Below are 144,179 nucleotides of genomic sequence, written 5' to 3'. Positions count from 1 at the left end.
AATGTTTATTATTGATTGGTAATTTGTGATGTGTGAAATCCATAGATACATAAAAAATACATATTGGAATGCAAGAGAGCTTAGCTGGTCCTTTTCCAGTCCTCTAGAAAAGATGGACTTTCAAATAAACAGTTCAATGTCATCAATGACTCTAATGCTGAAGTGGAAGTGATATGACCTCAAATCATACACACCAAATCCTTTCAGAATAACATTATTTTGGGTGGATACATGGCCCTCATTATATGGTTGGTGGTATCCCGCCAGTAAATCCATTGGGATACCACCAAACCAGAATACCGTTAACAGCGCCTGATCTGCTGGAATTAGTGAGGCTGAGTGAGGCTGATTTTCTTGGTCAAACTGTGCAACTTTGTGCTTTCCCGACACAGACTGGGAGTCTGTCTACACTTGCTGCTGTTGGGAGAGGAGGCGGACCATTGAAAGCCGCTGTGCTTGGTGCAGCCTTGAGGCTGAATGTCTGGGTGCTGGGCCTATGGGGGTGGGGGGGGTGGCATCCCCCCATTTTCTGTTACTGTAATTTGAGACCTGTCTGGAAGACTCTACTGCACGGTAAGTGCTGCAGCAGGATTTTTCTTAAACTCTAAACTTTGAACTGTGCACTCTGAACACGTGTGAATGGGACGCTACTGTCTCTGCCCTTTGGGACCGTTGCATCTGTGTTCTAATATAGAATATGCCCAAACGCTGCGCACCCGCTGTCATCGCTGCAGTCACTGCTAAAGGGGCAGCTCTGGGAAGGTGACAGCTATGGTCCAATCACTCACAGATTTTCGCCAACCCCATGACTTAACATTGGAGGGGGAGGGAACGTGTCACATGGAAAATATGTTCAAGCTGCCCCTGGCCTCCTATTCTAAAGATATCTCCTCTCCTCCCGCCATGTGGCCAAACAACCACTGAGGTGTTTGAGTCATTCTCCTCATGGGTGTCCGCAAAGGACGGTGAAGCTGGGGGACACAGTGGGATTATATAAGATTGATACACAAATCACAGACTTCTACTTGATACAAGATAATGTGAACTTAGAAGCACTAATTGACCTCTGTTCAGATTTATCGGACAAACTGATGGCCTTTGTGTCTTTTTTAGGATCCAAGACCATTGAAACAGTCGTTCAGGCACTTATTACACCTAGTGTATCTCAATACACAGAGGCAATCTTCAGTTCTCCTGTCTCTAGTGCGCCACCAATGCATGCTCCATCTAGTTGGGTGCACTCAGGGCAAATGGAGTCTCCCAAAACTGATGTGTTGGTTTAACCGCATACAGAGCTGACATTTGGAAATAAGTCCTCTCAGGAGGATAGCGCAACTAGCATAAGATACTTGTACAAACAAACCTTCAAACATTCCCTACCAGAACTATTTAGGCTTGAAAGGTCCATTGTGGCTGGTGAATTGGCTGAAGAACAGAGGCACCACAGAAGACAGCAACTCTTCAGGGGCCATGTTTCCCATCCTCAAATCATTGCTAACACAATTGCTGACTAAAAGTGATGCCTCTGCAATGCTACCAAACTGGAAGCCTTAAGCAACAACTTTGATAAAATAGCGCACCTGATCAATGAACTCCTATCCTTTGCCCAGAGTCATGGACATAATTAGTAAAAAAGCCAACACCATTCTTGGTTTTTTGGAAGCTGAATGCCTAAGAAGCACCAACCTGGGACGCCCCAAATTGAAGCTACGGTGGCCACAGTACCTGATCACAATAACTGGTATCAAAGGAAGAAAAAAGGGGCTGTAAGACGGGCCGTGGTTGCCAGTCATTTGGTCGACTACAAACTGGTCGACTGCAATTTGGTCGACGCCATTTGGTCGAAAACCAAATGGTCGAATTTTTTTTATTTGTTATTTTCACCCCTTTTTTTTATGGGCTCCCCCCCCCCCCTTTTTTTCCTTTTTTTTTTTTTTTTTTGTACACGAAAACCCACAAAACACATATATAAATAATAATAAAAAAAATTCGACCATTTGGTTTTCGACCAAATGGCGTCGACCCAATTGCAGTCGACCAGTTTGTAGTCGACCAAATGACTGGACACCACAGGCCGTCATGTATGAGGACCTATCCGAGAAAAAAATTCAAACTAAGAAGGCACTAAAAGATGGAACTACACAGTGTCTAAAGTGCAGTTCCTGTTCAGTAGCCTGTACCGAAGGGGGGACCCAAGGCACAAGCATCTGCAAGTCCAAGCTTTCATCTAACTGTGCAATGGCAATTACCTTGGAGGTTGAAACCATAGAAGAAAAAGTCTTGGATGGAATGAAAGCCTTGAGCAAGCCCAATAGCACACACAAGGCCCAAAATAAATTCCCTTTGGGAAAATTAATGCTAGCGAGGGCTCCTGTTCACAGCTGACAACTCAAGGAACGATAGGCCCTCCTTCCACTCATTGTGGCATCATGGCGACTGACAAGGCATTATTTGTTATCTCTGAGGCTCCATTAACACTCACAATGGCTATGGACCAAAAAGGAATCAGCCGTCTTGCTATCTGCGCCTCGACTCAGGCTAATGAGTGCTGCAAGGAGCTCAATGCCCCTGCGGGGTGTTTAGCTAAAATAGACATGCCACTAGCCCACATTGGCAAGGCCTTACAGCTGCAAAAATAATTCTGCAAGGGTCATAACTTCCACCTAAATTGCTCTTGCTTTCTGGACTTACTGTGTGCAATTATCCCACTGTGCTATATAAACAGTAGGGACATTAAGATTGTGGATATGTGTGCAAACTTTTTCCAAGCCACTTCTTATATCCACTTTCACTCTGAAGATATTCTTCATTACATTGTGGAACATTGTGAAGCAATTTACAAACTGGCATACACGTTTTCCATGATTGAAATGGTTGTTTTGAATGGACACAACTATCCAGACTCCGTTGAGGGGGCCAGGAAAGTTTCAATGCTGCCAAGAAAGGAAGACAAAGGACAATGAATACGCCAGAGTCTACCAGCCCACACCATCCCTGGATCAAAGGAAAGGCAAGCCCTCTGTGAACATTGCAACAGGGCAGGGGTCCAAGGGAGATGAGTCTCAATCGGCATGGCTGGTGAATCTGACAGAGATGAGGGGGACTTCACATCTCTAACCAAGGTCCCTCTCCACCATTTATGACCTTGAGTTGGAACTCAAGGTGACACGCTCACTTGTTTTCTCAGGATGGATTACTTGACTACATCGATGGGTCTAGCATTGTCATGCTAACTCGCAGACGGTCCCTCTTGTGGTTGATGGCTGAAACTTCATAACACGTGAGGCTGAGAACGGACCCAGAGGTCGCCCTAAGGGGGGACTTGCACTAGGGATAAATAACTCCATGGGGCTTACTGAGGTTTCCACTACCTCTAGAAACATCTTAATGGGCAAAATGCTTTCCTACTCACAATATATCTCAGTTTGCCCTCAGTATGTACTCCTTATTGTCATCCATGTACCCCTGTATGAAGGAAGTGTATTTATGCTGCTTAAAGAAATGGAGGGAATACTGAGTGATCTGAAATATGGGGGCTCAATCATTCTCTGTGGGGACTTTAATGCCATGATATCACAATATGACATCTCACTGGAGGTTGAACTCTCTGACATGGGGATGGTTGGAATTAATGGGGCCAACTCGAGAGCTCATCAATGGGGGTTGATTTGGGCTTGTCTATTGTCTATGTATGGTTTTTCAGTGATTAATGGTACCTGCCCCTCAGATCATGTGCCAAATCTTGCCCGGTTGGGTAATGGACGGAATGAAATTCTCGACTACATATTTGTTGCCAACCTGCCGTCCATTGCATAGAAAATTTGTTTATATCCTTGCTTGGATACTGACCACTTTCTTATCCTGGCACAACTTTGCTTTCTGGCGATGGCGCAGGACCCAAAAGCAAACTGCCCACTTAAGTGTTAATACTGGCATGAACTTCATCTCTTGGAGCGACCGTAATCTGGCTGTGGCTTTTCCGGTTGTGCAAGCCACGCTGGGCTCCTTCTTCCAACTTGCAGAGGGGAGTGCCTCCTCTGTGGTTGCCCAGTTTGAGAGGGCTATGGGAAACATCCAGGGCTGTTCCCTGACGATCATTCATCCCATTGGAAGGATGGGCACTGTCCCCAGGAATCTCCTTCTCCATCCCAATGATAACAAAATACACAACAGAAAGAGGAAATTGAGGGGGGAATTGCTGGCCATTGCTAAGACTGAAGTACTGCTGCTGGCTCACAACCACAAGACAAATGCTGTAAAACACAATCATCACAAATGGCTGCAGAACCATACGTATGTTAAGGAGTGTCCTTGTTGGCGAGAGCTAGTGCAGGCATCCCTTTCCAAATACAATAAAAGATTCTAGAGGATTGTAAATGGAAAGGAACAGAGGTCTGGAGTGTTAAATGGCATATCCGAGACGGTTTGGGTTCAGCACATTCAGCAGGTGCTTGGTAGCACATCAGTAGCTGCCTTGGGTTGGGTGGCCACCTCGGCTAATAGGTATTATGTTCTCGGTCCTAATGATATACTGGAGATAGTAGGAACTAGTAAGTCCTCCAGGGCTCCTGGTCCTGACGGCATCTGCAGTTCTATTATCAAGTTGGATCCCAGTGTCTGGTTGCAGGCCCTGCACTGTCTCTTTAGTAGTATCCAGACGTTGCAGAATATTCCAAACTCCTGACACGACAGCATAATTGTGGCCCAGTTCCTCTTAAAAGAGCTTGAGGACAGGGCAGACAATGTAATATCCCTTATAACCAGACAGGTTTTCTGAAGAATTCAAATACTATCATTAACGTTGTCGCACTCTCCATCTTAATGCATCAAGTGGGAATTGGGAAACTTCTAGTTTACTCAGCATATATTGCTTTTAGTGATGCGTTCGATGGAGTGGACTGTAACAGGCTGTGGAGAAAGTTGTCAAAAAATAACCTCTCTGCTGGGCTCCTAAGAATCATTATTGTGTTATATTCTCTGACTAGGGTAGGGATTAGAATGGACCAGCAGGGCGGGACTACCTCTTGAATACCAATGGATAGAGGTCTTAAACAGGGCTGCACGCTGCCTCCTATATTGTTTGATCTTTACCTTTCTGACTTGGGTGAAGCGTTGGGATCGTCGGCAGTTATCCCCCAAACTGAGGTCTACACCTACCCAATGGTTGGGATACATGGACGATCTTCCAATTCTGGACCTCACCCCGGGAGGGTTACAATCGACACTGAACCAATTGAAAACATATGCTGATGATAACTCCCTTGTGATAAACATATCCAAAACAAAAATGATGTTTTATTCACCACAGAGGAGGAAAAGAAAAACTTGGTGCTGGGCAATAGACAGGGTCAAGTTAGAGGTGGTGCCCTCCTATAAATATTTGGGTATAGACCTAGACGTAGATTGAGCGGTGCAACTCATTTTGATCAAATTAGACTAAGGACTATTGTGACCTTGGGGGTTACCTGTTCTTTTGCCCATAAGGGTGGGGGGTTCTCGATTGGATCCTTGGTTCAGCTATAACAAGCCAAACCGGTTTCCCTTCTACTATATGGTGCTGAAATGTGGTCTCTGTTAATGTTAGATGAGTTGAATAGATGTCTGTTGAAGAGTGTATTACGTCTCCCTCAATGCACAGCAATGGAGATGGCTCTTCTGGAGTAGAATGTGACGCCTATTCAATGTAGAATTTACTTGAACTGTTTGACTTCTCTGTGGAAGCTGACCAATGCCCCAGTAGGCACCCTTCTGGCTTTTACATTTGATGCCTATCAGTCTAGAGCCCCTTTGATGTTGTCTAATAAGGTGGTCAAGCTTTATCCTATAGCCAACAGCTGGCTATCACTGGCTCCGGTGTACCTGTGTGGTTCTCTGTTCCCTCAATTTAAGAAAACCATGAAAGCCATTCTGGTTAGCTATAGACAGGAACAGTCGGTAGTGAATCTCAGCAAAGAAACTCTGCTACGGAGCTCATGGCTTATGTACTGACAAGAAAGGGTATTCCCTCATATATTCAACAAGTTGTGGGTTATTTACCTAGTATGGGACTACCTAAAACTGACATTGAATACCACCAGACTGGGAAATTTGAGAGGGCATGGCACTGGCATCAAGAGCCAGATGGGAATGGCCTAAGCTCTGCGGGGTTAATGGTAACTGTATCTGGGACTCTGCTGTGGAAGGAGTTCATGAGTGGGAATAACCATGCCTGTATCTTTTACCCTACTATGTTCTGGAGGGAAATTGCTAACGTTTTAAAAATGTTAATATGAGCGCACTGTGGAAAAATGAGTGTGATATTAGGAATGAAATCCTCATCATCCTATTATGGGTATATTTTACACTGGAAGGTTGTATTTTCTTTTCTTTTATTCTGCTGTGAAAGGTTTAATAATCTAGATTACAATAAAAAGACATTTAAAAACAATGATTACCGGCAGATTACAGGTGCCCATTCCACAGAGTCCATAGGGGATTGCCGGTATTACTGGCACCAGAAATACTGGTGCTGGTAATACCAGCTGTTTTCTTGCCAGTGGGGTGTCTGATTTACGTAGATCAGGCACCCCACTGGCAGACCTGTAGTTTGGCAGTGTGGGAAATTTGGCTATAATGGAATTACTGCCAATGTATTCCTGCACCGCAAAACTTACAACGAGGCCCATAGTGAAGATACATCAGAATTCTGTGGGTCCTACATTAAAGCACAGCTTCCCCTTAGTTTCACATGCCACTTATTGTAGCTTGTATTTCCTTCAGGTGCTTATACTATGAAACCACAGCATCATATGCAAATGGAGCGGGGGAGATTAATTGCAAATGAATCATGTTAATGTTGATGTTCTTGCAACCTTCTCTGGTATTAATGCTTGTTATTGATATTTGAGGAAATCAAATCATGAAACAAAAGTTCGTTTTATGTATATGTTGCATGAAGTATTTAAATACACTGGCCGTTAAGCAGTTGAATTAGGTTGTGTTGTATCGACAAGAAATTGTCCTATTATTATAATATATTCAGAAATATAATTAGTTGATTGATGATATGCCTGTGTACTGGACCTTAGTGAGGATATCACCCACAGGTTGATTTTCTTCTGTAGACAAGCTACCTATGTTTATATATTTATAATATATTATAGCGACTTCCAGAGCCTAATATTAGAAGACCCCCCTGGCATTGATTTTACATTAAGAAAACAAAATATGAATTCATAACATAGCCAGTTTATTATTCCAGAATTGTGGAGTAGGATTGTATACCAGGGGTGTTAAAGCAGAGGTAGACACTTAGTGAAGGGCAAGGACAATGTACCATGACATTTTATAAATAATGTTTGTAGATTGTATGCCTTATCAGTTGTGTTTCATTACATTGTTTATTTCACTACTTGAAGTCATGAATGGTGCAAAATGTTGGTGTCTTTATTCGTCCTTTGCTGCACACCTGACCCAGCAAAAACACTCAGTCCTGTAAAGTTATCGAAATACTTACCTTGGTTTCCTAACCACATGATTTGTTCTTCTGCATTGGAATTCACTGTCATGAAATAAAAACCATAATGAGGAATAGGAGAAAAACATATACTGATATTCTCTACTCAATAACTCGTTCCCCTGGTTTTCACTGAACATATCTATCTATCTATGTTTGTGTATGCGCCACAAACCGAAATGCCTCAGGGCACTCACAACGAAACACATACACACATAGAACAATCCAAGGTCATCTAGTACTGTTTTTGGCCACCTACTTTGGTTACAGTTATGAGATGGCATTTATAACGCGCCTATACACAAGTGTTTCAAGGCGTGATGAGGCAAGGGAGGGGGACAAAGGGAGAGCAGACAACGATCCTACTAGGCCAGGTGTCATTCAGATCCCGCAAGTTGGTGGGAAGGTGGCAGGGAAAGTGCAGTACATGGAAATAGATAATAACAATAAGTAAAGTAACGACCAGCATGTGGCGAGTGCAAGGGTAAGTGCAGACATTAGGTGTCATGGGCTGGTGGGGGGACTTCTTTTAAGTTCTTTTAATCTTACCATCTAAGTCCTTTTCGCTGCCTCCACTCTTGTGGCAAGGATTGGCTGAGGACAAATAAGCCAAAAAAAAACCTAATCTCACATTAGCAGACACCTGACGCTTCATTGCTGCAAACCAAATCACAGAAAAACCTATAGATACAGAAAATGGAACCCTCAACACACACTCCAAACTCCCTATGCCCCTTTGGCCCACAATGCATGGGCTGTCAAAATGTGCATGATGTCACATTCCATGATGTGAACAATGGATGAAGGAAGATTCTGACAACATAGTTCTCGAGTTCTGGACCCTGCTGTCTATACATATGTTACTACAAATGGGAGAGGCACAGGGCATTGGGTAGCCTGCCCCTGAAATTACAACTGCAAATCAAATATGTAGACATATTCTCGCAATTTGTGGGAGGAGTGGTGGCATTTGCACCCATCATTGGTCCAGAGACTGGTGCACTTCCAGGTGGTGGGGATAGAGAGCATATCTGCCACATTGCCACTCTTCTGCCTGACTCAGAAGCAAACTATTTAGATGGGCATTTGAGAAGCATCTGTCTAGTTCTTCTAGCCACAGTGGGCAAGGGTAACATTTTGAGACTGCATGTACCCATCCAAAGAAAACAAAAATGTGAATGCAGGATAGAGCAGTTCAGTCATTAGCAGGGCACACCTAAGAGCCAGGCAGTGTGAGGTGTGTGCAGTTCCAAATTTTGTTTACTTTTGGAAAGAGGCGTATCCCAAATGAAGTCTCTTTTTGCTTATATGGTGCCTGACACAGACATGTTTTTTTTATTAATGTTGCCCCAAATCTTTTCTAATGACGTTGCACATGCATGGGACAGTATTGATGCATGAGCCAACTGCTAAATGAATAGCCTCTTTCATCTGGGAGTGGTAGAGGGGCATTCAGTGCTGGGTCAAGGAATTGAGGACTCCCAGTAATGTATTTTATTGAGTGTAGGATTATATGGCACCCAATGTGGAAAACGGGTTTTCTGAGGATAGTGATCTAGTGTTGCAACTGACTGCCATAACTGTATTCTGTTAAGTATTCTAATGGGGCTCCACACACCAGACCAGGACTCTTAATACTGGCCTAGGCTGCAGGGCACAATTAAAACACTTTTACTTTATTTCCTAAGAATTCAGATTAAGATGGCACCCAACCTGTCTCACAGCCCTTTTTACAAATAACCTGGCCAGAATGGACCATGAACCAGGACGGTGGGTGGTAATACAATATTTATTTATCTTTACATTTCCATCAAAATCACATAAATTTAATATTGGTCAGCAATCACCAGTGGGGTGATAATGACACTGTAAAATGATAGACTACACTTAATTTGACCTTCTAATATAACATACGCAAAGCACAAATGAATGGGAGCAATATTACTTTTTGGGTAGATAGCACCCAGTTAAGATTTCCCCCTGCAACACTCCCTCAAACCCTGATTAACTGAATTATGGGTGGATAGAAAGGAGTAACAAGGAGTCAGGTATACTAGGCAGAAAACACAATTAAAATCCAACCTTCTCCCACGAAATGGGAAGCAAAAATCTGGATTTAAAAATGTTTGCAATTACACAAAATAGCACTCGGAAATAATAAATATTTACAGGTGCGGTTGAATGAATGAAGCAAATGTGAGTTACAGCAGTATCAGGGATGTAAGAACACTAGCAAACTACAAGGCAATGTACCAACAACGGGCATACATTTCAGAATATCGACTTGGAAGTGAAAACACAGTGCAGCCAAATCTCACACGTAGAAATTGCATTTGCTAATTTATACAGGTTTAAATGTCAAAACGGTTTGGAAAACGGGTGGAATAGACAAAATTGGAATGCAGTTTTTATGCTGAGTGACAGATACACATGACAGGGATAATTTGAAAGTGAAAAGGGAACTCTAGATGAATGACTGGATGGCATTCTTAACAGGAAAGGAAATTTGGTTGTAAAGTGAAAGCAGTGGACAGGGAAAAATCAGTTTGGAAAGGAACAGACAAGTTTCACTTAAACTAGATTTTAGTGGCTAGAAAAGAGAAACGCCACCTGTGAATAAGAAGAGTAAACTGCAGTTGTAACCCCCTCACACTGTGTGCCTCTTTTAGGCAGAATTAATGTATTTAATCAAAATAGTAATAAGGATTTACACAAAGACAGAAATGAGTGGAAGAATGGCGGTAACACTTGGAGATCAAGGACAGGATGCACAGAGGATTCTGAGAGTTTTAAGGATTTCTGCTAAGGGAGTTATGGGATTTCTATGGGATGGGACCTTATACAAGGTAACAAAGCAAGGGATGCAGTTTATGGTTGTTGGGGAAGGGACATTTTCACAACAAGCACTTGAAAGGGGTATTTGGGACAGTGGACCGAGTATCTAGACAGCAAGGCGATATCTGGTCACTGGTCACAGCGGCGTGCTCTCCTAAAAGAGAACAGCTGGGCAAAGGTCTGGTCATGGCACAGCAGCACCTCAGCTGGATAAAGCAGGTAGCAGGGCAAGCAGGTAGTACTGGATAATCCCAATGAGGATTCTGCCACCATTCCCCTTTCTCCCTGAGTTATTGGGATTTTTAGTGGGTTTTTTCTGGCTCATTGGTCCTGCCAGGATGTGTCAGCTATGCTATGGCCTGGCAGTGGCATATGGAATCTTGTAGGGTGAATATGGAATATCTGGATGTGCAGGAGCTGGAAAATTCAGAAGAGAGTGTGTAGAGCTCCCTATGTCTCCCCTTTATGTAGGGATCATGACATCATAGGATTTAATATGGGGGCAGACGTTTGGCTTGGCATGTCTCAAACAACTGGATTGGTCAGAGGGAACTGTTACCGCCTTCCTGTCAGCCAGTTAGACTTCAGGGACATGACATCAGCTTTTAGTTATTTTAGCAAATATCAGTTATGACATAAATTGCACATTTAGCTCTTTTGAAAATCACATAAGCAGATTACATATTTTACACTGAACCTGTCATTACAATTCCCATATCTGTACAATGTTGTTTAGTCATTCTTATCATCTTTCACAAGTTTTGGTGCGAAATATTTCACTTGAAATTCTACCATTTTATATCTGTGTACCTATTATCACGGAGCATGTTTGCGTTAAATGTCAAAGTAATACCATGTACACTTTTCTCATGATTTACATTTTCTTGCCGTTTGCGTCCCATACATGCTAGGGAAAGCCACAATATCTTGTTTTAATGCCACACAAATTACATTTAAACTGTTAAACATTTGCACTCCTGCGTTTTCTGGTTGCAGAAATAAGAGTCTTAAAGTTTATGAAATAAGAACAGTCTTTCACCCCAGATGGGCTGGCTTTGTCTTTCAAATAAGGATATTTTTTTTCAAACCAATTGTCAGGCACTAGCCCTGTGTTGCCATGGATTTGTCTTTGAAGCTCTCCAATTTGAGTGGAGTGGAGGTGCTACCAGAAAGTCACACCTATGTGTCCCAGAAATCCTTTGTCCAAGGCTGGAGCACTGCCGCAATGTCTGATGAGGGTGTGAGATTCTTCACCCTTGCCTATTCATATGCCCCAGATGCTGGTCCAGTTGGGAGAGATGGATCCTGTAGTCAGGAAAGGCAGGGCCCTCTGAAGCCAGGACCTGTCAAAAATGTTTCTGGCTGGCATCAAAGCAAATGTATTTATTTATGTATTTATTTATTTATTTATTTATGAACCAAAATGCAAGACTTTGGAATTTAATATCCTATATATGTTTTAAAAGAAACCCCCATTGCATTTCTATGCAATGACAGGGCCTTCAACATTTCACTTTTAAACAGATATTTACTTGTTTTTGAAAATCACTATTTTACAAGTGGTTAATTTTCCTTGGCTGTCACTTTCAAATGCATCTTTTCCTGGTATGATATGATATGATATTTTATTTATTTCGCGCCCATACACAGGTGTTTCAGAGTGCGTATGGTATCTTTATTCTGAGCATTTCCATGGCCATAGTCAATTTCTACTACACAGGAATCTGTTCAAAGCAAGGATCCAATGAAACTAACATGAGCCAACAGAGAGAGAGCTTCATATGAAGTGTTTATCTGTGTCATTTTGTTGCAAAAAGGAAAGGGTTTTGCGTACGGCTTGGAGGGAAGTTCTTTTTTATTTCACACATCTTGCCTGCCACAGCCTTCATTCAATGAGGAATGCCCTTTTTGCTGGAGCACAACCTGAAGCTGGATAAAGATAGCTGGGTCTTACTGGAACCAAATTGTGTACAGTTGAAAGGATGGACAGGACATCAGTGCACAGTCATTTTTAAATGCAGAATGCTTTCTTTTTCTATGGGAAATTCTGAGCTGGCAGCTAGCAGCGCTGCTTTTCAATTCTTTTCTTTGGTGCACATAAGGAAAACACTGGCAGCCATTATCTGGGTGTTACATGTTCCATCTCGCCCCATATGTGCTCGGCAAAAACAGCACAGCAATCATTTTCGTAGCTGCAAATGCAGTTTTGATGCAAGGCAATGGTGGTCACTGGAGCCAGCACAGCCATTCTGCTGGTACTGCTGAATTACAGTTTGGTGATGGAGGGGAATTCTGCTGGGTTGGTCAATGTACCTCACAATTAAAGGCATCTCCAAGGTGGCATTGCGAGGTGGTTAGCTCACAATTGCCAAACACATGCAGAGATTGATCACTTCCCTGCTCTCCATGGAAAGAAAATTCCTGGGACAGCCTATGATTATTGAAAAGCCAAAGGAGTCTGAACATTCAGTTGCAACAGTGATTTTGTAATCCCTAGGACCTAAACTTTGTCAACAAATCATTGATAGCCCACTGGCTGTTAGCATAATGCAGTTACATGTGTTTACTCTAAGAATGTCTACTTTCAAAGAAATAACTTCAGTTTCAATGTTGCCATCCCAAATGCTTCATGGTGGACACACCCGCCCTTCCAACTTCATACCTATCCTTCTACTAGAACTCACCTTGATCTTGCATTGTCCTTTCCTGCATTCAGCATATGGTAAAGCACATCATTTTGATATGATGGCTCCATTTCCAGCCATGTCCTGCACATGCTGTGCCTGTTTACAAGAAGGACAATATTCTTCAGCATATAGCTTTGTGGTTTACCCATATACATGCTTTTCCATTTCCCTGCCCCATTTGCACTTGCTGCTCTTCCTCTCTGCTATGTTTGGGGTTTCTCTACACAGAGGAGTTGCCCAGCATAACCCTGTATTTCTTTAATCCCACTGTAAAGTAAAATGCCACAGCAAGGTGACCGAGCAAAGTATTTCACATTTTTTAGAGCTCCCATTTCTGGTTTCTATTTGTCCTGTAGCGCAAGATAAATTAAGTGATTGTGACTCAATCAACCATTTTGGTAATTTTACATTAGACTCATAACCACTCACCTGCACCGGATGCAGTTCCTGCTGATATTTTTCAAGACCTGCTGGAGCTGTGGGCTCCATTGTTGACAGTGAGCTTTAATGCAATACTTGATTTGGTTGTGATTCCCCTATCATGGAAAATGGCCATTATTTTTTCCAATTTTCAAGAAGGGGAATTGGGTGAATCTGCTGGCCTATGGACCTATTTAATTGCTCGGCACAACTTTTAAGATCTTTGGGACTGCCATGTTGGGGCACCAAGAAGACTGGATCTTAAATAACTACATGCTCACAGATACACAGTTTGACATCAGACCAGGTCTGGTAACAGGGGAACACACACTTAATCTTTATTTGTTGGTGGAACAATCAGTCTATATTAGAAATTAACCAATATATATTGCATTCATGGACCTGAGGACAGCCTTTGAAAAGGTCAATAGGGTAACATTGTGGCAGGTGCTTAGGTCCACATATTGCCCCTGTGAGCTGTTAGTTGTATTGCAGGCAATTCACATGGATAATCAGGCCTGTGTACGTTATGGGGAGCAGGGGAGTTGAACTGGATACTTTGATGTAAAATTAGGAGTACAACATGGATGTGTGCTCGCCCCTGCCCTCCTTACCCTCTATATCAATAGTTTGTATGAGGTGCTGCTAGACACCAATGTGGACTATCTTGGACTGAGCCTTGCCCATTCCCCATCTTAGACTACATGGACAAAACAGTTCTTATAGCTCGTAGGCTGAGAGCACTTCAAAAACTATTTGATGTTTATACCCAATTTATGAATGATTTTGGATTTGAAGGTAAACGTGGCAAATTCTGCTGTTATGGTTTGGGGTAGGGGCAAGCAAATTATGAAAATGCAAAGGATGTTAAATAATGGGGCAGTAATAGCAAGACTTTGATTACCTTGGTATGCACTTTTCACAAAAACTTAGAGGCAAAGCCCATATAAATAAATAGATAGTACGGATGAAGGAATCCCTGGGGGGATTACCCATTTTATGTCATTATGTACAGGCCAGCCAAGCTGTAGAAGATTTAATGCACATTCTCATGTTCTTATGTTTGGCCGACATATTCAGATATTAGAAACAATTCAATACTCCATGTCGTAGGGCAACAGCATTTCGATCAATGTCGTCCTGCTTTATACTCTCTTCTTTGGGCTAACTTGACAGCTGTAGCATGGACCTCTCTGTCATTTCTGAGAAGAGTGATACGAGTCAGAAAAGCATATGCAGACAATGCTCTCTGTGTACTATGAGAAACCTGAGATTCTAATCTTAGGTGGATGTCTGTTTTATTCTATGATATTTTAGGAACTTTTCCTTTTTTACGATGGATTTTAAATATTTAGGAATTGGAGAAGCACATGACTTTGCAGGATTGATTTTTGCCTAATACTTAATAAGCATCTCTGGTGTCATAAATGATGGACTCGCAGCTAAAACCTAAAATTCACAACCTGTTGTCACTAATCATATGGGTCATTTCAAAGTTCTAATTATATATTTGCAGGATCCTGCCAGCCAATCCACTCCTACTATTGGAGGTGCTGTAGTCTGTTCAACCGAGAAGGAAGTGTTTGCTACTCCATGCTTTTGGTTTCTCTAGAGTGGAAAGTGCATGATGAAACCTAGGGGCGGCTGAGCAATGGCGGCGCAAAGGAAATCTTAGCAGTATACTGCGATAATGAGTACACACCTGAAAAATAGGTTTCCTTAGACAAGAAGAAATCAGTGATATCCCTTTTAGCTATGGCTTCCAGCAAGGATTACTCAGCAGTGTGAAGAAGGGCCATGGTGCCTGCAGGCTTCCCATCATACTGAAAGAGAGGATCATCGTGAAATCTCTGTCATTCTATTAAAGAGTATGCAGAGCATGTGTAAGCTGGGGAGAGAGCTGATGCCAATGGCTTTCAAGAGCAACAGATGCTGCCATGCTGATTGATTCATCAATATGTTTTTTATTTTTATTTGGTTGGTTGTAAAACAATCTTTCAAATAATTCATAGAAAAGAAAAGGATACAATCACATAATATATATAATGCATACATTGTTCACAAAAAATATTAACAATTAAAAGCGAAATAAACGATCAAAATACATATTGAATACCAAAATAAGCTTTGGATAATGTTTTGTCAAGGCTCCACTAAAACTAAAATTCATGAAGATTTGTCACACAAAACAAGTAACATATGTTCTGTATCATACTTGTCATTGTGGTTGTGGTTAGTAGCATAATTACTGACTAGTTTCAGTATTGACCAACGTTGATATGTTTTCTAAGTATTGCACTACAGCAATTCTAATTGCCAGTTTCCTGCTAGTAAAGATTGCAAACCATACTTCATCTTCAGTCATTGTAATGTATACAGATAATAGACCTTGAAAATAGGCTTTTCTTGTTGAGGTTAGTTCTGGACAGATGACAACCAGATGCTGTAGTGTTTCAAGATGTTTGTCATTAAGACAAAATCGGCAATGACTTGAATATTTTGGAAGATGACCCCTTCTTACCAATATTTCTGCTGTTGGTAATAAATTCAATCTAAATCGCATGAACTGTTGTCTAATATGAGAGGAAGGAAATTTTAACAAATAATCAGCCATGACTCCGAATTTTTTGGAACCGGCTGTTGAAATCTTTGTAAGTGCAACATTTAGCTCTATTACAAATCCAGTCGTGCTGAAACAGTTTCATTTTCACACGATTTGGATTTGTGAGCAATAGCTCAATTGATATGCACGCATCTGACAGTGCATTTAATATATGGTTTCGCCACTGAACCAAGAAAGACGTGGTCCGAGTTGATTAGATGATAGGCAAGTGCACACAAGATGTTCTTTGTTCCGAGGCCTAATAGACATTTATGAAAAAAGTTGCACATTTTCCAAAAGTTGAGCAGATAGGGATATAAGACCTAGTTCAAAATGGATTATGGGTATCGGAGTGCATTTTGGAAATTTCAACACAGATTTCCAGAACCTGCCCTCACATACATCCCAGAATTTGTGTTTTAGAGGTACTTTCGAATGTTTCCATGACTTCGGGATTTTTTGTTTGAATGATATTAGAAAACATAGTATACAATATTTCCGACCATAATTTAGGATGTTGTTTCAGAGTGTAGTTTGATAAACCATCGGGTCCTGTAGCACGTGATTGACTTGCTCCATTTATAAAGTATTCAATATCTATCAACAGAACACTCTGCATGAGTATTAATTTTGTATGTTGGATGTTTAAATGGATCTGTGTAATACTTGATCCAAGCTTGCTCAGAAACATTCTTAGAGTTGGTTTCCGGCAGTAGATTGATTAGGAATTGCCCAAATTTGAGCTGTATTCTTCCCTGCTAAAGCCCTTAGCATAGAAGCACCATTGTTCTGATATATTGAAGCTTTGTAATGTTGCAACCAGTTTTTATGCCTTGTTTTAATATTCGCTAATATTGGACCTCTAATACTGGGTGTTAGTTTCATGGCCTTTCGCTTATTAAAGCGATAAATGGTTTTGGCTGCTTGTACCTGTTTGTTTTATGCGTGTAACCTTTGTAACTTGGGAACTAACATTTTTTTCATCTTGGGTTAGAATAGTTGCATGAGATCACGCAATTTCATCATGCTGCTCTTTAGTTGCTTTGGTTACCTCCAGAGCATAGAAATTATTAAACGTTTTCAAAGAGGTTTCAGACCATCGTAGTCTGTTATCTCCACTATTCACTGTGACCATACCTGCTGCACAGTTGTCTCTTCGATTTGGCTGGGACTCATTTATCTGCCAATTCAGAAGTAGACAATTGTGGTCACTCAGATTTGTCAGCAGAATGGAGAATTTAGTTGCATCAGCAATCATTTCTTGACTGACATAAATGTAGTATATGACTGCTGTCGACTTACCTCTATGCCATGTTGGTCTTGGAGGTATATCATTTGCAAATGTTCCATTCAGCATTTGGAGGTTTTGTGACTTGGTGAAAAGATTCCATGCCTTGAGTCTAGATTTATGTACGGATTTCCCCAACAATGCAAGTTCAGATCTCCCGCCAAAATTACGGAAGAAACAGTGCTGCCCAGACATGCTAAATCCAAAAGACGAGCCACATCTCTCATGAAGATGGTATTGGAAATACCAAGCGGGTTCCAGTAAGCATTGATCAAGGCATAAGTTACAGTGCCTAGTTTCAGTTTTACCATTTGTAGAAAGGGATTTGGAGATATACAGTTCTCAGATTTAAATGATACATTTTGTTTTATGGCTATTAATAGCCCAGAGGTTGGCCTACCAGAACTTGATTTCTGGGCCAAATTTAGATATACATCGTATTTATCCCAAGTCGGGACTGTTGTTAGCCATGTTTCTTGGAACAAGACAATGTCAATATTATCCACATTTTTATTTCGACTGTTTATTAAATGCTGGAATCCCGTCGTATTACAACTAACAAGAGAGATGTTGACTCTTCCTGTGGATTGGCTTAGATAATGCATGTCTTGATAGTTACATGCTGTCTTTCCATTATGTTCCCAAACAGTCTGTTTAGCGCTGTTTAACCCATTATTCTCTAGGGAGGGTGCACACACTGGAATGCGTGATGGATGAGTTGGTGCTGTGACTTGAGATGTTGTATTATTCACATTTATAATGAATCCCAACTCATACAATTGTTTTTTTGCAAGCCAGATGGTGTTCAGAACAACCCTCAAATTTATCCATAATTTAACTGATGACAAACACAGCGGGTTCACAAATTCAACCAGTTGAATATCGACAGAGTTTATGTCTTCTAGCTCAGGAATCTCAGAGAAGATTGTTAAAATAGATCTCCGATTTAAATCATACTGGACACATGGTGGTTGGCGACATAAGATGAATAATGAGTACAGAGCAGGTTGTTTAGCATTCGTGTTTGAGATTGTTTTTGTCAGTTGTAGTCCAGATGATGCAACGGTGGTGGTTGAAGAGATTTCTTGAATTTTTGAGTTGGTAGATTTTGCAATTGCTGTTTCAATTAAACAATACATCTCTGGTGCTAATGTTGATATTATACTTGAGGTAGATTTTTCAGGGGTAAAGTTTGTTATGTTCTGTGCTGATGTCATTTCTTTGGGGACTGTGTCAGATTGTTGCTTTATTTTGTCTGTAAGAATTGCGGACGCTTTGGGAAAAGTGCAACTACTAGAAGGATTCGGTTTCCTAAGAGCTACATGCACGCAAGCCGATTTTGATGGTTGCGAGTGAGATTCTTGCTGTTGGAGGCTTTGTCTAGGTTCACAATAAGTGAGATATTTTTGTGATGGTTGCGCTGACATATAAGCATCAACAGCATGTCTAATCTCTTTTCTGTGCAGATCGAGCATGCGTGACGAGGTGTCCAATGGGTTGACAAGGACGTCACTTTTGTGTTTGCATGTCGAGTCAGGAGAAATCTTGACGGAGGATGTTTCGGTGTCCTTCAATCCGGTGATAATTTCAATCGATTCATCAACCAGTTCATCAATAAGTTGTGACACCACTATTCTGGATGTTATTTCTACGTGCTTGTACTTGCAGCTGGTATTTCTTAGAGATCGCCTTAGAAGCTAATGTGCTAGATTTATTTGACAATCCCATCTTCTTGTTCGATCGTTCAGAGCAAGTTGCATGGACAGTGCTCAACAGACTAACATTCTTTAGGTATTTAGATTGACCAACTTCTCTTGCCCCACTTAGAGTGGCTTCAGTTTTTTCCTCTCCCAAAGTGGTGTACTTTCCTTTTCCTAGTTTTATTTCTATATCATGATTGGAAATATTATTTTTTTGAAGTGCTTGTGATTTCTTTAGGAAAATAGAGGCAATCTTCGGAATTTTGGTTGGTGTCTCTGTAGTGTTTTCCGTGATTGAAGGTAGTGTCGAACATTTCTCAGGTTTTGATTTGAGAAATATCAGAGCTATCCTAGGATTGCTTTTCGCAAGATCCACTGGTTTGGTGAGAGGTGATTTAACCATGTATCTTTCAGTTTGTGAACCTTTTGTCTTTGTCACGTGATCAGGTTCTTTCTGCTTAGTTATTCCTTTACCCATCTTGTCTACGGCTTTATTAAGAGCTGTTCCTTGACTATTCCTTATCGTCTCACCTGGTGTATGATCACACTGATTATTGGTTGAGTTCGATTCAACCATTGGCAAATCCATGTTTGCCACAGGTGGTTCTGAGTTATTAATTTTTTTCACAGCCATTCGGGAGCTGATATTAATTTGCTTTAATTTCCTTTACTTTTTCAATTTTTTTCTCTCTTCTTTCTGTAAACAGATTCTATCTTTTTGCCTCTGTGCTTCTCTCTTCCGCTCTTTTTTTCTAGTTGGAACAGTGGCTTGCAGGCATTTCTGTTGAGCCAGAGCCTCTTGATTCTGATTTTGATCAGAGGGACAGGTTGATTCTAGTTTATCCCGCAAATGACTGTCTTGGAAATCCTCATCCACATTGGCCAATCGCCTAAACTCCTCCAAAGATAGATTCAGTTAGAAGAGTGTCATCCATCGGTGAGGAGCGGTTGTCATTATGAGCGAGATCTGACTTCCTCTGATTTAGGAGATGTAATTGTACCAATATCTCCTGGTTTGTTTTTCTGTCCATTGCTTCAAGCTCACCTTTGGTGATTAGAGATCTTTGAATTGCTGAAAGATCTAGGCCCTGTTTCATGATTTCCAACTTTAGGTCCTGTAGTGTGTGCTTGAGATCTATATTAACAGTCTGAAAACAACTAACCATGGCCCCATTCAGTGTGTTTTACGTCTCTTATCAATTCAAGTAGGGATCCAGTTTGAGACTGAACTTCCTCCTTGAGTAATTCAAAGACAGAGACTAAAGAGTTTAAAACATAATGTAATGCACTCAAGGTATTATTAGTGGGGTACATCATGTCTTCCATAGATTCTGTTGGAGCATTTGGAATGATCACATCTGAATTTGTTGATCTTACGTTCCCTTCAAAAATGACTAGACAACACTCTTGACTCGGTTCACAACGTGAGAGATGCAGTTGCTCCAGCATGTGGTCACTTGATTCCAAATCTAACTGAGTCACGGATTTAGTGTCCCCAAAGTGTTGAGCTATTTTTTCCTGTATTTTCGAGATGATAACAGTGAACTTGAGCCCCTTTTTCCAATTATTCACTGCAACTGATTCAGCTCCTGAAGTGCCAACAGGTCTTGAGGGAGTAGAATGATTATTTTCCATATGGACTAGAGCCCAAGTATGCTGATTCTCAGCAGGTGGTGTAATGATGGGTCTTATATTAGTGTGAGCACTTTCAGATTCATTAACATGGATCCTGTTTGAAATTTCACTGTCATCCCACTCAGGTGCCTTTGAGTCATCCATTAAAGGGTTGCTACGTAGTTTCATGATTCGGTTTTTGATAAAAGTTGATTTTTAACTATTTCTCCTTAATGAGAGCTGGTGGGAATGGAGTTGGTTTCCTAGTTTTCCAACACTCCAATTTTCAAAGTACAATAATTTAGACACTCGAGAAGACCAGAAAAGAACCAGAGTAGGCAGTTTTCAATTTCGTGAGTGGCTGATGGATGAAGTGGAAGAACCCAAACTGGTCACTCAGATCGGTGAAGATTGCATTTTCGGATGGTTCGAAGTCTAAATCTAACAGTCACCACTTAAGTTCACTAGATGAACAATTAGAGGTTGACGGAATAAAGAGTTATATTCCGGCGGCTCAAAGGTAAAGTGCCGACAGTCACCGCTCAAGCACAACAGATTATCAATATGGTCAATTTAGGTTTGGTGCAACTGACAGATTAAAGAAATAGTCTCAGGCAGCTCAAAGGCTAAATGCCAGCAGTCACTGCGCGAGCACAACAAGTGAAAAAAAATGTTTTATTTCCTTAGTGCAGTTGTCTAGATTAAAGGTGCGCTCAGTAAGTTCAAGGGTGAGCGGCAACAGTGACCGTGCAAGCACAACAATTGTTCAATGCGAACAGTTTGAACTTGGTGCAATTGTCACAATTGAGGAAGTACTCGGGCGGCTCAAAGGCAGAACGCCAACAGTCACCGCTCGAGCACAAAAACAGCCAGAAAAGGTAAATTAAAAAAAGTGTTTTTTTAATAATATAAATATTTTCTTTTATATAAATATATAGAATTATATAAAATATAAACTCATATGGTTAAAAAGTAGAACTGAGAAAATCAATATGAGCACAACACAATTCAAAGCAGCTCAACTGTGACAACAGTTCGAGAGGCTCAGGCGGATCAGGCGGCTCAAGCGGTTTAAAGGGTTGAACGCAGCTCGCGAGTACAGCAAGATAAACACAACACCGACCGAGCCTCAGCCGGAGTGCCGTAAGAGACATAGATTCTCTCGACATAGACGCTGCCTCTATATTAAGGCGTTTGTAGCCGCTTACCCTGCGCATGGAGTCTCATTGAGCCTCATCACTGCCTGCTGCCTAAAATGAAACAGGCAGTATCCAGCAACTTCGAGGCATCCGCAGCCTCAGAGTTTACGTGGGTCGGGCTCGTTCACCACTCTTTCTCATCGGCCCACAGCTAGACCAGAACTCCAGCACTTCCTCAGCCTCCTTCTGGTTAGAGGAAAGGACCACAGACGCACGTCAAGCCACACTGAGAGTAAACTGAATAAACTGCAAGTGAACTCGCAGCCGCTTCCGACGTGACGAGAGGGTATGATCAATATGTTTTCACTTGTGTGGTGCATTACATCATTTTTAAAGTTTTTGTTATTTATGGTGCTTGGCACTTCCAATCTTTTAGCTATGTTGTTGTTGTTATCAGTTTGACATTCGACTGGCGGCTCTACACCTAGAGGCTGATCCGCAATAGCATTTTACAATTGGAAAATCCAATTGAAAAACGCCTTGTAAATCAGGCACTTACTGAGATTATCTGTTAAAACATATGAGGCTTCTATTCCATAACAATGAGGTGCTCCGTGATGTACGCATACAGTGTTCTCTACTGGCCAGTTGAATGTCAACTAAGGCAGTATTTTCACAGTCACCAACTTGGAGTGATATGACATGTCTGCACTTTGTGTGTGTGTGTGTGTGCACGCGCTTGTGTGTGAGAGGGGGCTCATGATAAAGTTTCTGCTTTGAGCATTTTCCTTCTGTGTAACAATTTTGAGCTGTGGAATGTAGTCCAATTATGCGTTGCACAAAACGAATGTCTGCATTGAAATATGGGGAAATATGTCAGTTACAGTAAAGTTTTTTGAAATAGTAATTTCCATTAATATTTACAAGGTTTCTGGGCGGGTGTTGTGAGAGGCCGGCATGTGATTTGCTTGTGTTACAACAGCTTGTATTATTTGTTGACAGGAAGAAAGCAGCAGTGATTAATCCAAAGAAGAGGGATTCTTAGGGAAGCAACACACAGCCTTCTGATATATGGTGCTGGCATTGGTGAAGATAGTATTAAAATAATACGGTTGCAAAATAAACAGGGATCATGCCAATATGGCAGACATTATTTTGTGAAAGCACTTCTGAAAATCTACAATAACAAGCAGATGTCAAAACCAGTAGGTCTTCATTTGAACATTTAGCTGTTTAGGCTTGTTTGTCCTGTGGTGGCTTTACTTAAAAAAACGAATTAAAAAAAAAAAACGTACCCTCTACATTTTCAACGCCAGACCAATTGGCTTTGCCAATTCTTAATTTGTAGAATACTTTTGAATTTGATGAACAGTCAATATTGGCAAACTGGAGAGTGTGTATGCCACACATATTAATTTCTTATCTATTCTGCTCAAATGCATAATAGGAAAACAAATGTAATAATAGTTTTCCATGAAAAAGTCAGCTTAACAAGGTATTTTTTATTAAAGGTGAGACAGTGATATTGGAAAAAGAAAAAGGTATGGATGAAGGAGAGAGGTGGAGAGTGAGTGTGTTGCCTAAGATAATCAGCACAGCAAAGCAAAGATCATAACACAGTACTGAAGGCAGTTACCAGCCTGTATGGCCCTTCCCCAAGGGATGACCGACCATTAACAACTAGAAGTATACAGCTGGGTTGTTACGTTGAAATATATTCTCAAGGAAAACAATGGATGTCGGGAGCAAATATATTTTCCCTACAGAAAACTGCATATGAGCTATCCAGCAGAACAATGGTAGCAGGGGCTTCATAACCAGGTGTTCTTCCATTTCCATAGCATCCCGGATGAACATGAGGGAACATCTAAGTCAAAATATGCTGTGGGCATCAGCCAAGGTAAATGAATTGGTATGAAGGTTACCATTGAATCCAATTGAGAGGGAAAGTGAAGAGGTAGCAGCATGAACAATGTGAGATAGGCTTACAACAGCCAAAAGCTGTCTTGGATTGTCATTGTATACCTTTAGGTAAGGCCTGCGCTACAAGGAAATCTCTCCACAGTCCCCGAGTGACAATGTGGAATGTGTGAGGCCACAGATATGATATGATATGTCATTTATAATGTGCCTGTACACAAATGTTTCTTGGCGTGACGAGACAAGGAAGGGAAGACAAAAGGATGACAAAAACGATGATCTTACTAGGCCTTGTGCAAGTCAGATCATGCAAGTATGGGGCGGACAGAGGGGGAGAAGTGCCCGGAGGGGATTGTGAGGGGAGAGTGCTATGTAACACATAAGTGCTTCCAGGTAAGTGGCTCATAAGTGAAGGGAGTCAGGGGACTGTAGGGTTCCAGATACAGTCCCTAATTGGTTGGGAGGTCGAGAGGCAGTGCAAGGGCGACTGGTCGTGCAGGAGCCTGGTCCTGTAAGTTCAGTGCATGGTGAGGTAACCAGTTTGCACAGCACACAGGAGCATCGACAAGGTAGCGGGAGAGAGAAGTAGAAGCAAAAAGGAAGGTCTTGAATTGCTTCTGGAACCTTATGTGGTACTGCTCAAGTTTGAGAGAGGTAGGGTCGCTGTTCCAGAGGAAGGCCCCAGCCGAGGACAGCAATCTGCCCCCACTCTCTGCCTGGAGAAACACCTGACACTAAGAGGAGGAGGTGGATGAGCGGAGGGCTCGAGAAGGAAGTTAGGAAGGGAATGTTGGACATAGTGTGGTCCCCGGCCCCAGTAATCCTTCTGGACGATGCAGAGGGTCTTGAACTTGATCCTTGTAGACACAGGGAGCCAATGGAGAGATTTCAGGGCTGGAGAGATACGTTCCCTGGGCTTGAGGCCAACGACAAGTTTCAGAGTCCTGTTCTGTATTAGTTGTAGAGGGCAAAGAGTAGAGGCAGGCAGGTTTAGGAAGAGGCTGTTGCAGTAGTCCATCATAGAGAGAACCAGGGCTCTGGAGACAGTGAGCTTCTGGGGGAAATTTAGAAAAGGAAGAATACCTCTGATGAGGTGCAGCTGATAGTGTGACTTCTGAGAGAAGTCAGAGATGTGAGGAGAGAAGGAGAGGGTGGAGTCGAAGATGATGCCAAGGTTCTTAGCCTCACAGGAAGGTGCAAGTAGAGGCCCCAGGTTGGGTGGCCAGAGTGAGAGAGGGAAGGCGGCAGAAGGTGTCCCAATTAGGAAGATATCAGTCTTACTGGCATTAAGGCACATATCGTTGGAGGCACACCATTTCTAAATTGCAGAGAGACAGGTATGAGAGAAGGAGCAGAGGAGGCTGAGGGGAGCCTGAAGGAGAGCTGAGTGTCATCCTCATAACACTGAAAGTTAGAACAGAAGGTAGAGATGCAGTTGGCCAGAGGTGCCAAGTAGAGGTTAACGAGCTAGGGAGAGAGGTTAGGTCCCTGGGGAACACCACATGTAAATAGATAGAAAGAAGAAAGGAAGGACCCAAGTTGGACCTGGGAGGGTCAGTCAAGGAGAAAGGAGGTCAACCAGGCTAGGGCCTGACCAGTGATACCCAGGTTGTCACAGAGATGATTGAGCAGGATGGCATGGTTGACAGTGTCAAACGCAGAGGATAGATCAAGGAGAATGAGAACAGAAGGAAGGTTAGAGTCTAGATTAGAGAGCAAGTCTTCATGGATGTTCAGGAGAGCAGTCTCCATGCCTCTGGCTGCTCTGAAGCTAAACTGGTGGTCATGGAGTCAACCAACAGATTCAGCATGTAGATTAAGCTGTGAGATGGCTAGCATTTCCAGGAGTTTCCCCAGGAAATGAGTGATGGAGATTGGGCGGTAGCTTGCCGGAGAGGGTGGATCGGCAGAGGGCTTCTTAAGGAGGGGTACACAAGGTTGTGCTTATTGGGACTGGGGGTTCCAGTGGTAAAAGAGTGATTGCAGAAATTGGTCAAAGCTGGAGCAAGGGTGTCGATGTGGTCATTAATGGCTTCCAGAGGAGCAGGGCAGCATCTGCTTTGTTGAGACTTTCATAGATCGGACTTGTGTAGAAACATTGACATGAGTGAACAGGGAGAAGGAGGAGAAAGGAAGAGGAGATAAAGCTGGAGAGGGGCCTTAAGTGGTAGAGAGAGAGGTAGAGTGGGTGGAGGAAGAGAAGAGAGTGGACAGGATGTCCGGAATTTTAGCGGTGAAATGAAATGCCATAGCTGTGCATAGGGCCTGGAGGGGAACAGGAGAGGTGGAGAATGCAGCAGGAATGGCCAGCTCCTTGCAGATTTTGAAAAGTTTGGCTGAGTTGTTAGAGGCTGTAGAGAGGCGGGCTTGGATGTAGGCTTTCTTCTTAGACAGGACAGAGAGTTTGTATTGCCTTTGGAGCAGGCATCAGGCCAGTTTGTCCGAGCATGAGCCTGATACCCTCGCTTCCTCTCAGCCACGCTACACTTGCGATTAAGGTTGGCGAGGTCAGAATCATACCAATAGTTGTACTTGGATGTGGTCTTCAAACGGATCCTCATGACAGGGGAATGTACCTCCAGAGTATTAGAGATTGAGAGATGAATGTTGGAAAGTACTGTGTCAGAGTGTGAGTCAGCTGCAGGTGTAGCAGGAAGAGACAAATTAGCGTTGAAAGTATCCACTGATGTGTTACGCTCACCTGGTCTCTGCGGGGGCACAGTTGGAGCCCTCGCCGGATTTGACTCCCTCAGGTCGCTTCTCTCCCCCAACTGCTGTCTTCCCACGGGTCCGGAAGGCTGGGCCTCTTCCTGCGATAAGATGAGAGGATAGCGTGGTGGAGTCGCAGTTCACCTCTGCCCTTTCGTGCCAAAATGTAGTGCGTAGAAGTTTACCCATGCAGGCTCACCTGTTTGTACATAATGATGAGCTCTCCCTCCTGCTTTCCTTCGGCAGGGGTGCTGCGAATGGACCTAGTTGCGTCACTGACCGTGGAGGTCTGTGGAGGTCCAGACCGGCTGCGACCATTCTGTGTTGACGGTAAGTTTTTATGACTATGATTGTTGTCCGTATTCTTGTAACAATACTGTCCCAAGGAATATTGTTTGTAACGGTATATTGTTCTCTCACACCTGTAGTGATGAAGAGGACCCAGGAGCGCGTGATGGAGAAAAGAGTCTGCTCCGGATGCCCCCACCACTGGTAAGTAGACAGTTTCAGAAGCTGCACCACGTTTGTGAGTAGTGCTGCTAAAGTGAGTTAAAGTCTATGCGACTGCTCACCTTGTGTTTCTTATTCCCTTTGCAGGCTCGGCAGTTCGGCGATGGCTGGTGAACCGTATCCGACTCCAATTGACTGCCGGAGATGAAGATCCGCGTGGAGGATGAACCCAATGAAGGTCCTGTGTTGGTGGAATTCGGAACAGGTAAGGATGCTGGTTGGTACCTGTAGAGGATTCCGGAAGGCAGGTAAGATGAATGCGGCTGCAGCAGAGTCGGGAGCAGATGGCAGTGCTTCCAGCGATGGTGTGAATTCAGGTAAGGCATGCGCAGCGACTGCAGAGTGCAAAGCAGATGGCAGTGATTCCGGCGTTGGTGTGGCTGTCATGATGCCTACCCCCAGGCATCCGGACCAAGCCCATCAGCCCTGGGAGCAGGCATCTAGACATTTAGTAAAACTTCAGCAGCCACGGCTAGAGGCTATCTGGGTTCAGTCCTGGCGCCTTAGGCGCCAGGCTCATAGTAGAAATCAGTCCTGTCGCCTAAGGCGCCAGGCTCATAGTCATTACTTACCTCAGGCAGACCATGCTGCAAATGACTCCAATCCAACATGAAGCCTGAAAGGGACTATTTTTCTACAGGGACTATTTTTTACTCGGGTGTGGTTCTAGGGACTTCTTACCTGGGACTACTTTTGAGGCTATTTAAACCACGCCCGACCAGCAACACACGCTTTGCGTTATTCTGCAACCAGCAGCGTAACGCTCACCGTGCCTGCAGCCTGCATCCAGTCTTCTGCCACGCCCGCCTCGAATCCGGAGCTCCTAAAACAAAGAGGAAAGAAAGGGACAAGGTTAGAAAACGAACTTATTTCTATTCCACACCTGATTCTGCATCCATCTCGTCTCCGGATCTGTAAAGAACATCATTTCTACACGCGCCGCACCTCCAGCTGCAGCGCCGCGCCATACTCACCAGTCTTCACAGCATCCTTCGGGTCGGCGCTGCCTCCATCATTTCTTCACCGAACTTCGTCACCTAGGAGACAAAATAATACCACAAGGTGAGCCAAGGGAACCAACAAATATAATTCTTAACCTCATAGACTTACCTGATTTACCACCGGAGGCATCCTTTTGTGACTCTCCATATTTTCACGTGCCTCATCTCTAAAGAGAGACAAAACAACACGTTTTCCACGTGCAACATTTACCGGACAGCGCCGGGTAATACAGACTCTTACCTGAGCGCCACCAGCTGCCACAAGAGCATCTTTTCACAAGCCACCTGCAAGACAAGAAAGGAAGGGGGGAACAAGAGTGAACATCGGACATATTGAACTCTATGAACTTAATACTTCCTGGTCATCACCAGGAACCTCAGAGTCAATACTCTCCGGAACTCTCCCGAGCCTTCAAACCAGTGAAGTAACTGGAATCGACGCGCCCCTGCAAATCCACGCAGGATGGAGAGCTCATCTTTCAATAATATAATGTGAGATTGCTGTGAGGGCATTTCGGAGGTGATTAGTTGGGAAGGACTGTGGGGGTGCCATCACTTGAATCCACAAGTGGCTAAATCCATCTCTCCACTTGCAGGAGAATATTTCTACGGGTTAAGCAGACAAGATTAGGAGGGCAGATCCAGTCAGTCATCGCTGCACTACGCATCACGTGGGTGGAGACCGCAGCTGTCCGGGTCCGACCAAAGCCCCTGTGGGAGCCAGGTGAGCGTAACAGAACGCAAAGCCTATTTACAAATCCCCATCTGGGCGTTATGGAAACCTCAGAAACTGACCAACTAGCCCTATTGTTAGGGGAACTTAGGGCAGAAGTGCACTCCGCGCGCCAAGAGACTAATGCCCTCAGGAGAGAACTGACTGTGTCAAAGGAGCGCACTGATGATCTTGCTAGACAATTACTGCAAAACCAAGCTGGGCAAACACCATTACCTGGACTCGGGGGGGAATCCAACTCCTGTTTCATCGAGCAATCCTGTCCAAGTGGTCCTTTAGCTCCACCCAAACGTTTTGCTGGGGACCCAAAAATGTTTGCCGTGTTTATGAACCAATGCTGCTTGCACTTTTTATGCAGACCTGGAGCTTTTCCGAACGACCAAACCAAAGTAGCCTTTGTACTTACATATCTTAGTGGCAGCGCAGAGGATTGGTCAATTCCATTAGTTAACCAGGATGACCCTCTTCTTCGGGATTTTCAAGGTTTTCAATTGAGCATGGAAAGACTATTTGCCAGACATTCACAGGGACAGGCCCTGGATAACGAACTTTTATCATTACGACAAGGTAACCAGGATCTACTAACCTATATCGCCACTTTCAATAGGTTAGTGGTGGAAACCGGATGGCCAGAGGTAAAACGAATTACATTATTTCATCGTGGACTTCGGGGTGAACTCAAAGACGTTTTGGCCCAAGTTGTGAACCCACCTCAGGACTGTGCAGAATATATAGACTTAGTGGTCCAGTTAGACCACCGCCTTCAGAATAGAAAGACTGACCGAGCTAAGTTCGAGAATCGGGTATTGGTTAAACCCAATGTTACCCTCAAAGGAGCAGATGTATCAGAACCGATGCAGGGGTGGTCAAGGGACCCTTAACTCAAAAGGAAAGAGAAAGAAGACGGCAGATGCAATTGTGTCTGTACTGTGGGGCCTCAGGACATTTTCTACGGGATTTCCCTATAAAAACATTTAAAAAAGTAGTCGGAGTTGATGATAAAAATCAAACAGAGCCTGATTCGGGAAACGACCACGCCCGACAAGCGTAGAGGTCTGCTTGCCGAGCTTGAAGAAGGATACTGGGGATACCTTGGTTGGAAACACATAATCCTTGTATTGATTGGCGAGAGAAGAGAATAACCTTCCCGGATTGTGCACATACTTGTTACCCAAAAAAACTGTTGAACCAAGGCCTGGCCACAGTCGCTACTCCAGTCGTGCAGTTACCTCAGGAATATCAGGAATTCCAGGATGTTTTCTAAAAGGAACAAGCAAACACCCTACCACCTCACAGATCATACGATTGTCAAATCAATCTCATACCCGGTGCACAACCTCCATGTAGTAGGATCTACGCCCTTACGTAACCCGAAAACCTTCACCTACGACAATACTTGGACCTAATTTTGCTAATGGCTTCATTCGTCCATCCAAGTCCCCTGCATCTTCAGCTTTGTTCTTTGTGCCGAAAAAGGAAGGTGACCTCAGAACGTGCATAGACTACCGCACATTAAATCAGATCACGGTTAAGAACCGATACCCATTGCCTCTGATCCCCGAATTACTAGACCAAGTAAAGGACCCTTGCATCTACACTAAATTAGATCTCCGAGGGGCATATCATCTGGTACGTGTAAAGAAAGGCGACGAATGGAAGACTACTTTTCCACTAAGTACGGGTTATTCGAATACCAGGTGATGCCCTTCGGGTTGTGCAATGCACCAGCAGCCTTCCAGTATTTTATGAACGATGTCCTTCGTGAACTCATTGACGTCTGTGTTGTTGTATACATAGACGATATTCTAGTGTACTCCTCTTCAGAATCAGACCATGTGAAGCACATTCGTGCAGTCCTTGAGAAACTACCCCAGCACAAGTTATATGCAAAATTGGAAAAATGCGTTTTTCATGCTACGGAAGTTGAATTCCTTGGATTTATCCTGACTCCAAAAGGAGTACGAATAGACTCTCGAAAGGTGGACGCAATCCTCAGGTGGCCATCACCCAGTTCAGTTAAAGGGGAACAAAGCATGCTCGGATTTTCTAATTTCTACCGCAGTTTCATTCCGGATTTCTCACATGTTGTACACACTATCACAGCACTTTTGTGAAAAAACAAACGCTTCTTGTGGACCGAAGAAGCTGAAAAGGTCTTCCAAGAGCTGAAAGCGAAATTCACCTCTGCACCTGTCTTAAAGCATCCACGCCCGAACTTCCATACATAGTTGAAACTGATGCATCCAGTTTAGCCATGGGAGCTGTCATGACCCAGAAGGATCCTGAAACCGGTCAACTTTACCCAGTAGCATTTTCGTCCAGAAAGTTCTGGCACCCGAGTTAAACTATGTGGTTACCGATAAAGAATGATTAGCCATCAAATCCGCCTTCAAGGCTTGGCGGCATTATCTTCTCGGTGCCAGGTATACCATTACGGTAATCACCGATCACAGGAACTTGCAGTATTTAAAAACAGCCAAGGCCCAATCGTCGCGTCATCTTCGATGGGCATTGTTCTTTGCCGAGTTCGATTTCATGATCACTTATCGACCAGGTTGTAAAAATGGCAAGGCAGATGCCTTATCCCGAATAGGGATGGGAGAAGCATATGCGAACCCGGAACCGGTGCCTATAATTTCAGAACAAATAATTCTTGGCATAACCACTCTACAGACACTAGAGGATATTCAAGTAAAGATCCAACAACACTTCGATCCAACAGCCCTGCAGGACTGGGTGAAGAAAGGCGCGGACTACTCAGTAATCAATGACCTACCTTATTATCAAGGGCGTCTATTTCTACCACACAAGGAACTACAAGAACTAGTCATCTCCAATTATCATGACACCCTGATGGAAGGACACCCAGGTATCGCAAAAACTGAAGCTAAAATTAAGAGACAATTCTGGTGGCCCACCTGGCGAAAAGACGTAAAGTCATTTGTAATGTCTTGTGGCATTTGCGCCCAAAACAAAAGTCAGAAGAAAAAACCAGCTGGCCTCTTACAACCTCTGGATATTCCACCTACACCATGGCACACCTTATCGTTAGACTTTATTACAGATCTACCTCCATGTAATGGATTTAACACCATTCTAGTTATTGTGGATCTTTTTTCCAAGATGGCCCACTTTATTCCTCTAAAGGGATTACCTTCTGCTTCAATTCTGGCCAAGGAGTTCCTCGAAAACATTGTTCGAATATACGGATTTCCTTCCGTATTGGTCTGTGACCGAGGTAGTCAATTCATTTCACATTTTTGGAAGAATTGTTGTCAACTGGCGCAAATCAACGTGAGGTTATCAACCAGTCACCATCGCCAGACCGATGGTCAGATGGAGAGGACCAACCAGACCCTTGAACAGTACCTACGTTGCATGCTAGACCAGACCGAAAGTAATTGGAAAGATATTTTATGGATTTCCGAGTATGCATACAATAACTCTGTACATTCAGGAACCGGACAAAGCCCCTTTTATACCATATATGGACATCACCCTCGAACCTCAGAACTAGATTCGCCTCAGCATTTAGAAATGCCTGCAGTTAGTCATTTGCATTCTACTATTACACAAGCCTTTAAAGAGGCAACAGAACATTTGAAACAAGCAAAAGAGAAATATAAGAAAAATGCTGATCAACATAGAAGTGAAACTCCACAATACCAGATTGGGGATCAAGTTTGGCTGGCTACAAAACACATACCTCTGAAGGGAACTCAGACTTTTAACCCTAGATATTTGGGACCTTACACTATTAAGGCCATTATCAACCCAGTAGCGGTCAAATTGGAATTACCCTCTAATATGCTCATCTATCCTGTCTTTCATGTTTCACTTTTAAAACCAGTTCAACCAGGAACAAGATTAGCCAAACCACCCAACCCCATCTTGATAGATGGAGAACCTGAATTTGAGGTCAAAAATATCCTGGACTCCAAGATGGTTAAATCAAAACTTTTTTATTTAATCGATTGGAAGGGCTACGGACCACAAGAAAGGTCATGGGGGTTCCATGTAATAATGTCGCCACAAAAATCTCGCCATGCAAAAATATCGCCAAAGAATGGCCGTTTTTTGTGGCGACATTATTGCATGGAACATGCAACCCCCAAACTTTTTTTTTTCAATTTTTTTTTTCCCCTGTCCCCATATATATGGTCACCCAAATAATATCGCCACAACATTTTCCCGGCAATATTATTTACGGCGACCATATATATGGCGATATTATTACCTGATACCGTCATGGGAACCTAGTGACCACATCCATGCACCTTGGTTGGTGAAAAGATTCCATCGGAACTTCCCAGACAAACCAGGGCCATGGGGAAGAACAACTTTAGGAGGGGCCTTGGGGGGGAGTGCTGTCATGATGCCTACCCCCAGGCATCCGGACCAAGCCCATCAGCCCCGGGAGCAGGCATCTAGACATTTAGTAAAACCTCAGCATCTAGGGGCTATCTGGGTTCAGTCCTGGCTCATAGTAGAAATCAGTCCTGGCGCCTAAGGCGCCAGGCTCATAGTCATTACTTACATTACTATTTGGTCCACAGCTAACCCAGGCCCCCTAAACCGACAGGAGCCCTTCTGTCCGCATCCTGCGCCCTGAAGGCTTTCTCATCGGAATCTATTACGATGGGCATTACTAAGCATAGTCCATTTGCTTTGACAGGTAACTACTCATCCTGTTCCAGTTAGTCTTTACTGGTTTTTGTCTTGTTTTCGTTTGGCCTCATTGTACAATTCCTGCCTTTCAGTCCATAGATAGCCTTAGCCCCTCGCAGGGCTTTTTCTTCAGCACAGACACTCTGTTCATTCATCGTGCCAGTGCCTGGCTGATCGTGCGAGGTCAGTTTTGTCTATTACTTACTAGTTCACCATTGCATGGGACCCATACCCCTTTGGGTACTCAGTTCCACCCATTGACTTGACACACCTGCCTCTTCCTTCTCTAGCTCTCCCGTGGTGTCTCCAACTTTTGCTCCTGCACACTGCATTGAGCAGGCACCCCTGTGTCTGGGCAGCTATTTATACCTCCGCTTTTGGGATGTTCTCTTGATTCTTCTAACTTTCCCAGCACCTAATTAATTATTTTTCTTTTCACTTCATAGGTGGCACATGGTGGGTACATAATTAATTTTTTAACTACTTAGCATCCTTTATGAGGTGGGGCACTGCCGCATACTTATGCAGTAATGCTCTTCTCTTGCAGTCTTCTGTTCCATACCTCCTGATGAAGACGTTGTGCAATAGACATACCACGTCGAAACCGGTTGAGTTTTGTTCCCAAGGGATGTGATCCACACCACATGTTCACCTCTAGATCCGCCCTTGTGATAGATTGTTTTAATAATTTTTCTATTGTATGTTTTTCTGCTTCTATAAAACAAAAAAAACAAAAATATATTAAAATCATTAGACAGGATGTGAGGATTGTGCTCACTCCCCATTATGAATTAACTTTGTCATTTTTAGCTATTGTTGTTTGGATGATTCTCACGTTGAATGTTGTATGGGTTGAATGCTGCACTATGAATGGTTTGGATGATGGACTAATTTTAGCCATGTTTTATATGTACCTCTATTGTTGTGATATGTAATAATATGTCCTCTAAAGCACTGTGTCATTAATTGACTATTTTTCTAATTCCTGTATCATGACTAAATAAAACTGATACAATTTGTAAGCAACACAGTTTTTGCTCTCTGGACAATTTTCCCGGATTTATGTGGCACAATAATACTCTGGTCCAGAGTATAGAGTTTCCCTGCTCCTTTCTGTTTTTGTCATAGTCATTACTTACCTCAGGCAGACCATGCTGCAAATGACTTCAATCCAACATGAAACCTGAAAGGGACTATTTTTCTACAGGGACTATTTTTTACTCTGTGTGGTTCTAGGGACTTCTTACCTGGGACTACTTTTGAATCTATTTAAACCACGCCCGACCAGCAACACACGCTTCGCGTTATTCTGCATCCAGCAGCGTAACGCTGACCGTGCCTGCAGCCTACATCCAGTCTTCTGCCATGCCCGCCTCGAATCCGGAGCTCCTAAAACAAAGAGGAAAGAAAGGGACAAGGTTAGAAAACAAACCTATTTCTATTCCACACCTGATTCTGGATCCGGACCTGTAAAGAACATCATTTCTACACGCGCCGCACCTCCAGCTGCAGCGCCGCGCCATACTCACCAGTCTTCACAGCATCCTTCGGGTCGGCGCTGCCTCCATCATTTCTTCGCCGAACTTCATCACCTAGGAGACAAAAGAAAACCACAAGGTGAGCCGAGGGAACCAACAAATTTAATTCTTACCACCATAGACTTACCTGATTTACCACCGGAGGCATCCTTTTGTGACTCTCCATATTTTCATGTGCCGCATCTGTAAAGAGATACAAAACAACACGTTTTCCACGTGCAACATTTACCGGACTGCGCCGGGTAATACAGACTCTTACCTGAGTGCACCAGCTGCCACAAGAGCATCTTTTCACAAGCCACCTGCAAGACAAGAAAGGAAGGGGGGAACAAGTGTGAACATCGGACATATTGAACTCTATGAACTTAATACTTACTGGTCCTCACCAGGAACCTCAGAGTCAATACTCTCCGGAACTCTCGCGAGCCTTCAAACCAGGGAAGTAACTGGAATCGACGCGCCCCTGCGAATCCACGCAGGATGAAGAGCTCATCTTTCAAGAATATAAGGTGAGATTGCTGTGAGGGCATTTCGGAGGTGATTAGTTGGAGAGGACTGTGGGGGTGCCATCACTTGAATCCACAAGTGGCTAAATCCATCTCTCCACTTGCAGGAGAATATTTCTACGGGTTAAGCAGACAAGATTAGGAGGGCAGATCCAGTCAGTCATCGCTGCACTACGCATCACGTGGGTGGAGACCGCAGCTGTCCGGGTCCGACCGACGCCCCTGTGGGAGCCAGGTGAGTGTAACAGTGACTGAATCCAGGTAAAATGGTCGAGGTATCCAGAGACTGGAGATGCACGGGTTGAACCAGGTAGATGCTGGAGGAATCTGGAGACTGGAGGCGCACGTGCTGAATTAGGTAAGAGTCCTCTGGAACGGCGGTAAGCGTTAAGCTGCTCTCGGCAAACTAACGCGAAGCGCCAGTATGCGGGTGGGGTTGGCTTATATAGCCTGGCCCCAGTCACTCCCCTTAGGCCCCACCTTGTGGCCCCACCTTGCTCCTCCTTCTGTCTTCTGCACGTTCCTTCCCTGAGATAATATGGCCCCGCCCGGCCTTGCTGCACGTGCCTTTGGTGTTCTGTGTGCCATGCACACTTTGAAATGAGCTTGGTGCCATAGGCGGCAAGACTGGGTCCATTGGGACTCTGCATGAAGTGAAGCACTGGGCTCTTGCCCAGTGGCCATGACATGATGCATGCCTCATGGGCCGGTTGACCAAGAAGGTGGGTGGCAGTGCTGGGGATGGCTTAAACTGAGGGTCAGAGAGCAACAGGTGAGAGGAGAGAAGACATTGGTCAGTCCAAGATAGAGGAATGGTGAGAGGGTTATGGAGGGGGAGGTCTGATGAGATCAGAACATCCAGAGTGTCCCCTGCAGAGTGAGTCTGGCCAGTGGGAAGAATAGAAAGAGGGAGAGAGTGAGTCGCTGAGGTTGTGAAAGTGCCCTGATGAGGGGCAAGAAGCATGGATGTTGAGGTCTCAGAGGAGGAGAAGTTGAGAGGTAGAGGCAAGGAGGGAGGAGTAGAGGTCAGCCCACTCAGAGAGAAAGAGGTGACCTGGCCAGGCAGCTTGTAGATGGTGGCCACAGTGAGCGAGAGGCCAGAAGAGAGAGCGAGCCTGCACACCATACATTCAAAGGAGGGGTAGGCCTGCGTAGGAATGACAGAAGCAGGGATCCACTACAGGAAGATCAAGACTACTCCACCTCCAGGATGGATGGTTTTGGGTTCGGAGAGGATGTTGTAGCCATCAGGGAGGAGAGTGTCAATACTTGTGAAAGAGCTGTCCATGAACCAATTCTTGGTTAGACCGAATACATCCAGATCAAGCTCTTCGACAAGATGGCAGATGTCCAAGGAGTGTTTGACAGTGAAGCAAGAGTTAAGAGTAGTGATGTGGATCAGATTGCCACATTTGAAAGACTTCCGTGGAGGGGTACAGACAGAAGTGTTAGATGTGCCTGAAAATTTGCAGAGGGAGAAGGAGGAGATGGGAAGGGAGTCAGAGAGGACTGCCGGAGAGGTGGCAGAGGAAGGAGAAAGCAGGGCAGCTAGAGAAGCAGATTAGGGTGCCAGAGAGGTGTTGGGGGAGGAGGCGGCAGCCCAGCCAGAGAAGCAGAGGCGGGTGTCAAAGAGATGGTGGAGGAGAAAGGTGGCAGGGGAGCCACAGAGGAGTAGGTAGGAGTAGCAGGAGAAGGAAAGAAGTTGATAAGATGCAGGAAGCATCTATCGAAAACGAGGATATTGGCCTGATAGCCCTGGACCAAGACAGACCATTTAAAGAGCCATTAATGATGGTCTTGGAGGAGTGGAAGTGGGCCAGGAGGACCTCCCACTGGGTGCCACCATTAATGGGAAAAGAGGAAAAAGGAGAATGAATACAGACCATATGGTGGATCCATAGGCCTGGAGAGCGAACAATAGAGGATATTGGTGAGGGTCTGACTGGACGAAGCACTGGTGTAGTTATCAGCAATAGGGAGCCCTGGGTTAGAGATCAGGATGTCCCTATTGAGCTTATTCCTGACAGACTTAGTGAGAGGGATAGGATAGTCGATAGAATAGCAGTTGAAGAAGATTTGGGAGATGGAAAGTAACCTAAGGGGTTCAAGGGGGGAAGAAGGAGGGGAAGGAAAGAAAGAGGAGGGTTGCACAGGCCAGCGCCGCACTGCACAGAGTGTGCAAGTGGGTTCAGGGGGGGCAGAACAGCCAGGGACACACAGGAGGGGCAGGCGGAACACTGACCAAGGCAGGGAACTACCAGCGGGGAGGTGGACAAGGGAGTGGGACACCTAGTGTGACACAGGGAACAGTACCAAAGTTACCACCAAGGGGAGAAAGGCAAGCAGTTTAAACACAATAGAAATGCAAAACCCCCAGATTCAACTTTCCTGAATTGATAGCTGCAGGTTGACAGCTGCAAGCTTCTTGCTTGCCCGGCGATCACCAGAAAATCGCAATCTGGAGCTGCTTCTGTAGGAGCTGCCCTTAGCCTCAGGGCCTGTAGCCGGAGAGGGCTGCAGCTGACAGGGGGATGCCCTAGATACTAAACTTATGAGGGTTTGAGGACCAATCAGGGCCTGCGGAGAGCTGGGAGGCGGGTGGAAGGGCTGGCAGGGGAAGGGCAGTGCAGCAGGAGCGAGAAGGAAGATTCTTTGTCCTTTGAGGTAAGCCCACGGGCTATATCCAATCCTTACACCATCCCCAGACATGTATGCTATTCTCATATGTGCCACCCATAATGCCTTAGTCACATTATTAGCTACTCACTCAATGCATATGCCTCACTGACCTCTAGACATTGACTCTGCGTTACCTAGCTGTAATTTGGCGAGCACTCGTAATATACGTGCCCCGTTTGTGCTCTCTTCCCCAAACGCAACCTACCAGCCGTGCTTATTATATTATATCGGGTCGCCCAGAGCCCACTGTCCAATTGCGTTGTGCCTTATGGTCGCCTTTAGACCACTGTACTATTGCCTGTGCCTTATGGTCGGCTAGAGACTACTGTACTCTTGCGTTGTGCCTTATGGTCGCCTAGAGACCACTGTACTATTGCCTGTGCCTTATGGTCGGCTAGAGACTACTGTACTCTTGCGTTGTGCCTTATGGTCGCCTAGAGACCCCTGCACTACTGCGTTGTGCCCTATGATCGCCCAGAGCCCATTGTCCCATTGCGTTGTGCCTTATGGTCGCCTAGAGACCACTGTACTATTGTGTTGTGCCCTATGGTCGCCTAGAGACCACTGTACTATTGTGTTGTGCCCTATGGTCGCCTAGAGACCACTGTACTATTGCATAGTGCCTTATGGCCGCCTAGAGATCACTGCACTCTTGCGTCGTCCCCTATGGTCGCATAGAGACTACCGTAACGCTGAAAGGGTTAAGTCATCCTTTGCCAGCACACTTTCCACTCCCAATTGACGCATTTAGCACAAATACTCCTATCACTGTACTTAGCCTTATCTTCATTTAGCATTTGACTGATGCTTTAGACTTGTATCCGACTATTGCCTCTAGCCTAGCTCTTGACTGTTGCATTTATCTCGTCTAGTATCTGATGACTGCACTTAGCCTACTCTGCCCAGTATCCAACTACGGCACTCAAGTCTAGTCTCCCTAGTTTATCTAGTAGTAACATTATGTACTCCTTCTTGCCTAACCCAGCCTACCAAGCATCGCTCACCAATCTGACAGTCATACTCACCATTATCTATATGACCATGCCAACACTTCTGCCCACAGAGGGCCCAGGAGCCTACTTACAACCTATCTCCAAACCCTGCAACCTAGCACAGAGGAACCTTAGACTCCGTGCTCGACTACCAAAAATATTCGAACCTATCACTAAATATAACATCAACCTGGAACACCTTCGTCCCAAATTACTTCGACCTTCGGCAGCCACCGCCCCTCCCAGTAGCCAACTGTACCATAAAACTCACAAACCTATGGCCAATCTCCCTCTCACAGTGCTGCCAGAACCTGAACTAAAAGCTGCCCTAATCAATGCCAGATCACTAGTCGCTCATGCTATCGACATAGCAGATGCCATACGGGAAAATGACCTCGACTTCATCGCCATTACCGAATCATGGCTCCACGAGGCAGCAGGTCCGGCACTCACGCTGGCAGTCCCAGAAAACTACACCATCCTCAGAGCTGACAGACCAGATGCACGTGGTGGAGGGATAGCAATTATCGCCAAATCTGATCTCTCTATGAGAATCACCTCCACACCCTCCCTTAAATCCTGTGAGATTCTCTCCATCAAACTACCCACCGCCAACTCTAAAACATTAAATATCTACCTCCTCTATAGACCCCCCGGCCCCATCAACACTTTCAATGAAGATATTACTACTGTTATCTCTGAGAAGCTAAAAAATTCCTCTCAAACCTTAGTGTTAGGTGACTTCAACCTAGGGTTCAACGATCTCAATGACCACCAGGCTACTGCTGTAGCCAACACCCTCTCGGAACTAGGTTTCACGCAGATCGTGAATACTCCCACACACACCAAAGGAAGAACACTTGACTGGATTGCCAGTCACAACTGTAACCCTTCTATAACAGCCATTGCCCCACAAACTTGGTCGGACCATCATCTTATCTCCTTTACCCTTAATACTAAAAGACCCACAGTTTCAACACCCACGCCCGCCATACCCACCTTAACCAGAAACAAGAAAAACATCACAGCAGTTAATATTCTGCCATATATCCTACCCAAACTGAATTCTCTTCCCGATCACACTGACCCAGGCACCCTAGTGGATGAATTCAATAATGCCATGTCCTCTGCTCTTGACAGAGTTGCTCCGTTCAAACTTAGGAACAGTAAACCTAAAAAGCACCTGAACCTCTGGTTTACACCCCACATAAAAAACTTAAGACTACAGAAGAGAAAATGCGAAACAGCTTGGAACCGGCACCCGACCGCTGAAAATAAAACTAACCTAACTAACATCTCTTCGCAATACAAAAAAGATATTATCCTGGCCAAACAAGAAACTTACAATAACAGGATCACCCAAGCCAACTCCAGTATGAAGGAGCTTTTCTCCATCTTAAAAGAATTGGAAACCCCTATCGCAGCTCAGGATGACTCCATCAAAGATAAATCCTGGTGCACAGACATACAACTGGCACTAACCAACAAAGTGGCCAACCTCCAAACCAAAATTGCCCTAAAGAAAGCCTCATTACCAACTCAACCTCCATTGGACAAAATTCCCACACCTAAAGAATCTACCCTATTCCGCTTCTCCAAGGTCACGGTAATTGAGGTAGAGAAGACCATTCTGACTCTTAAACCCTCTAATTGCAAAGGTGACCAATGCCCTGCACAACTGATCAAGGACGCGGCTAGAGATCTAGCCCCCTTCATTACAAAACGTATTAATGCCTCCTTCACTACGGGTACCATCCCTCGCAATCTAAAGGAATCTTGGGTACTCCCCCTTCTAAAAAAGCAAACACTGGACCCCAACATTCCTACTAATTATAGACCCATCACCACGGTGCCTTTCTTACTAAAAATATTAGACAAGGTAGCATACACCCAAATCCAGAACTTCCTTGAGATGAACCATCTCCTTGGCACCCGCCAATCCGGTTTCCGTCCACAACACGGCACAGAAACTGCCCTTATCGACTTAAAGGCCCAAATAGACTCACTCAGAGACCAGGGCAAATTAGCTCTCCTCCTCCTCCTAGACCTATCAGCCGCCTTTGATTTGGTGGACCACAGAGTCCTATGCAATCACCTGGACTCGGCGGCCCATTTCTCAGGGGAGGCTATAGTCTGGATACAGTCATTCCTTAGTGACAGGACCATGAGGGTGTTCTCCCCCGCAGCGGCAGCAGACCCTATTCCCATCACCTGCGGAGTGCCCCAGGGATCCTGTGTCTCGCCGACACTGTATAATATCTTCACCAAGCCACTCTTCGACGATCTTGATAATCTGGGTATCACCTATACTAACTACGCAGACGATACCCAGATTCTCCTACCACTTACTGGGGATTACGTTGAAGATCTGGCTTTGGTGAACAGAGTCTATAGCATTGTTCAAGCATGGATGGCCAACCATGGCCTATGCTTGAACGATGACAAAACAGAGCTCATCATCCTGGGTACGGCAGCCCGCATCTCCAAACTCAGCCAAAACTACTCAGCCTTCATCATCGACGGTAACACTATCAAAGTCGCTAGAGAAGTAAAAACCCTAGGTTTTTACCTTGATGCGACACTATCTTTTACCAAACAGGTGAACGCATTGGCCTCATCAACGGCTTATACATGCAAACTAATACGAGCTGGGAAACAATTCCTATCAGACGACAGCTGTCTTATCCTAGCTAGAGCCCTCATCTTATCAAAATTAGACTACTGCAACGCCCTTTACATAGGGACAACCAAACAAATCATCAATAGAATCCAAGTGCTCCAAAACAATGCACTTAGAGCGGCATTAAGTATCCCTAGAAGAGTACATATCTCAGAAATAAGACGTAAACACAAATGGTTATCCACCCAAGAAAAAATTAACCTCAAATCTGCCTCCCTTATCCACAAATGCTTAAACAACAAAGCCCCCAGCTACCTTTCTGAACGCTTCAACAAAAAAAATCCCACTAGACTTACAAGGACAGTCAGCCCCAACTGTCTACTAGTGCCCAGATTTAAACTAGCCACTATTGGAGGATCCAGCTTCCCAGTCAAGGCAGCGCAATTATGGAACGCTCTACCTCATGCACTCAGATCTAACCAAACGTTCAACAACTTCAGAAAGAACACCATAAAATGGCTTACTGAGAATGAGACTTAAATGACTCTCTACCCATGCACTCCCACATGCACTTCACCTGACACGTAATGTCCTGCTATATTGCTCGTTCGCCACTCACTGACCCGCTATATTGCTCGCTAGCCATGGATTTGATTGATTGTCTGCTCCTGTTCTACCTTGCAAAGTCAAGTAATGTCCTCTCTACATGCTCTGTAACCTGTAACTTGTAATGTATGTAACCAAGCTGTAAACTTCCTTGTTCTCCTGCGCCCTGCTACCCCAGGGTCTGGTGCGCACAATAAATAAACAAACAAACAAACAAACAAACAAGATGCGGCCTGCGCTGCGTTTAAGCTGGCAGAGCAAGGAGATTTAAATGGTCTGCAGAGGCTGTGCACACGGGGGAATGTCGTAGTACTCACCCCCAGGCAGTCGGATGGAAAGTGTGCATGGGTGGCTCTCTGGAGTGCTAGAGCCTCGTTGTTCCTGGAGCAGAGTCAGAGGACCAATCGAGGTGAGGGGGAGGTTTGTGAGGCAGGTGGAAGGGCCGGCACGAGAAGAACAAGGAAGCAGGAGCGAGAAGAAAAATGTGCCCTGCGCTGGGTCTAAGCTGGCAGAGCGAGGCTGCGTACACAGGGGAAAGGTGGCTGTACTCACCCCAAGACAGCTGGATGGAATATATTACTTCTCTGAATGTGTGAGAATGGCAGGGATAGAAAAAACAAATTGGGAAGTAATTGTGGTAAAAAATGGTAATACAGAAATTAGGGAGGCATAAGCTCTTAGGTCTAAAGTCACACTTATGGACAATAAGGAAGAAGTCAATAAGGAAGAAGTTGAGGTAACATGTATTCTTTAAAAACTGCCAGATGATGGCCATCTAAATAACATGGCCTCTGAATAAGAGCAGTGTCTGGCCTAGCTGTAATGCAGGGCCCATTGAATGCTACCTGCAGCCCTTGATGAAGTTGGAATCCACTCAGACTGTATGCTTCAATCCACAGATAGTTTATGTTTTTGTGTTTTCTTTTTCTTTGTTGGAGATGAAGAGCACTTTGTTTGGACAGCAAAGTGGCTAAGGCAGAAACATCTGAGAAAAAGTGGTCTGTGTTCAGCATTGTGGCATAACTGTGTAAGGAATTGCAAAATTGCACTCTTAGGAACTTAAAAAAGAATCTTGCAGCTAGACGATTAGCTGCTTGCATGTCCTTCACTCACCCTATGGCATTGTTTTAAAAGACATTTCATGAAAACACATTTTATGTTATCAAGAAGGTATGAGTTTTACTCAGTTTTATTAATGTATGTATTGATTGGCATCAATAGAGTTCAACGTTTATCGCCAAGTTGGTCTCTTGGCATTGATGATCCAGATGGGAATGACAAGGTTTAGGAATCAGAACTGCTGGAAGAGGTATGTTATTAAAGTATTGACACAAGGGCAGTGAAGATACATCAACCCATGAAATGTCTGTTGAAGTTGGATAGGTTAAAAAATCTATCTAGGTGAGGATCAAATGCTTCTGGCATGGGTGTATTGATTCAAACTGAGTGAGAAGCATGAGTCAATTTTTTAGAAGGCACAATGTGTGATGCAGAAGAATTATTATTATTATGAGGGTATTTATTGAGCGCAGACATAGCTTTGGGAAGCAACAGGGCTGATTACAATCATAGGGGGATGAACACAGTGTGGAAAGCAGAGAAAAAGGGAGCAGGGAGCTAAGAGAGGAGGGAAAGAGTGGTCAATTGGCAGTAAGGTATCTAAAAGCAATCAGAGGAGGAGACAATGGGGAGCAGATCTCTGAGTCTCAGGTAGGGTGGGGAGTGCAGGGTGTGGACCTAGTGTTAGGGAGGAGCCATTCCTTGAAGAGGAAAGTCTTGAACTCTTTCCATAACTGTAGAAGCGATGAGCAAGTCTGATGTTGATGGGGAGGAGGTTCCACAGTCTTGGAGCATAGAGATTGAAGGCCTGTCTTCTGGTTCTTTCCTTCATGCACCATTGGAGTTCAAGTATGCACATTTCCTTACATCTGGTGGATTGCAGGCCTCTGGAGATGAAGAGTTTCTCAGTGATGTAGCTTGGGGACTTCAGCGTGATGGCCTTCTAGATGATTGGACAGGATTTGAAAATGATACAGGCTTGCAGCAGGAGCCATGCAGTTTGATGAGGGTCCGGCTGATTTGCTCGAATTTACATAGTCCTTTGATGAGTATTGCTGCAAAGTGTAGGAAACATCTCAGGGATTCCGGGCCAGGGAAATCACTGGAGGACCTTCTGAAATCGCATTGGCACCATCCAAGTGGTATAAGAACAAGGCTTTGACAGCAGATATGAAGTTGTTTTCTGGGATGAAGGGCTTGATTTTCCACAGGAGAGGAAGCCTGTGCCCAGCTGCTTGTGTTTTACTTGCTGTGTGCTGTTTGAACGTGAGGTGTCTGCCAATGCTGAATCCAAGGGATATGGTGCCGGTGGCCAACAGGGGTGTTAAGCCCTCAAGGTTCATAGCTGAGAGCCATGTTTGGATATCAGGCTGTTCAGTGTTGTTGGTCAACAATAGGAATTCAGTTTTGAGGGGTTGAGCTTCACGTCAGCACTGGACATCCAGGACTGTATCAATCTGAGGCAGGCGATTAGCCTGTGGATGTCTTCAATGGAGGAAATCTTGAGGTAGATCTGCATGTCATCTGCGTATTGGTGGATGTGGATGTTTTTTGGAGTGAGGGGGTTCCAAGTTGTTCCATGTAAAGATGGAAGATCACGGGGGACAGGATGCATCATTTAGCAATTGAGATGTTTGGGAACAGGCAACAATTGTTGGGAAGACAAAGCAGGAGAGATGTAGTTGTTTTTCTTGATGTGTAGCAGGAGGAAGCAAACAGCAGATTTCTTGACTCTTCTGAATGTTTGACGAAAGGACATAAAATAGCATGATAAGCAATATTTCCATCACCAAGCCTGGATGAGATTATTTTGTTGATGACTGTGAACCTGTGGGGAAACATCAAGTAAGGGAGGTCTCTGGCAAGTGAACACAGATGAAAGAAGCAGAAGCAAACATGTTCATTTTGGGAGAAAGGTGATAGTCTATATTATTATTATTATTATTATTATTATTATTATTATTATTATTATTATTATAATTATTATCATTATTATGAATTCGCTTTACAAGTTAATCCCTTCACAAATAACTTATAATACCACAAACCATTTTGTAATTAATATGTACAATATAGAATCACATAAATACAGAATATCAAAAAAGATCAAATGAATAAATGTAATATAGCCAATGACAATGAAACCTGTCCTTCTGATAACAGTCTCAAACAAAGTTCCTTAGTATTCAGGGTTTCTTTCCTGTGAACGGTACGTCTAATGAGGTGGTTTCAATGTATCGCAGACTTTAATGCACTGCAAAATCTTGCAAAATCACTGCAAAAATAGTTGGTGGTTTCTGTGCATTTGATTAATATCCTAACATTTCACCTGTTGCTAATAGGTTTTGACGAAATCTTATCAATTGTGTTTGTCAATTAGGACTTGGACAGTGAATGAGATAATACAATAAAAAAAACAAGTGCTTTTTCCTCTGTTGAAAGATGTCTATATCATTTATACTGTGCCACTACTTCTATTGTATGACACCAATAACGCTCCTATACTTTCTTCTTGATTGAATCTAGCTAATAAAAATGGTTCATATCACGAACGACCCAGAACTCTTAACACCTCTATGCATTTACATTTAAATTCAAGTAATATTTTAACCAATTTCTGATCTCTAGGAAGTAAACAAAGAGTGAGTTCATGGGAGGATTCAGGAATTTAAATAAAGATAACAATCCAGTTGCACTTCACTCTAGCCTGAAGGAAAAGTCATCCTAGTTCAAAATGAAACACCGAGATTTGACCATCATTGGGAACATGTAAAGCTTTCATTCATAATATACCCTCTAATCTATCTAGACTTTCCCATGTATTCCATGCAATATCTCAAGCCCATACATGGTACGTGTAACCACTTTATCTTTATAAAATGTTTATATGTAATGTTTCCTATAAACTTGGACTATAAGCGACTGGTTACAGGATATGTGTATAACTCTAAACAACGATATTTGTTTGTATAATTCAATTAAAGAAAGGGTCTAAAATGTAGTAGCAGACTTCAAAATAGTATTTGATGGTCCATGCAGAGATCTTGAGTTATTCATTTTGTTGATTAATTCTTCAATATCCGATTTATTGAACTCAAGAGTTCACTTTGTGGCAAGGGTTGCAAAAATAGCCTCGCCTTTTCCTGAAAAGGTACATATATTTCTTTGTAAAGGGCAATCCAATTATTTTCCAATGTAGGATGCAATAAGTTACACTGAATGAGAGTATGGGTGAAGGACCACAGTATGTGCGCTATGCCCACTGGAACTAGAGCTTGGGTGAAGCTGTGTTGCCAAGGTCAAAAGGTGGGTGCACCCATAAACACCCACAAAATATACAGTAGAAACTATTGTATGACTGGCATGGTGCGCTCTACCCACTGGTTACACATGAGTCCAACATTGTGATATTACTAAATGGAGTATCAATACATAGTTGATTGGCAGTTAGTCAGAATATTTTTATGTGCAAAAGATGTCAGCCGTCAAGTGTTTCGGCAAGCGTTGTTCTCAAGGCTGGCACAGTCATACATTTGTGAACAAAATAGACAATGAAATTATTTTTATGGCATATAGTACATATAGTGAAAATTCTCGCAACAAAAAGGGAGATCAATTGTAATGCAGTAAGGCAATAGTAAGTAATTGCATAAAGCAATTACATACACCATGGTTAATGTCAATCATGTTGGTTGCATTGGGGGTGGAAGGGAAACACAGAACAAGAAGAAACACATGACATTGTGAAATGCCTGTGGCGCGATTGACAATTAGTAGAACATAGAAACATTAGTGTACACTGAAGGCGCAACGTGACAACCCTGCAGATTGCAATGGCAATGGCATCCCAAATATTGGATGGAGTCCACCGCAGAGTGAGGTGTGTTAAGAAAAGAAAAGAACATTAGAAAATGGCAGAGTGGGTCTCTTTGTGATTAAATATATGTTTATTGACAATAATTGCTTGTAAACTGCTGTTAGGTGATACTATGTGTGTACATGATAAAGTCGAATGACAGAAAGTCAATATATATTCACATAGGATTCTAGTATAATGTCTCACCAGTCTCACCAGTCATCCAGAATTGATAGGGAGTGGTTGGTTGGAATATATTCATCAAAAATGGAATTGCGCAGAATACAATACCCAATTGAATACTTGTGTGATGGACACCATTGAATTGGAAGGTTAGACAGGACCAAGGGCTTAGAATCAGTCATCAACAAAACCCATTTAGGAGGATTGGAGCTTTTTTTTGTCTTTGCCAGGTTTTTAGACCTTACCTTATTTGCTGTCTGCTTACGCAAGTAAAGTCTGTTTCATTCTTCTCAACAAGTTGCATGAGGATTTGTTTTTCGGTGGTGGGAGGTCTCTTTGATTTTAAGATTCTTCCTTTCTTGATGTTTCATTTTTTGATTATGCACAGCGTTTCTTTCTGCCTCTTCACTTTTTTGTACATCCTCTACACATGTTTGTTCATCACCCTAGGATATTTTATCTGTCACCTACCCAGCAACGATCCCAACAACAGATTTATTTAAAATGACCATAGGTTTCCTCTCCTATTCTACAATATCTATCTTGTTGACCATGGAGTCACGTAATATATCTTACTTTGTAGGGTCTTTATATAAGGGACAACATTATATAAAGTCAATTTCTCTTGGATATTTCTCAGGGTGGAACAGTTACTCTTTATGACAACAATCTTGGGAGAATAGCTCAGAGGCAACACGCTTACCTTGGAAGCAAGATGATGCAGAGCAACACAAGTTTGATCCCTGGGTCCACGCTTAGAAACCTCTATTAAGTGCATTATAAATAACCAATTACAACACTAATATCATACAGACAGACAAGAGAATTTAGCACAACGTTTAACACAACAATTGAGTTAAAACCTAATTTGTGAAATGTCAGTGTGTCATATGATTAGGCTGCGCTTTTCTGGGAGAGGCTAAGTCATTTGAAACTACAATGAGTGTTGAGTAAATATTGAGCGTGCATTAGATAATGATCCCCTAGTTTGGGGGTGTCCAATCAGTGAAGGTATGTTTCTCTGTGGAATTTGTGTTTACCAGACAACAAGGGATGAGTGTCATCAGCTGATTGCCACTTGTCAAGTTTGGCAGTGAGTTCACTGTCGCTGCATACAGTTCCACTTATATGGACATTTCTTTATTAGAAAATATGGATTTACCCTTTACATGGTTTAACACACTTTTTAAATTGTACTAATATGACTGGTCATTTTGCAGGGGAGTGATTGTTGGGAGTTGTTTATTGTCACTGAAACTCTGGTCTTTAACCATTGATAAGGTTTGAGGACACAGGACAAGGTAAAAAGGGCAAATGGAGAGAGGCCAGAGGGTGATGATCTGTCATGAGGACCTCACTTTTGTTGCCTTGTAGTTGAAGTCAGTTGCCTTGCATCAAGTGGTGCCAGTCCACCAAGCATTGGTTAAACCTGTCATAAGTGTTATCAGTAGAGGTATTGATTCTGGCAATAATCTCAGTGGCATTAATATAAAATTAAAATGTGAGACAATGGTGTGATGATTTAATGAAGGGGATGTAGATAGATGTTAAACGGCAGGGGCAGCAGTGAGGAGTGCTGAGGGACACTCAGGAAGAACTATTTAAAGCTGGTTTGATGATGTGGAGAGGACACAGTTTGGCATCTGTTATAGTGCGGACACGTAGACCTCAATGTAGAGGATTGGAGACATTGTAGATTCTGGGCAAGGAAAGGGGAACAATGGCTCAATTGTTGCCCAGGAGGTTGAGGTCTTCTAAATTAGAGGGGATATAGCAAGGTATGATAGATACTAGATTTCTACCCGGTAAGATTAGGCCTGGAGATACTGAGAAAGAGAGGAAGTGGATGGAAGGCGGCTTGTAGGAATGTGGGCTGTTTAGCACGGCAAAGCGAAGGCGGTGTCACATACCAAGTGACCAACAAATTAATTGAGACTCCTATATGATTCCAATGCATTATTTTCCTTCTGTCCACAATACAGGGTGGGTTACAGTAAGGGAACCAAAATAAGAATACATCTTGTAAAAGAGTCTGAGTATTCATCATTAAACAAAATATATTAAAATAAGGGTTATCAAGTCCAGAGTTAAGCTCCTGAAATTACTGTAGACTGTAGGGTATTTTGTGTAGATTTGGGGCTTAGCAGTATTTTCTTACCACCAAAAATAAAAGTAATTTAGCAAAAATCTTGGCTATGCATTATTTCAGTACACAGATACATTTAGTTGGTATGCGTTTGTTGTGGTATAGTGATGAGCATACTTTCTTTGTTTTATTTGTGGCCCCAACATACAAAACCCCTTTCTTTTGTTTAGACTGTTCTTGTGATCTCTAGAGGCCTCAGGCTTCTACATTATTCAAAACCACCACATTTTCATATGGAGTGCCACTTATGGCTCTTATCACTGATTTATCTACACCATTGAGCTATGCTTCCATAAAGTATTCACAATAACATGTGGTTTAATCACTCATTTATTTACATTAGTGAAACTATTTCCAGAGGCCTCTCTCTCTGCTGACTCATGTACGTCCAGCAGACTATCAGATTGTGTTCCACTCAGAAGTCACACACACATACACACTGAGTGGAACCACGCACACAGCTATTTATAATTACCCATAACATAACTTTTTCCACATGGGATGCTTGGCATATATTACCTAATAACCTCCCATTTTATCAGGTGATATGGACTAACTGCACCAGAGAAAAACAGAAACAAATAGAAGCCTTTACACAGATTGTGATTTACATCAGTTTCATTCCAAAAATCATACATTACCAGTTTTGCGAGGCAGTCGTTTCTAGAATAAACATAAGAGAAACAATTGCAAAATACATGGCATTTCATTAGATTCTTTGCAACAATAAAAAGAACAGTGCATCAGTCGACTTGCATTTCTGAATGGCAACATTAGAATGCAGCTATCGCTACGCTGTCTGACTGAAATAGATTTCATTCACACACCGCACTCTCACTTTGTGTAAGATAATTACCAGCAAATTGTAGCTGTTCAGCACGCAAACTCTCTGGGTCTCTCTCTTTCTTTAAATGGCTCAGAGCTTCCTTTTAGAGCACCCGGCGAGGACATGCAGTTCCAATCTGCACTCTTTGGTCCTCAAACCGGTGCTAATTGACTGGAATCTCCAGCCTGTGAAGGTCAGCAGTGCACTGGAACAACGCCCCTCAATCAGGCAACCCCACAACACCTCCCGCCAAGTCCTCACCGAAGCTGTGCAAAATGTCCACTGCCTTTCTTCCTCCCCGAGATGCACCAAGAGACCTCTGTTACAGAGAAATAGATGCAGGATTCAAGGGAGAAAGTTAATGTTGATAGAATTCAGCCACCCCAACCATGACATTGTCAATTTGCTCCATTTATCTAGATAATTAAATAGCTGCACCAAAATAGTGGGGAAGTTTGCTTCGTATAGGCCACCTATGTTGTTGTCACCATGATACCCAGGCATTGCAGCTGCTCCTCTTCAATCCTCATTCCCAGACTGGCCAGATTCCGTCTATCCTCCACCTCCGTCTGGTGCAATGGAAACAAAATATTTATTTTAAAACCCAGGATGTAAGAATCACCCAGGTCCAGAGGACCCCTCGGGGGGGGGGGGAGTCCAACTTCCTGTATTTCCATGTGCCTGCGCGGTCCTTTTTTATACCACTGTCCATCTCCAGGGCCCTTTGCCTCTCCTTCGGGGACACGGGCCTCATCTCCCATCAGTTCCCCCATGACCTTCTTTATGTCGTACTCTGACACAAACTTGTAAGCGTATCAGTCCAGCTCGAAAAATATGGAGAAGGGGAACCCCGATATATACTTCACTCCCTTTTTGTTCTGCCACTTTGTGCGGGACAGGCACAGATGCTGCATTGCCAACATGTGGGAGAACAGATCCTGGAAGACCGTCACTTTTGCATTACCCGATGTTGCGGCTCCAGCACCCCTCGCTTTCTCGAGGATCTTCTGCTTGTAGGAGTAATTTTGCAGGTGTGCCAGGAATAAACTTGGGCCCCTACCCGCCCCACCTGCTCTATGCACCCTGTTACTTTTTGGCTCATCAATTGTTTAGTCCCCAAAGAGAGAATTTGCTACCTCGTGTACCATTTTCAGTAAGTCTCTCACTGTCTCGCCCTCCTTTTGCAGGACTCCAAAAAAGCACAAGTTATTTCTCCTTTCTCAGTTTTCAAAGTCATACATTTTAATTGTGATCCCTCACTCCCTCCTCTGCAGCTCAGCCATGCTCATGCCTGTCTGAAGCTCCAGAGTTGAGAGCGATGTCTGATTATTTTCCACAGCTTGTAACCTGTCATCCATTTTATCTATCCTAACATTGATTTTGTCCACTTTACCTCTGATGTCTGCCCTCATTCTCCGAATCTCCTCAATCAAGGAGGCAATGGGCCTCATTACAAGTGCTCCAGTCTGGAATTAACGCAGCCGGTATAACCATACCGGCACCGTTTCCGCGTCCACCTAATCATGACCTGCGAAGCCGGAAATAGCACCACCTCCAACCGCCACCGCGGAGTTAATGCTTCCGTAAACTCCGCCTGCACGGAAACTCCTCCGTTGCCAGCAATACGAAACACCGCGAGCATCACAACTAGCGCGGACATGGAACACTGACAACAAAATGGCGGTAAAACCGTGATCATAGTGGCGGTACCGCCGCCACAGCGAACATGACGTTAAACTGTGCCTGGTGTCCTGAATCATGCCACAGGTGCACCAAATCAGCCCAGCTGGACCCAGCAGGCCACTGGGTGCATACAAAAGGGCCACACCCAGCCCAACTCAAAACAGAACCATGCAGGCAGCAGCTCTAGTAGCATTGGGACTGGGCCTACTCAACCAACAGGCAGCACTGCACATGATGGCAGTAATGTTGCAGAGGAGGAGGAGGAGGAGGCGGAGGCATAGGAGGCGCAGGCGGCAACCAGCTAACCCTGTACCCATGGCAAACCCCATTGTCCAGCCGGCAGCACCCCGCAGGCAGCCTGCAATACCACGCATCAGGGCCTCACCCTGGAACCTCACCCCAGGACAGATCCACACATTATACCGGCTGGACCGTCCAACAATCCTGTACATCACTGGCCTGATAGAGGACGACATCAGCAGCCACATGGACACCCCCACCGCCACCTCCCCCTCCTGAAGATAATGTCTGTACTGCACTTTCTTGGCACCGGTACCTATCAACACACAGTCGGTGAGCTGCACGGCCTATCACAACCCTGTTTCTCAATAATCCTGGTTCTGGTACTGGATGCCCTGTTGCACCATGTGTCTGAACAGATTGCCCTACCCCGTACCCTCCCCCAGGTGATTGTCACCAAGTTGGCCTTCCATGCCATAGCAGGCATGCCAAATTGCATAGGTGCAGTCGACTGCACCCACATTGAGCTGACAGTACCACGTGCAATTGAAATGGTGTTCCGCAATAGGAAACAGTACCACTCACTGAATGTACAGATGGTATGTGATGCGACGCAAGTGATTACACATTGCTGCACACGTTTTCCGGGCTCAACCCATGACTCAATGGTACTGCGTATTTCAACATTGCCACGGTACATGGAACGCTATGCTGGACAAAGCACATAGCTATTGGGTGAGTACAGCTGCCAATGCTCCGGACCTGTGTAAGTGGGGTGTGTGTGTGTGTGACCAGGGCAATGAGCTACGTGAGTGGGCTGCTGCGACTGCACATGCATCACCCCCCGCCCATCCACTGAATAGACAGCATAACCCAAACTTCAAAAAGCAACACATGACAGGTAGCCACAGTGTGGCCGTACACACCCTGCCACCTGACAAACACAGCCTGAACTCCCACTGGCACACACACCTGGAGCCACAGCAACCCTCCCCCCCATAATATGCAACACAGCGCTCACAATGCACATGATGGTTGTACATGAGACGCCCTGCATCTACTATATCATCACTGTGGAGTGACCCTGCCATGTGTGCACATCACTGCACAATACCATACTCACAAGCCACATGCACACCAATGCATTGGTCAATGTCCAGCTGCCGACCCCTACTATGATGGCCATAGAATATTAACACCCATCAGTGAAAACACTGCATGACACATACGCATGAATGAACAATGACACAAGATTGCACTGCATCTGATGAATACATGATACTACCAACACTGACATGTCTCCCACATCTACATCCCATGTAGGAGATTCCGGATATGCACTCACGCCATGGCTGATGACACCTGTACGGAGATCAATGAACAGGCATGAGGATGGGACAACAGGGCACATGTCCGCACACGTAGCATAATTGAGATGACATTTGGACTACTGAAGGCCCAGTTCCGCTGTTTAAGCAGATCTGGCGGATCACTGCTGTACAGCCCAGTGAAGACGGATACAATTACGCTTGTTTGTGCCATGCTGCACAATCTGTGCCTGCGCAGGAACATTCCAATGCCCCCAGACGGAGATGATGAAGATGGGGATGGTGACGGAGACCGAGATGGGGATGGGGACGGGGATGGGATGGCACAACCACCTCCTGGGGGTCCACTAGATGGAAAACGAGCATGGGATGCACTGATTCGTATTTAATTTTGAGAGACAGCACATTCACAGCATTTCAGGGATATGGTGATGCCACTAAATGAATAAAGAGTATTTCCGTGAGCAAATTGTAATTTTCCCTATGGGTCGGCCATGTGTTTTCAGGCATGGATCTGTCAATCCTATGGACCTTACCCGACTTTTTGTCCACTAAACAAACGATAAATCAGGCTGCTGTGCGCCGACATTAGGTGATAATCCTATCACTTGCCCCATCGCCCTGGCAGACCTGCTTTTGCGGCACTAAATCATATCCCCCGCCTGACATCAACAAAGCATTCATATTCCCCGCATCTCTCCGTGACGTTACTGGGCTGCGTAGCCAAACGCGCCCAGTCGACTTCTACGCAATTTCACACAGAACCCGTAAAACAACAGAGATCATCTCACAACACAGCGCGCCACAATTTGGAATATGAAACTGTGGTTCAAAAGCAAACAGCAAGATTGTACAATTGGTAAAGTACATTTATTTGACGTCAAATGTTTAGAGAATATTCAGCGATTCGCATTTGTCTTTGCTCTCGATCCGCAAAAGTTCATCTTGAGTCATGCGCTGTTCCTTTGCGGTACACAGGGTGTTGGTTTACGATAAAAGAAGCACTATGGTCGCACTGATAATCGCAAGGCTGTCCCAACAACGAGCCACTACACCACCGTAACATTTGGTATGTTGCTTCGAGCCGCTAGTACCGCGTAAGGGCATATTGGTCCTTGCCGATTGTCCCATAAAATGGTCAGGGTGGTGAAGTTGTTGACATGGAGCTGCACCTGGCAGCTGAAGAACCCGTCGGCCGGGGTCTGGAAATGATGGGATTGACAGTATGGAAGGATGTACCTGTATTAAAAACATAAATTAGTCTCTCCAGCCGATCTTCATTAAAATTATTCATTTTATTTATTGGGCCTGAAACTATTTGCTAGCGAGGATAGTGCAATGGAGTATGTTACGTTATTCCCACTAACCCACCCCCTCTCCTCTGCCTTTTTCAGAGCCGTTTGAGCGCCAGGGGACCACTTCGCCGTTGATAGTGCGCCGTACAAAATGCCACATTGAACGAACAAGTACAACTTAACCGGCCTTTAACGCTACGCTATTGTTAATATATTCCAGTATAAAATCATCTAAAGGGTTACTTACATTAGATTTGCATTTTCCATTGTCTAGGCGTAATGCAGTCCCTAAATACCACTCTGTCTGTGCCAACGATCTTTCTTATAGTGAACAAACATGAAAATCGGTCTCGTTTCTGAAATTTCATACTTATCATCTCTTACGTTATTGCACCCCTCCTTCAAAAGAAGTCTTTAGGCACAGTGCCTGTCTGTCAAGGTCAAAAAACAATAGAACCTTATACTGCGAGTCGTGGGCCACTCCGGCCCGCGAGCAATAAATCAAAGCAGCTGACCTTCACTGTGAAAGTGCATACATTCTTACTTTGCAACATTCTGTGTAAAGCCATCCCTGAGAACTTGAATTTTACACTCCATCTTTGTATATTGTCCGCATGCTTTGCAGTCAAATATGGAGATAATTGTCTATTTATGTAAAAGTGAGATTTATCGTTTGTTTAGTGGACGAAAAGTCGGGTAAGGTCCATAGCGAATTTTACAACGATCGACCGATTAATGCTTAAAAACACATGGCCGACCCGTAGGGACAATAAAAATTTAGGACCGGAAATACCATTTAATTGTACTGCATATGAAATGACAGATGTCCACTCATTATGGTACTTTTTAAAGGTGTTGTATTTTCGATAAACCAGGTAAGAAAGTGCATTGGGTAGGTAAGCTGTACACCCGTGCCCACCCACCGCCCAAACATACACACCCCCAACCAGGCCCCAAACAACTAACCCCCTAATGGACCTCCCCCACCACCCAAACGTACCCACACCCCTACACCCATGGTGTCTCCAAATGTCATGTTGACTGGCAACCCCACATGCCACTATTTGCGGGGGTGCTTATGCGGTGCCGTGTCCTTGCTGGCGGCTCCAGTCACCCGACTAGAACACCTCCGTGTCCTGGCAGTGGCAGAGCTGGATGGGGTGGTGCTGGCTGAGGTGACTGTCGGTGTGACTGTGTGCAAGCGCCCTTGAAACGCCTGCTGGGCTACCAACATTGACTGAGCAATGCTGGATTGAACACTGTTCCCTTCCCTGACATGGCGTGCCAGGGTGACAATACTGGCTGCAAATCGTCCAATCAACCTGGAGAGCCGCTGCACCGACGTAGCATTGCTCTCACGCTGCAGCCTGGCCTCCTCCCGCTGATGCACGGCCTCCTTACGCTGCAGCCTGGCCTCCTCCAGCAGACTTTCCACCAGCTGCGTCAGGGTGGCCTGTTGTTGCTCAAAGTGCTGCAAGCGTGTACTGAGCTCAGCCATGGAGGGAGTTGGGGAGCGCATGGGGCTGTGCAGTTCTTGGGGGCTGAACTGTAGGCCATGGATGGGTGACACCTCATCCATGTTGTCCCCCTCACCCTGTTGTAATGCTTCGGCCTGCATGGCTGGGGCACTTCCATCACTTGATACAGCCTCCTCAGCTGTGCAAATGGGCTGCGAATCATCATCCGGGGCTAGGGTGGGTGCCTGCATGGGGATGGTGGCGTATGCTGGTGTGCCTGATGTAGCCGGTGTGCCTGATGTAGCCTGTGTACCTGACGTAGCCGGTGTGGCTGATGTAGCCGGTGTGGCGGATGCAGCCGGTGCTTGTGTGCTGGAGCAGCTAGCATCATCCTCCTGGGCAGAAGTGCTGAGTTGGGCGCGTTCAGGTGGCCGCTGCGTTGCCTCTTGGCCGTCGCTGTCACTTGTCTCGACTGTGGGGATACAGAGGGCATGCTGTTAGTTGTGTGATGTTACTACATGTGTCCATCACACGCATCCAACATGATAATCCATGACCACTTGCATGTACACACTTGTGACTATTGATGCACTCAGGTGTGTGTGTGTCTGCTTCCAGTCAGGCACGCACTGTGTGCATTCCCAGGGTTCATGCTTTGGGGATGTGTTACTTGTCATCTGGCCAGTCAGTGGGTCCATTGGGTCAATCCTGCCCTGTTGGGGGGGGGGCATTGTGAGTGGGTCCATTGGGTCACTCCAGCCCTGTTGGGGGGGGGCATTGTGAGTGTGTCCATTGGGTCACTCCTGCCCTGTTGGGGGGGGCATTGTGAGTGGGTCCATTGGGTCACTCCTGCCCTGTTGGGGGGGGGGCATTGTGAGTGGGTCCATTGGGTCACTCCCATTCACACTATGACTTTGTACTATGTGCACTTACCAGCATGTGCAGGTGGGCTCACTCCTGCCTCTGCCTCTCCTATGCCCTGGATGCCTTTGAGGTGCATGACACTGCTGCAGCGCTCCTCCCATGGTTGCAACTTGAGAGGGGATGCAGGGCTGTGTTGGCGGTGTGCAGTCATGAGGTTGCGCACCCGGAGTCTGAGGTCATCCCACCTCTTATGGCAGTCCTTCACAGAGCGTGTGGTCACACCGACCGCTGTGCACTTGCGTGCTGCCTCTGCCCACACCACCTTGCGCCATTGCTGAGTAGCGCGCCGCTGATCTGCACTAAAGAGCATTCCGCATGCTCAACAATGTGGTCCACCAGAACTGTGAGCTCAGCCTCACTAAAGCACGGCTTTCGTTGTCTGCGTGCTGGTATCCTGGATGCCATTCGATGAGTTGTCAGTCTCAGGGAGGTAATCTGACCTGTGGTGTCTGAGGATGGCAGTGGATTGTGCTTTATATAATAGCCACCTCTCTGTTTCCGTGTGTTTCCCGCGGTCATGCTGTTTCCGCTTTCGGTGTTGGTGTTTCCGCTTCCAGTGTTTCTGTGTCGGCGGGGGCGGACACGAGTTTAGCACTGTTTTCTGTGGCATAAAGTCCATGTGCGTGGGTGTTTACATGACGGTGGTGACTCCGTTTCTGCCTCAGTGTGTTGCGCGCGACCCGAGTGCCATAATCGGCCCGTCTTTCCGCAACCTTGCAGTCGCGGAAGTGGAGTAACCGTCGTCACGGAATTCTGCCACGGCTGATTCGTAATGAGGCCCAATGTCTCTTTTTATGGACACCGAGTCGTCCCTGCCTTCCTGCATGTTCAGATCTGAGACTGAGTCCCCCAGATCTGGGCCTCTCAGATACTCAAATCGACCCAATTTCAGTTTCCAGTCTGTGCGGTCTGGGGCACCCCCTGTCAGAGCCAGGTCTGATAATCTGCTGGTGGGGCCTCCTATATGCCCTGTCTCACGTTTTGAGGGCCCACTGCCACGCAATCCCCCTTTCGGTTCCAGCATGAGCCCTAACTCCACAGGTCCTCTCTCAGACATGAGGGAAAGGGGAACTAGGTATGCCTTTGACCAACACCCCCTCCACAACAGCCAACCTACCTCCAATGCCTGATGCAGATTCACTTACTCTGGGGGTGTAGCTGGTCAGTCTGGGGTGTGGGATGTCTATCCAGTTCCTGCTATCTTCACCACCATTCCCAAGTCTCTGTCTCTGGACCTCAAACCTGAGGAGGCGGCTGATGCACAGGGCAGGCACACGCCCCTAGCTGCAGCTAGCGGGCCCACACCCATGCGAAGTTGGCTCAGCCCAATGATTATACGAGTGACAGCAGGACCTTAGAGGGTGCTAGGAGGGTCCTTTCCCTTACAGGACTGGTATTACATTTCCAGGTCTGCACTTGTCCCCGGGGATCATTGTGGAAGATGTGGAAGATGTTGAATGCACCCAGACCCAGCACACAGGTAAAGAGGTGCAGCAGGAAGCACATCAAAAAGCCCAGCTTGAAAAGAAGCGGTACTCCGGTTTCCCTTTGTGAAAAGAAAAAGAAAACTGATGAAATGAAAATGTGTTCAATAAACTATATCTTTTTTTGGAATGAATAATAGAAAATACTTGCTGTGGTGTACAATTCGTAGAATTTGTTTGGCAGTAGAAAAAGATTGCATTTAGTGTCAGGTACTCAGTGTGCCTTAATGTGTGGAAACAAAATACTTTTGAAGAAAAAGAGTCAGGGAAAAATATATTTAGTGCCTTTTACTCAGCGCACCATTGTTGTGTAAGTATACAACCTAACAGTAGGAGATTTCAGTGGCTTCAACTCACTGCACCAGCTTCTTTTGATGAGTGATAGAAAACACGTGCTGCAAAGAACAAGTCCCAGAATTATTTAGATGCAAGAATCAATTGTATTAAGTGGTTATAATGTTTTGTGTTATCTTTTTGTAACTAAACAAAATGCTAAGAGTTCGTTGGGAAAGACTGTGTTGTGTGGCTTTAGCACAGTGGACAATCTTAGAGGATGGAGTGATTATATTCAGTGTCTGTGTTTTAGTGACCTATTGTTTGTTGTGAGATACATTATTATTTGCAAAGAGCAATTATTTTGAAGCAGGAGAATACTAAATGCAATGCCTGTAACTAAGTGTGGCAGTTTTCTTTTTAGAGGAAATAGAGAAAACATTTGTTGTGGAGAAAACGTCTTGGAATGCTTCCAAAGCAGAAGGAGCACGTGATCAGTGGCCTAAATTCAGTATGCTATCTTTCTGTGATGAACGAGAAAAAACATTGGCTGCTGCAATACACTCTCAGAATTCCTGGGAGGCAGTGTAAGATCATGTTCAGTGGATGCAATTATCTGTGTCATATGTTTGTGGTGTGTGTAATGTGACAAAATACTTGTTGCAAAGAATCGGTAATCAGAGATTATACTCTATGTGTCAAACAAGAGAAAATATGTGGAGTGAAGCAAGTATTAGAATTCTTTGGGGCAGGGTGAGATTATATTTAATAGCTGTAATTCAGTGTCAATATGTTGTGATGAATGTGAGAAAATACTAGCTGCAGAGAAAGCATCTCAGAACATCATTGGACAGTATTCTAACAATAATCTGGGTCAGATTTGCGTTCATTCTTTTGTCATCATATACATATATTATGTTGAACATAAATACACTGCGGGGTCTGCCATCATTCACAGAGTGTTTCCCAATGGAATTGCTCCATTATAAAACACTTATGTGAAACAAGCACTATAGCATTCAGAGTTGTGTCTCTTTTCATCCCACTGAATGCATCTATACCTCATGTGCTACTACAAAGCACAATGCTAAACAATATTATCTAAAGTTGCTTCATGTTGTAAATTATTGCTAATTGTAAATCATTGCAAATAAAGCAAGGACCTATAAAGACAAAACTGCAAGGTAGAAACAAATTAATAAAATAATGGCAAACATCTGGTTATAAATCTAGCTGACAAAGTGTGTGGAATAGCTCTCTTGATAAAACAGTGGACCCAATGTTAAGTTATTAAAACATTACACAATACCCAACAGAAAAAATAAGAACTCTGATAACTGCGCTAACTCCACCAGTGGTCCGTTGGAAGAAGGAGGAGAGGAAATTCAGTTACTGTCCTTAAGTGGAATTCACGGTGTTGTGCACCAACATGTCACGTGACCAGTTGGCCACAATGGGAATTGTTTCCAAAGTAGCTTCTGCTATTTTGGAAAACAGAAGTATGTTAAATGCCATAAGTAAAGCTATACAGACTAGCAATGTCCCTGTTATAGGGGGTTCCAAAAGTGGGGAAAAGCTGCCTACCATGCCGAGGGCCACGTCTAAATGCTTGGGTACGGGTGACACTGAATATGAAGCTGTCTCAATCGATTCCACGAATCATGACTCTTGGCAGATCACGGAGGAAAATGAGAAAGACACTCTTGAGGAGCTCTGTTAACAGAACATTGAGCCCGGCCAAGCTCCCTTTAACCCCTCTTCATCAGGAGGAAACCACTGCTAGCCCCGAAGTAAGTAATACATCTTGCCCAATAAACCACCTAAGCAGGCCTAAAACGTTTGCGGGGATGGTACATTCAGAAAGGTCAAATTGAGGGGCCCACTGGACAAATGGGTGCAGGACCACCAGGATCCAATACGGCACACATTATCAACAACGGGCCATAACCCAGCAGACAAAACCTTGGCTCAAAGTAGTTCTAGGATGGAACAACTGCCTGCAGCAGCGGGAGCAACATGTAAGTGCTGGGAACACATAGGGAATTCTCCACAGAGGGTTAGAGTAAGCTAGGTCATGACGGAGGAACCATCTGTAACAGCAGGGGCAAAACATATTGCGCTGATCAGGGAGGGATGCGCCCACAGAGGGCCAGTGCAAGTAGAGCAACGAGGCATGCACTTGCTGGTCTGGTGCCCCTGGTACCCCTGCCGTTAATATTGAAGAACTTTACCTGAGGCCAGACAGCTCTTTCTTGAATAGGAAAGGATTGCTGGATATATGGGGAAAAGATCCCAGCATGGCATCTATTATCATGAGTGATATCTGCGGTGGGATGGCCTGGATAATTGGGTTATTATAAATCTCTAGCTATTGCATCATTATTACATATGTGTTCTAATGCCTTGGCAGAAATTGACCTAAAATTGACAGTCTGTGTGAACTCGGGAAGGAAGGCCTAGATCTAGAGATCTCCAGATATAACATGCTTTTGTATAAACCTAATGATCAGCAAGGTATTTGTTGGGATTATGAGGGACACCGGAAAATTACTGATATATTTGTTACATCGAGGTGATCACCATTGTCACGACTCGCTCCCTTCGCTCCCGTTCCCGCCACTTGGGGGCATGTTTTGAGGTTTATTCCCTACTGGACATTTCCTCCGAACCTAATGCTACAGTGCTGTGATGAATTGGGAGCGCTAAAACCTTATTTTCCAAGTTACTTCCCTCCCGGATCCATTCCAGGTTTTTGGCAGCCAGCATGCTACTTTAATCAAATGACTATGCTTCCCAAAATGCCTGGCTCACTGCTTCACCTCCTCCCTTGCAGGACAAGGTTGAGTGGAGGATAGGCAACACCTCTGGCTGCAGGTGCAGCAGGCGGCACACCTGAGGGGTGTGCTCGTTAAGCAGCTTTAAAAGCCTCAGTTTGCTTCAGTCCAGCGCTGGTCATCGTCGCAGTGTTCCTGTTGTGACTGGTCCCTTGTTCCTTGTTCCTAGCTTTTGTGCCTAGTTCCTAGTTCCTGTTTCTTGTTCCTCCGCCCTGGATTTCGGATTCATGTGCTTAATTGATTTCTGCTTTCTGGATTTCCCCTTCTGTCTTCCTCTGTCTGCAGGCAGCCTTTCTCTGTGCTTTACCCTTTGATGCAGCCCAATTTGCCTGTGTTTTTTGTTTCTTTGATGCTGTCCTTTGCTACTGAAAAACTTGATGCATTAGTCTTTCCCTTTTTAGATTTAGCGTCTTGCCTTTTCTCCTTGGATGGGTGGGAAAGGTTTCCTTTTGTGATATCATTTTCCCTGCTCCTGATCCTTACTTTCTATTGGGATCCATTCCATGTTTTCCATTGCACTTCTGCATTTATTTCCCATTTGATTATTTAGGTGTGGGGTGCTGTTGTAATTAGTCCCTGTGTGAATGCCTTTTGTTTTCCTCACTATTTCTTTAATCACAATTCCTACTTGCTCCTTGACTTAGGTCTTATGTATTTAGTTATCCTCCACCCATTGCTGTTATAGCCTTCTGGGTCCCTGTTTGATCAACTGGGTTCATGGATTAACTGACATTCAAGTGGTCTTTCCGGTTCTCGTGAGTACTGTTTCTAAGTTCCTTATTCAGTATCATCCAGAGTGTCAGCACACAGATCCTGTCCTTGCTTGCCCTCTATGTGGGCTTAGCGCTGTCAGTATCTGTAATAGCATTGTGGGTAAGGAGTTTGCCGACTTTCCTTTCAGTCATAAGGAGGTTCTAAGTGCTTACCCCACATCACTTTTCATATATTGGTATTTTTGTTTCACTCTATCTGCACTCCTGGGTTTTAGTATATATGAGTCATGGTTCTTGTGTGCACGGTGTTTGATTCAAGGTTATTCACTGTGCGATTTTGTGCACATTTCCCTTGCCATATTCGCTGCCTTTGTACTCACCTGATTAATCCTGACAACCATGACCTGTTTAACACAATAGGGCATAGGTTCTGTCTTTTGCAACCCCAGGGAATTGAGATTATGGTCTCTAGTGATATGATCTTGGTACAAGTTACTTGGTTGCTTGGTGATCTCCTCATTGACGGTTATTCAATTGTATTGACCCATACAGTGGGTGGGAAGAAAGGGGGCCCATCGGGTGGGATAAGTATTGGCACAAGGTCCTATATGAACCTGGAATCTTTTATGCCAGAGTCAACCTCCCACAGGGTATCAGCTCCAACTGATGGCTTGAGTTCATCACATTTGTTTATACTGATTGTTAACATCTATTCAATATCTGGTAAAAGGGCATACAATGAGGACATTATTGTACTGCAAAGTATATTAAACAAATGGTATCAAAAGCACCCTCATGGGAGGGTAATAGTTGCCAGTGACCTAAATTCCCCTCACTTGATTGTTGAATGTGATTCTGTCAATGAGGAACAAGTAGGTGAACCCCCAGCCACATTGATTGGCAGAGGTGTGCCTGGGCCAGGGCTGTTTTATGAGAACAACCTGGTTTGCCTCAACAGGACAGCTCAGAAAGTGGATATAAGATAACACACGTGATCTAACAGTGCTTGCTGGTCATGTCTTGATTACGTCTTTGTTGACAGGAAAACACAATAGAAATGTAATAAGTTTCAGTTATGACCCACTTCCCTGAGCCACCATGTAGTCATGACATGGACTTGCATGTTGCGCTAATGCACATAAGATCAACAAACGTACTTGCCAGATGAACGTAAATTTCACTGGGAATCACATTACATGGAATGAAAAGAGTATTCAGAAATATCAGTAAGTACATAAATAGTAATATGACATCAAAAATGAATTGGTTTAGGAATAATAACTCTGATTTGTTGCTATGTATGTGTTGGCTTAGCACGCAAATCCAGATATTTCCCAAGTCTTGCAAGCCCCAGAAGCAGCACGAAAACGTGTTTGATCCCAAGATACAATTAGCAAAAAGTATTTTGCATAAGCTCCATAGAGCTAATAACAAGAACATTTACCACACGGAATTGGAAACAAGCAGTTAAAGTGCTCCGAGACTAGCAGGTATAAAAATTGGTTTAGAAATCATAAATCATCCCTCAAATCGGCAAATTGGCTTGCCCTTTATACGCTCATTAGAAAACGGGATGACAAAAAATTCAGGGGAATGATAAGAAGTTTCTTGAAAAAGTCTTTGCTGATTGAAATAGGCCAGATCGACAAGTCATTGTTGCACTTGGCAATCAGGAACATGTTTTAAGTTGTGTCCGTTCAGATTGAGACACATTATGAATATGTACCCTGCCCTGAATAATATAACGGTTTTGGGTGGGAAAATATTTTATTAATCATTAAGTCTATCAAACATTCTCGGGTGACAGGACTCGAGTCGCTAGCTAATGTAGCATTTAAATCTAACATGCTTAGTTGGGCTCACATACTGGAACAGCTGTTTAGGAAAATTGTGTACGAGGGTACATTCTCTTCTCATGGAGGAGGGAAATCTTGACCCTGATTTTTAAAAAGCTAGATAAAGCAGACCTTCCAACTACCGTCTTCTGGGGATGCTTGATGCAAGTCCAAAGATTTTTGCAAACATACTACTGAAGAAAGCGACAAAATGGTCTATTGGAATGGGGCGACCTTCCTCCTTCCAATACGGATTCAGAAAAGGTTTTGAAGGTGTGGAATACCAGGAAGAAGCCAACAGTGGAAGTTTGGGTTAATGATGTGGTCGTTTTGTCTGATTTTGAGTCATGTTTAGGAGACAGGGTAAGGAGCAAGTCTTTTGGACCTGGTGGAAATCTTGTATTGATTTAAAGGGTAATGGGACATCGACTGAATGATATGGAGAGTTAAGTGTCTTAATATGGTCATTGATGTTTTTTTAAATATTTGTAGCTTTTAGTGTAGGTGTGTGTGTGTTTTTTTTGTTCTCTCCTTTCTCCTTGTCTATATGTTTGGGATAATTGGATACATTTTGGTGAGGATATGTTGCTCTTCATACTGTGTTTTACTGCCCCAATGACAATTCGTTTTTCAATCTAGTTAATGAACGTTTGGGGATATATTTGATATTTAACATATGTATATGATAAGATTTGTAGATATTGATGTTTATACTTGCCTTGTCTTATTATATGACATATACTTGTCTGAATTCAATAAATAAAGATGTTTAAAAAAAAGGTTTTAACACCCTACATAATATTAAGGTCCTGCAATACATTAGCTCAGAGTTTAACAAAAAAACACGTAAAGACAAAATACATATGTGCTTTATAGACTATAGTAGAACATTTGATATGGTATCCCGCCCAAAACTCTGGGGGTGAAACTCGACGGTCAGGGCATGAATAGCTCCCTATTTTTCCTGTATTACTCTACTGTACTCTGAGAATAGTGTGGCTATTTGCCTCAGCCACGAGGGGGCGATGACCACTGACATCCATACGAACGTCTGGGTCAGACAAAGATGTGCATTGGCACCCCTATTGTACAATCTATACGCAAGCGATATGGGGGAGGCGATATCATCTGTACAAAGCTTCCCACCTAAACTGGGCGTAATTAAGGTACCATGGTTCAGCTATGCTGATGACACCATTATTCTAGACAGAACAGCAATTGTCCTCCAATACCCCATAATAGCCATTGCAAATTATTCACAGTCAAATAATCTAAAGATTAATATTGGAAAAAACAAAATGATGATCTTGAGACACAGGCACAAATCAAATAATTACAAATGGTACTTGAATGGTAGTCCCCTCGAAGTTGTAGATAAATATACCTATCCGGGTTTCCAGATATGAAACTCGCCCTCTCAGGATTTTTATTGCATCATTGTGAGCTGTAAGGCCATAAAAAATTGCTTGTTTACAAAAAGAGAATGCGTATAAACGGTGGGAATAGCTTAGAAGGCCAAGTGGCCCTGTATAGTAAGAGTATTGTTCCAGCTATATTATACGGTTTGGCAATCCTTCCGAAAGATATGTTATCATGATTAGTCAGATTTGAGGGTAGAATACTTAGATCGGTATTAGAAGTCCATCAATCAGTGCCTGTACAATCACTGAGATGTGAGTTGGCCATAAAATCGCTCAAAATGAATTGGATAATACAACAGTGCCAACTGTATATTCCAGAATAACAATCAATCGAGACTCTGGACACCCTTTTCTATCATCTAGCGTGACTGGACAGTTTAGACTGTAGTAACACATTTCTAAGAGGGTTGAGGAATTCAGCAGTGGGGCACTTGGCTTCAATTAACATGCAACTTGAAGATCTGATAGACCTCCCAAATTGGTTAATGATAGTAAAAAAGAGAACTAATCATCTAGTCTTGTGTAACAACCTAGATATCCTTGCGGCCAAAGCCAGGTATGTGGAATACTGTAAGCAGGCATTTAGAGTCCTCTGTGTCAGTAGTTCCCTGGTTAAATATTGCCCTAAACTAATTTGAAAATGTATAACCTAGTTGCGATTAAGGGTATTACCCACATTGGAGCACACAGCGAGGTAGAAAAAGATACCTTACGACAAGTGATTGGGTCGCTTGTGTGGCCTCGAAATTGAGACCGCCCACCACATCCTAACACAGTCTCAAAAATGTACAAGTATTATGATAAGGGTTGCGCACAGTTTATTGTAAACACACACCAGAGGGAGGGAGAACAATTCTTAAGCACTATTATAGGTGCATAATCAATGGTTGTCATGAACCATCGGACGCGTCCTTTCTGGACTTCCTGGTCCCTGACCCATAGGGGCTTGCACTCACTAGTACTCCCAACATGGCCGCCCAACGCGGAATACTCTTTACCAGTTTCCGCGCCATACGCATTACATTCTATAAAGCGGACACGCCCCCACGGCCCTGCGCGTCTCAACGCTACCGCTTGCCGTGGCTAGACGTGTGCTGCCATAGTTCGCTTGTGTTTTTCCTTTGATTCTTGGTTCCTGGTACCCCTAAATTCCTCCTCCTTCATTTCCCCTCCTTTTTGTCCTCCTTGCATCCCGGATCTCTGTGCACTCGTCTTCCGTGTGCACTCTTCCCTGTTTCCTGGATTTCCTCGGACTTCCCGAACATCTGAACGTACCCAGGACTCGGAACGCTGAACGCACGCTGGAACCCGAGGACCTGCACGCTGGGTTATACAAGACCCGGACTCTATGAAAGAGGACTCCATCGAAGAACTCCAACAAACAACAAAGACAGGTGAGAAGGGGGGAAACCTTTGACAATGGTAATAAAGGTGACTGGTCTACATTTGGGAAATTGCTAACAATTGCATACAAGTCCAGGAAGAAGCATTGATGAATTTCAAAACAGCCACTGACAAAGTGGTAACATAACAATATAGAGCTCCCTGGGGATTGTGTTTGAACTAATCTGTCTTTTTAACAAGTTTGTGTAATAACATGTTCGAACATGACTGTCGGTAGCACCTTGTAACAACTAATTTAATCATGTTCTTCATCTAGGTATTGTTTAATCTATTGGAGTATTTAGACATGTTTGTTACGTTATGTATTTAATATATATGTATAAGGTTTATACTAACCAAAATTTCACAATAAAAATAAAAAAAGAAATACATATAGTGGCATTTCAAAATACAAGTTGCAATGAAAACGTCAAAAGATTCTTTGAATGCAGGAGGAGAAATAAATGCAGTGGCTGTTACCCATTGTGTCATTTGTTATGAGATATTAGAAAAAATATGTCTGTAGAAAAACATACAGGAATTCTCTGGCAGCAGGAGAACACCATCTTTTTGATGAATGGGAAAACATGCTTTATTCAAAGAAAAGATTGTGAAATAATCGAGTGACAGGCGGATATTACAATCAATAGCTGGACCACCATTTTTTTGTTCTAACCAAGAGAAAATAGTTTTGAATTAAAAACCACAGTATTCTTTGGAGGTAGGGGTAGATTATATTTTGTGGATGTAAATGAGTGCATCATCTTTTTTTGATTACACAAAAAATAATGCTGAAAAGAAAAAGCTTTCCAATTCTTCGGCGAAGGATTAGATTATATTTAAACGTTGTAACTCATTACCTCATTTTGTGATGAATGAGAGTAAATACTAGTTCCTCAGAATACATCTCACAATTCTTTGGGAAGTATTTTAGGTAAAGAATTGTCTTCTATGCTCATAATAACTACTGGATGCAACTGTGATGCAACATTTTGATACAAACATTGCATGATCCAAAGGCTGCAAAAACAATTTTAGGAAAAAAGACTAGGAAATACAAAACAATATTAGGAGTTCCAAAAATCTGATTACATAAATAGCTGAAAGTTGGAGGGGAATAGATGTTTTAAGATCAACAAAATATAATTGAACTGTTTGCTTACTTTTCAATAATGAGGGAACTACACAAGACTCTACAGAAGAACAAGAACTTTAATCTATGAACTCATTATAGTAACACAAGAGAAATAAATAATACATACAAAGGAATTTAGTGTCCTTAAATGTGACAACCTCAAAATTCCCACATCTAATTTTAACACCATCCAATTTACTGGCCACAACAATGCTGGTCAACTTTAGACCCCAATGGTAAATGCTTAGTTTCAGAAACGGCTGGTCATTGTGTTGCCTTAAATTGATGTTATCAGCATTTTAGGTGGAATTTTGGTGAATCTCCCCTAATCACTGAATCACATTGTGCTGCTACATAACTTGAGATTGAGTTTGAGATTTGGAGATTTAAATATCATGAGAATCAGGATGCACAGAGTTCCTGCAGGATCGATAAAGAGCAGAGAAGTGTCGGGGGGAAATTCTGCCGGGGTCAGCTGGGCCGTCCGCGGACCCCCGGGCAGGGAGGCCCCAACTCCTCCCGCGTATCCCAAAAATGAGTATGAGGCACACGCAAGAAGCAAGGTGGTTCTGCTGTTTATTAAAACGGCAGGGATGGGTCAAGGATCGTGCGCGTCCGTCCTGACTCTCTCTCAAAATTCGTGGGGCTCGCAGGCCCTTTTTACCTCAGTATGACGCGCTACTTGCGTCACCTGGGAAAGTTAGCAAAAAACCTATCGTCACTCTGGATTGGTTCCTCGAGTGGTAGGGTTAGTATAGCATACGTATAGAGAACGCTGTTAGTGGTTAAGGGTCAGTCAGGTGGTATACTTGGGTTGTCCCTTCTATTAGATACATGAAAATTGTTACATGAAGACCCCTGATGATTGGCTAATGTTAATGGCGTCAGTGATAAGTGCCCCATGTCCTGATTGGTCCACTCGCGAGCCCCCCAGTTTGGGACCATCGTTGTTCCCAGCTAGCGGTGCACCTGCCAGTTGCAACAATGTATAACTATGTGTTTGTGCAGACAATGCGTGGATTTGTTCATAAGCTTGAGAGCAGACTACTCCCACTGCCGCAGATGTCCATTGAGTCGCTTCATTGTTGCTGCCTGTGTCTCAAAACATGGGACCCAGGCGCCTCCTCCCTCCTGGGCCTGGCACCCTGTCAGGTTCGGCTTGGTCACGTGAGGAGAGACCGTGGCTGAGGCAGAATTCTGCAAATTTAATGTTGCATTTTCCACTGTGTATCTGGCTTAGTTTGCAGGTGTGACCTTGGCTTCGGCTTGTGGTATGCGAGTTTGCAACATTGCTCCCTTGGCTGTCTGTTCTCGCCGGGCTCATTCTGCAGGGTCAGCAATTGTATTCTTGCTCGTTCAATGTTCATGGAGGCTCTTGCTTGCGGCCTACTTGGGCCTGGTGCATAGATGGGGATGTTTGATGCACGGCACTTTGAGTTACGGTATCATATTGCTTTATCCCCAGTATCATGTCTTCGTTATATTTCTCATTGTAATGCATGGGTTAGGAGAAGCGTCAGCAAGCATTTTAGATGAGTTTGTTGTGCGTCTTGCGTTTCTGCATTTTGAAAAACCTATGTGAAAAGTAATAAAGATGCGCGTCAGTGGGTGTGTCTGTCACCTACGTCATAGCACTGAATATGTTCTTCGTGTGGATTGGTGTGGGAGTGTCCAGTGTGCCTGTTTGCACGGGTGTTCTGACCGTTGGCTAGGTCGTCATGGCATCTCTAACGATGTGCTTATTTACTGTTGAATGGTTCAGTCGAGTTCATCCATGCCGCAGGTGTCGGCTTGGGCAGGACAGGCTGGTGGGCAGACTGGTGGGCACATCCGTATGTTCCTGTACCAGGGTATTTGGTCGTCTGGTAGATAGGCAAACTCCTCTCGTGGCGGGTGTCTGGGCCGCGATCCTCTAGGCCAGGGGCATGAGGGGATTGGTGGGATTCTTTTGTCCCATTCTCCCACTTCAGTCCCCCCTCTGGTCGACTTGTCGACCACAAACATATCTTTTTCCTTATCTCCTCTTACTCTCCATATTTTAGTTACTCCTCCCAAGTGTCCATAGTGGTTGACATGGTCTTCAAATGACCAATACATATATACACAGGTTCCTCCAGGTGTGCAGTATACCCATTTCCCTATGTAGCTCCTTGGGTTTCTTGGGTTTTCGAGCTTCACCGATGGTGCGTCCAGGTGGTTGGTGATGATCTGTTTGCGCAGTTTTTCTCTTTCTTTTATTATTGTGCCTGTGTGCTCGCCATCATCTGCCGGCATCAAGGGTTGCATGCCAACCATTTCGATCATTTCATCTGTAGTGCGTGCCTTCCGAGCCTTCCAAAATCTTATTATGATCAGTGCAGCTCCAGCCAGTATTATGCATACAACTATAATCTTCAGTCCGTCCGACAGCCAAGATGGCATCCATGACCATAACATTGAAAACCAGCTGTCATCCTTCTTCACTCCTTTACTTTCTTCCATCATTTTGGAGTGCATCTGGGCCAGTTGTGATACTGCTTCTGTCAGTGTACCATTGTCAGCATCGTTAGCAGGAATAAATGTGCAGCATGATTGTCCTATCTTTGCGCAAACTCCTCCTTCCATTGCTGTAAGGAGATCTAATACATATCTGTTCTGTAGTGCTACCATCCTTACTGCTCGCAGTTCCTTTTTTATTGCGTTGAATCCATTTACTGTAGAATTAATTGTCATCATTAGTTCCCATTGGGTTATCTGGAGCCATTTTGCGTTTGCGTAAGCTTGTAGTCCCGGATGTATTATTGACGAGAAGAACATTGCTGCTCTGCTGAATAGTCTGTGTTCTGGTGGGATTGAAGTGAGTGCTGTTTCCGACCTTCCCCAGAGGTAATTTCCTGTCAGAGCTTCTCCTTGTCTCTTCTTTCTATTCAGGACATTGTTGTTGTTGTTGTTTTCGTTCTCTGACTTCTTCTGAGGTTTTACAGATCTCTTCTTCCTCTTGTTTCCTTCATCCATTTTAGGGAAGTTCGCCATGTTCACATGTTTCTGGGGCACCACTAGTGATGGTACATTAACGTATACCATTGTGCATATACCATTCCACAGCGGGGGCAGTGTGTGGTATGCCTTGTTTCCGCAGGCCCAGTAATGGTCCATTAATACTGCTGTTCCTGCTCCCCCCTCAGGTAACTCTATCACGCTTGCACAGTTGGTGTTGTATCCCACGTCCACTTCTCTTCTATGTTGGTAGCATATCTTAGGTGGAGACAGCGGCAGTATGCTTATTGGGTCTTCATCCTTCTCCATCCACGTCATCATGGGTACGTACTTGCCCCAAATCGCCCAACATCTGTTATTGTGTTCATCAATAGTTGTAATATTTTCTCTTTTTACCATGTTGCTGCCGATCACTCCTATGTCCCATTTGTTGTCCATGTACACCTTCCCTGTTATTGTTACCAGTGGTCTTTCCCAACATCCTTGTGTACCAGGAACTTCAGTGGCGTACCAGTCACATGGTAGGTATTGCAGTGTTACTTTCTTTGTTTCTCCCTTTTCAGGACCACTTGTCATGTATCTGAATGCTTCAGCATGCAAACTGCTTTTGTGGTAACTCAAATAAGTCTTGAGGAAGTTGTTTTCGTATGGATACGTGTCTCGCGTTTTCCACACCAGTCTCACCACCGTTCCTTGAAATCTCCCTTTCGTTTGGAACAGTGCCAGGTATATTATACATCGTGCTGTCTTTTCATCTATTTCCGTGGCAACGAATGTTCGAGAAGCGCTCATGGCGTATGGGATCAATGAGCAGACGTAGCAGCTGTCTTCTGTTGTCTGCTTACCTATTTGGGTCATGTGTTGGTACCACATGTTGTTCGAGACGTGTGCTGAATCTGTTATGTAATTATCAATACCTTTATTATCTGAGTATGTGCTACGTTCAACTCTATCTCCCTTATGTGGAGGCTTGCTAGTACCACCTGACGTAACACCTGTTGCAGCCGTGGGTGGGGGTACATTAGGTTTGAGTACAGCCAAAATATTGATAGCATAACTTTTCTGCCATACAGAGGCAGCCAAAAACCCAGTGATCATCAAAATCCCTATCATTTTTATTACAAAAGCTAGTCTCACCGGCATTTTGCTCTTACCTTGCTGCAGTCCGGCAGCTTATTCTTGCGACGTTAAAGGTGCCCGCCTGAAAATTCTCAATATGCTTGTTATTAGTATTAGTTGTTGTTTTCAAGCCCTCCCTATCAAGTAGTCGTTCAGTGCCCAGGCAAAGACCTGTTCCCACGCCAATCTAAGCGATCTGTATCTTAGGGTAGGCAAGTGTTGGTGAAGATGGGGCATTGATTGTTCTATGGCCAAGATAAATGCTGTGTAGTAGACACGTACCCTCCTTCTTTTGAGGTACTTTGGCCTTTTTATGTGATAGACAAATTGGTGTGATAGGGCTTCAGGGTAGTTATCGTCTGAGGGTAGCATCTACTCCTGGGCAATGAACTTTATTAGTTATCTGTTTTCCTAGCAATACAATAATATGCGGTACCTGCATGTGCGAGAACGAAAAAGAGAACATTCAAGTGTTTACATGTGTATACGTGCAAGACAATGTCCTTCAATTGGGTGGTTACTGTAGTGGGTAGGAGGTCGATGGGCAGAGGGTTTGTGGTTCAACTGGCGGAAGTCTCTTTACTCTTTGATCGTTTGACCATGGGGTGGGCGGTATGGGAATTACCAGTTTTTATTTCAGTAGTTGTCTCTGGGTAATCTGGGGGGTGGCAGGGTATGGAGACACTTAGGTCGTCAGCTGTGGTAGAAGTCTCTTCCTCCGTGGGTGACGCTGTCGCTGTTCTTCCAATAGCCCTGTCGGTGACGCTAGGGCGGGTCTGGAGTTTGCAGATCTTTATGTCGTGTAGGTGATTACAAGCACGCTTATCCTGCAACTTTACTGCTCTCGTGGATACCTCCTCTACAAGGTGGGGACCAGTGAAGCGTGGGCTGTTCCACTTTCTATTGAAATTGCAGAGTAGCACGTGGTCACCTTTAGCAATTTTGCACAGTTTTTCCTTTTCCGATCCTTGGTCCTCGTCTTCTCGTTGATAACTCTTAGACCCGCCCCACGTGCGCTCGAGCTGTTGGGACACAAACACTACACTAGTAATCAAAGAAGACACATATTGGTACATTTCATCACCAAGAACAGTTGCAGTGTTTTCATAGTCTGTGAATGCCCTTGATGTTGGCTTTAGAGGAAGGCGCATTTGATGTCCGGTCACCACCTCATGAGGAGTGAGGTGGTGGTCGGAGACTGTTCTATTCCTCAGCTCAAATAGAGCTAGCGGAAGGCAATACAACCAACTCTTTTTTGTTGTTTGCTGTATCTTTGCAATTGCCTCCTTCAGTAGGCCATTCAGGCGTTCGCATACACCGTTGGCCTGCGGGTGATATGCACATGCAAATTTATGTTTGATGTTCAGTAAGGATGTGATGTGCTGGAACATTTCATTAGCGAAATGCGGACCGTTATCCGACCGCAGTACCTCGCACACTCCCCACCTGGGGAAAACCTCCCTCACTAGAAATTTAGCTGCTCTAAATGCATCTGGATGTGAGCAGGGTCCTGCCTCAATCCACCTAGAGAATGGGCATACTACTACAATCATATACCTATTTCCTTGACATACGTTGATCATATCAACGTAGTCAATATGGATGTGCAGGAAGGGTCCCTCTGGCCAGGGTATAGTACCTTTTATCACTTTCAGCGTGTGACCGGCCGTAAACTGCTGACATGTGAGACAATTGCTGATAAAATTTGTCACATGGGAATTTAACTCGGGACAGAACCAATCTTCCCTAATTTGTGCTGCAATAACTTCCTTGCCTGTGTGGGCTGGGTGGTGGAGTTGGCTCAGGGCGGTGTTCAATAGTGCCAATGGCATTACCATCTTTCCAGTGTTACCCTGGCACCATAGTGCGTCAGTTGGCGACATTGTACATCCTCTTTTTACCCATATTTCTTTTTCTGCCATTGGTGCAGCCGCTTGTAACTCCATTATCTGTGTGGCTGGGAGATGGGTGTACCCTTCTCTTATCAACATCTCTTTTGCTATCCCCCTCCCTCTCCCTCTCTCTGACTCTGGGGGATTCCATATCTCACCAAAATATGCGGCATACTTCGCATGTGCGTCTGCTGCTGCATTTCCTTTTGAGATATGATCTTCTCCGTTAGTGTGTGCGAGAAATTTGACCAAAGCTAGTTCTTGGGGATCATTTATCACTTCAATTAACTCAGCTAACAAGAGAGCATGTTGCACTGGGGTGCCGTCAGCTCTCCTAAATCCTCTTCTCCTCCATTTGGACAAACCTGAGTGGACAGTAGACGTGACATATGCGCTGTCAGAATATATAGTTACTGTTTTGTCAAAGCTTTCCTTCAACGCCAAGATCAGTGCAACCAATTCTGCTGCTTGAGCAGAGTAATGTTGTGGTAATTGTACGCATTTCACCGCCACATACACCAATTCCTCTGTCATTTTTACCACTGCTGCCCCAGTTCTCCTTATCCCATCACTTTGGTCTATCGTTTGAAGACCCATCAATGAACAGGAGCTCTCCTCCATTGAGCGCATCCTCTTCAACTTTTCTACTACATGAGTACATTTCGGTAGTCTGCGTACAATCATGTGCATAGTCGCCTTCCTCAATTACTTCTGCTATAAACCTTGCAGGATTAACTGTGCTGCATCTAACAATTGATAATTCTGGTCTAGATAAGATGATCTCATAACCTGACGCCCTCTGCGTGGTTAGTGTGGACTTAGGCTTGTTCAATATTGCAAATAGTGCATGCTCCACAAATAGTGTGGTTGGGCACCCCATTGTAATTGATGATGCTTTCTCTACCGCGAAGGCAGCTGCGGCGAGGCCTTGTTCGCAAGGGAAATGTCCTAACATTACAGGATCCAAGTGACCGCTGTAAAATGCTACTGGTTTGTAACCCATGCTTGTTTTTTGAGCCAACACTGCTTTCATTGCTGCTGAGTCGCAATGTGAAAATATAAAGAATTGTCGGTCATAATCTGGGGTGGCCAGTACCGGAGCAGTTGATATTGCATCTTTCAGTTCCTCAAAGGCCTCTTTCATTTCCATTGTCCACCCCAATTTTTTCTCCCCTTTGTTAGCTTCTTTTAATCCCTCAAGTAGGGGTCCTATGTATGAGCTGGAATCAAATACCCATGCTCTACAGTAGTTGCACAGTCCCAGGAACTGCTGCAGTTCCCTCACTGTTTGTGGCAACGGCGTTTTTGATATGGCCTGTGCTCTTTGTGGTGCAATCTTTCTTCCGTATTGGGATATGAGCTGACCAATGTATAGTACCTGTTCCTGACAATACTGTAACTTTTCTTTGTCTACCTTGTAACCCTTTTCAGCCAATATTGTCAGCATCTTCAATGAGTCCTCTCTGCATTGTTTTTCGCTTGTGCTGCAAACTATTATATCGTCAACATACTGCAACACTGTGCTGTCCAATTCAATGTTTCCCAAGTCCATTTGTATTACTCTGTTGAAAATTGAGGTCGACTCGCAGTACCCTTGTGGCAATCTGGTGTGTTTCCATTTTGTGTTTCTGTACGTGAAGCTTGTTAGATCTTGTGAGTCTGGATGCAGGGGTATTGAAAAAAAAGCATTTTTGAGGTCGATCACTGTGAATCGTGATGCCTCTGCTGGAATGCCACACAATATTGTGGCCGGGTTTGCTGCTATGGGGTATTCTGCTTCCACTATGTTGTTCAAGGGCCTGAGGTCCTGGATGAAGCGCCAAGACCCTCCTTTAGCTTTGCGCACTGGATATACGGCTGTGTTACATGGTGATTCTGATGGTACCAATATGCCATTATTTATAAGGGCCGTTATTGTTTCATATATGCCCTCATCTGCCTCTTTTGATAGTGGGTATTGCTTCACTCTAGGGAGTATTGCACCTTTTTTCAATTTTATTCTTACTCCCCCTATACTCTTTATGCACCCCACGTCATAGGCACTAGTAGTCCATAATGATGTTGGGACTTTTGCCATATCCTCTTCAAAGAAGGGAACTGGGGTGGATGTTGGTGCTTCTAGTGCCATTGCAATTTTCTGTGCCACTTGTTTGTATGTCACTCTTAGCCATATGTCTACACTCATCATAAATACCATTTCACCTACTTCCTTTTCTTCTGAAAAGAGCTCCTCGTCTGACACCTGGGTGAGCCTGCATCCCTCAGCTAGCGCTATCACTGCCCTCCATGCTCTTCCTTCCCTGTCTTGGGCATGTACTGCAATGTAATCAGCAGTTGCTATAATGCTCTCCATGCTCACTGAAATCACCTTTCCTACTTGTTCATTGGCTGGTGTTTCTGGTCTAAACAAATAGGCTGTTGGCCTCCTCCAGATTTTTCCTTCTATTCCTGGCATCCATGCGAATGCCATGTCTGTTCCGTACTGGAACAGTTCGCCATCTACTGGCTCAGCCCTAATCACTGTCAGTCCACAGTATGCTTGCATAATTTGCCGTGCAGTGAGCATGTTTATTCCAGGAATGGAGCAAATTATGCCGTCCTCCGTAAAGGAGATCGTCATATTCAATCTGCTCATTATGTCTCTCCCAAGTATGTTTACTGGTGAGTCCCTAGAATATAAAAGCGGGACGGACATGTCATAATCCCCTATCGATAAGGGAATGTTATCAGTAAAGGGACCCAACCCCCTAGCCCCAGAGAATCCTTGGGTGTTCATGGCCTCACCTGACACCTTAAATTTACCTTTCCTTATGCAAGACCGGGTCGCCCCGGTGTCAACAAGGAATTACAATTTTTTGTCACCTATCGTTACCTCTATGCGTGGTTCCTCCGCACTATTAGGTGTTACCGACAGGATGGGACACACCAAGGCCGTCTGTGGGCTGTCCTATTGTGGGTATAATGATTGACCACTTCCTGTGTAAGGGTTGTGTCCCAGGACCGTCACCCTTCCCAGTTGTGTTTGCTGTAGTTGTGTATTGGTAGATGTTATATTATGGTCTTGAATTTGGGCAGGTTGCTGTATTTGCTGCACTTGATGTTGTTGTGTTATCGCTACCTGGTGTTGTGGTAGTGAATATGTCTGTGGCTGTTGTTGTGTCACTAGTTGTTGCTGCACATTTCCCGGTTGCAGTGCCTGCTGTTGTTGGATGCCCTGCTGTTCCCTTGTAGGCCCTTGTTGTCCCTGTTCTCCCCATGCTGGTGTGCCTGGTCTCATTCTACATGTGCGTGACATGTGCCCTAGTAATCCACAAATTCAACATACCGGTGGTTCCCTGTTCTGCCATGGAAAGCTCCCTGAATTGTCCTGGTATACTGGTTGCCCGGTGGGGTAGAAATTTCTCAATCATCCCCCTTGCTGTTGTGTGTTATAGCCGTATCCCCTCCCCCTCATCATTCCTCCCCTTCCCCTGTTATAATTATAATATCCGGCTCCTGGTGTTGAGTATCCTCCTCCCATGTTAGTTGTGTATGGTTGGGGTGGTGGCAGCTGTTGTGCTACAATCTGTGATGATTGTATTTGGGAGGGATCTTGTGCAGCCACTACTTGTGTGGGGTTTTGAGTCACTGTTGTAGGTGTAGTTATTAGTGCACCTTCCATCGTGTATTTAGTACGTTTTTTCTGTACCAATTTAGCCTCTTCTGCTTTTCTATCCTCTTCCTTTTGTTTAATCTTTTCTTGCCATGTCCTACAATGATGTACTATCGTCAGTTGTATTTCTGGCCATGCTTTTGCTTCCATCCCCACTACCTTCTTCAGTTGTTTCTGAACTGCTTCTGGGAGCCCTTGTATTAGTATATGATAGAATATTGCTGGTGTTTTGTCCCATTGTTCTCTAGTTTCCATACGCCACTTCTCTTGAATTTCCTGGATATAATCAACAGGATCTTCGTTCTCACGCATCTTGAGTGATGTAATTGCTCCTATGTCTGATGTATCTGGGTACTGTACCCTCAGCGCTTGCCATAATGCATGTCTGCAGTTTGCGAATGGTGCCCCGTCGTGTGATGTGTTTGTTATTGTGACCCCGGGGAAGCCTGCTCTCTTCCAGATGTCATCTGCTGCATCCCCCAATATTGATATTAAAAGGCCCTTTACATCCCCCACTGCCAGTTTCTATCATGCAGTGTGTTTTTCCATTTCATATATCCATTTTCCCGCACCTCCACTTAATGATGGGAGCCTGCACTTTATATTTTCCTTGTCTGTATGCTTCCAAGGGACGTATTGTGGTCTAACCCCTCTCCTCTCCAGAAGTGGCATTAAGTTGTGTCCTGTTTGACCCCCTGGGTTGCACAAAATCGAGTCCGTGTACCCCTCCTCTTCTTCCGTGTCTTCTACATCGTCAATTGCGTCCATATTTCCCCTGCTCGTAACTGCTTCTCCTCCATCTCTTCCCTTTCTTTTATCGTTTCCTTTATTTGATGTGGGCGTGTTTATTCGTTATTCCTGCCTGCGTCCAGGGAGATCTCTAAGCCTGCCTGCGTAGGGTGTGATTACGTGAGGGGCGGGTTCGGGTGTAGGTGGGCATGTTGCACGGGATGGTGAGGGTGTAGCTGTACGTGTCTGCCTTCCCGCCATTCCTCGCTCTTCCCCCTCACTTCCCTCCAGTTCTTCCATTCTCCTGCAGGCCCATGGTGATTCTCTATTTGTCCGGGTGATGTATAATTTATCAAGGCTTTCCCTTTCACTATTTCTTCCTCCCTTCTCCATTCCTTCTTCTTCCTCACTACAAAAGCCATCCAGGAGTGACAATCCCCAATCTGTCTTTTTCCCCCCGATCGTTACTGTTTTTAAGTCTATTAGATCCGTTCCTCCCGTTTCTTCTTTACTAATTGCTCCCCTTTGTGCTGATGTTGTTGCTACTTCTGTGTCTCTGCTTACGTACCTCCTTACTTCACTCCCCCCTCTCCTATCTTCTCTTTCCCCTTCTTTTTTCTCTGCTATTTCTCTACCAATTTCCTCTCTTTTCTTTATTAGTTCCTCCATTACTTCACTACTCATCTTTTCTAATATCCTTTCATCTTCTCTCTTCCTTTCCCATCTCACTCTTTCCCGCTCTAATATACTCTCTATCATCCTCCCTTCTTCATATTTTTTTGTCGTTTCTGATAGTAATCTCCTCTTCCACGTTTCCATTTCTTTTTCTTTCTCTTCTTCCTCTCTTTTCTTGTCACGCAGTGCTGCTCTCGATACCCTTTCTGCTACTGCATTTTCCCTTTCTGCTTCTCTCTTTTGCTCCTCAGTGCGTTCCCTCATTTTTTACAACTCATTCTTACTTTCTTTCCTTCCCCGTGCTCTCTCTCTTTCCTCACTCTCAAGCTGCTTGATCAGTTTATTCTGCTCATCCCTGAATTCTGCTAATCGTTCCTCCAAAATCTCTTCCTTTTGTTGTAACAGCTCTTCCTCCTTTCTTTTCCCCTCTTCCCCTTTTATTTCACTCTTTCTGGTATTATCCTTGTCCATTTTCCTTACTACCTCCTTCTCTTCTCCTGTTAATGAACCTCATAATTTTAATAATACCTGCGCAGCTACCCACTCATCATGTCCTATTCCAGCGATCTGTTCTTCGCCAGTCCTCCCCTCCCCTGCGGGCATCTTCGTATGAGCTGATCCCGCCGTACTATTCTGCTCCCTTCCCGTGTGGCCACCTGTAGCTGTATATGGTGGTGGGCTGTATGCCGGGTTCGAGTACCCCTCAGCCGCCCTTAATTGTTCTCTTACTATTTCTCGTAGTTCTGTTAAAGGATATAACCCCCCTTCCTCCGTTTTCACTACCTTCGCTAGGGGCATATCGTCGCTCTGTTCCTTTTTTATTTCCTTTTCGTTTAGGTTGTTACTCTTTTCTCCTCCCTCTTGTCTGTTCCCCGTGTTCTGTGTGCCTTCACTCTCTTTTTCCCCATTCTCTCCTTCCTCCTTAATCTTCTTTTCTTCTGTTGTTTCCCCCATAGTGAACATTCCGTTTGGTCCTGGTCGGGACCCTTGGAACATCCTCCATAAGTTAAACACCTCCACGTGGTGTGTCAACTTCTTCCCCTTGTATGTGTTATGCAGATGGGTTAATAGTGAATGTTGGGTATATGGATCGAAGCTGCCATTAGGCGGCCATGGTGTCGTCATTTTGTTGTCCGTCCCCTGTGTCCATTCTATGCTGTATTTGATCAGTTTCTCCCTATGGGGTGACAGTGTTTTACATATATGCTGTAGCGGGGTAGTGAGGGTGTTCCCCCATCCTTCCGATCCTGTCCCGTATGACATGGTAGCACTTCACTTGTTGTCCTACCCCTATTTGGTAGCGGTTATCTTGCTAACAGTGTACACTTATACAATCTCAAATCCTTACCTGGCCCCGTAATTTTGGGGACTTGCGATTGTCCGCTAAGGAAAAATAGTAAAATATAGCATTTGTATTTGTATATTCTTTTCTTTCTTTTCTTCCTTTACCTAACACCTCTACGGCCCCCTACGGCTGAGGCGCATGTAGCCCCCTGCGGCTGCGTGCCCCGTGCGACGTTCTTATACAGCCGTCCCACTTTTGTTTTACCCCTCCTCCTCTTTCCTCCCTCGTCGTGGCCGGCGTTCTCCGTGCGCGGTCACGTCCCTCTCTTCACCTTGCCCCGATCTACTCGTTACCGTTTATCTTCGTCTCCACTGCCTTACCATTATTCTCTTCCCCACCACTCTCCAAAAAATGCCTTGTGTTCGAGATATCCTATGAAAGCCCTACTGGTGACATCACCGATCTCTTCCACAACTACTGGTAAGTTCTTTACATGTTTTTTTTAAAAGTTCAAAATACGCTTGCAATCTACCCCCGTTAACCCCACAGCTGTCCTCTTGTCACGCCTGGAACAAGGTAATCAACAATATAATCAGACTGCGCACGCTGCGTCGCCTCGCGTGTGATACGCCCCTCGACAGGAGGGCTTAACCAGCCAATTATCTTCCATATTAGGCAACCAGTTAGCTACCGCCTACAGGGAAACGTCATCTATCTATTCGAGTTTTCTGCTCGATCAATAGGGATCCTCATCTACTCATTGATCAATATTCACCAAATCGTAGGAAACCGCACACACACACCCTTACAGGTGGTCGCGACCTAGGCCAATCAGTGTCTACGAGCGGCCGCACGTGATGTTTTCGTGCTCCGCCCCCTCCTCTTCCGTAACATTGCAAACTGCTTGTCCAGCTACCATTCACTTCACCCTCAACACTAATTTATTAAACCTTCGCCGCGCACCTGTGTAACACCTCCCACCTCCCGCATTCTATTCCTCCCCCCTCCCTCACAATTTCACATTGCTTGTTGGGCGTGGCATACTCACCAAGTTCTCTTGATGCGGGGCCGCTCGACTGCGTGCACCCCTCCAAGCGGCTCGCCACCTCCCCTCGTCTGGACCACGTCTGGACACTCGCCAACCGCAGGCGGGATACTTCTCAACCGGCTCCCGAAGGCCAATATCCGGATTGCACTGTCCGGTCTTCTCGCAGTTCCGCGATGGTCCTGTAGTCCTCAAAAAGGGGGCAGCGGCAGAGGGGGCCGCGCCGCCGGGCCTCCTCGCAACGAGAGCACTCGGAAAAATAAAATAAAAAGCAGACCTTAAACAGATCTCAGCAGTGCCTCCAACTTGTCGGGGGGAAATTCTGCCGGGGTCAGCTGGGCCGTCCGCGGACCCCCGGGCAGGGAGGCCCCAACTCCTCCCGCGTATCCCTAAAATGAGTATGAGGCACACGCAAGAAGCAAGGTGGTTCTGCTGTTTATTAAAACGGCAGGGATGGGTCAAGGATCGTACGCGTCCGTCCTGACTCTCTCTCAAAATTCGTGGGGCTCGCAGGCCCTTTTTACCTCAGTATGACGCGCTACTTGCGTCACCTGGGAAAGTTAGCAAAAAACCTATCGTCACTCTGGATTGGTTCCTCGAGTGGTAGGGTTAGAATAGCATATGTATAGAGAACGCTGTTAGTGGTTAAGGGTCAGTCAGGTGGTATACTTGGGTTGTCCCTTCTATTAGATACATGAAAATTGTTACATGAAGACCCCTGATGATTGGCTAATGTTAATGGCGTCAGTGATAAGTGCCCCATGTTCTGATTGGTCCACTCGCGAGCCCCCCAGTTTGGGACCATCGTTGTTCCCAGCTCGCGGTGCACCTGCCAGTTGCAACAATGTATAACTATGTGTTTGTGCAGACAATGCGTGGATTTGTTCATAAGCTTGAGAGCAGACTACTCCCACCGCCGCAGATGTCCATTGAGTCGCTTCATTGTTGCTGCCTGTGTCTCAAAACATGGGACCCAGGCGCCTCCTCCCTCCTGGGCCTGGCACCCTGTCAGGTTCGGCTTGGTCACGTGAGGAGAGACCGTGGCTGAGGCAGAATTCTGCAAAGTTAATGTTGCATTTTCCACTGTGTATCTGGCTTAGTTTGCAGGTGTGACCTTGGCTTCGGCTTGTGGTATGCGAGTTTGCAACATTGCTCCCTTGGCTGTCTGTTCTCGCCGGGCTCATTCTGCAGGGTCAGCAATTGTATTCTTGCTCGTTCAATGTTCATGGAGGCTCTTGCTTGCGGCCTACTTGGGCCTGGTGCATAGATGGGGATGTTTGATGCACGGCACTTTGAGTTACGGTATCATATTGCTTTATCCCCAGTATCATGTCTTCGTTATATTTCTCATTGTAATGCATGGGTTAGGAGAAGCGTCAGCAAGCATTTTAGATGAGTTCGTTGTGCGTCTTGCGTTTCTGCATTTTGAAAAACCTATGTGAAAAGTAATAAAGATGCGCGTCAGTGGGTGTGTCCGTCACCTACGGCATAGCACTGAATATGTTCTTCGTGTGGATTGGTGTGGGAGTGTCCAGTGTGCCTGTTTGCACGGGTGTTCTGACCATTGGCTAGGTCGTCATGGCATCTCTAACGATGTGCTTATTTACTGTTGAATGGTTCAGTCGAGTTCATCCATGCCGTAGGTGTCGGCTTGGGCAGGACAGGCTGGTGGGCAGACTGGTGAGCACATCCGTATGTTCCTGTACCAGGGTATTTGGTCGTCTGGTAGATAGGCAAACTCCTCTCGTGGCGGGTGTCTGGGCCGCGATCCTCTAGGCCAGGGGCGTGAGGGGATTGGTGGGATTCTTTTGTCCCATTCTCCCACTTCAGAAGACTGCAGCAGTGAGGACCTGCAAGGTCACACATGGTTCCACCCTTGCCTTGAATTTGTTTATTTCTGTCTGTCAAGTTGTGGACTGACTGAAGCTGAACTGGTGACGGGATACAGAGGTGAGTATCTGGTGGATTGTGGATAGCAGAGAGTGGATGGACTATCTAGTGCCAGCACCCACATTACGAACAGAGCAAGACAATGAGCATCTTAGTGGTTTTCTGAAACCCTGAGCCCCTACCCTCACAGTTGCCCCATGAGTGACTCTTTGTATGTTCTGAGTCATTTGTTAGAACATGGTTATTCCCCTAGACATCCTTGTGGTCCACTGACCTTTGTAGCTTTCTTCATTCAAAATCTATTGGTTCCTGCAGCTGCAGCACCACTAGTGCTAACTACCTCTCTCTGTTTGCCTATTTTTTTTAATGTTTTCTTTATTTATTACATTTGGTTTAATTAAACCTTTACAAATTGAAATTAAACAGAAAAACACAGACACAATAAAATCACATAGCCTTCATAAAAAGAGAAAAAAAACATAGGGTCAAACAAAACAAATAATACATAACACAAGCAATAATGATGAAATAGAACAGATTGAGCGTATACATAACCACCTTAAAAGAACAAAGAGAGTTCAAATGTATTTAAACGACATCCCCCCTAACACAATTAATAAAAAGGACAACATATCGTAATAAAATTCCAAAATCCGGTGAAACATTGTGCCAGATCCACCCTTACTAATCAAATACAAAGAAGGTTAGTTTACGATTCCAGTCCCCGGGCCTTAATCCCCAGAACAATCTGTCAGACACTCATTGTGACCTTCCTCATCAGGATATCTACAGATTAAGACTTTTAATGAAACCTGATAAAGCCAGACCCTCATATGCATTCTGGATACTTAGGCAGCGCTTCCATGCCGTATCCTTGCTGCAGAGTAGTGGGTTACAATCTAGGGTCCACAACAATATAGACCATAACAACTTTAGTGAATCAAACTCCAAAATTAAATGTTGTAACAACTCAGGTTTCAACAAGCATAACCTACAGCCAACTGCATCATTCATTATGAATTTCCTCATGAACTGAATTTCTTTGGTGGTTAGAATATTCCACCATACCCTAAGTAGAAGCCCACGATAATACTGATTCAGGAATTGAAGCAGATTATTAGATGGAGATCCTCAGCGCTTATGTTCATGTGCAAGATGACCCAAAGATGTGTATGAGTGGAAGGCATCAGTCATCTGAATTCAATCAAAATCGAGCAGGGCCCTTTTAGCTTTCAAGGGGTTGTAAACCAAGGTCTCCAAATTCGAGCCAATATCTTGGAGAAAAGATTCACATCTTTCCCTGAGTAAGAGTTCACGTTTTCACCATCAGATGGTACAGGGAATCAGGTATAGGGGCCATGATTTTCACATATAGGGCCCGATTCATTGAATCCTGCGCAGAAGCAGCAATTGCGCGCAATGCGTATTCATAGATTTCCCAGGCCATAACTAGCCGTGGCGCAGTGTGCATCCAACTGCGCCCGTAATTCCCCCAACACTGCCCCTTGCGCAGGAAAAAGCCAGTGAAATGTCCAATATGGCGCAAGACCCACGCTATCCTTGGCCCAGCACATAGCCCCCATAATCATGTGAAAAATCAGAGCGTGCCCCGCTCACGGCAGTCAAATTGCGTGAAAATGGCCTTGCATACCCCTGTGTACCGCTGCGAAATCCCGTACCCGCTCGCACCATCCATTAAAAGTGCTGAAACCTCGCAAAATCGCGTACCTTGCTCGCGGCAGTCTAATCGCGTGAAAAGTGCCTCGTGTACCCCCGTAAAATCGTGTATATGCTCATGGCAGTCAAATCGCATGAAAAGGTCCTCCCGTACCACCGCAAAATCACGTAACCCGCTCGTGCCAGCCAAATCACGTGGAAAGGGCCGCGCGTGAGGTGACGGGTGTTGGGGGGGGTCCCATGTGGTGTGGGCTGCCTGCGGGGTATGGTCCCATGTGGGCTGCCTGCGGGGTATGGTCACGGGTGATGGGGTCTCTCTTGTGCTGTGGGCTGCCTGCGGGGTATGGTCCCATGTGGGCTGCCTGCGGGGGAAGGTCACGGGTGATGGGGGTCTCCTTTGTGGTGTGGGCTGCCTGCAGGGTATGGTCCCATGCGGGCTGCATGTCGGGGAAGGTCATGGGTGATGGGGGGTCTCCTTTGTGGTGTGGGCTGCCTGCGGAGTATGGTCACGGGTGTTGGGGGTCCCTTGTGGTGTGGGCTGCCTGTAGGGTATGGTCACTGGTGTTGGGGGTCCTTTGTGGTGTGGGCTGCCTGCGGGGCATGGTCATGGGTGATGGAGGGCTCCCTTGTGCTGTGGGCTGCCTGTGGGGTATGTCACAGGATTTGGGGGGTCCCTTGTGGTGTGGGCTGCCTATGGGGTATGGTACCATGTGGGCTGCTCCGGGGTATGGTCAAGGGTGATCGGGGGCTCCCTTGTGGTGTGGGCTGCCTGTGAGGTATGGTCCCATGTGGGCTGTCTGCAGGGTATGGTCACAGGTGATGGGGGCTCCCTTGTGGTGTGGGCTGCCTGTGGGGTATGGTCACAGGTGTTGGTGGGACCCTTGTGGTGTGGGCTGCCTGCAAGGTATGGATACAGGTGTTGGGGGGTCCCTTGTGGTGTGGGCTGCCTGCAGGTATGGTCACTGGTGATGGGGGGTCCCTAGTGGTGTGGGATGCCTGTGGGTATGGTCACAGATGTTGGGGGAGGTCCCTTGTGGTGTGGGCTGCCTGCGGGGTATGGTCCCATGTGGGCTGCCTGCAGGGTATGGTCACGGTAGATGGGGGCTCCCTTGTGGTGTGGGCTGCCTGCGGGGTATAGTCCCATGTGGGCTGCCTGCAGAGTATAGTCACGGGTGATGGGGTCTCCCTTGTGGTGTGGGCTGCCTGCGGGGTATGGTCACAGATGTTGGGGGGGTCCCTTGTGGTGTGGGCTGCCTGCGGGGTATGGTCCCATGTGGGCTGCCTGCAGGGTATGGTCACGGGTGATGGGGGACTCCCTTGTGGTGTGGGCTGCCTGCGTTGTATGGTCCCATGTGGGCTACCTGAGGGGTATGTTCACGAGTGATGGGGTCTCCCTTTTGGTGTGGGCTGCCTGCGGGGTATGGTCATGGGTGTTGGGGGTCCCTTTTGGTGTGGGCTGCCTGCGGGACATGGTCATGGGTGTTGGGAGGGTCTTTTGTGGTGTAGACTGCCTGCGTGGTATGCTCACGGGTGATGGGGGGCTCCCTTGTGGTATGGGCTGCATGCGGGGCATGGTGACGGGTGGTGTGGGCTGCCTGCGGGGTATGTACACGGGTGTTGGGGGATCCCTTGTGGTGTGGGCTGCCTGCAGGTATGGTCTCTGATGATGGGGGCTCCCTTGTGGTGTGGGCCGCCTGCAGTGTATGGTCACAGGTATTGGGGGGTCTGTTGTGGTGTTGGGTGCCTGCAGGGTATGGACACGGGTATTGGGGGGTTCCTTGTGTTGTGGGCTGCCTGCAGGTATGGTCATGGGTGATCCCTTGTGGTGTGGCTGCCTGCGGGGTATGGTCACGGGTGTTGGGGGGCTCCCTTCTGGTGTGGGCTGCCTGCGTGGTATGGTCACAGGTGTTGGGGGGGTCTCTTGTGGTGTGGGCTGCCTGCAGGGTATGGTCCCATGTGGGCTGCCTCCGGGGTATGGCCACGGGTGTGGAGGGGCTCCCTTGTGGTGTGGGCTGCCTGTGGGGTATGGTCACTGGTGTTGGGGGACCCTTGTGGTGTGGGCTGCCTGCAGGGTATGGACACAGTTGTTGGGGGTCCCTTGTGATGTGGGCTGCCTGCGGGTATGGTCACGGGTGATGGGGGGCTTCCTTGTAGTGTGGGCTGCCTGCGGGGTATGGTCACCGGTGTTGGGGGGTCCCTTGTTGTGTGGGCTGCCTGCGGTGTTTGAACACGGGTGTTGGGGGGTCCCTTGTGGTGTTGGCTGCCTGCGGGTATGGTCACCGGTGATGGGGGCTGCCTTATGGTGTGGGCTGACTGTGGGGTATGGTCAAGGGTGTTGGGGGGCTCCCCTTGGGTGCGGGCTGCCTGTGGGGTATGATCACAGGTGTTGGGGGGGTCCCTTGTGGTGTGGGCTGCCTGCGGGATATGGTCCCATGTGGGCTGCCTGCGGGGTATGGTCACAGGTGATGGGGGGCTCCCTTGTGGTGTGGGCTGCCTGTGGGTATGGTCAGGGGTGATGAGGGGCTCCCTTGTGGTGTGGGCTGCCTGCGGGTATGGCCATGGGTGTTGGGGGGTCCCTTGTGGTGTGGACTGCCTGCAGGGGCTGAGGGCAGCACGACAGGGCCTTTTCACGTGATTTTGCTTGCGCAGGCAGGGTATGCAATTTCGCGGGGGTACGTAAGGGCCTTTTCACGCGAGTTGGCTGTCGTGAGCACGCAAGGGCCTTTTCACGCAATTTGGCTACCGCGAGCGGGGTACGCGATTTCACGGGTGTACGCAAGGGCCTTTTCACACGATTTTGCCGGGTACGTGATTTCGAAAGCACCTACAGTGCAGTACTCCTACCCTATACATGATCTTTCAACAACCACTCTCTCAATTGATGCTTCACAACATGGGGGCTGACGATATGGATAACCTACACCAGTCCAAACCCGATACAAAGAATACTGAGTATTCAGATCAACACACAGGCAACGGTTACTCCAAACTGCAACGGTCCACAATACAGGTTTTCTGCATCTGCCTTTCCCGTTATCCAATTAACACCCCCAACCACATTTCTTAACAAAGACATCATTATCGGCAGAAAGGTGCTATATAGTAAGCTTTACCCTACCTAACATTACCTTAACTTACATTACCACCTTGATCATTTTAGGAGAGAGGTGCTCGCTCCCCTTCATCACTGAAAAAGGACAGGCAGAGGGCGTCTTGGAAGGTTGCAGTCACTAGGATTTGGTTGAGCAGGATGCAACCAAGTGTTTGTCATGCTGAATATGTTGCTCATGTTACCACATTCTTTAGGTGTATGACTACACTGGCCTCTTGTTTGAAATGTATTGCTTACTTCAATGGCTTATTTTCTGTAGATCACATTGTAAACTGGATAAGCACAGACACATAAAGAAAGATGAATTATAGTGGTTCAGCCCATGGGGCTCAGATCACATATACTTAGAGCTCCAAAGATCTTGGTCTATTTCTGGAAGGGTGATTGTACCTTTGATTTTTACATAGCTGATACAATGACTACCATTTAATTGGTTAAAAGTTGCATCTGTTATGTATAATGAAATGAAGATTGTTTATAAAAGCTTCAGCCTTGTCCTGGTAATGCGAGTGAGCAAAAGAGAAGAACATCATTTAGTTAACAAAGCTCCCTTAGTTTAATGTGGCCCCCAGCCCAAGCTTATGTTTTTGGGTCAGGCCCACATTGCAGTGAGATTTTGGCTACACCATGGATGTACACACAATGGACCCCATTAAGAGTGGTTCAGTAAAAATGACAGTGAAGTTTCCGTAAATCCATTACAACCACTTTACCACTGCATTACCACACCATCAAACTATGGGTTTGGAAGTTAACTCCACTGTGGAAGGAGATGTGTATTCTGTTCAGCTGGGTGTAGCCCGCCGTACGGCAGGACCAAAACCCTCTGCTGAGACAGTTGCACACCAGGCAGCTGCCCTGTGCCCTGGCATCAAGGGAGAACACCAATTCAAAAAGAGTAGCCTCACACCAGGGTGCTGCATCTCGAAATTCCTTTGTTCTCAGTAAAAACGGAAGTGGGTGAGATTATGATAGGCAGGCGGGCTCGGGTCAAGGGAAGGAGGCTTCCACCATCTCTATTCTCTCTCTCTCTTTCTCTCTTCCTCTCTTTCTCTCTTTCTCTCTCTCTCTCTCTTTCTCTCTCTCTCTCTCTTTCTTTCTTTCTCTTTCTCTCACTCTCTCTTTCCTGTCCCCTCCACTTCCTCTGGAGAAAAGCACTTTGGGTGCAACATCAACAGGGCAACGTTCACTCTATTGCAGAGAAGGGATTGAAACCACTAAGGCAGGCTATCTTTAGTCCATTCACCTGAGGACTTTTTCCCTTTAAGGAAGGGGTATTCCACCCCTTCATAAGATGTGCTCAGTTGCTCTTGAATCCTTTAAGGCTGACGACTGGTTTTGAAGATCTCACTGGACTTCCTTTGAGACGGTTGTACTCTCCAAAGCCCTCAGCCTGAGGTGAAGAAGGAATCATCCAAGACAGATATATAATCTGCCCCCTACCGCTCCCAGGGCACATTGGAAACTGGGAGAGCAGGCCCTGAACAGAACCATATTATCCTCAACTCCCCCCTAAAAGGGCCTCACAGCAACTGGAGGATTAGACCAGCCAAACTCCCTGTTCACTGCACTGAACCAGTCACTCTGTGTTCACCACACCTTGAACAAGAGCGGATTTACTGGTGCTGGTGGCTGCACTCCTCCCCCAATTGAACCTTTTCTTAAATCTTTGACCAGTTCGACACAGCATCATGTCACAGTCAAAGCTCATCATCCAGGAAGGCCTGAAGCAACTCCTCAATGCTGGAACTTAAACCAAATCACTGGAGAGTCACATGCCGACTCTAACCGGGAGTTACAACCAGGGCTCAGTTCAGCTATCCCTGAAACTGCTGCTTCATCAATCGCACATTAATGCAACCAAGATCACTACTTTGATGAGCGTCACCTTGTGACTCGAACCACTGAAGAGTCACTCATTGACCACTCCCAGCTGCTAACGTTCTATGTGTAAACCCCCACATTCCAGTGTGGGTGTTTCATTGTTATGTATGGATGGTGAGCTTACGTGCATGATAACAGTCCTGTTTTTATATCTGGGGGGTTTTCTCCTTCCTGAGATCCCAGGGGACTTGGTATGTCCCGCCTGCAGGGGGAATGGGAGCGTGGATGAGGTAATTGCAGAAAGAATCCTGTTACCGTCTCCCCACGTCTGGGTGACAAGTGGACAGGACCATGGATTTTATATAGCCGTGGTAAGCAGTGTTGTGGAGAGATTCGTCTTCAGGAACAACGCAGGGCAGCCAAGCCCTCCTGTGTGAAGAGTTACGCTGTGGGCCATACCGGGCCAGCTTGCGCTCTCCCCTCTCCAGGTTCGAGGATGCAAGCAGCGTTGTGAGGGAAGCAGTCCGACGCGGGCTAGTAGTTTCCGTGTGTTCATGCCTATTGTGAGGGACAGACGGTAGTGGCCGCGAGTCTGCCTTTCCCCTCTCCATGACTGGAGGTAGGCCTCTCTATATGCGGGAAAGAAATTAGCATGGCAGTTCTTGTCAGGAAAGGGCGAGTGTCAAGGCACTCCGCCAGACCTTGCTACTTGGCGTAAACCCAGCTGAGCTCATAAGCCGTGGGTTACGCTCTGCATGGTGCTGCAGGGGCGATTACTTGCCCGGACCACCGAGTGACTCTCGTTGGGCATGGTTTCCTTCAGAACCTAGGGGTAATGCATGTTTGGTGTCTGCACGGTATGTGGGGCGTAATGGGTAGCCGGCAGCTGGTAAGTGCTAAAACAACGAAAGAGTTATTTATTTAACAAATGTGAGTGATCTCGCTCACAAATGCTCCTCATGAGGTGAAAGAGTTATTTATTTATCTAATGTGAATGATCTCGCTCACAAGTGCTTCCCCATCCAAGTGAAGTCAGTAACGTAAACGCTACTGTGAAACAGTGGTTACTTTCCAAATGTGACAGATGTTGTGCAAAGGTGCTCCCACTAAAGGGAAAACCGTTATTTAGTTATAAATGTGAATGCCCTCACTCACAAGTGCTCCCCACTGAGATATTTATTTATAGGTTTAACAACTTTGAATGGGTTTGTCCTCCCCCGCCCCCCACACGTGACCACACTGGGGTTAAAGAGTATAATAACTGGTCGAGGAAAAGTAAGGAGGACTTCTAAATGTTAAGGCAGCACCTGAACTAGGGGACATTGTAAATGAAATATTACTCGGGCATACCGAGGAGCTGATCTGTTTTCTAATACTGTTATATAAATAGGGAGTTTTACTCTTACCAAATCAGATGAGGCTGTGACTGTTTATTTAACCCATGTCAACCAAAGGACAGCTAGCCACCAGTGCTGGGCTGAAGAAAAAAAAACTGGGAAAGGCTGCAACCCCCTTCTCCGCTGGGTTCCCATTAGCACATGAGTGCGGTAAGGTGTAGTATCCCTGGCTCAGGACTCCTACAGGTTGCTGCCCTTCCCCCACCATAGGGAGATAGACCTTACACATGTGCAGATGGTGTGTTAATTAATGTGTTTATATTTCTATAGAACCTTGATAGGACATTCCCTTTATTTTGGTCAGTGATACTGTGTTGTTTGTGTCATCACTGTTTCACCTTAAAACCCCTCTTAAGAGCAGAGCCTTCCCTCGGCCCACGTTAGCACATAAGGCGACAGAAGCACTCTCTTAACTGTCCCTGTTTTATCTTTATGATTGCGCTGTGTTTTGGTTTGTAGAAGTGTGAGGGCTGAGTGGGACATTTTCCCCTACTCTTCCTTGTACTCCTGTTAGGCAGAATGCAAGCTGTCACGGGATTATCACTGCATTATGCCACTGTGGCACACACCACCTTACTTTAAATGAGGCCCTAACGGGTGCATTGACCATATTTTCAACATGTTTGACCTCTTCTCTCCCTTCTTACTTAATAACAAAAAGTACATTACATGTTTTGTGTTTTTGTAGTGCAATGGTACGGAGGGAAGAACAGTGTTGTGACTTATTAGAAAGCAAATTAATGTAGCCAATGTATAAGGAGGCAAAACGATAGTTTGATTCTTAAGTGGTGCTGTAGCAAGTTAAATACATTATATGTTGGGGACATGGAAGGGATAAGAATGAAGCAAAACCTCTGCATTGAGGTTGTTATGGTTTACTTTTATATCTGCAGTGCATGCTTAATACGTGTTCCTATAAATGCCATTAAGATGATTACACGGTATCTTAAATGAAGAATAATACTGCAAATAGTAATACGTGCTTCATTTCCAGATTGCTAAACTGTTTAACAGAGATAGCAGTGAAGCATCTTTTATTCTGATATAAACAGAAAGTCTTGTGGAGCCCCTGAGGCCACACCCCTCCTCATGCACCCACGTGCAGCCACTGTAGAAGTCTGTCTCTTCATATTGGGGACTAATAGAAGCCACAGGCGGATTTTAACAAACTCGACAGAGCTCCAAAGCATGACAAATAACTCCTCAGAAAATAATCACCACTGCAGGCAGGCATTATTCCCATTAAGTGCATTTATTATTGAATACTCGATCCATCACAGACTCTAAAACAGGGCAGGAGTGAGCAATCTATGCCACTGCATTCAAGTTGAGTTGGCATTTCCAAATCGTGCAGATCAAAGAAACACATTGATTTAAATGGTATGACTTTCACCAAGCCAAATAAATGGCATGTTTTCTACCCACCCCCGAATGAAAAGCGCTTCCAAAGCAATTCCACAGAACTTGAGCATAAAAAAACAATTCCAACATCAGCATGAACGCTGGCAGGTCTTTCAACGAATTGTCACTCTGTCTCAGAAAAAAAAGAGACGTCGCTCAGAAAGACAACACTCGGCATCCGATGAAGAATGGATAATGATATTATCTGAAACCCTGGACATTCCCATTGCTTGGTGGCTAGCCTGACCCTGGCCTCTCTCTCTCTCTCTCCCTCTCTCCCTCTCTCCTGGGTATGGGTAGTTTATCTCGCAGGATCAAATACAACAAAAGCATCATTAGTTGGCTACTCTATTATATTTTAAAAAAAAAACAAGGTCAACACCAACAGTTATGGCTTTTGTGTAGGCATGTCAAAGACATGTTCCAGCCCCTGGCAAGGGCGTGTTCCAGGCCCTGCCATAACTGTACCACCTGACCATAAGAAGATAAAGGCTGGCACATGGTGTTAATAACTGGGCATATCATGGTAGTACCTTCGATATAATGCATATATAAGAGCAAACACTGTTGGATTGTCCAATGCTTTCATAAACAGGAATTAAATGCAAGGAACCAATATGCAAGGGCACCTACATTGCTTATAAGTCAAGTTGCAGAAGACACACCTGGTTAGTACAGATTTTGAATACATCAGGAGCTGGTTGACAGCTGCAATTAAGCTATCAACTTTCAGAAGACTACTTCGAAATAACAACAGCATTCCTTTAAAAGCATGGACCTAGATCAAAGAGATCAGGGGGTGTTTAGGGCAGAGAAGGGCTGGTATTGTGTGGACATGGCCTTAGAGGCACTCAAGGTGTGTGTAACAAAACAAACAACACCCACAAGCTGTGTGTCCTCCATCCCATCCCATCTCCCTGCTATCTTAACTTCACATGACACTAGTCACAGCTTATCAGCAGTGCTTATAGCGTCACCTAATAGCCAAAAGTAAATATTCTTTGTTTGTAGAAGTCTATTACATTAGAGCTAACTAGTTGTATGCATTACATGGTTGTCTACTGGGCACAGATGGTGGCACCAACAGAAAACGTAGGTACATAGTGACGAGTATCAGTAGGACAGTCCAGAGAAGGGAACCCGCCACTGACACACTGAAATAAGGCAGAAAAAAGGATATTGATGGAAGATATGAAAAGAGAATGGGATGGGGATAAGAAAGGAAGGGAGGAATAAAGGTTGCACGATGGAAAGCACACAAACTGATAACGAAACACCTTGAGATTGCCCCTGGGCGATAGCGGTGTGCAGTATAAATCAACATAACATAGCATCACCATGAATATGGCAGAAGTGGGGAGAATCAAAGGCAGAAGGGTCAAAATAGCCTGTAGTTGAATGAATCCATGAAAGGGGTGAAAGACAAAGGCGGCTGATTTTTTTGGGTTTCTACTTAAAACACAGATCTCGATTCCCTTTTCAAGTATCGATCCCATCTTGTGTGATATTAGACTCATGGATCATACTTGCACGAACTGCACTATAGGTATCCGCACCTATATCAAATAAGACTAGTAAGATGTATTGTGAATACAGTAGCGCTGACTGAGGCAGCCTGTCAGCTCACATTTCGACTGAGTAACCTTTTCTACCTGCAAGATTCAGCCGTGCGTTTTGTGGGATATATCAACCCACTCAGATGTGCTTTACCACATCAATTTGCTGCATTGGTGCAAGAAACAGCATAATGGCTGTGCTAACCCCTGTGCGTGCCAGGATCTGAAAATTGCATATTTACAACCACCAAAGAAAATGGCTGTATCACCCTGCCACACACATTTCAGGAGGGGAGGAACAGAGTACACACCACAGGAGTGTGCCTTTGTGCTCTGCAACGTTTAACATTGAATTAAGTGAAATAGGCAACATTGCCTTGCTGAAAACCCCCAAATCTCCTTTAAAATGACACCTTTTCCAACCTTTAAAAATAGAAAGAAAGACTCTAAGGGGGTAAGTCATAGAATTTAGCGCACAAGAGGCACACGCGGCTGGCGCACAGTGTGCGCGTGCGAATCCCTGCGCCAGCCGCGTGCGCCAAACCCATTTCCGCGCACAGCGTATTCATGGATTCCAGCTACCAAAACCAGCCGTGGCACACAGTGGCGCAGCGACCCTGCAGCAGCGCTAGTTACGCCCCCAAGAACGCCTCTCGCGCAAGGAAAAGCCATCAAAATCCCCAATCCAGAGCAAAGGGCTGCGCTAACCCTGTACCAGCACGGCAAGCGGGCTATGTGTATCACTGGGGTGCGCGGGAAGTACCTCACGTCATTTCAGCTGGGTACGTGTATTTCAGGGGTGCGCTTGAAGTTCCACACGCGATTCCATCAGGGTACGTGTACATCAGGGGTGCGCAGGAATTTTCACACGTGAATTCAGCAGGGTACGTGTATATCAGGGGTGCGCGGGAAGTTCCACACGTGAATGTCCTCGCTAAGTGTATCTAGGGGTGCGCAGGAAGTTTCACACGCAATATCAGCAGGGTACATGTATATCAGGGGTGTGCGGGAAGTTCCACACGCGAATGTCCTGGCTACGTGTATTTCGGGGTGCGCGGGAAGTTTCACACGCGATATCAGCAGGGTACGTGTATTCCAGGGGTGCACGGGAAGTTCCACACGCAAATGTCCTGGCTACGTGTATCTTGGGGTGCGCGGGAAGTTTCACACGTGAATTCAGCAGGGTACGTGTATATCAGGGGTGCGCGGGAAGTTCCACACGCAAATGTCCTGGCTATGTGTATTTCGGGGTGCACGGGAAGTTCCACACGCGATATCAGCAGGGTACGTGTATTCCAGGGGTGCGCTGGAAGTTCCACACGCGAATGTCCTGGCTACGTGTCTCTTGGGGTGCGCGGGAAGTTTCACACGCGATATCAGCAGGGTACATGTATATCAGGGGTGCGCGGGAAGTTCCACACGCGAATGTCCTGGCTACGTGTATTTCGGGGTGCGCGGGAAGTTCCACACGTGATATCAGCAGGGTACGTGTATTCCAGGGGTGCACTGGAAGTTCCACATGTGAATGTCCTCGCTAAGTGTATCTAGGGGTGCGCAGGAAGTTTCACACGCAATATCAGCAGGGTACATGTATATCAGGGGTGTGCGGGAAGTTCCACACGCGAATGTCCTGGCTACATGTATTTCGGGGTGCGCGGGAAGTTTCACACGCGATATCAGCAGGGTACGTGTATTCCAGGGGGGCGCGGGAAGTTCCACACGCGAATGTCCTGGCTACGTGTATCTTGGGGTGTGCGGGAAGTTTCACACGTGAATTCAGCAGGGTACGTGTATATCAGGGGTGCGCGGGAAGTTCCACACGCGAATGTCCTGGCTATGTGTATTTCGGGGTGCACGGGAAGTTCCACACGCGATATCAGCAGGGTACGTGTATTCCAGGGGTGCGCTGGAAATTCCACACGCGAATGTCCTGGCTACGTGTCTCTTGGGGTGCGCGGGAAGTTTCACACGCGATATCAGCAGGGTACATGTATATCAGGGGTGCGCGGGAAGTTCCACACGCGAATGTCCTGGCTACGTGTATTTCGGGGTGCGCGGGAAGTTTCACACGCGATATCAGCAGGGTACGTGTATTCCAGGGGTGCGCAGGAAGTTCCACACGCGAATGTCCTGGCTACGTGTATCTTGGGGTGCGCAGGAAGTTTCACACGCAAAAACAGCAGGGTACATGTATATCAGGGGTGCGTGGGAAGTTCCACACGCGAATGTCCTGGCTATGTGTATTTTGGGGTGCGCGGGAAGTTTCACACGCAATATCAGCAGGGTACGTGTATTTCAGGGGTGCACGGGAAGTTCCACACGCGAATGTCCTAGCTACGTGTATTTCGGGGTGCGCGGGAAGTTACACACGCGACAACAGCAGGGTACGTGTATTTCAGGGGTGCACGGAAAGTATCACATGCAATTCCATCAGGGTACGTGTATTACAGGGGTGCGCGGGGAGCACCACATGTGAATTGCACGTGTGGGTCCTCCCAGGTGTTCCCTCTACACCCTCCACGGCCCCTGCAGGTGGCCCACACCACAAGGGCCTACCCTGCACATGTCCTGCAGGCACCCCATCCACCATGGCCATGCCCCCCAGCCAACCCACATGTCAACTTGCACTACTGCCCACCAACGCATGTCCCCCTGCACCCCCAGCCACCAGGGGCAGCCTCCACCAGGCCCCCACCCATGTCTCCCACTACCCCCACCCCCCAGCAGTGCAGGGGCAGCCTCCAACAGGCCCCCACTCATGTCCCCTATCACCCCCACCCCCCAGCCACCAGGGGCAGCCTCCACCAGGCCCCAACCATGTCTCCCACCACCCCCACCCCCCAGCAGTGCAGGGGCAGCCTCCACCAGGCCCCCACTCATGTCCCCTATCACCCCCACCCCCCAGCCACCATGGGCAGCCTCCACCAGGCCCCCACCCTTGTCCAACTCATGTTCCCCTGCACCCCCACCCCCCAGCACTGTGGGGCACCTGCCAGCAGGCCCCCACTCATGTCCCCTATCACCCCCACCCCCCCAGCCACCAGGGGCAGCCTCCACCAGGCCCCCACTCATGTCCCCTATCACCCCCACCCCCCAGCCACCAGGGGCAGCCTCCACCAGGCCCCCACCCATGTCTCCCACCACCCCCACCCCCCAGCAGTGCAGGGGCAGTCTCCACCAGGCCCCCACTCATGTCCCCTATCACCCCCACCCCCCAGCCACCAGGGGCAGCCTCCACCAGGCCCCCACCCATGTCTCCCACCACCCCCACCCCCCAGCCACCAGGGGCAGCCTCCACCAGGCCCCCACCCATGTCCAACTCATGTTCCCCTGCACCCCCACCCCCCAGCACTGTGGGGCACCTGCCAGCAGGCCCCCACTCATGTCCAACTCATGTTCCCCTGCATCCCCACACCCCAGCAGTGCAGGGGCAGCCTCCACCAGGCCCCCACTCATGTCCCCTATCACCCCCACCCCCCAGCCACCAGGGGCAGCCTCCACCAGGCCCCCATCCATGTCTCCCACCCCCCCCACCCCCCAGCAGTGCAGGGGCAGCCTCCACCAGGCCCCCACTCATGTCCCCTATCACCCCCACCCCCCAGCCACCAGGGGCAGCCTCCACCAGGCCCCCACCCATGTCCAACTCATGTTCCCCTGCACCCCCACCCCCCAGCACTGTGGGGCACCTGCCAGCAGGCCCCCACTCATGTCCCCTATCACCCCCACCCCCCAGCCACCAGGGGCAGCCTCCACCAGGCCCCCACCCATGTCCAACTCATGTTCCCCTGCACCCCCACCCCCCAGCACTGTGGGGCACCTGCCAGCAGGCCCCCACTCATGTCCCCTATCACCCCCACCCCCCAGCCACCAGGGGCAGCCTCCACCAGGCCCCCACCTATGTCCAACTCATGTTCCCCTGCACCCCCACCCCCCAGCAGTGCAAGGGCAGCCTCCACCAGGCCCCCACTCATGTCCCCTATCACCCCCACCCCCCAGCCACCAGGGGCAGCCTCCACCAGGCCCCCACCCATGTCCAACTCATGTTCCCCTGCACCCCCACACCCCAGCACTGTGGGGCACCTGCCAGCAGGCCCCCACTCATGTCCAACTCATGTTCCCCTGCACCCCCACCCCCCAGCACTGTGGGGCACCTGCCAGCAGGCCCCCACTCATGTCCAACTCATGTTCCCCTGCACCCCCACCCCCCAGCAGTGCAGGGGCAGCCTCCACCAGTCCCCCACTCATGTCCCCTATCACCCCCACCCCCCAGCCACCAGGGGCAGCCTCCACCAGGCCCCCACCCATGTCCAACTCATGTTCCCCTGCACCCCCACCCCCCAGCACTGTGGGGCACCGGCCAGCAGGCCCCGACTCATGTTCCCCAGCCAACATGTCATCACAATCTAGATCCCTGGTCCCTATGGTCAGCCTCCAAATGCAAAACACCCACCCGAGTATTGCATCCACCCACTCAGAAATGGCAATAACATGACAGAACACCAATTGCAAGTTTGGAAACAAACACATGTCCCTCACATACACCCAATGGGTGTCAGTGAATCTCAAAACCCATATCATGATATGCATGAAACCAATGAGATGATACTACACATTGAAGTTCGATCAAAAAATATAGGAAACATACATTGAATCAAAAATAAAGAAACAGAAATGGGAATGTACAAAAATGAAAATAAGCATGTCTGTGAAAAAAAGCAAAACCAAAAATCATAATCCAAAGGAATGGTGTCCAAAGTCACAGTCCACAAAAGAAAATCCAATGGAAAATTATAATTGAAAGCCATTGCTCCATGGGTAAATTGTGAAAGAAAAAGAAAATCCAACAGTGAACTATGTACAGACGAACAAGCCAGGGTCCATTATCCCAACAAAAGAAATGAAACCTATCTAACAACACTAACTAATAAAAAAAAAACTACATACAAAAATGTGGCCCATTGTCCAAAAGGTCCAAAATAAATTAAAAAACAAAGGAAACCTAACACTAACTACATAACTATGTACAAGGACAGCGGGCTAGTCTGACGGCTCACTTTTGGATGTTTCGGGGCAGGGCATCATCAAACTCCAGCTCAATGTCCCAGAGGCGGTCCTCCTCCATGGCCCCGAGGGTCCGCAGGGCCGTCGACGTGTCCACCTCCAACCCCCTGCGGATTGCCTCGAGGCACTCGGCCCGCCTCAGGGCCCTCCGCATGGAGTTCTCCGCCCTGACCATTGTGAGCCGTGCATCTTCCGCCCGCTGTCGCTCCGCATCTATGGCGTGGCCCAACCGCTGCCACACGGAAGACACTCTCTGTCCTGGGTCCTCCTGCCCTCCGGCCGATGCCTGCCCCTCCGATGTTGAAGGCCCCGAGCCTTCATGGCTCCCACCACGTTGCTGCTGCTGCTGTGCCTCTGCCCGTGCACTGCCTCCTGCTGCCTGCACATCCTCCACCGGCTGGGGTGCAGTCGTTGATGTGGCCACCCCTGCTGGACGTCCGACTCCTGACTGTGGCAGGGATGCCTCCTCCACAAGCCTGGCCGCACCGTCAGAGGCAGCTCCACAGGGCACCCAGATGACTGATGGGTGGGAAGATGGCACGGAGGACAACTGGCGCATGGGGGTTCAGTTGAGGAGGGGGTCGTAGCAAGCCCCATCAAACGGAGGAATCCGGCCTGGGTGACCTGTCCCAGTAGGCCGACGAGGTCAACGAGCCATTCCAGATGACGTGCAGTCTCCTCATGAAAAGACTGCAGGTCACCTCGCATGGCCCGTTGACGCAACGCCACACTAGTCAGGACAGGCTCAACCCGGACCCGGATAGCCACGTCCACAGGCAGAGGAAGGCCAGTTGTCGTTAGCTCATCCCCTGCCTGAAAACTGGTCTGGACGTAGGCATCCCTGCTGGTGCAAGATGATGCAGGGACAGGATTGCACACAGGCACCTCCGCGGCGGCCTGTGCTGCCTCCTGTCCCTGGTCCTGTACTGCACCACTAGCACCAGTGAGATCCCCACCTCCAGACCCCGTCTCTGTTGCTTGCATGGCCTCCTCCTCCACCAAACACCCACCAACCTGGATGACTCCGTGCCATCTTCCCCCATTGGGTCCTGTGAGGTCGCAGCTGCCCCTTCTGCTGCTGAGGAGTCCAACTCCAACCTCCACCTCTTGGACCTCCGCCCGGCAGCTGCGGCCTGGGACGCAGCACCGGACTCCTCACTCCCCGACGAGATCACAACATGGGAGGGGAGCCGGGCTTTGCGTCTCCGGCTGGCGGTGGGATCCCCGCCGTTGTGCTCCACAGCACCTTCTCCGCCCTCTTCATCAGTTGACCCTGCAGACAGGGAGAAATAAAACACAGGCATCAGGGCACTGTACAATGGACACATACACACATGACAGTTGTACATGAGTGGCATTGGCAAACCTCAGACATGCCATCACAATCCCCAACACACATGTCATTTCAACTCGCACACATGAGCCATACCACAGCCATATCGCAACTGCCAGCACCATCCATACACATACAACAGCATGAGCAGGCAAAGCTGAGCCAGACATCACATGCAACACAGGAAGTGTACTACACATGTACACACACCACCACACTTGCATGCATGTGTACACCTCTGCCAAGTGTCGCAGTGTTCAGATAGGCATCCATGTCACATCTGCCAATCAGGCTTCCACATCTCGCTGTCACATGCATCGATGTTGCATCACTGTTGCACCCTTGTCAAATACACACAAATGCACATGTACACAGTGCTGATACATGCAGCTGAAAACAACATACATGCGTGACATCACGAACATGTCTACTTACATACACATTCATCCAAACATGTGTGCCCACACAACTGCATTTGGCATGCAAGCCTACACACACAAGCACCATCCATGTCTCACACATTACAGCCCTCGCATGTGTTAGCCTCACAGCCCTGTACACCCCCACCCATACTCGACCCCATACAAACAGATGTGCAACCTGCACACTACTGAAACATCACCACACGCACAGCTCACAATCATAATGCATGTACACTTACCGCTCGACTCCAGACGGGTCTGCCTCTCAAGGACCTGGACGTGGAGCGCTGGGGATATGCGTTCCAGGACCCTCAAATGATCTTCCGACAAGTGGCCCCGGCGCCCCTTAGCATCCGCTGCCTTCAAGAGGCGCCGGGCCTTGTTCAGGGTCCTGGACCTGAAGTCCTCCCAGTGCTTCTTGACATGTTGTAAGTCGCGGACTGCCACCCCCTCCCAGTTGATGGCAGTCACGATGTCAGTCCAGATCCGAGTCCGTCCTTCCTTGTCGGCGCGGGAACTTCCGAAGAGGGCATCATACTGCCCCAGGACTTGCTCCACCAGGACACAAACTTCCCTGGCACTGAAGCTGGTGCCCCTCTGACTCTCTGGCCGGAGGTTGTCAGTGGTGCCAGATGTTGCAGTGCCCGACATGACAACCCCAGAGGCAGGAGTGGGTGGGCAACTGGGTCCTGGGGCTGTGGAGCGATGGAATCCCAGTCGGGAGTCTTCGGTTCCAGCAGGGGTGGTCACAGCAACAGCACCCCTGGCTGATGTGCAGGCAGCAAATGGCAGGTCAAATGGGCCGCAGGCAGTCAGGCAGCAGCAGATGGCAGGTGGGAGCGTGCTCGGGGCTCTGGGGGGCAGTAATTCAGCCTTCTGGGCAGGAGCGTGGTCTTCCGTGTGGTTACGCGTGGCCAGCTTGATACGGAGTGATTTGGCATGTGAAAATTCTGCACGTCAGCATGTAATTCGAGGAAAGGCCCTTAGCGCGTAAGCACGTCTGCACGCATACGCAATTTCATTGGACAGAAGGCCCCTCAAGCGCAAGCGCCCCTGTGACGTGACACGCACAGGCGTGCATGGGCATTTCAGCGTGCGTGAAAAACTGCACGTCCGCGTGTAATACGAGGAAAGGGCCCATGCGCGTAAGTGACGTGACGCGTTCAGGCGTTTCCCTCAGCACGGGTTAAAGGTGAGCGGGCCCAGCAGTTCGCTGTACGTGCCTTTCGTGGAGACTGACGTGTGTTGCTGCTTCCTGTTGTTTCGCGCGCCATCACAACTTCACAGCTATCAAGGACGTATCTCTTCTTTTGGCGGGGGTATTGGCTACGCGTGTTTTTCTGCATCGCGCTAGTCAGACGGTGAGTCGCACACGCTCTTTTTCCCACTGCGGGTGCCCCTGTGTATCGCACCCATTTTCGATGTCATAGTAGCCTGCGTGTCCCACGCGTATGCGTTATTCGTGTTACTGGGTGCCACCGCGTACTGCAGGAGGTTGAATCCACGCACGTAGGCTGCAGGGTTGCGTGAACGGTTTTACTGCAGTTTTGGGGTGCCTGAGCGTTGCGTGACCCGTCACTACATCACCGGGTCACATACAGCCTTGCAGGTGCGGGGGGGCTGTTAACATCTTGCTTCCCACCCCCTCCACCCCAATTGCCCAGGTCAATTGTGGTGTACACCTCCCATTGGCACCACTCCATCTGTGCCGGCACTACTACATCTGTGCCATGGTTGGGAGGCCACCAAAGGTGAGGGGCGCCTCAGCTGGGCGTCCTCCTTGTGGCGGGCGTGGTCAGGGACGTGGCCGTGGTGACCAGGGAGTAGGGGGACTCCAGGGTGTCCAGGGCAGCCACAGAGGGGGAAGAGGCAGGGGTGCGCCACTTGAGCACAATTTTGTGCCATGTGTCGGTGCAGTCATGCCACCACCCCCTGTGGTTCCGGGGGATGCAGCTTCTGCATCTGGCACTGGCGCCCGTGTGACCCGGCAGTCAGTTCCATCGACTGCCACGGGCCCAAGGGTAGTGGTAGCTGCAGGAGCAGCTGTGGACATCGCCACCCAGGTTCGGGGTCTGCCAGCACAGGCTGCGTTGGCACTTGAGGAGCCTTTGGTAGATCTCCAACAGGCCAGGAGGGAAACCATAGGGGCAGGCCGGGCTGCTCAGACTAAGACACGTGTCCCTGGGGCAGTCATGTCATCTGCTGCCCCGAACAGCAGGGTGTTGGCAAGTGCAGGGGCAGATGCACCCAACAGCATCCCGGTTGTGAGTCTGCCAACCAGGACCATTGCGGTCAATGACCCTGCCACAGCTGATGTTGCTGCGCAGGGTCCATTAGTGGGCACCCAGCTGCCACTGACACAAGTTAGGCCTTTGGTCATCCCTCCACCTGCCACTCCCTTGGCTCAATCCACCGAACCCACTGGCCATACTGGTCAGGGCGGCATTAGGCAGCCAGGGTCTGCGCCACAGTCCAAGAGGAGGAAGGTTGCACCTGCAGCACAGGCTGGGACCCCACACACAGCCACAACCTCCTGCACGTCGAGGAAGAAGCCTTTCTGTAAGCAGGAACTGGACTTCCTCGTGGACTACGTGCAGGGCCACAGCCGTGACATTCTAGTGGGTGCCAATAGTCAGACTACGGCTGCCCAACGTGACACCCACTGGAAGCATGTTGCGGAACATGTCAGTTCATTCGGCCATGAGGTGCGCACGGCGCAAGAGAGCAAAAAGCGTTGGAATGACATCAAACGCAGCACTAAGGCTAAGCGGGCCTCTAATTACAACTTGACTCTGGTGACTGGCGGTGGGCCTGCACCAGAGGAGGAAGAGCTCACTCCACATGAGGCACTCGTTGCGGAGTTCATACCACCTGAATTGGTCGAAGTAGTGGGAGAGATGCTGGACTTTGATGCCCAGTCCAGTGAGTGTTGATGCGTGTTTGTTGAGAACGTGTGTGTTTCACTTGTGGGATGTGTTGTGCATGATTGCCGCTACATGTGACGTGTACATGGTTTTGATGTGTAAGTAATGCAATGCTTCCGTCATGCATGTCTCCTCTGCCTGCATGCAGGGACTCCATGTAGGCATGCTCCCTTGCCCCTCTTCTGCCACTCTGCACCCCAGTTCCACCTTTGCACTGGTGTTCTTCAATCTTGCCAATGTGTACTTTCTTGTTCATGCGTCCTGTGTAGATGCTAACTTCCAGCGTAGAATCTGCCAAACATATGCCGTGTGGTACAGCCTTAGTACTTGATGCAGGGTATCTCACTTGTACTGTGCATAGGTCAGATGTCCCGCAGGGACATGAGTGCCCATTCATGCTCCATGTGCATTGCACGCATGCCCCTATGTGTCCTTGACTCGATGATCACTGTAATACAAGTCCTTGGTTACATACATTGCCTGCCATCTCATTAGCCTTCCCATGTCAACTGTGGCTCAGTCCTGCGTTGCACACATGTTTAGGGTCTGACAATCTGTGTGGCTCACAGGCCTCAGCCTGTTCAATGGTCAATGACTCTGTCCAACTGTTGTTGTGTCTTCTTCACACATGGGCGGAATCCAGAGTTTTCATCATGTGTCCTGCTTACTGTCCCAGCATCATTTGCAGTGTTGTCACTTGAATCACATTAAGCTGTTGATGCCAGTCAACACTGCCTGTCCATACACAGGTGTATGGTCAGCCTTTTGATACCATGCTAGGCATCCCTGCTTTGGTACTAGGATGGAGGGGTGCTTGGCTTCTAGATATGGTACACATTGAATGCACAATGCACGTGATGTCTGAATTTGACATTGCACTGCCTTCACATGTACTGGCACATACCATGGAGTCCTTGTACATGTAGGTAGTGAGTGGCGTACACATTTTCTGCACTGCATAGACCCACTTCCATGGAAACTGCCACCTTTCAACAGGTCTGATCACAGAAGCAATTCAAAGTTGACCCAGCATGCATGCCAGGTTATATGTTGTGTGTCACATGTCTGCCTGATGCATTTTCTGTCGGTGTGTGTGTGTGTTGTGTGCTTCTGACATGTGTAATGACCTTTTTTCTCTCTATTTTTCAGGTGATGACGCAATAGAGGCGGAGGATGGTGTTGTCATGCCAGACACAGGGTTGTTACTACTACATCAACCAGGCACTAGTGGGGGTCGTGGGGTGGTAGGCCACGAAAACCCCCAAGTGCTGCAGTCCATCCTGTCTCTGGCTGCCTATGAGTCCAGCCTTGATGACGACTCTGACGTCCATGTTGAGTTGGATGAGCATCAAGTCCATGTGTCAGGGCTGAGTGATTCTGATGTGGACACTCCTCTGTCTGCGACACCTGCACTGAGGGATCAGACAGTCTTGGTTCCTCCGCCCGTGGTGGATCGGGATGCAGGGTCACCCTCCACACCAGTCACTGATGTGCCTGGGACATCACGTCGATGGGGCATGTAGTCGTGCAGCCGTGGGCAGTCCCAACACAGCGAGGACACCCAGTCCTTGGGTCCCGCAGGGGTCAAGCCCAGCAACGCGGTCGCCGTGCGTAACCGCAGTATACTGAGTGGGAGCAAGACATGACTGACAATTCAGAACGGCAGGGGGCAGCAATGGAGAACATCGCTGAGAGCATGGAGCGTGTGGCCCGATCTGTGCTCCCACCTGCTAGGCAGGCGCTTCTCCAGCAGCAGGCGGCACGGTCCACGGCCCGCTCGCTCAGGCTGGGCATGGCGGCCTCAGACAGGGAACGCCAGGCTGAAATGTCGTCTCTGCGTCAAGCAATTGCTGCTCACGCAGAGGCGCACATGGATGCCCTGAGGGAGGGGTATGCTTCCCTCAGATCCACTCTGGGTGTCCTTATGATGTCCCAGAGGCAGCAGGCAGAGGAGAGGTTTGCACAGCTTGAGCGTACCATCTCGGCTGAGCTACAGGCTTGCCGGGAGGTGCAGCGGTTGTCCAGCCAGGCCTTGCAGGAGGAACTCCGTGTTACACGTGCTACCTTGCAAGAGGAAGCACGTGTATCACGTGAGGTTCTGCATGCAGACCTACGTCACATCGCCACACAGAACCAGGCTCACCCGTCTGGCAGACTTGCTGCCGACGAGGGGCAAGCTGCGGCTAGGCGTGGCCAGGCTACTGTGCCACGTCCTCCTTTACAGGATGAGCCAGACTCGGACGACCATCTATCTCCCACATAGGTCGGGCTGCGCAGGCGTTGAGCCCATGGTTTTTTTTATTTTGGCTCAGCATCATCGCATGTGGATGTTGAGCAGCACCCTGTACCTCCCCCCTCCTGGGTGCCTCCCCTCACCCCCTGGGTCGTATGTGGCCATTTTTGATTTTTCTTTTAGTTTAGTTAGTTAAGTTTCTGTTTGATAGTTAGTTTAATTAGGTAATGTAGGTTTTCCATAGTTAGTGTAATTAGTTAATATAGTTTAAAATTGCTTGTCTATTGTGCTTTCATGTGATGGTGCAGTGCTTTGTGGCTTTTGAAGGCATCCACTGTCTGTTCCAGCTGGGCCCTTCAGGCTTGTCTTGTGTATGTGTTTGCTGCTTGGGGTCCTTGGCTCACATATGCCACTCCTGCCTCCCTTATCCATGGGCTCGCAAGGATGGTTCGGTAATGAGATGCCTGAAGAGACACACACAGATGACTTTGAAGCATTAATCATGTGTTTCATGCCCTTTCTGCAGGAAGATGAGCCTCCAGAGCACCTTTGCCAGCAGACATGGCCCATTGGACGACGGAATTCTGGACACGTTTGTTGGTGCCCACATGCACATGTGTGCACAAGCAGAGGAACAGGGATTGCAGACCTACATCCTAGAACTGCTGACGTGTTCCAAGGAACTCCAGGCAAGGTGAGCAGCACAGGGGGGCCACAACACAGCAAAGCTTGCACCAGGCGAGTTGCACATGCAGGCTTAGTCACAGCACTGAGGGTGAGCTTGGACGAATATTGGTGTTGAAGCACACAATGCAGCTCAGATGTGTTGGTGGACTGATGGCTGTTGATTGTAAGGTTGTCTGGGACACCTGCAGGGGCAGTGGCACATACCCTCCGGTACACCAAGGTCCATTGTGGCACTTGTATCAACCATGTAGCCTTCCGAGACATGGAAAGGGGCAGCTCACAGGGACATACAGCAAGGGACATACTCGGGTGCAGTGCATTTCATTTCCATGTACTTTATGATAAATGCACTGCCAACTTTGTTTCGGTCATGGTGGTACGCAGCTTGCTCTGAAGTTATGGCTTGCTATATGGGTCTGTGTGCTTACCCAGGGAACATTGCATGTTGTGTGAATTGTGACACATTGGTGTTCCATTTGCCACGCACCCACCGGCGGCTGATTTACTGCATTGACTGTGTATGACCCGTCACTGGGGTAATGTTATATATGGGTACGAAGCATCTACACCAGATTGTCTGTTTGTAGAGTAGTTTGTTGCTATGGGGCATGTTTGGTGGTGTGTTTTTGTGTAATTGGCATGCACAGGTTGTTGACTGTGGCTCTCTTTGAAGCATTGCAGTGCTCCTGTAACCGGACCTGAGAGTGCGCAGGCAGGAGGCCAGCACTCAAAACCAGAGCTAAGTGTCTTGTTGTTTTTCTTTCAAACTGCTCTGCATAGGCTTGCTGGGGGGTGCACTAATGCATGGATGTATGTGTGATTGAATTTGGTATATTTTTTTCCCCCTAATCACCCGGAATCCTATGCAATTTTGAATCCTGTACCCTCTACCCGGTGTTCCTGCTTCCTGTACCTATCCAAGCAACGTTCCCTAACCCTCTTTCCCCGCTGGGGTTGCGGATGCCTGTGTACGTCCCGAACTTGCAGGCGCCAAAACCCTAGAGGGGGTGGTTGGTTCGTACCACTCCTAAGCCTGGACTACAGAAGGCCATGACAATGATGTCCAAGTTTGTTTGGATTGTGTATGTGTTCATGCAGGTAGTACATTTTCATGCATTCCCTACTTTCATGTGTCATTCCTCCTCCCCTCTCCTGCCACTCATTCCAGTTATCCAGTGTGCCAACACCTGTCCCGACTGCATATCCCTGAACCTCCTTCCCCACCAGGGTCTCAGGGGCCTGTGTGAGTTTGACCTTGCAGGCACCCGGGACACGGTGGGGGTGGTTGTTTCGTGACACTCCCGCGCCTGTACACGGGACCTGTGACAGTACACATTCGTTCATGGTGCATCATCCTATGTTATATACCACACATGGTTCACATCCTGTTGTGACATTGTTTTACTGTGCTACCTTGGTTGTTGCATAATTGTGGTAGTACTTGGCCTTTGTGAGGTACTGCTACGTCAAGTCATCTACTGGAGGGTGTTCTGGTTCGTTTTTATGCCTTGGATTTTGTGATTTTGGAAATGAGTGTGGATTCTGAGGGTGCAGGCACCTTTTTACACACAAGGTGGGAGATGGTGACGAAGGGTAAAGGTGATCCTGTGGCCAGGTGGAATTGAGGGTTGAGGGATCCATGACCCAGGTGCAGTTGTTCAGTGGGTCATGGTCATTTGTGAGGGAGGGGGGGCATTGTTGTTGATAGTTGCCTTGCCCTGCAGTGTGATGGGAACCCTGACATTGTAATGGTGGTATCCTATGTATATGTTGTGTTCTGCTGATCAATGCCTGTTCATGTGTTGTGTTTACCTTTCAGGTGCGAGGGGATAGTTATGGTTTGACATGCTGGGGTGTACACATGGTGAATGTTCACATGTGATGTGTAGAGAACACTGATGGTCACTTGATTGCACATTCATATGTTGAGTGCATGTCCTTGCTGACCCACACACTTGCACTCTGATGCACTACATGTACTCCCACCCTTGCATATCCACGTATACACTGTTTGCCTTCTGGTGCCCACTGTGTCCCTGCAGCACATGTTCTGGGACCAATTATGGATCCTGTACATGCCTAATTTGCTTTTTGATGTGGTCTGTTGCTTTGTTGTGATGCTCAGGGTGTGCATCACACACAATGGCTGTTCACTGTGCTGTGAGCTGAGCAGTGTGTTGCAGGAGTAGGACAAAGCACACAGAAGCTGCAGTGTTGATTTTGCAATGCACAATGTGCATGTAGACAGGCATTCATTGTTATGTTACGTCTAAAACTCTTGTAATGCATTTGGAAATGACTTATTTTGGGTGGGAGGTTGTTGGTCTGTCATTTCATCTGATTCCAGGTCAGGCATCATTGTCTTATGCCACTGTACATTTTGGACATGGCAATGTGTACCTTATTGTTACTGTGTTGGTGTATGGGTATTGCTTGCCATGTCATGTTGTGGTTTGGGAGGGTTTGAGTGACATAACAGTGATGGCCATGGCCTGTTTTGCAGGTGTGTGTGATGCACACCTTGCATGTCAGGGTCATCCGCTTCTCAAAGCAACTAGCTGGGGGTAGATCTCTCTCCGCGGCAGGGCCCTCCCTCTGGAACAGCCTTCCTGCCTCACTGGAACTTGAGGGGAACCATCTCCGGTTCGGGAAGCACCTCAAGACCTTCCTCTTTGCTGTCTCTCTGCCTCTCCCTTGCAAAATTATTCACTGGATCTGCACTGGATCCGCAACTGGGCCACTCTCACCGACCTCGGTCACTGGCCCAGCCACTCTCCACTTGCACTGCCTCCCTGGCAACCCCAGCACTGCGGTACTGTCTCTCTATCCCTACAGCCCCCCCTTCCCTGCACTTGTCTGCACTTACCTTTGCAGTTGCCACCAGCTGGCCTATGTATTTGTTTTTTGGTCTACTTCCCCTGTACTGCACTCCCCCCCTCCCCTTCCCCTTGCACTTTGCCCTTCCCCCTACCCCTGCACTTGCACAATCTAAATGACACCTGGCCTAGTAGTACCATGTCTGTCTTCCCTTGTTCCCCCCACCCTGCCTCATCGCACCTTGAAATATTTGTGTATAGGCCATATCATGTCATGTCATATGTGTGCCTTTTGGTCACACAGGAGAGCTTGTGTTTAAGTAGCTAGGGATGCAGACAATGTGGCACTTCCATGGCAACTATCTCAGGGTGGTAGGGTTGTGACAGTTGACTGTCTCTTTGTCATCATCGATTGTCACCTGGTATGTGCCAGGCCTGTGTGCACTCCGCAGGGATGGGATTTTAGGTGAAAAATGTGGCCACAAGCTGGATCCGGGCTTCCTCGTCACGTGCCCTGTCCCCTCCCATGGGCAGCGCCTGTGCCTGTGGTTGGGGATGTGGGGGCACCACCATGTCCACCGGGACGCCCTGCCGTGTTGCAACATTGTGCGGGACACATGCTGCCACAATGATCCTGCACACTACTGGTGGTGCATAGAGTAGCTGCCCGCCAGAGCGGTCAAGGGAGCGGAAACGTGACTTGAGCACTCCGAATGTGCGCTCCACTATGGCCCTGGTTGCAATATGGGCGGCGTTGTATCTTACCTGGGGTGGTGTGGTGGGGTTCCGGATTGGCGTCATCATATGGTTGCTCAGAGGGTAGGCACTGTCCCCTGGGGAGGTGTAAATGGTTGTGACTATTATGGTTTGTTTATTTGTGTGTGTGTGTGTGACATGCATGCATGTGCAAGGGCATTTGTACTCACCTAGGAGCTATGTGTCGCCATGCTGCCCAGCTTCCAGGGCCCGGCTCAGGGCGGACATTCTGTATATGAAACTGTCATGGGTGGAGCCAGGGTAGTTTGCATAGACAGAGGTGATGATTCCCTTTGCATCACATACCACCTGTACATTGATGGAATGCCAGTGCTTGCGGTTTCGGTAGATGTGCTCAGTGGCCCTAGGTGGACGTAGGGCCACATGGGTGCAATCTATGGCACCGAGCACTTTGGGGAAGTGGGCCACCCTGAAAAAATCCAGGCCAACGGCCTACCTTTCTGCGGGTGTTCTGGGCATGTATATGTGCCTGCAGACTGAGGGGCGTGCTGTCATGATTACCAGTACCTGGTGTAGGCAGCGTGACTGCGTGGCCTGTGAGACCCCCCCACTATGGCAGTAGTCCGCTGAAATGACCCAGTGGCCGAAAAATGCAGCACATTGAGCAGCTTCTCCAAGGGGCTCAATGCTTGGGAGCAAAGGGTGGGGGATGTAAGGTCATCTTCCCACTCCCTGACCAGGTCTAGGATGATGTGGGGTGGAAACCTATACCTGCCATAGACCTGGTCATCAGGCATCCCAAAAAGGCTTGTCCGTGGTGCGAAAATGCGTGCCCTTGCTATTCTCCTCCTCCTGCGGTGTCCCACGATCAGTGCTGCGACAAATGGGGCATGTATCGTAGCTGTATATACGTGTTTGTTGTTTGCGCGCACTTTTATACTGTGTGCGGGGACGCTTCCGCCTGCCTTCGTGTGGCGGACGCGTTGACTCCTGTGTGCGTCATTTGCCGTGCGCGGGTTTCCCGTATTCGGATCCATGAATACGGGTTGTTCGCGTGCGTGTGGGTGTTCCGTGTAGTTCCCTGCAGTACTTCCCCAGTTACGCCTTCTTTTTCACGCGTTATTCCCCATTCCACGTGTTACGCCCACTGTTCCGCCCACTTTGGTTGTGTGCGCCGCACTATGTGCGCTTTTGCTGTGCGCGTAGCACACGCCGTGTATGCCTGCGTGCGGCATGGCTGAATTGGGCGCACGGACAGCGGGAAACACGCGCAGCGTCTTCCTTGAATCGCACACGTGCGCGTGCGCTGCGTTTCTCGCGCTTGCGCTACCTTGCGCCTGCTTGCGCATGGATTTTCGGCGCATGTTTGTTCCATGAATCGGCCCCTAAATTTCTGGGCCATGCCTGTTTAAATGTATCCATGCTGCAAAACAACTGCAGCATTCAAGAGAATAACCATAGCTGCATAGCAGTGTGTGAATTTGCTGGAGATGAAAATCGAATTTAGAAGAAAGAAATGTTAGCAGTTTTTAAACACATGTGGTAAAATGGGCTTTGCTGACTGAAAAAAAGAATGACCTATTTCAAAATACATTTTTGAGCGAAGGCTTGCTTACTTAGCAATGTAAAGGGTTTATGTGGCTGGTGATAATACATGCATAGGCTATTTTTATTCCCCAGGTTTGTTAAATCAAGACCCAAATTAGGAAATAAAGATGTTTAAATCAACTGAGCTAAGTTGGCAAGCTCTATAAAAAAATAAAAAAATAAAATAAACGTGTTTTCCAGTTCAAGTTCCAGCCCTGTAACTTCCTTTAGGAAGTGAGGCACATCATAAACTTCCAGGACACCAAAAGTGCTAATTGCGAGCTTGAAAAACATTGTATGGGACAGGACAATGGGAGTTCACATTCTCATCAGACATTCATCTGTGCTCCAGGCTGGGACAATATCAGTCTTGGGACACTCACCTGTCAAGTGTGAAGGGCAATACAACCTCCAATTAAGAGAGAGGCCGCCCATCCTGCTTGGAGCAAACTGCCAGTTGGTGTTAGCTGGGAAGAAAAAAATTACAGACAATGATCCCAATTTGTCTTAAGACTATTTTATAAAAAACTTTAAAAAGATGTATATCTCAGCTGTCAAAATTGGTAAAAATGTGGAATGTTCACAGCGTAAAAGTGGAATTGTGGGCTGTGTTTGAAAACTTTGTAGAATGTCGTGACACACTCTGGACAGAAATGGTGATAAAAGCATCCATGTTGCAAATGTCAAATTGTGTACATACATCCCTGGGGACAATTCACATCTGTGTATAAAATTGTGGAATTGTAGGCCAAATCTTTATTGTGTAAAATTACCAAAATGTGTCAGAAAGGCGAAACAAGGTCGCACAGACTGGAGGTTTGGACTAATCTGTGCTGCACCAAATATGTAACTTGTGTATCTGACTTACTAAGAGGTTGCAACTGAAGAAGTATGTGTTTTTGGCAAAATCATATTTTTAGTAAAGTAAATGTGGGAGTTTCTAGATACAGTAAAAATCACCTCATAAACATGACATCACTTTCCTAATATCCAAACAATTGTGAGCAATGTGGAGACTATACCCTTGCCCAATCCTACTGTTAGAGGCGGGCATAGTGTATCCTGCCCCTGTCATATACTGTAGTGATGTCATCTAGCATTATAAATAAGGGCCCCTGACTAGCACTCAAGAGACTGATTCCTGACTGATTCCTGAGTTGCTACGCCGGCGCCCTGTTCCTGTCTTCATCTTATATTTATTCATCTAGACTCCAGATCCCAACCACAAGGCCAAACCTTGCTGATCTTGCTTCAGCTAGGCCTCAAATCTAAAATTATCCCAATAACCAAAGGGAAGCTGAGGTGTTTTGGGAAAGCGTCCTGAATTTAACCTGGCTTGCCACTCACAGCATGCTGCTGCCATCCTGCTCTTATCCAGTAACCAGAAGTGCTACCCGGTATCCAGTCCATGCCCACTGATTTTGTCCGGCTGTCCTGTGTTAGACCAGATCTGTGTGGTGATCCAGAGCACTGACTGTGCAAAATCCAAATTAAAAGTGGACTGTGAGTATCAACAGGAACCATAGAACCATAGCATAACTTGCCTTGTCTTGTCCTATCCCAATCTCTAAACCCTCCTATCCTTACCTTACTAACTTGTAACATTGTCAGAATACTCATTGCAACCCTGTCATTGATTTATCTAGCTAAACACCATTTCTTTAGTCATTTTTATCTTGTCTTGTAAATCCTAAGCTATCAATCCTATTTCGAGTGATCAGACTGGTTCCGCCAGGGCGGGCGCTGGGGAACTAGGGTTGAACTCATGAATCAACCCTGGAGCTTACTATGTCCCTCTTTGGTATTCTAGCCTGAAGCCTATTCCGCACTTCAAATCAGTGAATTTCACCCGTTTTTATCAAAAACCGTCTGGTTAATTTCAGGCGGGAATTAACATTTTTGCAAAGTTTTACACGTGTTATTTTTACTATCAATTGTTTTAAACCTGCCATTTATTTTTGAATTGTATGCCTTTGCTCAATCTATTGCTTATGATTGCTTGTAACTTTCCAGTGTTGCACCCGTACAGAATTGTACTTATTTAAGGATTTTTGCACACATTAATTATTTTATTCAGCCATTTCCGAGTGTCATTTTAACCTTGCAAGGGTTCAAATCCGTTTTTCTCTCTTGTTTGGGGAGGGAAGGTTGGATTTGAATTTAGTTTATTATTCCACATTCCTGATTACCTGCTGCTTCCTTATATCTATTTAGAATTGCTTATTTGTGGGTTGAGGAATATTGCAGGGGGAAGTCCTAACTTGAGTGCTATCTTTCCCAAATTCAAAAGTGTCTCTATTGTCTGGTGTTTTCTATCTGTGTTACTAAAGGGTTAATTTAAGTGCATTGATGTTGTATTATCATCATATTGGTGAATGCTGCCACATATTAAAAAGTGTATGATATCTTTGAATTTTAAATAAATAAATAAATATTGCCTTTACCAATCAGCCTGGTTTCTGGTCCATCGTGACCCGGGGTATTTGAAAAAGGGGTGTGATATGAGTGGTCGATCTCTCAAATATTGAATCCACATATATAGCAAAATAAGCATTTCAGTTGTACGTTGCATACTAGGCTGAGACCAGGGTGTATCGCCTGATTGAAATACTTAACAGAACCCATCAACAGACAAAACAGAATCAGGTTTTCCGGCAATGGGCAAAATGGAAGCAGAAATAAGAGCAGGAACTGTGAACACGTATATTCAGCAGGAATGAACACGTTTTGGAAAAGCCAACAATTTTGGTCATTAGATGGGAATGGGATAGACATTTTCCAGGCACTGCCATAATGATAATACCTAGCTATATGTCAACAGCTTGCAAATTGTGTTAGTGACTAAGTCTATCGTGCTGGTGCCTGATAAACGCCTAAGGGCAGCAAATGATGAATACCAAAAGTGGTTAAATGGCTATCGACGTAATTGCAACCTTAACATATGGAAGGAAATTGCAACAGCAGCAACACAAAAGACCAATATGAGCATTTGGATGATTCTTCGAAAACAATAGTCCCCGAGGGCTGTTGATTAATGGTGTGATGGAGCCTGAATGGAAATAACACATAACCAGCACGCTAGATCAGGGTGAGTGTGCTGATGAACAATTTCGTCTCCCTAACACAATATGGACCTGTAGCGCCACCATATTAGATATTACTATAATGATTGAACAACTGAATCCATCGCGCGCTGCCGGACCGGATGGGATATGTAATGTATAGTGAAATCAGCCCCTGGGTTATGGGCATATTGTCTCCATCTGTTGTTTGTACAGGTACGTAATGACTCTTGCTTTTCTGAGACTTGGTCTGAGTGCCACATCTCACCAGTGCATAAGAAGGGCCCATGGAATTTAGCTGCCACCTACCGCATGCTGACCATGCTGGACATGCCATCTAAGATCTTTGCTAAGATACTTCTCGTCAAACTAAATGAATGGGTAGGAAGGCTTAATATATTGCCCCCAAATCAGATCGGATTTATTAAGAAGTCGAGTACCATCCATAGCCTGGTCATCCTAGTTACATCTTTAGAATACACTTGGAAGCATAGGGAGACGCCCGTTTATGCTGCTTTTATTGACTTCTCTGCAGCATTTGACTCGGTTCTATGTAACAAATTGTGGCATAAACTATCACAATAGAATATACAGAGCGGGTTGTTGAAAATGTTATTGCTTTTGTATTCCAACACCTCTGTAAAGATCTGTCTTGCAGTGAAGGCAAGCTATCCGCTTCAATTCCAACTCAAAGTGGTGTTAAACAGGGCTGCACTGTTGCAGCAACATTATTTAATATGTACTTAGCAGATTTAGGTGTTGCATTGTTGAATTCCATCTCATGTCTGCTTAAAATGGGCCTACACCGTATCAGTTGGTTAGTTTATGCGGATGATCTCATCCTGGTTGATTACACCCCCAAAGGGCTGCAAAGATTAATTTTAGACGTAGGAGTCTACGCCAAAGCCAATGCTTTGAATATTAACATGGATAAGAGCAAAACAATGAAATGTACCCAATCCAAAGTTAAGAGCTCAAGAGTCACATGTACTCTGAATGGGCTGTCTCTAGCCAATGCTGCACCTATAACTATCTAGGTGTTCATGTGCAAAGTAATCTGAACTGGGAAACCCACTGGATGGCAACCAAGGTTAAGTGCAACCGTGCTGCTGGTATTCTATGACAATTCATAGGCCAACAAGCCGGTATATCTATAGTGACAATCCTCCTGTTGTATCAAACTAAAATCCGCTCTATTATGATGCATGGCATAGATATTTGGGGACACAAATATGGCAAAAAAATGAAACATTTTGAAGCTGCCCTGTTGCACCATTTGTTGTTTCTCCCAAAATCACTGCCAATTTAATAGCTCTATCTAGAATGTGAGCTCAGCGATACAGCTGCTGATTCGACAGTGAAGATGATAATGTTCTGCGATAATCTGTTTAAACTAATGAAAAACACTATGATGGGAATCTTTTTAGATATGTTTCTTAAAGTTGATAATTTTTTGTCGATGGGAACTCTTGGGATGTGTTGGGTATTTTGTGGATATTTGGGGCTTTGCGGTATTTTCTTACCGCCAAAATACCTTTAGCAATAATCACTCTCTGTATTCATATTGGGTCACACATAACAATAATACATTGCATTATTTCAGAATTCAGACCTATTTAGATAATGTGCGCGATAATTTGCTTGGTTGGTTGGTATAGTGGTTGGTTTATTTGTGGCCCCAATATCCAACATCCCTTGTTTTTTTATCTAGATTGTTCTTGATCACTAGAGAGACCTGAGGCCTACATTTTAGGGATACCACATTTTCAGTGTTACTGTTGTGTGCCACCATGGGCTATTGTGGTATTTTTGTGGTAATTTCCACTACCTTATATACGGTATGGAACTATGTCCAGAGAGTCTCTCTTCCCGTTGGCTCATGTACCTCCAACAAGCTATGCTACAAACAGTCACTCACAACTGTCCATACTGAATATAATCATGCACACATCTGTTTTAAAATGACAATTGCACTGTTTAAAAATCTACCCACGTTTAAACCTTTTCCCATGCAAAATGAAAGAGAGAAATAATACACAGTAGCTATCTGTTTTCAGATATTTTTGTATTATAGAAATTTCCTTTAAACACAGTTTAACCTTTTTTTACAGAAATAAATGAAATGGTACAACATTATTTGTGATAAAATGAACAAAGAGCTGCGAGAATATATTCAATTGGTAACATTAAATATGCTGATAAGGGACTGGGACTCCCTCGAATACACTGACTGAACAGTTTCGCACACTTTCGCACAGCTCCCACACGCTTCTGTAATTACCTTATCTGTTCAGCATGAGTTTTCTCCGGCTATTCTCTTTCTAAATTTGGCTCCCTTGAAGATTAACCCCAGTGAAAACAAGCATCTGCCGTTCTCAAACCGGGGTTATTGCCTGGAATTCTCAGCTTTTGCAGCAGGAATGCTTCAGCCAGGAAACAGGTCCTTCTCCCAGCTCTGCAAGATCTCGATTGCTCTCCCCCTCTCTTCAAGCTTCCCCAGCAAAACTCTAATCACAGCCTCTAGCATGATACTTGCTATGACGCTGCTCCAATCAGAATCAATCATGTCATCTCCTCCCTCACTACACAATTGCTCATTTCTACAGTAAAAATTGTAACAAACTGATTTCCTGTTCCTTCAAGCTCTTTGCTTCCTGTAGTTATGTGGACAGAGCAGCAGAGAAAAAAAAATGAATGTGCGTTTAAAAGTTCACTTTCAGAGTAGGCCTAATTCTGCAGTGGAGACACATTTTTATTAGTGGGTTATGTTAAATGAAGTTTTATTAGTCAGGTTAGTTATTAATAAGGTTAGTTATTAATTTTCAAATGTGTCTCTTGCAACATAGGCATTTCAGGTGAAAAATAGTGTGCATTTTGAATGTGCACATGTGTGCTTTTAACTGTAAAAATAGATTTGCATCTTATATGTAAAAATCGTTTTTGACTGAATAGCCTGTCTTTACTTATATGTCCATGTTACTCTGGCAACACATATAGCAATGCACCACACCCATGTGGTGGTGCTGCATCAAAAATAAAAATGCTACCTGTGCAGTAGTGCTGTACTCTGTGCTGTAACACGCCAAATATCCTTACATACCCTCCTTTTGTTTTTAGAACTTGGCTACGATCCAAGCCAATTCCTAAAAACAACTTGTTCTTTTTCTTCTTTTCACAATATAGCAATCCAACAAAATGAATATTCATGTGCATCAATGAAAAAGTTGCAATCAACACAGTATTCATCTGAGTTCATTAATTTACAAAATGTTCTACATTTGCCTTCTCAGTGGAAGTGGCATTACTCTAAGTTTCGATTTTACAAGTCAATTAAAAACAATAAAATAAAACAACTAACTAAAACAAATAATTAATATAACAAATTAAAATAAATAATTAAAATAATAAATAAGTGGAACTCCATATGTCAGGACTCTTGTCTGCCTCTGATATGTACCGACCAGCGATGTTATTTGGTTCATTCGAGTACACTTTCATCTTGGCAATCTTGGATCCATAGGAGTCATCTTTTTTGGCATTCTGGTTATCTTGTCTTCCCCTCCACCTGGAGGCAGGCATCTTTTGGTCTTCATCCAGGGGACTCCAGGACTCCATCGTCTCCCGTGCCCTCTGATCCCGGAACCTCCGACCAAATAATGTTAATTTTCTAAATCAAATAGAAAAGAAACAAATTAAGTACATAGCACAATACTAACTTCACCCTTTTGCCAAAAATAAAACATGCTTGGTAAAAACATTTTTTTTTTTTTAAATTAAACACAAGTTAAAACGAAAACAAGCATATATAAAACAGCATTCAATATTTAATACATTTTCTCTCTGCACACCAACCATGAGCTTCCATTATATATATATTTATTTATTTATTTATTTACTTATTTTATATTATATATTTTTACATATATTACAGTGTTTATGTGCCATTATAACAATCAACTTTTTAACTTCTCTGTCACTGCCTCCTGATTGTACCCATTTATTTTCTCTTTTTGTGTTCAAGGGACTTTATCTGTTTCTACATGCTCAAGCTGCCTGATCTCATGTCTGGGATGGCATGGTTTGGTTTGATTTACATGGACGAACTGCTCTATCGCCGTTTCACCTTCATTTTTCAAAATTTTATAAACCACAGGAGAGACCTTATCTATAATTCGAAATGGCCCCTGCCAGGCTGCTAGAAATTTAGAAACTTGTACACCTGATCCCCTACACTGTATTCCTTTACTGATGTCTTTTTATCATAATAAGACTTTGCACTGTCAGCAGCTCTTTCCAGATTTCTCTGCACAAAAGCAAATGCATGTTGCAAATGTCTCCTCAGTTCATCAATATATTCATGAACTGTGGATGCACTCACAAGTGTTTGCTCATGTGTTCTGTATAGTAGGTGTTGTGGTAACACCATTTTCCTACCTGTCAAGACCTCATGGGGGCTAACACCTGTTGCTTTGGCAGGAGTTGATCTGATTGCCATCAAAACCAACGGTAAACGTAAATCCCAGCTGGAACCTGCTTCTGCCACGAATTTCTTTAAAATATCCACAACAGACCTATTGCTCCTTTCAACTGTACCTGAAGACGCTGCCCGATATGCAATATGTAGTTGCCTTTTCACACCTAGTATTTGCCATACCTTACTCATTAGAGTACTTGTGAAATGACTTCCTGTCTGACTCAATTCTTTGTGGCAACCCAAACCTTGAGAACACATGGTTCACCAGCAATGTGGCTGCTGTTTGCGCACTACAATCTGGTGCAGGAATGCATTCAATCCACTTCGACATCAAACATACCACCATACCACACTACAAAATATAACGGTTTCCCCTGCTCGACCTTTTTAAAGGACCTACATAGTCTATTTGCAAATCTGACCATGGGAGAGTTAGGCCTCTTTTCATCAATGGTGCTCTATGCATTGGTGAAGCAGGTTTAAATTGGGCGCATACTAGACATCCTCTAGTATATAATTCCACATCTTGGGACATATGTGGCCAGTAAGCATAATCTTTTAGTATTTCTAATGTTTTTTGTGAACCTCTATGGCCTGCAGTTATGGCATCATGTGCATGGTGTAGCATTAGCCCTCTGAATGAAAGGGGTACCACCCACTGTATTTCTCCTATTATGGACTCTCTAATCATGAGTCCATCCTGTAATCTAATTCGTGTTTTGTTCTTCAATAGCACCCTCAACTCTTCTTTTCCCATACGTTCATTTTCTGTTAAAGGATTTTGTTCAGGATCTATCAAATGATTATAATATATTCCCAAAATTCGATCATTCTTTTGTGCCTCAATCAAATCTTGATCTGGCGTGTCATGACTCCACAGTACCACTGGTTGATCTACCTGCTTTGGTGCTTTAGAACGTGTTACTGCATCAATTTGTATTTCACCCATTAAATATTCAATAGGTAGCAATTCTCCCATCGCAGCCCCAATCTTAGCCAGGTGGTCTGCCTTATCATTTCCCTCCTTATCCTCTCCTGGTGTTTTTAAATGCCCACGAATTTTTCTCCAGTATATTGTTAAATTATTCTCTGACACCAATTTGTCTATGGCTTGTATCATTTTTCCATGTTTAAGTGGCTTTTTGTTGTATGTAACCATGCCTCTTGCTTTCCAACCAGGCAAATACTCCAAAAAGCTATTCCGTGCATAGTCAGAATCAGTCACCAGAACAATTTCACTGAACTTTTTATCAACTGAAGTAGCAATTGCTTTATAAATGGCTGCCAATTCCGCCACCTGACTGCTCCTAGCTCCAATCCTCATCCCTATACTGGGAACGCCTTCACATTTCAACCAGACATTTCCTATTCCTGCCACTAATTGTTTATTACTGTCCTTTTCAATGTGAAAAGCACAACCATCCACATATACAGTTGGCAAATACTTGCATGTTTTTTCATCAAAAGCTTTGTGTGGTGATTGTTCAAATTCCTGCAAACTAGTTTCCACTTCCATTTCATTTGGTATTTGTTCAGCTGCGCAGTCATGTAAGTCAGCTAACCCTTGAGCAATTGGGTTCTTTTTATTTTGTCCATATCTCACTTCTACGGGAAAACCTTGTAATGCCAGCGTCCATGAAGTGATTCTGGACTGCGCTAGATTACCTGATCTAATTCTTTTACTCTCTAAAAATTGCAAAGGTTGATGATTTGTTTCAATAATCACCTTTTCTCCCTGAACAATGGGGCGGAAATGTTGTAGCGCCCACACAGTGGTTAATAGGGCCTTTTCACATTCATTAAATTTCATTTCAACTTGGGAAAATGCCTTACTTGCATAGGCAATGGTTTTGTGATTCAAATCGTGTTTTTGTGATAACACTGCTGACATACAATGTTCAGAAAAACCTATTTCTATAAAGAAATACCTGTCCTTTATGGGGTATGCTAAACATGGTGCCTTTACAAGACATTCCTTTAATTTAGCCACTGCATCAGACTGCTCTTTTTCCCATTTCCAGGGAGTATTCAGTTTAAGCAGTTTAGTCAATGGTTCAGTGATTTCTGCATAATTTTCAATGGACTTTCTGTTATAGCCTGTCATCCCTAATAAACTGTTTACCCCTTTCACATTTTTAGGATCTTTTAATCTTTGTATGGTCTCCATTTTCTTCTTTTGTGGATTTAGCCCATGTTCATTCACTTCATGCCCTAGAAAGTTCACTCTTTTCTTGCACCATTGTGCTTTTTGCAAAGATACTTTGGCTCCTGCTTTCTGCAATTGGCAAAGTACATGTCTTATTTCATCAAAATGGCTTTTCAGGCTTTCATTTTTTATCAGGACATCGTCCACGTAAACTATTGTTCCTCTTTCCGCTGCATCCGGCATGGCCTTTCTCAAAAATATGCCAAATTCACTCCCACTATTGATGTACCCGAACGGAGCTCTAAGCCAGGCGTATTGAGTCCTGTCAAATGTAAAGGAAAATAAATGTTGTATCTCCTCTGCCAATGGCACGCACCAATATCCAGAGGTGAGATCTAATGTGGTAAATACATTTGAACCATGTACCTGAGCTAGGCCCTGATCAATGAATGGCAGTGGCCATCTAGATACTGGTACTCTTTTATTTAACTCTCTCAAGTCTGCACATAGCCGCCATTGACCATTTGGCTTTAACACACCTAAAATAGGTGTATTGGATGTGCTATGAATGGGCCTGATGATTCCCCGCGATTCCAAATTTATAATAATCTCTGCGAATGATTCTAAACATGCCAGCGGTAGTCTATACTGGCGTACAAACACTGGATTTCTGCTACACCCTTCTGGTAGTGTGGCCACATGTAAATCAGTTAAACCACAATCATAAGCATCTTTTGCAAATACATCCTTAAACTCCATAAATATCTCCTTCAGATTGTCCCTATCCTCATTGCTTTCACACGCATCCGCTAAGGAGATCTGCTCTTCTACCATTTTGGAAAATTCTGGAAAATCTTCTGGTAAGGGAATCTCAGCGCTTTCCTCTAACTGTGTGGCTGTGTCTTTTTGTAAAGCTGACACTTTTAAATATTTTGGCATATCAGCTTCCACTTCAATGGGCTGATTTTCTGTTTCATTTTCATTTAAATTAAATATTATGCAATCCTCTTGATGGCAGCACACTGTCTCATTTGAATCATAAGGATACACAGAATGAATTTTAAATATTCCTTTGGGCTGAGAGTCCAGGTGTTCTGGCAACTCACCCTTGGCATCTACATACTTTTCAGGAATATTTCCAATCACCATGTTATTTAAATCTGCTGTATAATGTGATTTTTGTATGGCCATTCCTAATGGGGAGTTTTCCTCTAAATGAATATCCTGACAACCTTTATTATTTACCATAATTTTTACAGATCCTTCACCAATGTCTACCAATGGAATGTATTCATAATACAGGCCTTGCTGTTTTATGGATTCATTCAGGCATACAAATGCATCAGAGCCTTTCATCTGCTGTCCATTTTTGCATTTCAGTGTTATTGCAAACTGTTTTGTAAATGCAGGAATAATAGTATCTTTCCTCATTTGTAATTCGATTGCATAAGGAACCAGTTGTGCACAATGATAAGCCCTTCTTTTGTCTTCAAATTCAGGTGCCGGACCACCTAGGCGTGACCATATTTTTTGATTAAGGATATCTAACACCATACACATTCTGTGCCTGATGTCATTGCCCATGTAAAATTCATTTTGTGCTCCACTCACTATCCATACATTATGGTAAATTGTTTTCTGCCCACTGCTAATTTTAAGCATGCATCTGCCTGCAATTCGGTTTTCAAAGTCTGGACTGTCCAACCCAGTAACATATTGGTTTTTAATCCTAAATTTCAGGATTTCTTCCCTCTCCATTATTTTTTGCAACAATTTCTCATTAATGAAACTCCTTTCATGTCCAAGCGCTAAAGTGGCTTTTATTGTTTTAAAATAGTCATTTATACAAACATGAACCCATGGTTGCTCATCTTCCATGTGTATTTCTGCCAGAGTGGTAATGTGTTTTTCTGAATCTGTTTTAGGAGCAATATTCTGTTTGCATGTTTTCTCTTTTAAATAAAAACGTAATGTGTGCTCATCTATGGCAGTCTGCCCATTTTTCCTTGGGTCCAAGTATATTTGTACAGGTAGTTTTTCATTGTCGCTCTGCATTTTGTCTTGACACATTAATATAACAGTGACACTAGGTATGCAGCTATTCTGGAGATATACCTCCACAGCATCATTTGTTTTGGCAACGGTGTGACATTCATTTATATTGCTGTTTTGTGATTTTAGTTTCTTAGGCCTCAATGGTTTTTTGGTTAAGGACCACAGCACTCCATTCACCCCATCTATGAGAGGAGACAATCTTTTCAGGCAATCTGTCCCCATCAGAAATGGAATTTCACAAATAGATGTGATCAATACCTCTTGTTTCATTCTGTGCTTTCCTATTTTTATGTCAACCTCAGTTACACCTATGATGGGCACCTCCTCCCCATTAAAGTTATGCACTGGACCTTGATTTTCCTTCACTGTGATCTGACTCTGTGGGGGTCTCCCTTCATTGATACTCTTTACCAGCTCCTTGGACATAATTGTGGCCTGTGTGCCAGTGTCATTCATAGCAAAGGTTTGGCATTTTTCTTCTACAGTGATGGGTGCATAATATCTGTCCTCAACTTCCTCTAATAAACATAAGAAGTGTGAATTCTTACTGATTTCAGGGCTCACCTTTCTCAGGTCTTTTTCACTTTTGGCTAAGCACATTGGTAAATGGAAAGACATTTTTCCCTCCTTTTTACCCATTTCTGCGCGAGAGACTTTATTCATTTCTCCATGATCAGATGTTTTTTGGAGTGTGGCCACTGTTCGCCCATCCATCTGGGTAACATCAGAGACCACATTACAACCTTCCAACTGAACATGTGTAAAAACATCATTCAGCAATTTGTCATTTTTTAATTCTGTGCCTTTGTGATCATTTAGTGTGATACCAGCCCTTTCAGCCTCTTCAAAAATATGTGGCTCAAAGAATTCTTCAGGTGATTGACTGGTACCCTCCTTTTGAGTATTTCCTTTTTCTGTCTGTGTTTGGTCATTGTTTTGCTTGCCCAGGGAAGGAGCTATAGCATCCCCACTTACTCCCTGTTCACTGGTATTCCCCATGCATGAGTAATTTTTCTTAAATCTGTCCCTTTGTTCTTTTGGAATTCCTAATGTTTCTTTTTCATTTGTGCAAATATTTACTGTTTTATTTAGCTCTAGGTTAAACCGTACCTCTTTTTTAGAAGTATTTGCACTTACTGTCACAAGTTCATTTACTGGCACTTTCATTTTTAATCCATTATGCATCTCAGAGTCGTTATGCAAAATTATATCAGAGCAATCTGTCATTTTGGCACTGCAGTTATCATGAGTACTTAGTCACTTTTCGGAAGCCCCCCGGTCATTGCTATGGCCATCAGCCCCCTCTTTGGAAGGTTGTTTTTGCGCTGTATAGAGCTTTCCTATTTGCTCAGCTAACATTTTCACTTGGGCCTCAAGGCACTGGAACCTTTCCATCTCTCTAGAATCCTCTTTCTGTGGCCTAGGTCGATATTGGTTGTTTTCCCCCTGATTGGATCTATTCTGATACCTCTCAGGTGATTGATGTCGGTTGGGATGGTTTCTGAACTCTTGATTCATTTGTGGAGGGGAGCGGGTTGCACCCATCCTTTGATTATAGTCCCCTGGTGGGGAATCATTGTACTGACGTGGATTGTAGTTCAAGTTTTGTCTCATGTCCTGTCTCTCAGATTGTGTGTACTGGCCCCTTTGTTGATTTCCATTATCAGTAAATCGATCCACATATCGGGGTCTATCCTGATTACCATATATCATGGTGTTGGGATCAAATCTGCTCTGTGTCCCCAATGACTGGTAGGGACCATCATTTCTTTGATCTTGATTTTGTCTCTGGTTATTGTTCATACCTGCCATATCAGGCCGATATCCTACCCGGGGTCTGTCCCCTAAATACCTAGGGCTGATGTAGCTCTCTCTATTACTAGGATCATGTGATTGGAACATTGGTACAGGAAATGGCGATCTTTGTTGATTACCCCTTTGTTCAGGTGTCACATTATTTTTACCTTGGCTTTGAGCAGACTCAAGGGACATTTTGGCTGACCTGATTTCCATTACTGTGGCTGAGGGTTCTTTAGATTTAGGTCTAGTATCTTTCATTTTATCACTTTCTCTACCCTGACAATAGAGTACCTCATATAGTTTTGTGCTTTGATGTACAATCCATTCAAGGGATTTGTCACGGTCAAATTCACGGACCAATTGGGCTATAATGTCTTTCTGTAGCCCATAGAAGTATGCAGTTTTAAACTCATTGGAATTTGGGTCAAATGATACATCAAAGCAAGAAAATGCTCTTTTTAAGTCTTGTAAAAATTGGCGAGGGGATGTATTAGGTCCAGCAGTAATTGTGTAAGCGACTTTCTTTGCCTCCTGCAATGACTGAAAAGGAGAAAAATGACGCCTAATTTCTTTTTCAAACTCCAACCAGGTCATATTCTGCTGTTCATTTAATCCCCTTATGATGCTGGCCGTCGGGGCATCTAAAGTTAAATGAAAATATTGTCTGTACTGTTCCTTAGGTATCTGGAGTGCTTTAAAAATGTCATGCACCGCTTCTAAGTGATCCTCAATGCAGCATTCACCTCCCTTTTTAAATGGTTTAATCAGGGCTTTAATGGATTTCATTATTTTTATGGGGCTACTTGTTGCAATGCATGGAATTGCACTATTTTGTGATTCAATCCTGTTTTCAGGTGTATGAGATTGGTGGCTGCCCCCAATGGGAGTATCAAATCCCCCAAGGGCGCTGCAACCAAGTTCAGTCACCGGCCCAGTCACTGGAGCACTAGCTCTTTGGGCAGAGCTAGAATTCACCTCCACTCCATTGAATGTGGTACCCTGCCGCCTCTCCTGGGACCTGGGAATGCACATTTGCTGTTCTAAGTCCTTACACTTTTTAAGGAGACTGTTTGCTTAATTTTGCAAATAGTTGTTTTCATCACTCATCTTATTAATCACCTCCTGCATGTCGCACATTTGCATTTGGCATTCATTGAACTCTTTATTTCTCTTGTCTCTTGCTTGAATCATTTTAATCATTTCTTGTTCTGCACTCTGGAGATCACATTCTTTTTCACAATGTTCTTTTTGTAAAATCTGCATTTCTGAAACAACCTCATCTTTATCCTGTCTAATGTGGTCCACTAAGGCTTTTAAGTGTACCAATTCTTGCTCACTATCCTCAAATTGTTTCTTGCTTTTGGATAACTGAGCATCAAAGTCTCTGCATTTTAATTGCATGTCTTTTTGGCATACATCTAAATCTGCTCTTAACATTTCCTGATTTTTACTTGCCCCATCTAATTCAGTCTTTAACCTGTTAATTAGCTGGGTATCATTCTCCTGCATTCGCAGGGACTTATTCAAAATAAACCATATTTTGACGCATAGCCGTATTAAACAGTCTTTCTCTGCACTTTTATCGGCTGCATTCAATAATCTTGTAAGGCAGACCTGAATTATGCTGCCTTCTGCAAAAATATTGTCTAGTTTTTCTTTCTGCACCTCACCCTGAATGCGGTCACGCCATTCTAAGGTGCTGTTCGACGACCACGTCCCATGTGCAAACAACTTTGCCTCTAAATATTGCACTAGGTCTGAAAATGTGGTTTCCCTTTGTGACATTCTGAAATTCGTTTTTAGTGGCATACTGCTATTGTAAAATGGGTTCCCTTTAATGTGCAAATGGCAGTGTGAGACACGCTTGCCACGCCCAGTAGGTACTCTATGATCACTTTCCCGGCCTGCAACGCACCATAAATATGTTGGGTATTTTGTGGATATTTGGGGCTTTGCAGTATTTTCTTACCGCCAAAATACCTTTAGCAATAATCACTCTCTGTATTCATATTGGGTCACACATAACAATAATACATTGCATTATTTCAGAATTCAGACCTATTTAGATAATGTGCGTGATAATTTGCGTGGTTGGTTGGTATAGTGGTTGGTTTATTTGTGGCCCCAATATCCAACATCCCTTGTTTTTTATCTAGATTGTTCTTGATCACTAGAGAGACCTCAGGCCTACATTTTAGGGATACCACATTTTCAGTGTTAGTGTTTTGTGCCACCATGGGCTATTGTGGTATTTTTGTGGTAATTTCCACTACCTTATATACGGTATGGAACTATGTCCAGAGAGTCTCTCTTCCCGTTGGCTCATGTACCTCCAACAAGCTATGCTACAAACAGTCACTCACAACTGTCCATACTGAATATAATCATGCACACATCTGTTTTAAAATGACAATTGCACTGTTTAAAAATCTACCCACGTTTAAACCTTTTCCCATGCAAAATGAAAGAGAGAAATAATACACATTAGCTATCTGTTTTCAGATATTTTTGTATTATAGAAATTTCCTTTAAACACAGTTTAACCTTTTTTTACAGAAATAAATGAAATGGTACAACATTATTTGTGATAAAATGAACAGAGAGCTGCGAGAATATATTCAATTGGTAACATTAAATATGCTGATAAGGGACTGGGACTACCTCGAATACACTGACTGAACAGTTTCGCACACTTTCGCACAGCTCCCACACGCTTCTGTAATTACCTTATCTGTTCAGCATGAGTTTTCTCCGGCTATTCTCTTTCTGAATTTGGCTCCCTTGAAGATTAACCCCAGTCAAAACAAGCGTCTGCCGTTCTCAAACCGGGGTTATTGCCTGGAATTCTCAGCTTTTGCAGCAGGAATGCATCAGCCAGGAAACAGGTCCTTCTCCCAGCTGTGCAAGATCTCGATTGCTCTCCCCCTCTCTTCAAGCTTCCCCAGCAAAACTCTAATCACAGCCTCTAGCATGATACTTGCTATGACGCTGCTCCAATCAGAATCAATCATGTCATCTCCTCCCTCACTACACAATGGCTCATTTCTACAGTAAAAATTGTAACAAACTGATTTCCTGTTCCTTCGAGCTCTTTGCTTCCTGTAGTTATGGGGACAGAGCAGCAGAGAAAAAAAATGAATGTGCGTTTAAAAGTTCACTTTCACAGTAGGCCTAATTCTGCAGTGGAGACACATTTTTATTAGTGGGTTATGTTAAATGAAGTTTTATTAGTCAGGTTAGTTATTAATAAGGTTAGTTATTCATTTTCAAATGTGTCTCTTGCAACATAGGCATTTCAGGTGAAAAATAGTGTGCATTTTGAATGTGCACATGTGTGCTTTTAACTGTAAAAATAGATTTGCATCTTATATGTAAAAATCGTTTTTGACTGAATAGCCTGTCTTTACTTATATGTCCATGTTACTCTGGCAACACATATAGCAATGCACCTCACCCATGTGGTGGTGCTGCATAAAAAAAAAATGCTACCTGTGCAGTAGTGCTGTACTCTGTGCTGTAACACGCCAAATATCCTTACAGATGTTGCTTTCCACACACGCTAAATGCACAGAAGCATGTCTGGCTTTGCCCCAAATGGGTATGTGTACACGATAAGTCACGTTTAAAATCGAAAATGCAAGGAATTTGCAAAGAACAACAGCTTGTGAATTTGTATTCTGCACGTAATGCTAATGAATTTTGTGACTATATTGTTGAACGAAGTAGCAAACCGACCTATTTAACTGCGTATCCTAATAGTAGGATTGACAGAAAATACACGAGGTTAACATTTAACATCAGTAATGCCTTGATCACCCAAGGGGTGCAAATTGGAATCCCGAGCAATAATAGATGTTGTTGTCTGTGTGGTAATAATGAACTTTGAACAATTGAACACCTGCTAATCGCATGTGAAAGTCTTCAAAAACTATGATGCAGTTATTTTAACTCATATTGTAGTGGTGCTTATGATGACAGCAATCTTTTACTTAATTTGGTCTGATTTTATGAAAGGGTGTGACCATAATTTGATATTTTATTTTGTACAATTTTATTGGAAATGGGTTGAGATTATTGCAATGTTATCCTGCTGAAACAACTGCTTTTGGTATTGTTTTTAGGTTGTTATTGAGACTTGACTACACTGTTGTGAAGTGTTTGTTATATATCATTTAACTGTCACTGAGTTGATCTTTGTTTTTAATTTGTGTAGGTTCATTCATGTTAGGTTGCTCATTTGCAGTCCTTATAGTCTTGTTAACATTGTAGTTCAACTCGAATGCTGTATTTTAATGATGTCCTGAGTGTTTAAAAGCCTAGTTTATGATGGACTTTTTTTGTTGTTACGAATTCTATTTGTGATAATTGTTTTGTGCGTGATTGTATGTTGTATAAGCCAAGCCATTTGGCTATATGTATATGGGCAAACATAAAGAAATAAACGCCTATCTGAAGCTTAAACAAGAGATTAAACTGTTTGAGTTTAACTACAATTCAGTGGAAGGAAGAGATACAAGAACATACATATTGTTTATAAATCAAGTGGCTAAAAGCACATTTGGTTACAGTATTTTTATTACACCAGGGGCGGGTTTGCAGCAGCAATTGAAAATGTAACTTTCTTAAACATGCCCAACCCCTTAAATGCACAATTCTAGCTCAAACAGATGTCATTGGGGAGACGGGGGTTATTAGCTGAGGATGGACTAGCATGGCGATGAGCAGTCAAAGTTTGTTTAAGAAGAGAAATAACACCCACAGGCTGCATATCCCTCTTCATATCCATCTCTCTCAGATCTTCAGTTCACATACTAATCGTTTCAGTTTATAGCCTGTGCTTACAGCGCCATCTAAGAGCCTAAACTAAAAACCTGTAGAAGGAAGAATCAGGGGTCAGTCAGCCAAGGCCTCGATATGGTCCAGGGCAAACCACAGACTGGCTTGTATAATATCATTTGACTTGCACCAACCTATTTATATTTGTATTTTATTTATTTGTATAGCGCACCAGACCCGAGGGCAACCGGGCACGTATCTTAGAACAACAGGTACATATAAGGCAGTGGTTACAGTTACAATCATACAAAGGACAAGTTAAGTAAAGTACATAGCAGTGCAAGGCAAGGCCGCTCTAATTTGAATAACCTGGAGTTTGTTGAGGTTGCGTTGGTTAGTACCTTGCTAAAGTGCATTGCAGTAATCGAGTTTGCACATAACCAGTGTCCTGGGTAGAATGATGCAGTTCTGTGTGGAAAGGAATGATCGGCACGCTGTGATAAGCTTACATGTGTAAGCAGAGGCAGCGACCACCGCATTAGTTTCTCTATTAAGGGAGAGTGTGGAATTGAGATAGATTCCCAGAGTTTTTGCATCTTTGGACACTTTGATGGAATTGCCATCAATGTTGAAGGTGTTTAAAGAAGGGTCAAGCTTGTTGAGTCTCTGTTGGGTGCCCAAGATGAGAAGCTCTGTAGTCATCATTGAGACAGAGCTCGAGTTGGGCCATCCAAGCTTGGATGACTTGGTAGATGTCATTCAAAGCTTTGGAATCGGCCATGTAGTCACCAGTGAAAGGAATGAGTATCTGGGTGTCATCAGCGTAGTTGGTGTAGGTAACACCCAGATAGTCAAGCACATCGAACAAAGGTTTGGTAAATACATTGTAAAGTGTAGGAGATACACAGGACCCTTGTGACACTCCACAGGGGACCGAAGTTGGATCTGAAGATGAGGTAGGTGAAAATATTCTCATGTGTCTTTTGTCCAAGAAGGAGCTGATCCAACTAGTGGTTTTTTCAGAGACGTGGGCAGCTAATTTCAAATGATGGCAGAGAATTTGGTGATTGACCAAATCGAAAGCTGCTGAGAGGTCAGTTTGCCATTGTCTTTTAAACCCTCAATTTGGGTTTTGAGATCTAATAGGGCTGTTTTTGCCCCGTGCTTCGGTCTAAAGCCAGATTGTCCCCTGCCAAGTAAATAGTTAGTTTCCAGGTACTTCTGGATCTGTAAATAAGCTGCTCTGTCTAGTATTTTTAGAAGGAACGGGACCATAGTGATGGGTCTGTAGGTGAACGGTATCGAAGGGTCCAGAGTAGGTTTTTTCAGCAGGGGGATGACCCAAGAGTCCTTGAGATTGTCAAGGACAATGCCAGAATTAAATTAAGAGTTGATAAAGGAGGTGATGAAAGGGGCGAGGTTGTGTGCCAATTCCTTAATGATGGGTACAGGGCAGCAATCACCTTGGCAGTTGGAAGGTTTAAGCTTGCTAATGATTTTTTCAATCTCTGGGATGGTGAGAGGTGCAAAGCTGAATGGGGTATGAGTGAAGGAGGGGATGTCTGTCTTAGGTGCTGGGAGTTTGGTTTGGGAAGTGGTGAGAAGGCAGTTTTGTTTGGCATTAATTTTGGATTGTAAGGTGGTTATTTTAGGGAGGACAGCATTTTGGATATTGTTGCACCATGTACTGTCTTTGCTACATGTGTCTGGGATGGGCGATGGGGATTCTAATTCTTTAGGAATTCTGAATAACTCCTTTGTGTTGGATTCTTCTTGCGAGATGCGTAGGTTGTATGTCTCTTTTTTAGCTTGTACGATCGCTTCCTTGTAATTAAGGGATGCGATGAAGAGGTTGTCTTTATTCGTTACGCATGGAAGGCTTTTCAATAGAGCTTCGACCTTGCGTTTTTCTTTGCGTAGTGCTCTCAGTCCTAGCATCCAATGCTGCCATCTTGGTATAGAGAACCTTTTGGGCACTGTGGCATGTCTGGTGAGTGTGGGTGACTTTTATGGCAGCAACATAGACAGGCTACTTTGTAATGTGGACCTGGTCGCATGTAACCTTTCTGAAGTCTTTAAAAAGGGACACCAACTTGGCAGGCCTAAGCATTTGGTCATCACACACATTTGCTCAATATGTAGGTCAATAACGTTCCTTTCTCTTAGACAGAGGGAGTAGCACAAGATGCTTACAGACGCTATTTCCCCACTCCACATACAGGTCAACCCTTCCTACAGAGCATGATGAGCATCAACTCCTTGCATGTTAAGCGGTTTGCTAAACGGAGAGCTGGGGGTCGATCCCTTTCCTCTGTGGGCTCCCGCCTGTGGACTAGCCTCCCTCTCCCTCTGGGTCTTGAGCATGACTGCTTCAAGTTCTGAAAAAAGCCTCAAGACCTTTCTCTTTATCTCTTCCTTTCCCTCCTCTCTTCCCTGATAATCATACAATAGCGTGACAGATGTACAGGGCCCTTATGTTTTCTCTGGGCCCTGACCCCCACATCTCTCATCCCAGCTGCTGTCTTTTGACTGAACTTACCTAGGCTCACCCTCTCCATGGGTGGTTGTACTTACGTTCTCTCTTCTTAGCAGTTCACCCTGAGCACTTCTCAATGAGTACCACAGCACCTATCCCTTACCTCCCTCCCCTCTGCACTTGCACATTCTGAACACTCACAAGGCATAGTAGGTTTGTCTCCCCTCCCTTTAATTCTCATTTTTTGTTTGTGCTATTAATTCAATTATTTATCTTTGTTGTAATTCATTGTCTCTCCCCACCCTGTTGCCCTGTGTGCACTTTGAAACAGTTTTGCTAATTGTAACAAATGACCACTAAATACATTTTCTTTAAAAATGCCATGTTTTCACTATTGTCAGTTAGTGGCAATACATTTTCTACTCCCAGCAATCCATCCATGTGTGACATATTTCCCACCCCTAAACAATCCATTTAGGTGTGATACAATCCCTGCCCCCGACAATCTGTCTCAGAGAGCAGAACCCAGCATGATACAGATGTTACTCAGTGCCTGTCTTAGGGGGCAGCAGGGAGCATACGGGTCAGCTATGCCATAAGGTCAGATGTGGCTAAACTAAACACACAGGCTAATTGTGAGATAGGGCTAATCTAATTTACACAGTCTGGTACATGCAAGATAAGGCTAATCTTGTGTATATGCTGCTTTCAGGAGACACAGGATACCCGCTGCTTCCGTGGATGATGACCCCTTCTGAGGGATCCCCAGACACAGGAGGGAATGGCATACAACAGAGCACATATTAGGACCAGGGTGATCATTGAGCGGACCGTCTGGCTCTTGAAGGCATGTTTCAGATGCCTGCACTGGTCTGGGGGTGCATTTATCTACAGGCTAGTGGAGGTGGGCCAGACAGTCCTGGCCTGTACAACATCTGCATCAGACGCAAAATCCCTCTACCACCAGATCTGGGCATTCCTCCGCTAGTGGATGATGATGATGCAGTGCCAACCAGGCCCAGGCACGTATGCACGGAGGTCTGGAAGGGGCATTTGGCCCATCAATAACTCATAGATAACCTTTTTCTGAGTACCCCTTTCACTCTACACACCCCTTGCACATGACTGCATATGATGCACGCACATAGTAAATATTTACACTCAAAGAAGGAATGTCCACTCATTACTTCACGTGTAAACTATAATGTATTGAAATTACAACACCCTGTGCCCCTTCTCTCTCCCCACATACCCTGTCTCCACCCCCTCCCCACACACACTGTTTGCACACACTCAAACCCCTCCCCAAATTCCCTATCCCACATCCCCACCCCCTCCCCGCACACCCTGTCCCCACACACCCCCAAACCCCTCTCCAGACACCCTATCCCTACACCTCCTCCTCCCCCTCCCCACACACCCCACACATTGAAAAGTATGTGTGTCAAACATAAAAGTGTCACTCCCAGAGTAATTTTTTCGGCCTCTTAGTTATGGGGCCCTTGGATGTCCCAGGTGTGGTTAAAATGCACTGGGAACGGCGCCACAGGCTGCCCTGCTCTGAGCTACCTGGTGTGCTGATGGTTGAGGGTGGATAAGCCCCTGGGACCCCAGGTTCTCCAGAGTGACCTGCAGGGTGTGAGAGAGGGACTCAGGCATGGCTGAGATTCCCTCTTTCCCCTCCCCTTTGTGAGAACATAACCAGGCCAGAAGTGGTATGTCCCTGGCCATGTGCACTTCTGCAGCTGCAGAACGGTATGCATTCCTGCAGGAGTTGCAGCTTATTCAGCTGTTCTTCAGCAAGTTCTGCCATTATGCCAGGCCGGTCCTTCATAGCATGGAGCTGTACATCCATGTCCCGGATGTTGGGCATAGGTGGTAGAGGGGGGCTGTGCAGAGTGGCAGGGCTAAACGATGGAGTCATGCAGGGTGTGTGCTCATCCTCCTCCTCGCCCTCTGTGCCATACCTGCCATAAATGGGCTGTGGCTGGTATGGCAATGGTGTTGTGTAGGGCACGGGGGCAGTGGGAATACTGATGACAGGTGTGGTCTTGTTGGCAGATGGCAGTCGTGGCGCTGTTTATGCAGCCATCAAAACAGACGGTGGTGGTTGGATGGCTGTGCAGCCATAATGGCAAGAGGGTGGTTGTGCTGCAGGAGTTGGTGGTGGTGCTTGTACTGCCAGAGATGGTGGTGCTGCCTTCCTGCCTGCACGTGCCCAACCTGATGATGTCCCAACCCTGTTGCTGTCAGAGGATGTGTCTGTTGGGGTGAGATGAGCATGCAGTTAGTCTTCAGTGAGTCACATATGCGAGCTTGCATTACACTCATGCTACATCGTGTGTGTCCTACTCTTGTCATGCTGTTTATTTGGTCTTTTAGCTCTGATGTGTGCTTCTACATGTAGGTGGTGGGAGTGCACATTCACTGTTGGTGTGTCCATGTGCGGAGCAGTGCATTGAGTCTACAGTGCTTGTGCTTGGCTATGTCTGCCTGCAATCCCTGGCATGTATGTAATTGGCCCATTTTCTGTGAATGACACATGTTGGACCTGTTCTCTTGCCCATTTATTGTTTCTCTGCCTGGGTATTAATTTATTTGGACACAAAATTGCCATTTACATGGAGTTTGTTGTACTTAGCACCAGCACCTTGGGACCCGGCTCTGGCCTCTGCTGACCTAATTCCCTCAATGCTCTCCATGTGCAGAATGGAGCTGCACATCTCTTCCCAGGGCATCAGAGTCAGGGGTGCAACCGTCCCTCCTTCTGTTGCAGCAGATTTCCTCCTATGGGTGGCCAGGATGTTCCTAACCCTCAGCCACAAATCATCCCAGTGCTTGTGGGGGCATGTGGCATGCATGGGACGTTCCACACTGCAGTCACCTTGTCGGCCACTGCCAAATAGTACCTCCACATTAGCTACCACATTTTCCATGAAGGCATTAAGATCAGGTTCTGTGAAACGTGACTTGCAAAGCAGGACCTCGGGCACTCTTGATTTACCAATTCCTGGCATGTCTGTTGTGTTGGATCGGGTGGATGGGAGCAGGAAGTGGACGATTTTAAATGGAATGGATTTTTCAAAATGCCCACCAGAGAGCTTCCTACACCTGCAATGATGCTATTTCCGGTGCCGGTAATTCCGGTGCAGTAAATTTCAGGTGCAGAATTACTAGCACCAGTGATTCTGGCAGTCTGGTTGCAGCTATCATTGTTTCCGGCACTTTTCTGCAAGAATCATAGGCAATTTGTTATTTTTGCTGGTTATTCTGGCATGACGGTAATAAAGTTTCCGGCAGGGGGAAAGCGCATGTCCGTGGACCTGGAATATGGCAGTAAGTTCGGCAGGCGGCCTACCACTGACGGTACTACCGGCATCCTGTAATTACCGGAAATTTTCTGGAAAACTCCTAATGAGAGCCATGGAATCTCATTCAAGGCGTTTGAATTGCCAATTAGAAGTCTCTCATCTCTTTTTTAGAAAGTTTCAGTTTCTATGCAAGGCCGACGTACTACGTGTTCGCTTGTGAGGTTTTTGAAGGCTGTAGGATTGCAGTTTAGTGAGCAATATCACAACTGATGGTGTGAAGAAGTGTGTGCTCCAACGATCCCTCGTTTGTATTAATCTCCTTGTTAAGGTGACATTCCTTTGAAAACTGAACAAGAAAATTGAACACGAAAAACAAACACGCTATGCACACTCATAATGCAGTGCCCTCTGCCTGTTTCCTTTCCATTTCTCCCCAAAAGCTAACAACACTAATAACGGTTGGCATTGTTCCTTTTGTTTTGTCTGTAGGACCCTACTATCTCTCCGAATTGTAAACCTCGAAAATCCATACTTGATTTTAGTCACTATCTTTGTGTTCTGTGTTGGGGTAAACGTTGTGGAAGAGGAGTTGCACTGTTCAGGTGAGGACCAGGAACTTGTCTCTGAGGAAGGCTCTGAGCTAGCTGTGGTTGTGTGGGCAGGTGGTCTTACTTTTTGGCCACAGGCGCCATAGTTTTTTTTGTGTGGGCTGTACTGCCGAGGGCATGTTAGTGGGATCAGAGGCAGTACCAATGATAGAGGGCATGCTAGAGATGGAGGAGCAGGAAGAGGCAAGTGAAGTGGGGCTTGCCAAAGGAGGGACTCATTGACCCAAAGGAAGGCGAGCTGGTTAGACATATGAGAAGGCAATAGCTGGCTTGCTGCTGCAAGAGAGGGTGGCAAGGAATTGGGGGACGTTGCTAGGTTACTGAACTCTTTTGTTGAGGTGGTTGTTGAGAGTCTCAGCAACGTGAGGGTCTGGGAGAGCTGGAGGAAGAACATGGGACCCTGGAGGAGGGGATGACGAGGAGATGGTGGCTCAGGAGACTTGATCATCGTCAATGGAGAAACATGAGTTGCAGGTGCTGCTCGAGCAGCCAGCTCTCCTGTAGGAGAAGGTGGTGCTAGAAGAAGTGTTAACCAGTGTCTGACATTTTAGATGGGGTCAATGCAGCCACAAGGGGCATTGCAAGTTTAATAAAGGACTGGAGACATCCCCACACGTGAGAATGCCCAAATGGGAAAGTGAGAGTGGAATAACGTTCAAATTTCAATTGTCAAATGTGAGTTTTGCACAGTGGTGTCATGATCCGCCCCTGGAAGCTATGGCACGATTGGAAAGCACTGCCACGAAGAACCTGACAGTAACGGCCTAGCCCTCAACCAATATGGCCGCCACCGCTACTTAAACCAGCCCCGCCCACTTACCTGCGCGTTGTATCTGTGATTTCCATCGATACGCTCGCTCGGCTACTCCTCCGAGTAGCCTTCCCCCCATCCTCCTTCCGTTTTCTACCTGCGCTTCACACTACTTGCCCAGCCTACGATTTAACCTTGCTTCCTTCTTTCTGCGGCGTCTGCCGCTCTTCATTCCACTCTGATTACTTACCTTTGGCGCCTCGCCGTTCCGACTTGCGGTCTCCTCCGCCACTCTCACGCCTCCTCGCGTTCTCCTCTATTAGCTTCAGGGTTCTGTCTATCCTTTGGGTTTGGAACTATCCCTAGCTTCTAGTCTCTTCCTCTCTTTCTTTTCGTACTGCTTGCATCGCTCTCTTCTGAAACTGTTACGGATCCTCCTGTGAATCTCGCAGTACACTACTACTTCAACTGGTACCTTATACTCGTTGCTGGTATCTTATTCCTGGGACTTTGCCAGTTTGCTTCCTATGTGATCCTGAGAAGTTAAAGTCACCCCAGAACTTTACCGGTCTGCCTCTTGCAACTACACTTGACTCGAGTATCCTTCCTGGAACAGTCTGCAGGGTTTTTTGTGCCACCCATCGGCTTTTTCCCTGTCTTTTTGGGGCTTGGCTCCTCGGGGCCCCCCTCAAGACAGGTCCCATTCCCTGTCTAGGTGGCCTCCGAGGGAGCCAGGCCTTACTTGCATGACAGGAAGTCAAAGGAGAAACCATCTAAGGAACATCCCAAGGTACTACGGAAGAAGTCATCCAGTGTCCAAGGATCTTCAGGTGAGGAGCAGGGGGCGGAAGGTGATCAGCGTGACAGAATACAACGCCTGAACGTAGCCATGTCTTCTCTGGAACAGTACCAGGAGTTGGTTGCCGCCTTACAGAGTTTAACCCTAGAAGTACAAGCCCTGAAGACTGAGAACGCCGCTTTACGCCAACAAGTGGTCTTCCGTAGAGATGACCAAGGGGATTTGCCGCCTATGCCTCTTACATTTGGAAAGTATGATGGTTATCCCGGCGATCTAAAGGAATTCTTAGACGCCTGCCAAATTCACTTCGCCTTTCGACCTTATGCCTTTGAAACTGCGAGAGCTAGGGTTGGTTTCCTTATCACCAACTTAACAGGGAATGCCTTGGCCTGGGCCACCCCTTTGGTGACCAGAAACGATCCCGCTCTGTCCAACTATGACCAGTTTGTGGATCTCTTCAAGGGGAGATTCGATCGTCCTGAGGTCCTATACACCACTCTTGAGGCAATACTCGATGTGAAACAGGGGAACGCAGACGTGCAGACCTACATATCCCGATTTCTGAGACTAGCGGCGAAGACAGACTGGCCTGATTCGGCTAAGCAAACGATATTTAGGAGAGGTCTCCAGGACGAACTAAAGGACGAGTTGGCTAGGGTAGCTCGCCCACCGTCGTTCCAAGATCTCATGACACTGACCCTACAATTGGAATATCGGCTATCTGAACGCCGACAGGAAAGGAGGAGACCTCGGCTCAATCTACCATCACCTAGCCCTGCTCCACATCCCCCCAGAGACATGCCGACATCAGAAGAACCAATGCAGATAGGAACAGCCCGAGGTCCTTTGACGCCTGCCGAACGCAAAAGAAGGAGAGACTCCGGCCTGTGTTTATACTGCGGCTCCTCGAAGCATTTACTCAGGGACTGCCCGGAAGTACCTCCACGAAGAAAGGAAAACTCCAACCCTCGGTCCTTTGCAAGGGAGGTCTCGGGGGAACAAGAAGCAGCCCTTGCAACCTTACCCGACCCTCGGAACTAAGAGACGACAACAGTCTAATGATCTTTCGGGTTCAACTATGGACTACAGAATCCTCCCCCATAGAAGTTCTAGCCATGCTGGACTGCGGAGCCTTAGGAAACTTTATGGATATCGAATGGGCTAAGGCACAACGAATCGCCATTAGACGCAAGGAGAAACCTATCCCTGTAGAAGGGGTAGACGGTGAACCGTTGTCCTCAGGCCCCATAGATTCCGAGACTTTACCCTTGCATTTGGTCTTGGGAGAACACCATGAATCTATGATATTTGACCTGATTCGAGCAGCACATTTTCCTTTGGTGATAGGTATTCCATGGCTCAGACGTCACAACCCTCAGATTAATTGGACCACCAATGTTGTGCGTTTTGACTCTACTTATTGTAAGGACCACTGTACCATCAATCCCCCTACCCAGGGAGAGAACAGGGAGCACCAAGCACCCCAGCATAAGGCGGTAGCTGCCATTCCCCTACGATACCAGGAATATGCGGAGGTGTTTCAGGACTCTGTACCCAAGCTCTTACCTCCCAATCGACCAGAGGACTGTGCCTTAGATCTCCTTCCAGGGTCCGTGGTTCCCTTTGGTAGAATGTATACTTTGTCTCCTTCCGAAAAACTAGCCTTACGGATCTACTTGGACGATAACCTTCAGAACGGACTCATTCAGGAATCCCGATCGTCCGGGGGAGCATCGTTATTCTTCATTTCCAAAAAAGACACCACCGAATTGCGGCCTTGTATTGATTACAGGGGACTCAACCAAATCACTGTGCGTGACCGCTATCCTATGCCTTTAATCAGAGACATTCTGGAAGCGGTCAGAGGGGCCTCATATTTCACGAAACTAGACCTCAGGGGAGCCTATCATCTTCTCAGGATAAGGACAGGCGACGAATGGAAGACCGCATTTCGAACCCCATTCGGGTTATACGAATACCGTGTCATGCCCTTTGGTCTCGTGAATGCCCCAGCTGTTTTCCAAAGATTTATAGATAAGATCTTTTCTGACATGTTGTTTGTGTCAGTTATCATTTATCTGGATGACATCCTTATCTACTCTGAAAGCCTTCAAGAACACCAAAACCATGTGAGACAGGTGTTACACCGACTCCAGTCTAACCGTCTTCTGGTAAAACCCGAGAAATGCCAGTTCGAAGTAATATCTGTTTCTTATCTAGGTTATATCCTATCCAAGGAAGGAATCCAGATGGAACCCGAGAAGGTTAGAGCCATCATCGAATGGAAAGAACCTAGAGGGATAAAGGAGGTTCAAATATTCTTGGGTTTAGCCAATTTCTATCGCCAGTTCATCCCTAATTTTTCTGACCTGATGTTACCTATTACCAGTCTTCTCAAGAAAGGAGTTAAGTACGTTTTTGGTCCAGAACAGAAGAGGTCATTTTTGCGCCTTAAGGAGTTATTTACTTCGGCTCCCATACTTGTACAACCTGATCAAACAAGACCCTTTATCGTGGAAACAGACGCGTCTGGAGGAGCACTGGGAGCCGTACTTCTACAAAGAACGGACGATGGCCTCAAACACCCAGTCGCTTATTACTCAAGGACTCTGACGAAAAGCGAACGTAATTACTCAGTTCTGGAAAGAGAATTACTTGCCATAAAATCAGCCTGTCAAGAGTGGAGGCACCTACTCTTGGGAGCAGCTTACCCGTTCCAAATACTTACAGATCATCGCAACCTCCGGGTATTGCAGCAGATGGAGTGCACCAATGCTCGACATGCCAGATGGGCCTATTACTTTTCCCAATTTGAGTTCACCATTTCATATGTACCGGGTACTGAAAACAAGATGGCAGACGCACTCTCCAGATGCCAAGGAGAGGAAGACAACCTACCACAAGAGCATAACCTCTTGTTCCCAAATCTGAAGATTATGGCTAGGGTCGTGCCACTTCTACAAGATCTGGTAACCCAATACAGTCATCTACCGGCCATACCCGCATCCGTCACTCAGGCCAATGACGGTCTATTCTACCATGGTACTAAACTGTTTCTCCCTTCCAGAGAGCTTCAAGAACAGATACTTTCGTGGTGCCACGATACCCCCCTAGCGGGACACCCAGGTATCAAGAAGACACAGGAACTCATAAGCCGCAGATTCTGGTGGGCAGAACTACCCAAGGATGTAAAAAGATATGTAACCACCTGTCCCATATGCGCCGCCAACAAGTACCAAACAGGCAAACCTTTGGGCCAGTTGCAACAGCCTATCCTACCCACTAGACCCTGGGAACTGATTTCCATGGATTTTATTGTTGACCTGCCGGAATCCGAAAATAAGACAGCAATTATGGTCTCTGTAGACACCTGCAGCAAGATGGCTCATTTTTCTGCTCTTTCAGGTCTTCCGTCAGCTCCAGAGACGGCTTCGATCTTTCTCAGAGATGTTATTCGTCTCCATGGATTGCCTCGGACCATCATTTCGGACCGCGGAACCCAATTCACCTCCAAATTCTGGACATTACTATGTCACCAATTGGGTATCAGCCGAGCACTTTCCTCTGGTTTTCACCCCCAAACTAACGGACAAACCGAGAGACTCAATGCTGGGTTGGAACAATATTTAAGGTGTTCTGTAGTCACAAACAGGAAAGATGGTCAGCCTTTCTCTCTCAGGCCGAATTCGCCTACAATAATAATTACCACACGTCCATTCGCATGAGTCCATTCTACTGCACTTACGGGTATCATCCACAACAACTACCCTGGACCGGAATGAAACCTACCCAATCTCCTGCCATAGACGACATGTTGTCGGAACTCAAGGAGGTTCATAAAATGGCTAGAGAAGCACTGGGAGGCAGTCAGCTCACGCAGAAAAGATGGGCGGATAGAAGTCGCCGGTCCAACCCAGAATGGAAGCCAGGACAGAGAGTCTGGTTATCTACCAAACATCTTCCTAGATGGATACACACCGGCAAATTCGCACCTCGATACCTGGGTCCTTATCCCATCATCAGACAGATCAACCCCGTAGCTTATGAACTACGCTTACCTAAGGGTCTTCAAAGAGTACATCCAGTCTTCCACACCTCATTGCTCAAGGAATACAAGGAGGATCCTTTTCACCGCAAGACTCAGAAGACTAAGACTCCGAAGGTAAAGGAATCCCAAGAATACGAGGTTGATTACTTAGTGGATTCACGTTACCACCGAGGGAGACTCCAATATCTGGTCCATTGGAAGGGATATTCCGAAGATGAAAGGACGTGGGAACCCAGATACCATCTTCACGCACCCAGACTCGTAAAAAGGTTTCATCTGAGGTATCCAGGAAAACCAGGGGGTTTCCGGGGAGAGAGAGGCCATACTGTCATGATCCGCCCCTGGAAGCTATGGCACGATTGGAAAGCACTGCCACGAAGAACCTGACAGTAACGGCCTAGCCCTCAACCAATATGGCCGCCACCGCTACTTAAACCAGCCCCGCCCACTTACCTGCACGTTGTATCTGTGATTTCCATCGATACGCTCGCTCGGCTACTCCTCCGAGTAGCCTTCCCCCCATCCTCCTTCCGCTTTCTACCTGCGCTTCACACTACTTGCCCAGCCTACGATTTAACCTTGCTTCCTTCTTTCTGCGGCGTCTGCCGCTCTTCATTCCACTCTGATTACTTACCTTCGGCGCCTCGCCGTTCCGACTCACGGTCTCCTCCGCCACTCTCACGCCTCCTCGGGTTCTCCTCTATTAGCTTCAGGGTTCTGTCTATCCTTTGGGTTTGGAACTATCCCTAGCTTCTAGTCTCTTCCTCTCTTTCTTTTCATACTGCTTGCATCGCTCTCTTCTGAAACTGTTACGGATCCTCCTGTGAATCTCGCAGTACACTACTACTTCAACTGGTACCTTATACTCGTTGCTGGTATCTTATTCCTGGGACTTTGCCAGTTTGCTTCCTATGTGATCCTGAGAAGTTAAAGTCACCCCAGAACTTTACCGGTCTGCCTCTTGCAACTACACTCGACTCGAGTATCCTTCCTGGAACAGTCTGCAGGGTTTTTTGTGCCATCCATCGGCTTTTTCCCTGTCTTTTTGAGGCTTGGCTCCTCGGGGCCCCCCTCAAGACAGGTCCCATTCCCTGTCGAGGTGGCCTCCGAGGGAGCCAGGCCTTACTTGCATGACAGGAAGTCAAAGGAGAAACCATCTAAGGAACATCCCAAGGTACTACGGAAGAAGTCATCCAGTGTCCAAGGATCTTCAGGTGAGGAGCAGGGGGCGGAAGGTGATCAGCGTGACAGTGGAGTGCAACCAGTGTCAAAGGCAGTCAAGCAGGGCAAAGGCCAAATAGCTATCCATTATGCACAATGTCCCTGAACTAATTGTACTGTGGCAGAGTGTATAAAACACTTTTCACCTGTCATCTTCCACTGACACCATCACCACACCACTCTCCAGTGTTGGTGGTGGTGGCTGTGATGATGCATCCCTTCCTCCGTGTATGATAGATATGCTTGTCACTTGTCATGCGGAAGCAAGCTGCATTCAGCCATCCCCATCCCCAAACTTACGCATG

The sequence above is a fragment of the Ambystoma mexicanum genome, chromosome 9 (assembly GCF_040938575.1).
Source record: "Ambystoma mexicanum isolate Mex_15411 chromosome 9, UKY_AmexF1_1, whole genome shotgun sequence".
NCBI classification, from domain to species: domain Eukaryota; kingdom Metazoa; phylum Chordata; class Amphibia; order Caudata; family Ambystomatidae; genus Ambystoma; species Ambystoma mexicanum.
Note: the sequence above shows the minus strand (reverse complement) of the source record.